At 40.6% G+C, this 144,179-nt stretch overlaps 2 protein-coding genes across 6 annotated transcripts in view; one reads left to right on the forward strand and one right to left on the reverse strand.

Moving 5' to 3' along the window:
- Nucleotides 1-18,826: 18,826 nt before the first annotated feature.
- AGPAT4 (1-acylglycerol-3-phosphate O-acyltransferase 4) lies at nucleotides 18,827-94,918 on the forward strand. 2 transcript variants are annotated; one of them, XM_084285402.1, is made up of 9 exons: nucleotides 18,827-18,939; nucleotides 34,694-34,924; nucleotides 61,763-61,932; nucleotides 69,827-69,988; nucleotides 72,051-72,204; nucleotides 77,716-77,818; nucleotides 78,726-78,801; nucleotides 84,430-84,628; nucleotides 92,170-94,918. In XM_084285402.1, exons 2-9 carry the CDS (start codon nucleotides 34,747-34,749, stop codon nucleotides 92,259-92,261), a joined length of 1,134 nt encoding a protein of 377 aa, XP_084141528.1. In that variant the 5' UTR covers nucleotides 18,827-18,939; nucleotides 34,694-34,746; the 3' UTR covers nucleotides 92,262-94,918. The 2 variants fall into 2 exon arrangements, with proteins under 2 accessions (XP_084141528.1, XP_084141529.1); XM_084285403.1 differs by lacking the exons at nucleotides 18,827-18,939; nucleotides 34,694-34,924 and adding an exon at nucleotides 49,101-49,221.
- A 1,230-nt stretch (nucleotides 94,919-96,148) lies between these two features.
- The window catches only part of MAP3K4 (mitogen-activated protein kinase kinase kinase 4), a 72,221-nt gene continuing 24,190 nt past the window's right edge, over nucleotides 96,149-144,179 (reverse strand). The window contains exons 3-26 of one of the 4 annotated variants that reach the window (XM_084284952.1): nucleotides 140,462-141,843; nucleotides 136,117-136,359; nucleotides 132,136-132,282; nucleotides 129,837-129,994; nucleotides 129,323-129,439; nucleotides 128,803-128,902; nucleotides 128,611-128,694; nucleotides 126,631-126,897; nucleotides 124,517-124,666; nucleotides 123,454-123,615; nucleotides 122,333-122,466; nucleotides 120,431-120,509; nucleotides 117,949-118,015; nucleotides 117,106-117,202; nucleotides 112,351-112,451; nucleotides 110,796-110,876; nucleotides 109,139-109,330; nucleotides 108,363-108,433; nucleotides 106,067-106,183; nucleotides 104,546-104,705; nucleotides 98,513-98,635; nucleotides 97,846-97,952; nucleotides 97,484-97,663; nucleotides 96,149-96,700 (exon numbers count right to left, since the gene is read on the reverse strand). In XM_084284952.1, coding sequence (XP_084141078.1) covers nucleotides 96,680-96,700; nucleotides 97,484-97,663; nucleotides 97,846-97,952; nucleotides 98,513-98,635; nucleotides 104,546-104,705; nucleotides 106,067-106,183; nucleotides 108,363-108,433; nucleotides 109,139-109,330; nucleotides 110,796-110,876; nucleotides 112,351-112,451; nucleotides 117,106-117,202; nucleotides 117,949-118,015; nucleotides 120,431-120,509; nucleotides 122,333-122,466; nucleotides 123,454-123,615; nucleotides 124,517-124,666; nucleotides 126,631-126,897; nucleotides 128,611-128,694; nucleotides 128,803-128,902; nucleotides 129,323-129,439; nucleotides 129,837-129,994; nucleotides 132,136-132,282; nucleotides 136,117-136,359; nucleotides 140,462-141,843 — 4,340 coding nt within the window. In that variant the 3' untranslated portion in view covers nucleotides 96,149-96,679. Of the gene's footprint in view, nucleotides 96,701-97,483; nucleotides 97,664-97,845; nucleotides 97,953-98,512; nucleotides 98,636-104,545; nucleotides 104,706-106,066; nucleotides 106,184-108,362; nucleotides 108,434-109,138; nucleotides 109,331-110,795; nucleotides 110,877-112,350; nucleotides 112,452-117,105; nucleotides 117,203-117,936; nucleotides 118,016-120,430; nucleotides 120,510-122,332; nucleotides 122,467-123,453; nucleotides 123,616-124,516; nucleotides 124,667-126,630; nucleotides 126,898-128,610; nucleotides 128,695-128,802; nucleotides 128,903-129,322; nucleotides 129,440-129,836; nucleotides 129,995-132,135; nucleotides 132,283-136,116; nucleotides 136,360-140,461; nucleotides 141,844-144,179 lie in introns of those variants that run through there. The other 3 variants (XM_084284951.1, XM_084284953.1, XR_014618330.1) reach the window with 3 other exon arrangements.

Below are 144,179 nucleotides of genomic sequence, written 5' to 3' on the forward strand. Positions count from 1 at the left end.
AAGTTTTTCCTTGTCTGTATTGTCGTTTTCTGAATAATGGAGCCATGGTTCTATGCCAGTAGATAAAACATGCAGAAGACATCACCTGTTATGTTATTTGTTTGGCTTTTATCCCTTGAAAGCTTGAGGAATCCACATAATCCACGTCAGCAGGAAAGTGCCACTATCTGTACTTTACACTCAGGGAATTCAGTCCAGAGAGCACAACCAGGCCACGTGTAGACAGAGATGCCTACCAACCCTTTCCCCACCACTGCCAGCACAAAGATGAGTTGGGCTCACAGAAGCAGGAAGCAAGTTTGAAGTTTAAGGTCCAGAAGACACCAGTATGGTATTATACAGTCTGGGAAAATAAAATATTTTTTTCAAGGTGGGCTTTTCAGTGGTCTAAATAACGGTGACCTAACCTGACATCCTTTCCAACCACTGGGAATTCAACAGCTGGCTTCACTGGGAGAAGGCTAATTTAGGGGCTTTGAAAACTTTTGATTTTTTAGCAGTACATAGGAGATCTCTGGGTGAGCTCGATGTCCCAGATTTCTCCTTGTTTCTTCGTTAGTTGAAAATTGCATCTGTAAAACATATTTGTGCTAACTCTCTCCACCTCGCTTTAGTGAAAGCTTAAATCCATCAATCTGATGCTAGGGTTGTTTTAAAAAGCTTTGGTTAAGTACAGCTGAAGAACCCTCTATACTCATTCTTACTTGGTACATGATTGCTTTGTCTGCCTCATAAACAGTAATCTCTGCAGCCTGCCAAGTTCATTTGCTGTTTACCAGCCCAAAAACTGGTTGGACGAGGACCTCAATCAATGATCAAAAGGCAGTGCTATAAAATAAAAAGCAGCAATCAATTAAATGAAATAGTATTTAGATACCGTTTCTGTTGGGGCCAGTATAATAATATTTTTTTCTTGGAATGAATGCTATATGCTCCTGGAGAGGTTCAGTCGACTGAGGTTGTTTATGCCTGGAAGTTCATTCTGGAAAACTCTGCATGCCTCCTTTCCAAAGTAAAGAGGTCACAGTACAGTAGAAGGTTTTACTTTTTTTTTTTTTTTTTTTTTTTTTTTTTTTTTTTTTTTTAATGAGTGGCCTAAGTCTGTGTGTTCCAGAAGTGATAGAGTTAAAGCAGAAAAGACAAACCACCTCAGTAAGCCACACTGACATTTTTACATGCTCAGTGCTGCAACAAATGCCAGGTTTGCTTTTTTTTTTTTTTTTTTAAATCTGTTTCTTAAAGGCAAAAATGCTGTGACATTTACATTAAAATTAGTCAGTTAATGAAGCTTAAATCAATTCTGATTCAAGCTCAGAAATTTTAGCAGTGATGTAACTGAATCTAAGACAACACCAAAAAGTTAGTCAGTCTGTGCTGAGCGAATATTAAGGTGCCTGTTACCTGAGCTGCAACCACTCAGGTCCTTGGTTTATTTCAGAACTACAATGAAGAAAGCTATTCCTATTGACTCAGCATGTTGGATTTTACAGAACAGTGCTAACAGAAAGCTCCTGCATGGTAGGATATCTTTTCCTGAACTAATAACCTCTTTTCTTCTGACATTTACTGTGCACAAGTTAAAAACAATCAGTGGCATTTCAGTTTTAGGCCTCCTTTCTGTGTAGCTTCAGGCAGTTGAATAAATAAAAATATAAAGCCAAGTCTCTTCAACAAAAAGGCTTCTTTTCTTGCTATCCCAGTATAACTATACACAGACCTACCTGATACAATATATTAGCTTGGTCTGGTATACAAAATAAGCCATAGACAAGAAAATGTACTTATGCCTTTATATTGCACTGTTTTTAAGATCTTTCCCAGTCTAGAAAAAGTCATAATCCCCTTCCCTCTCCAGAGAGGGTCCACTCCAATAAATCCCTGAGATGAGTGATGGCTGGGGCAGTCCCAAAGCTCACACATAACCTGTATCATCATCTGGGTGAGCTGTGACACAGACTGCTGGTGCCCCGCTACCTCAAGTTTGATGTTTATAAGAGCTCAACTTCCCTCAGGAACCCAAAAAGGACAAGACTGTCAAAGGTCACCAACAGATGTATTTTTAAAAAGAGTATTTTCATTTCATGCCTAATCAAAGTAAGTGTAGATACATAGCAGAGTGAGACTTTTTCTTTGATTCTGGATGTTGAGCATTATGAAGAAATCTGCCCCTGAGAAACTTTAAATCAATGTTTGCTTCTTCAGAAGTCCATGATCTACAGCCTTTTGTAATGAGTATATCCAATGGCTCTTTTCTGTTACATTTACAGTAAGCAGCATATACTTTGTACAGTTTTACTATTTGTAAATACTATTTACTTACACATTTCTATTAGATTGTAAAAGGCCTTCGCAGAGCTTTAGCAAGTCTCAGATAAATGACGTATGTTTATTATTATGCAACACTGTGTCATCTGAAGAAAAATGTGTTTTCTTATTGCCTTCACTCCACTGTGGAAGAGAGCACATGAGGTACATGGGTCTTGATGTTTGTAAGGGGATCTTAGGAGGTCCCTCCATACATGTTCCTACAGCCTTATTCTCCCATGGGCTTTACTTGGCCTACTCCCAAATGAAATTTTGAACTTTGAGGACTGTTTGATCAATTATTTATCTGCTTGCAGAAAGGGAGAGAGATCCAGAAGCTCTTCTTATTAATGCAGTCATTGTCTCAGATCCAACAGCTTCCTTTGCTAGTCAATGGCATTAACAGAGAAACCTCCCTGCCAGGAGGCTTTCCTGATACTTATGCCACATAATTTTTTACCCTTTCATGATATTAAGGTATCAGGAGCAGAAAGGTCTTATTAGTTTGCTGTGTCCAGCCTGCTACCACAGGCCCCTTGCGATGCAAGAGGCCTTGCAGAGTGCTCTTGCAAACAATTTTTTTTTCCAGTCTCATTTACTTTCATTGCAAGGCAATTCTGGAACCTGATTCCAGCCACAAATGGTGAGAAATGCTTTCATTCCAATAAATTAATGGCTAGTTTAATTATTTTTTTTTAACAATATGATTTGTAAGTTTGAAGTTTTCTTTTCCCCATTTGTGTTTCCTACTCCCTCCCTTCTCTGTGGAGATTCCATTGGTTTTCTTAGGCTAAGTAGGCCGAGCTCAAAAGCTTGGTTCACCATTTCTCTAACCATCCTATAATCAAGTTATTTTTTTCAAGTATGAGTGACAGAATTTTGCATATGGCCATGCATGGTCTCACCATGGCCTTCATGCCACTATGCTATGGCTCTGCTGGAGACATTTCTGACAAGGGCCAGGATCACAGCATGCTCTTCACAGACACATCATGCTGGCACTTCAAAATCATACTGTGATGGTGTACATCTCCCAAAGCCTTCCTTGCCTTGTTTCTGAGAGATGCACTTCCAATTTACCAGGTCTCTACACTTTTTTCTGATTATCTTGCTCATTTTCTGCACTTATACAATGCTAGCTGTCCACTGCTGTGTATCATAGAACGCATGCACATTGAGCAACTATAGGAACATCCTTTGGTAATCACTCTTGAACATGTTTGTATATTTTGTAATATTTTTTTTCCAAAGGCTACAAATCTTTTTTTTTTTTTTTAAAAAAAAAAAAAAAAAAAACTACTTTACAGTACTGTAGAACTGCTATACTCGAAGAATCTGATAGCTTGATGGGTTTGAATAACTCCAGTTTGGTAACTTATTTGTTTGTGAAATGTTTCAGTTCCTTATCCTTCAGGTTTATCTATATTTCTATCAGTAGATCTCATGTAGATGTAGATGAATGTGGTGGGTTGATCCTGACCAGCGAATTAAAAAAAAAAAAAAAAAGTGTTGAGATAAAGATAGTTTAATAACTGTAATAACTGAAGGAAAGAGAAAGAAAAAAAAAAAAAAAAACAGTGATGTAAAAGCAATCACTCACCACCTCCCACAATCAGACCAATGCCCAGTCAGTCTCCAAGCAACAGCTACTTTAGAAAGAAAACCTCCCAGTCTTCAATGCTGAGCATGACGTGATATGGCATGGAGTATCCCTTTGGTCAGTTCAGGTCAGCTGTCCCCACGGTGTCCCCTCCCAGCCCCTTGCTCACACCCAGCCTATTTGCTGGGCTGCAGAGAAGCAGAGAAAGCCCCAGCACTCTGCAAGCACTGTTCAGTGACAGCCAAGGCACTGCTGTGCTATCAACACTGTTTTAGGCATGAATGCAAAACACAGCATAATTCAGGCTGCTATGAAGAAAATTAACTCCATCCTAGCCAGACCCAGTACAACAAGGTTACTGCTGAACATGTGCTGACAGCAGCATAAATTACCTCCTCCCTTGGCCTCCCCAGGTGCTCCAGTGCCTAACAAGGATTGATCTAACGATGAAGGTTTTTCCTCAGTAGGGCTATGAACAGGGTTTCTGCCTGACTGGCAGTCTGTTTTTTATAAATGTAGCATCTTCAGGATCTTTTTGTCTTGGTCAAACCTGGTTGAAATTGGCTAACATTGAAGAGCTTCTGCAGGAGGACTGACAGCTGCACAAACAGATTCAGACAAGGAAGCTAGGAAAAACAAACAAACAAACAAAAAAACTAGGTAGCTACATTAAATTCTCACCAAGCTATTGGGGAATACAGCGATACAGAGAAAAGTCAGAGAGATGAAGCAAAGGAGGCTAAACAGCCTTGGTTTGTCATTAAATGATGGCTACACAAAACATTAAGCATCCAGTCTTCGGTCTTAATTCCCACTTTAAATTGAGACCAGAAGTTCCCTATTAACTTAAGGGAAGAAGAATTGGATACATTTGGATAGGTAGCTGTGATAAATGGATTTGCTTCTCCCTGCTCTCTCTTTTGGGGCTTTTACAGGCAGCATGAAGTTTGTGGGATTCCAACCCAAAAGCTGCGCATTGCTCTGTGTTGTCACGGGGGTGTTGTTTCTACCAACTAATGGGGAGAATGAGGTTGGTATTAATTAAAATACATCAGTGATGAAAATTGCCAAAATGATCTGATTCAGTTTCACCATTTGTCTCCCTGTGTCTCCCCTGACTGCTAATGAAGTTTGGAGCAACCGCACTCCCAGCTCGGGTATCTCAGTTAAATATCTCACGCTGGTGGGATGGCATCAGCCGCAGGCAGCCTGCTTTCGGCTACTATTTAAAGATCACTAGGACACAGGCAGCACAACTCCCATGTCGCTAATGGAGGGCATTTATCACAGCTGATTGCAGCCCAATTTGTTTCTATTGCAGTAGCCTGATGCTGTACAGATCATGGGACCAACGTCCTCACTTCATACAGCTTCCAAGCATCTAGCACCCAGAGAAAAGGTGAGAGGAGGAAGACATGGAGATGGTTTTCAGCGATCTTGGTCTTCAGTCTGCCAGGTTCCATGCTGGACCCTATTTGTTGGCAAGGAAGGAATAGCAAGAGTTTTCCAGAGGGGATTATAATAGCTGTTTATCAGTAAGTGCCAGTGTTTAAGATAATGCTAGATAATCACATCCTTATATTCTCTCACTTCGTTCATGGGGATTTTTAAAAACACTTTTTGCTTCTTTTTTTTTATTGAAGTAATGTACTATGGTGATTGGCAGAATATAAACTATGTTCCTAGATAATAACTTTTTTAAATACAAATGGGAAACACATTTTTTAAAGAGCTAATTTCACTCTTTATTTCAGAATCTAAGAAACCTAAAGCTTAAATGTGATTTTGTCTTCTTTGCCACTAAAGCATTTTTTGAGTATTTTCCCTAGAACTACCACCTAATAGCAACTAAATAAATTGCATTCTAGGGACATTCAGTAGAATATTAAGAAGCTATCCCACATAGCACTTTTGGTTTTATCTCCTATATATATGTCTTGGAACATGTACTACTCTACAGCATCTAGAGAGTTGTCATTTCTTTCTGTAATAAATAAAATTAAAAAAAAAAAAACCTCAAGCTTCTTACAGGATTTTTTTCATAAGAAAACAAAAATGAATACTTAGTGGACAGAAAATACAGGCATATTTAATGTGGGTTTCAAATACACACATAACAATTTAGGAAACTGCTTAGTGGAAAACCCAGCAGCAGATGTCAGCACCACTGGGTAAGTGGCCTTAGGGCTTCCGCTCTGCAGAGAGCAATGCCTCATCAGACACCATTTCTCCAAAATAAGCCTTAATGTTTCTGGAGACCCTGAGAATTTCATACTCTGAGAGAAAACTTAAAAAATGTTCTCATGTAGCTATAAAGCCTGTGCAGTTCATTCATGTTCTATCCCACTAAGAAAGGAAAAACAAGCTTTTAGTACACAACCTTATGCCATCATTACTTCCCAATTACAGACACCATGAACTTTTGCATTGCAGACTTCAGAAACAGTGATACCATAAGCCTACCACCAACGCTTTGAACAGGACTCATTCAAAAGTAGTCTTTGCATCGATAAATTCACTTTGCTGTGAATCCGTTAGCCAACATGGGAAGTCAGAACCACTGTGATATACATCATCCCTGGCCTCTGGCTACTTGTCTGGCCCAGAGCAAAACCCATTAGCATGTTCTTGCAGAACTCTCTGGCAGAATTCCTCTGTGACAAATATCTCCTTCTGTAGTAAGCTTCTGCGGAGCTACAGTTGCTCCAAATATTATTCAACATTACTCATTTAGTAGGAGAAAAAGAAAACAACCCTAATGGGTGGTTTTGTTTCAGTTTTTACTTCTTATTATCTTAAGCAAACAAACAAAGCAAGCACCTTATAATTCTTCCAAGATTTTTTTCTCAAAGAGCAAGCACTGATAGGAAATTTCAATTTGAAAAATAAATTTTCTTGGGTTATTTATAATTGGAAGAGTTTTGCTCTGAAGGTGAGCGTTAGGCATGCTCTTTCCTTTCGGTGTTACTGCCTCTTACATCCTGACTCCACAGCTTTCATTGTTAACAATAATAGCTACTATATCTAAATGACAGTGTTTTCGCCCTGTACACGTAAATGGCTGGGTTATCAGATGTCCTGTTTTGTAGTACAGAGGAAGTTGTTAAGTAGGATGATAATGACAATTTCATCCTCTTTCCTCTGTCTCTGTTTTCAGGCTATGTCTGCACACTTCAATCTCTGCTGGCTGCGAGTGCCTTGCATCATTACTGAAAGAGGCTGTGTATGAGGACTTATGTGACTAGAAACTGTACATAAGGTAATGGGAAAACTCCATGTGCAAAATCTGGATTTAATGACACATCCTTCTATAGCTGACAATTCATACTCTTTGTATGAACTTGTAATTAAGTTAATTTATATTTCTCTGATGAGAACACAACTCATCACAGATGATGAGTATCACCTGCCCACACACCTTTCTGGTGCACGGAGGCCATTTGGAGGAGGTGCACAAACACACCAGCTCTAAAAGGGCCCCGAATTTTCTTCCCTTTTTCTGAAGAGTAGCACCAGCAATCATGAAGGAAGCTACTCACTGATTAGAGTAAGGGTGGTAGAATCTGATTCATGCTCTTGGCTTCACTTTGCAGATGAGCTGTGAAAATAAATGTGGATATTCAAAGAGCCAGTACCATTGAAGTGCCCACGAGGGTTTAAACATTATGCAGCTAGTGTTGTTGCCACACATGCTGAAGAAAAGCCAATTTTGAATAATTTCTCAGTAAATGAGGCCTGCTTGTGCTGTACTCTGAAAAAGGGAAGGGGCTGGCCATAGAAACTGAAACCTTGGAAACATGTAAGTAACCTAAGAGAAGTAACCATATGAGAAGGCATTAAGTTTGCACAGGCTGCTTTCATTCTGGCATTTGCATCTTTATTTGACCTTATACTGTACCTTTTACTGTTTGTGTGTAGCATATGAATGTAAACTGAAGCAGTGTATCAAAGCACTTACTAGCCCTAGGAATTGTGTCATCTCGTGCTGTAAGCACTGCTTGCTATTCAGAATCATTTCAAGTTCTGTTGCCTCTTTTTACTCCTTCCCTCTTCAGGAGAGTGGATGGGAGGCAGTCACTGTGTCTACCTTACCTCTCTGTGCAGGTCTGATTGCAGTGAGGACACTGGCCAACATGCTCTAAGGAATATTTCTGAGGTGGCTGAAGACACTACCATGCCTGTCCATGCACCCTGCCCTTCTTCTGTTACTCACTTCATCCCCAAGAGCAGTGAGCACTGAACAGTTTGCCTCTGGGGTGATTTTGTTGAAACCTTGTGCTATGCCTTGGGGCAGTTAAGACACAGACACATGTTGTTCCTGCCTCTCCTAGAGGATCTGCAAACCCAAGAGGGCAGGAGAGACAGCCAGGAGACCAATAACATCTGAAAGTGTCCCTGCAAGGTTTTCCTGAGTCTGTCTGATAAAAAGACCCTTAATTAAGTTGGTAGAGTACAGTCAAGGGTCCACAGTCTCCTCTGATATAAATCAGTACCTAGTGCTTTGGAAATCCATGGAGCTGTCAGGTTTACAGCAGCTAACCCCGAAGTTGTTCGTAGTTCATAGTTCATGCCCTGGTAAATGTTTAGCCAGCAGAAGGCAAGGTTTCCTGTACGCTGCACTGACCAGGTGCATGTCAGGACAGGGTGCATCTTCTTCCCTGTAGAGCTGCAGGTCCGACCTATCAACGCCTGCCCTCACATCACCCTCAAGCAGAGCAGCCACGACCTTCCCCAAAGTGATTTGCAGTCACTCAGGTAGTGGGCTGAATGCAACGTTAAGGAATTCAACTCATGCCTAATTAAGACGACGCAATCAACTGGTCCATAAACACTTAAGGATCTTCTTAATAACTCTATTTTTATCAGCTTGAGTGCTAGACACTGTAGTGTGAGGTGATCATTAGTGCCGATGTTTGAAGTCAAGGAAGTTTTTCCTTCCTGTATTTTCCCTCATGAGCATGTGCTCTCTACTAACCCACTCCCTCTGCCATTACTGTGCTGTGCTGGCTCCCATTTGCTGCTAACATCTAATATAAAGTAATTTGCTCTAAATTACTTTAAAAGTACGGATGGCCATGCTTCCAAAAATACAGTCTTAATAACCAGTTTCTAGGCACAATTTTAGGATATGAGAAGCTGAAAGAAGAAGAAGAAAAAAGAACTAACTAGAATTGCTTTAAGTGAAAATTTTTTTCTAAAGAAGGTTCTCAAGAGCTTTTTTTTTTTTTTTTTTTTTTTTTTTTGGTGGGGAAAATGCATGTTATCTATTTGTTTGTCTTCATTTCTTAGTTCAGAAATGGCTTTTTAGATTCCTGAACACATTTATAATAAAATACAGTGTACAAAATTAAACAACTTCTGTTGCCCAGGCCTGTCACTGCTTGCCACCATTTAGCTGTGGAGCATTAATAATATATTAGCCGTTCCTACAAAGCCGCATTGTGCTTCGTATTGCCCAGAGTTACAGCAAAAGAAGACTGTTCATGGTGCAGCCCAAGTGGCTGGTATTTCCTCCCTCCATCCACTGTTGTGAGCTCTAGTGTAGTGTACAGAGCAGCAGTCTGGAGCAAGCTGGATGCATCCTGGGGGTGCATCAGAGTCTCACAAGGTCCTGTTCCACTAAGAGAAGAACTGGAACTCGATGGCAAAATCCACAGAATCCTATGAAGGACATTGGACCCCTCCAGCTGTGATGTACAGTGATTCAGCACAGAAGCCCAGGAACCTCTTTTGGCTGTTGGATAAAGCATACTGCTCTTGGCATGAGCCTTTACAGAGGGGTTGTGCAAAACTCACTTGTTTCCACACAATGGAGGCCCCTGCATATGCAGTGCTCTGCTGTTTGAAACTCCGTATGTCTTGGTATGTATGTGACTGGCTATAAGACACCCTGAACAAAACGGAGTGCTGGCATATCCCCTTGTCTTCACAGGAACTTAAATAATTTCAAATGGATTTTGGGGAAGTTCCTGTGGCACAACTCAGTGCAGGATGCAGGGTCCAACTAGGGCTGCAGTTGTTTTACAATGCAGAGGATTTATTTTCTATGTGCATTTCTTTGCCTAAGTATGGTATTTGAATTAATACAGGAAAAAAAATAATACATTTTCTACTCACCAGGTAGAAAGATTTCCCTCCACCATTTATTTTTTTAGTTGTCATGCCAGTATCATAGTGGCCAATGCAGATCTTTTAATGGTGCTCTTGTTAAGAAGATTTTTCAGCCATGGGTTTAGGAATTCTTTTATTTGTGCTGAAAGTTGAAAACACCTTTATTTATTTATTTATTTATTTATTTATTTATTTATTTATTTTTACCCTTATTAAGAAAATTAGATGGGAAAAGACAGCAACAGGACAGAAGAGGACATTTTCAGTGTACAAACAAACTCAGACTACTCGGTCACTGATGTCTCAAATGCTTCAACTCATTGTGGGTGGGAAGAGAAAACAAAGCTTTGGGAGTCAGCTGCAGCCATCTGTCTCCAAGGAGCAGCTGGTGATGAGATGCTGATATTAATGAAATGGGATTGCTCAGTGCTGTCGATTTACTGCAGTTAGCGTAGCTAATTCTGATTCATGCTACTGTTATGGCTACTGTGCCTTGAAGGCAGCAGGCTGTGTTGATGATAATGATAAGACTTAGGACACCAGTGGTTCAAAGAAAGTGTGAAAAGCCATATACTCGGGGTGTTTATGTAGACTGTTTTGTGCTTCAATTGCCAGGTGACAGATCCCTGAGCTCTGAGTTTCCTGGACTGGTGACTCTTAGTCATCTGCTGGTGGTTGGTGGGTCGGAAATGACATTGGCTGTGTTATTCAGACTGAGGGGGAAAGGGCAGGTTATAGGGTTAATAACATTGCTAGTGGAATGGAGAATATGAATAAGTCAGTGTGAAATCGCTCTGAAAACAGTTGTGTTAAACCTGTTGCTGCACCAAAGGGCTGGGTCTGAGCTGGCATTTCCAGGAAATAGGCTCACCAGGCTGTGTGTGCACAAAAAGCCTTTTGCTAACGTTTGGTGACTTGAGGTTGCAGGTACCTGAACTCATGTGGTAAATGACACTGGTAGTAGGATTACATTGAGGATAGCCTGCAGCGTAAGAGGTGTGTCTTAGCAGCAACCCATGCCCTTTGGCCCAATCAGTTCTGAATATGGCATAGGAAAAACATCTGACATGCTGCATTCAGCTTTGGCACTTTGTATTTCCTTCTGTACTTTCTATAAAACCACTTTGTTGATGTTTTTAGACCTTTTTATGCCTTCTTCTAACGCAAGCTCATACTTAGTCAAATTCCGATACTGGGTTAGAGTCAGTATTTCCCAGAAAACAGTCCACTCTGCGGACCACATGTAATGGTTTCCAGGAGGGATTATCTAAACTTGTGGTTGTGAGACCCATCTGACATAAGGTCATGGGTGTTTGAGTCCCATCTGTGAAGCAGGCAAACCTCTCGTGAGGTCTGGCTCAGCAACTATTCAAAGGTACTGCCTTAGTACTGCTACCAGCCAGCAGGAAGGCTGGGTTTAGGTGGCCATCTCCCAGAGGTTTGTGCCTCCAGGCCGAGTGGGAGAACTGTCCCATTTCTGGCTGAGCCATTTGAGCATTTAGCCATCAGGTCACTTAGCACAGTTTCCCACTGGACAGGTGTTTGGAGTGGGGCCTTCACCTCAGGCCTGAGGAATGTATTAAATGGTGACAAGGGACCAGCTGCCTCAGGCAGTGCCATGCCCAGAGAACTTGAGGATTGGTTTCGGGACAGCCTGCCAGAGCTTTGTAAGAGGTTGCTAATTACTATCAATTGCAGTGATTTTTCCAGAGGAAGTGGATTGCGATTGCAAATTCACAAGTGCAATTTCATGTAGACCACAAAGGAATCATCTGAATAAACAGCCTTTAATTCACCACCACCCTGTGCTGGATTCGGCCTGCTGACTAGCTCCACACCCTGTTGGCACGCCCAGAGCTATCCACAGACCCTGAACTTTTCACAGTCAAAGAACTGAGGGGAGGAAGATCCGGGGTGGAGCAGTTTGTGCTATGAAACAACGGCAGAAGGGCTGATTTTAGTGCTCATGGAGAATCAGGGCCCTTATCCTGCAGCAGTGCTGGGGCATCTCTGTGGTTTGTGCTGGAGGCCACACTTAACACCGAGACAGACAAAAATTCAGACAGCACACAGGGGCAGTTGAAGGCCAAAGCAAACTCATACAAATAGCATGATCTTTTTGCTCTTGCAGTGGTCGTGGAGAGGCTCTGCCACTGGCTGGCAGTGTCTTGGAAGGGGACAAGTTGTGCTATCATAACTCAGTTTGCCCCTGGACAGAAGTATCCTATCCCTGCATTATATGCCTTTCTTAGATCCCTGGCAAGTAGTTTTAAGTTTTGCCCTGTGCACAGGCTGCAGGCCGGCAGGGCATGGTATAGAATTGGAACCAAACCCATAAAGTTTTACAGCTAAGGATTCAAAGGTACATGATTAGTAGATGCCAGCAAGGCACTCAGAAAACTTCCACATTGAGCCAATTCAGCTTCAGAAAGTACAGCATCACTCTTTCAACAGTGTTTTCTTGTCCTTACAGCCTGTCTGAAGAGCACCGTGGTGTCTTAAATAGCCCTAGCACTATTAGGCCAGGGCTCCTGAGAACTACTCTGTCATTTTTCTCACAGGTGTCCAGCCTGCTTTTCATTTCCTGTCTCTGTTTTGTTTGGAGTGATTCTTGCCAAGGGGTAATCAGATGCCTTACTGAGATTTCCAGTTATATTATGTAAAAACATCCTTTTTTTTTTTTTTTTTTTTTCCTTTTTAATGTTTTCCATGCTCATTTAAGCATTTTGTATTCAAGAACTATGTACCTTTTCTCTATAACTTAGTATTTTTCTTACAGCATCCTTATGCAAGACTCAGTTCAGGAGTGTGTCACAGTGTGCGTGTCTGCTGAAATCAATGAAATGCTGCTGAGAGCAAAATCAGGCCAAATCATAAAAAACAAAGGACTAAAGTGTCGAGGCAGGAGACTTGTCTCCTGATGTGACACTGGAAATGTGTAAGTTCCAAAAACCACAGCTTCAGAGGGGTAGAAAGATTAACAGGAGGAAAACAGAGGGAAAGTAGTGCCCCATATGCATGTCACATAGGACACACAGATTTGCTGCATTTAGCAGGATAAGGCAGTCTAAGTGCATAGCATGCTATATTTTTTCAAAGGTATCACAAGTATTTGGCAGTCTGAGGCAAAATCAATACAAAACCTTTTCAGAGTCTTTTACCCCCTTTTCTCTAACCCTGGGCTTCTAATGCTGTTTGTCTCTGCATCCCCTGTTACCATTTATTTTGCAATCTGTTTCTGCAGTTTGGTATCAAAGATCTTGTCCCCACTTTTTTCATTCCTTAATGTGCATAACAGACATTTACAAGAACTGTAAGCATTCAGCTTTTACCCAATTAGCTTTTAGCTAATGCCTTTTTATATAAAAGTCTATTTCCTCAACCACTGGCTCATTTAAAAAAAAAAAAAAAAAATCAACAGCACTGAATGTCAGTTATCTCCATTTTTCAGGGGTCAGCTTTGCTCTCACTCAGTACCTTAGTTTATAAGGGGCACCACTAAATTTAGTCCTCAAATCTTCAATAACCATTCTTCTCAGACTGTCTCTAAAGTGTGGGGGTTTTATGAATAATTACTGAGTTCCATTAAACTATGCAGAATAAAATTTGGCAGAAATCAGTTCTTCAAATACATCCAACTGCACAGAAATAATATATATATATATATATATATATATATATATATATACACATACATACGTACACACACACACCATTCAGGTAAAGACTGCTGCACAGTGGATATTTCCTGCTACCTAAACTAGGGTTTAACCCACAATTTTCTTTGGGAACTATATAGCTCCTTGATGTTCCCTTCAGATAAGGCAATCTTTAGAAAGGTAGCACGATAACAAAACATTGGATAGAGACTGCAACAGCTGATCAAGACAAGAGTTGTGTTGTGCCGTGTACTTTCACTATGGCAAACATGGTGCAGGGTGGGTGAGAGGCGCTGCTGTGGGAATGTTAGTCAGTAAGCATCACGTAAGGATTAGTATTCTGCCTGCCACTTGTTAAAAGATTTTTTTTTTTTTTAATGACCTTTCCACTTCTGTGTACTTGGATGACAAAGAGATAATCAAATGCTAGCTTCAGTTTAAATTTGGCAATAGAGCTAGCATTGCTCCTTGGCAGAAAGAAGATTAATTCTTTAAGTGTGGCTTACAGCTTCTGTTTTTACAGGCAGGGTGAGCACGCAGCCATCCACAGATAGAGGACACTGCTACAGAGTTCACTACAAACTAGATCAAGCAGCATCTGCTGATTGCAGGGATTATCCTTTTCTGTAAGTGTGCAAAAGTTTCAAGTGGCAGTCTCACACAGCCCATCTCTACACACTATTGAAATATAAAGTAGCCTTGTCTTCAGCTATTATTTCACTGAAAATTATTATTAAATTATTTCACTGAAATAATTTCCTCTTTTAGGTAAGGAAATATACAAGAAAAAAAAATGTCCGTGTGGATTTGTTTCTGATTGTTAAAGCCTGTGTAGCTATGTATGCAGATAAGGTACTGCCCTTGAAGACCTGGAGAGCAGCCAGCCTGCCTCTTCCCTGGTAAACTTGATGTAAACAGTGTTGTGCATAAGCAGCATTTGTTATTAAAGTCGGAGCGACTCCAGCTTCCAAGCCGTACAGACTAGGATTTTATTCTACACTGTTTCTTCTGTCTGCTTCTGGAAGAGTGGTGGTTTCCCGAGTACCCACTAAACATCATTTACTTTGCAGCTCCAAAGTGATCTTTCCTTCAAGATCTTAGACAAATTTCACACACACACCCCATACCCGTGACCATGACAGTAGCAGATGTTGGCATCTTTGCATGTCCAAGGTGCCATTGAAGCCCTCACACTTTTGTTACTCTCTGAACCATGTTTGAACAGACCTGCAAGATTTCCTATTGCCACAGTGGTGTTTATGTGTGTGTGTGTGTACAGCATGAACCATCATTATAAGTTTATATTGTAATACAAATAAAATCAATCAAGATCAATGTTAGTAAAACAGACTGTACTGTGCCTTGGCAGAGAAAATGGCAGCCTTGCTCTCCAGGCAGAGCTTGCCATTTAGTTGGCAACACCACCCTGCTGTGTATGTTTGACTTCAGTTCTTACACTAATGGATTTGGGATATTTGTACTTTTCTGCCTAAGATTTAAGTTCAGGTTGCTTAGCACCTCCTGTGCATGTAGTTTTGCAGACTGTCTGAAAAAAATCTGCTCTTTCGTTTGCATACACAGATACTCTAAAGCCAGTCACCTGAGCCAACAATTTTGGGCCTGAAGAGGTCCACACAGAAATAGTCTTTAAGAAAGAGTGTAAAAAATCTGTAGTATTTCATATTAGATGTGTGTGGAGAAAGAAACAAAGGTCCTTCCTCTCCTTATAGGTAGGGTCACAATGGGTGCTTAAAACAGTCATGGAAAGTCTACTTGCATGTGTGTGAGGAGTGCTTATTTTGTGGATGTCAGTAGCTGGGAAAATATCAAATCTAATTTTGTAAAGGATAATTCTGAAAACTTTTCATATGATATGATCCTTGGTATTTGTTAGCAGAATGGTATTGATTTAAAATGATTGACTCCTTTTTTTCACAGCTCTGCCAGTAGTCTTTCTCCATGTACTAGCCTTTGCACAGGGTCAAGTTTGACAGTATGGAGCTAAAATTTTTGTAATGCATCTAACGTGGCTCTCTTGCTAATGCATATTCAATTAAAGAATGAATCTATTCTAAACTTAATTGTGGCTCAGGATTTAGTTTTATCAGGATTTCCATTTACGGGTACTGTGCAGCTTCTGTGTAAGGAAGTGAGTTTTTGTGTTTGTTTTTGTTTTGTTTTCCTGTGAAGGCAGTGGATCTACTGTATAGCTGAGGTAGAAAATCTTGCCCAGTAAATCTAGTTACTTGGGCTGGAACTGTGCGATTTTCACTGCCATCCCACATTGGCATATTTATATTGATACCCCTGCATCTGTGTTAGGACTTTTATCATTACAACTGTGCATTATATCAGTACTTTTCATTTTTGTTTTCAATACTTAAATAAACTGTTAGCATATATTAACCTATGCACATCTATTTTTATTTGGTTTATTAAAGGAAAAAAAAATCAGCTGGGCTGTATGCATCAATCCTTACAAATTCTGGAACGTGTTAGCTGATTTTAATCAAGCCCCAAAAAGAAGCAGAGATCTCAGAAACAACTACTTTCCCACAGATTTCATAAAGACAGATAAGCCAAGTACAGGAAAGACTTCCTGTTATTGCCTGCACGCAGGGATAGCTGGCAGTAAAGCCTTTATTACACTCAGCCTGCATAGAAGAGGAACATTACAAATGTTTTAAATTCAGGAAATGTGTCATTTATAACACGCACCGTATAAGACATCAGAGAATCTAATAATAAGACATGCAGCAGTAGCAAACTGGTCTTCTTGTGTCCAGCTGCACATGGTAGTGTATCACCACACATCCCAATACAGCACACACCCCAGCAGTCTAGCAGCTTCAACTCTGTGAGTGATACTTTTTCCACGAGGCTGCCATAGCTTGAACCACATACCTGGTGCCTTACTGATTTCAGTGCACACCTAGCCCAGCAGGAGGGCTTGTTTGCTTTTTTTTTTTTTTTTTTTTTTTTTTTTCATCCAGAGAAACTAGTTGAAAGTTGCCCATTTCATGCACAGTGAGACATGGGGTTGCAGCAGAGAGTTGTGACTGGTGTAAATTCCTGACGCTACTCTTGAGACGTGCCCAATGTAAATAAGCCCACGAGCAACAAAGAAAGAGCTTCAGTGAGGGTGCAAACTCAAGCACTCAGAAGAACGAAATGCCAAAACTGAGACTTGATGAAACTTAATTTAGCTGCCCTTGGCCATATGGTGAGATTTTTAATTAACTGTACAAATCTTAATATACATTATTCAGTGCTCTGGAGGTAGAGCTTAAGGAAAGAGAAAGTTAATCTGATTCCTTTTTACTGTCCATGTTCATAGCCCTTAAAAATACACAGAGAAGACATGACAAACCTTGCTTTTAACTACAGAGACATTTTTTTGCGATGGGCTTTTCAGCCTCAGTAATTACCATGGAATCTAACGGCTTGGTAAGACTTATGCATTTACTTTTAAAACCCTAATTTAAGTAAAAGGTTTTTATTATTTCCACTTTCCTGGACAGACTTTTGATAAACAGATGCAGTGCATCAAAACTAGGATTTATCTACCCACTGGAGATTTTTCTCAGGTGTAAAGTGTCCACAAATCCTGCTACATCCAGCTGTAGCTTAATACTAATGAAAACAAGAAGACAGATTTTTGTTATTATTTTCCAGAAAATGAGGAACATACAAATAATCAGCTACGGAGAGTTTGGTCTCAAGGCCAGATCAGAAAAGATGTTCAGGCACTACCACACTCAGCACTGGGTGCCTGACTGTTGAATGCTTTTTTCTCAGGAAGACACCTAGACCCTGAGTGAGATGCCTATGGACCTTTGGCTAAGATCCAGAAAATCTGTAGGTGTAGCACACAAAGCTGCTTAAACTAGCTAGTAGGGGGTGTTACTGAGTACCTCACTGAGGGATTACAGTTTGCTCCCCCTGCCTGGAAGTGTCCCTTTTAAAAGTGTACCCACAGGATCAGTCTTTTAAAGTATGGCTGCAGAAATATTCCTTACCAACCTCCCTTCAGACCACTAGCCTGAGGACGTCAGTGAGCTGGATTCAATCCTTCATGACTAAATGGGACAGAGGGTGCTAAATCTCAGTCTCTTTGAAGAGTACATGTTCACTTACCCCACCAGCATGAATCTGGCAGGGCCCTGAGGGCACCACCAGGTCTTAATGCCCTGACCAGCTTCACCAGGGACCTGCACGCTGCCCATGGATCAGGACTGTGTTTAAGCTCACGTCTGGATGTTCAGCCCCTGCTTGAGCTATTGCAGCAGGTGGCTGTGCTGTCAGCTGTGTCTCTGGCCTTGTTTCTGGATGGATCCTCGGTGCAGCCTATCTCCTAAGCAGGCTGCCTGAGCAAGCTCCACACCGGGCTTACTGCTTTAAGTTGCTGGGCTCATCAACCAGGCCCTGCTCCCTGTGCTGTGCTCAGGCCGGCAAGGTTAGTGCCTGTGCCGTGGTCAGTCCAGGCCTGTCCTCCCTTGTGCAGCAGCCTTGCTCTCGCTGCTGCCTGTGACTCCTCACGTCCTGTGCTTCCCACGTGGGGCGTTTCAGTCAGGATGCTTCCCTCTTATACCACAGTGAATGTGCTCCTGCGACTAGCCTAGGAAGCCTTGCTTATATCCTATTTGTTCCATAGCATAACTTCTGTGGTTCGGTGTTTGCTTTATGCACTTAAAATACATAAATCTACGTTAAGGGTGAGCAGTGATGCCACATGGCTGTTACGGAGCAGGGACGCGACAGCTCAGCCCAGTCTCCCCCGGAGCTCTCCAGCTCGACCCGCAGCGCCGGTAACGCCGCCTTCCACCAGCTGCCATCCGCGGCACGCTCCCCTCCCGATGCCCCGGGTGCCGAACAGCCCGGCCTCCGGCAGTCCTCCCCTCGGGAGAGCCGCCTGGCAGCGAGCCGCGAGCAGCGGGGCCGGGATGGCTGCCGCCCGCCTCCCCCTCACGGTGCCTCCCCGCAGCGGGGGACGCACTCGGGGAGCGGGGCGCGGGGAGCGGTCCCCCCGGCGGGTCGCCCCGGGAGGAAGTGACATGGCGGCGGGGAGGGGAGGGAGGCAGGGAGGGAAGGCGAGGGGCACCCGGAGCCGCCCGGCGGGTGGAGCCTGGCGGCCCCGCCCGAGCCGGCCGCCTCCCGGCGCGGGCAAAGTAGTGGCACCCGGGGCGGGGAGGCTCGGCACGGCTCGGCGCGGCTCCCGCCCCGGCCCCCCAGCGCGGCACACATGCCAAGGCTCAGCAGCGCCAGGTACGTGCTCTTCCCCTGGCTGGCTGGCCGGAGGGCTCCTCAGGTGCGGTCGAGCCGGTTTAGAGAAAAAACAAAAATTGATAATAATAATAATAATAATAATAAACAGCCAACCGAGTCGCCCCCTCCTCCAAACCAGCGGGCGTGCGGGGCGCGGCGGGCGGCGGCCAGGACCCACCCGCTTCATCCCCCCCCCCCCCCCCCGGCCGCCATTTGCTCCGCCGGGGGTCGCCCCGCGTCCCCCCCCACCCCGGGGCTCCGCGCTGCGAGCAGCCGGGGGAGGAGGAGGAGGAGGAGGAGAGGAGGAGGAGGAGGAGGAGGAGAGGAGAGCGCGGCCGGTGGCGGTCACAGGTAGCCGGGAGCCCGGCCGTGGGCAGGGTGGAGGAGCGGGGCGGCCCCGCCGCTGCTCGCCTCCGTGCCGGCCTCTGCCGGGGGAGGCTGAGAGCCCGGCAGCCGTGAGCCGTGCTTGGGCTGACAGCGGTCGGTGCGGGGAAAACTCCAAGGGGGCATTGTTTAGCTAAGAAATAACCCTTTGTGTGTTATTTTATTTTTTTTTTTCAACAAGTGCGTGCTGGCTGATTGCTGAAAAGGCAGCCCCCCCAAAAAAAAAGACGGTCTGTGTGAGCAATGTCATAGGCAGGTTTTGGTCTCTGACATGTATTGCTAAGAGTTACGGGTATTGCCATGCCGTGTGTAGGGCTCTAGGGATGATGTCCCTTATGCAGGTATATGTGTTAGGCAGTAACCTTGCTGCTATGTGGAAACCCCAAATCCATCATAAGAGGTGGGAGGAGGTGAGAAACTCCCTCTCCCCGGCCCTCTCTGTCTTAAAAAAGCCCCAGAGCGTTTCTTGAAAACCAGCGATGCGTCCAGCCCAGGAAGTTGTACCAGGCGATCATAGCCTTGGCTCGTGCTTAAGTCACTTTGCACTGCGAGCAAGTTGCAACAGACTTGAAGCTACTGGAGCAGGGAAGCAGTAGGGGTGCGGAGCAATGTAAGCAGAAGTTTGCAGCTTTCTTTCTCTCAGCTCAGTTCGCACGTGAATGACAGCATTGCTTTAAACATGCAGGGATTTGCGTACAACGTGCCAGGACTGCCTTTGTATAAATACTGACCACGTCGGTCACTAGGGTAGCTGGTGTGTTGTAAATGTTTGCTGTCGTTTACTGCCCAGCAACTTTCTCTAGGTGTTTGTGTCTGGTCTAACGCTGTGTTTTTCCAACTACTTTCTGCTGTCCTATAGATGAAAATACAGTTTGGTTCATTTTAGGAATTCATATAAATATAACGCATAGCTTTGCTTTTTTCCTATTAATGTTCTGCGTAACAGTGCCTGAAAAAGCTGTATCTAAAAATGAAACTTTAACAGCATGTTATGGAAGACAGAGGGCCAGGATTCACATGGAAGAATATATCAGAATATATGCCTGCAATGAACAGAGGAGGCATTGTAAGCTGCTGGTGGATAAAGATTGCTCTTAAGCAAAGTTTGGTTGTATCGGTGGTAGGCATTTAGGTATGAGGCTTTAGTAAGTGCTTCAACAAGAAGCTTCAAGTGTTGTATTTCGGAGTGAAGAAACTGCATAGAGGTCAGTCCTTGCCTAGAGTCACAGAAAAGCAAACAGCACTGTGCCTAGAGCATGGTAATGGCCTGTGGATCCCAAGCCCCAGTGGATGTCAGTTTGGTGGGCAGTTGTTTTGCTCTGTCCAGACAAAATCATGAGACAGTGGAGCTGTGTTCAGCATCTCTCTGGAGGGAAGTGTGCTTTCCTGGAGCGATGGTTGTGCATCAGTTGCAGTTGCATGTACTTACTGTACCATAAAGGAGAAGGGTTCTTGTGCAGGTGGTGGGTGAGAACCCTATGGCTGCGTGCTGCCCTGCTGAAAAGAGGTGTTTTCTTGTTCCCTTTTCTAAACCCGGATTTTATTGCTGGAGGATGAAGGCTGTGAAGAGTGCTCATGGAAATCTCTTCAACCCAGGAAGGCACCGTTATGACTGGGCTGGGGTTAGCAAATGGCATTTTTGCACTGCACATGTGTGCCTGCGGCCCTTAGAACTTGTGTTAATAATTTGGTCTTAAATTTTAATAAGTCAGACATCTGCTGCTTGATGTAGAAGAACGCTTCCCTAACCAATTGCATCGCTGCTGCTGCTGGTACATCTTGATAAGGGAGAAGAGGAACAAGAAAGCAACAATGCATTTTAGCGTGCTCTACTTGTGCTCTAGTCAGCAAATGCTTTTGAAGCTGTGGACCTCCCTAATTAGAGAGAACTTTATGCAGGGCAGCTATTTCCTCAGGTGTGCTTGATTGGCTCAGTGGGATGCAATGGGATTGTCTATAAGAAGACTGGGAAGGTGACTGGAGAGTGGTACCTGTACACTCATTTAATTTCATCACTGGTACTGGGCAGCTGAAAATGTGTTTTGCTTCTGCTGGGGGCTGGATTTCCCCAGCTGTGCAGTTTCAGGGGGTTGGGAAAGTGCATCCAGTCTGTTCTTTGGTGGTCTTAATTGTCACAGCGAGACGTGAATGAGCTTACCCTGCTCGCCTCTGACTAATGCTCCTGTGCTTCTCAGAAACTGCTGACTCATTTCGTTTTCTTGCCTTTTTTCCCCTTTCCTCCTCTGGTTCCTCAGAGTAGAGATGTGGTAGTGTCAAGGTAAGGTCAGAAAAAGAGGAAATGGAAACAAATAAGAATAACTGTGTACAGTGGCAAGGACAAAGATGCTATAAAGACCCCTCTTTGATTATGTGAGGGAAAGACAATGTCTGTAGTGGATTTCCTGAAAAGGAACGTGAACTGAGCATTAGAAACTGAGCAGAGCCATCCACCTGATAGCAGTCTGCTCTTTGTTTTGAACTTCATCTTCCTAGTTCTGCGCCTCTGCTTTCACCTTCAGCCCTTCTGTCTGTCTCGTTATATTCTGCCTTGAAGAGCTTAACACAGAAATCATTTTCTGCTTGTTGCAAATGAGCTGACCTGGCTTGAAGTTTCTGTTGTAGCATAAATAACAGGAACAGGGAAGGATGATTAACCAGTTCTAGGCAGGAAGGGAATCAGAGGTAGAGGTTGCTGAGACAGGGCTTGCTTGCCAGAAGCTTTGGAGTTGCAAGCAGAGACTAGTATACTGATTGTGTGTTATGTCTGCAAAATTTCTGACATCTTTGTCAGAATACAGTGTTATTTCTGGATTTCATTACTGCTGATTTGCTTTTTATGTGATCATAAAGTCAAATTGCAGTCACGTTTCTCCATCAGGATCCAGGTGAATGGAAAGCTTTGCCTGCACAGTTTCAGTTGGCAGATTATGCAAGCTTCTTTCACCTGTCAGAGAACAGGAAAATGGCTAACTGAAGACCTGTCGCTAAAGACAGGAAAAGAAAATATTAGGGGAAATCTGTGTAGAAATTACATATGATTTCTTGTGAGATCTACTGTGTGAAAGTTAAATAATGTCCTGGTTCTTCCCCTTTTTCCCTTATTACATCTTCCTTTGCACATCGTTGTTTGTCTCTTATTACCATGTTTTTCTGTACTTTGGGAAATACCATTACTGCAGATGCTGTTTTGCACTTCTGGAAGGTTTGAGGCCCTCTGGGTGTAGCAGCCTAGTCTTGAACTTGAATCATTCATGAGGCTTTCCCCCTTTGTCACAGGTTGTCTGTCAAGGGTTAACAATGCTTTAGTTAATTTTATGGTTCTGAGGATATGTTTAGACAGTGTTGAAGCTTGCATAGACATATTTTTTTCCCCTTGATCTGATACTAGTGAAAATTACATTACAAACAATGCAGTAATATCAGTCTTCAATTCAGCAAACAGTAGGCAGCAGAGATACTGCTATCTTCCCTCAACCTAGAAATGTAAAACAAGCATCTAGAGCGCCCGGAGTAATTGAGAGAAACAGCCCTTTCGTGTTGCCCAACCGTGGTAGGGATGCAACATGGTTATAATCAAGCAGTAAGATAACTAAGAAAGTGTTTTTCCCAAATTCATTCAGCCTTTGGTGTGTTGCTGTCTAGTTTTTACATGCCTATGCATGGACCTCTGCGAGTGTGTGAAATGCAAGTACTGCATTTCACCTGAGAGGGAGACAGAGAAAAGCTTCATTCTGAAATTAAGCTTTGTAAAACTATCCCAGATTTGTTTGAAGTTACTGGGACAAATGCTGAAAGCCAGGCTTTTGAAAGGATTCAGACAACTGAAATTGTGCAGAGAAAATCTAGGTAGATGTTGACGTACCAGATACTTAATTTCTTCCTTACAAAGGTTGTAAAAATGCTACTGGATTCTTACTAGGGTGTTTAGGAACTCTGCATGCTTGCCATCCAGTGGAGTAAATGCTGTTGGATGAAGCACTCTTCTTAAATGATATTGCTGGAAGTCTAAGATGGGTTTGACTAGCTGCAGCTTTAGGTACTGAGAATACAAGTATATTGATTAATTGTATCACATTTGGCTGTTTTTGAGGGATGTTTTCGAAATAACAAGAGCCAGTGAAGCTTGTTGAGAAATTTCTTTTGGCTTCAGTGGGATTTGAATCAGGTCCAAAATGAAACTTCTTTTATTATTGGACTTGATAAAACCAGTGTCTGTGATAAAGGCTTCTATTTTTTGAAGTTCTCAAATTAAATCAGTCTGTTAGGGGACTGATGATTGGGGGGGGGGGCTGGGAACAAGGAGGCTGTGTTCTGGGTTCGAAGTGTAGCAAATCAGTTCAGAAGCAGGTGTCTTTGAAGCAGAGGTGAGTGAAAACTGGTGTGGAAGATGATCGCTGAAGCACGGGTAAAGCAGTTACCACTGTTTGTTTGGATTTTTACCTGGCATCTGAATATGTGATTGCTTTGCGTGTGGGAGCAGCTGAGCCTTTCGCTGAAGCCAGGATCTTGTTTTTTTTTGGGACCGTGCCCAAAAGACCTCAGCTATAAGATGAATGCTTTTCTAAGTATTGAGTGTTACTTCCCTGAGGCAGAAGTTGGTTTTCTTTGAATAGGCATCTGGAAGCTTCCATGCCACATGCATCCTCCAGTTAAATTATTTGCCACAGAAAGAAGCATTGGAAGTGTAATGAATAAGTGTTCATTTTCTTGTGAATTCCCGTCTCGGTGTGGGCTACATCTTGTGTATACATTGCCATTTCTAATCTTGATATGTGGTTTTCATAAAGGAGAAATTCAGGTACTTCTTACTCTTCAGTGTCATGTGCCATACAGCCAAATTAAATTAATACTTGCAGGTGGGAAAAAAAGAAGTCTTTTCAAACAAAAAAAGAATATATTGTTTAACATCCTCTCAGTATTTAAAGAGGACATTAATGAATGTTGTTTCATATTAATTAAAAATATGCAAATGGCTTAGCTGAAGGAGACAGTCCTTCAAAAACTACTGTCATAGGAGATTTAAAAAAAAAAAAAAGTTCGTTTGGAGTTGTAATCAGGTGGCTGGCACTTCTCATTTCCAGCATGGCTAATTGCGCCTCATGACTCCTACTGGGGGCTTTTGGATCCCTCACACAAGATGTCAGCGCTGTTCCCTCCTACCCTTGCCATGAGCAGGGTGTTTGTGGCCTGGCCTGGGCACCCGACAGGCCTGCAGCCGAGCTCAGCTCCATGGGGAGGTAGCGGAGTGGGGGGGGGGGGGGGGGGTCTCCAGCTGGCCCCACAGCTGCTCCCAGAGAGGCCTTGTCACTGACCTTACACCAGTTTTTGGAACAGCAGTAAATCCTCAACGAGCCCATGGGCTGATGGTGGAAGTGGCCCTTGTAGGCCAGGGGGCACTGCCACCATGATGGTGGCACTCAGTGAGTTCTGCCACATCTGTGCCGTTTTGTTTTATTTTTAGTTTTTCAAGATTCATTTTTCTGTCACAAATCCTTTATTGTTCATTAGCTGCACTTTCTGGCCTTTTTATGTAAACAAAACAACAAAGCCACAGAGGTTAAGAATTAGACTTCTGGAAACAGGCTTAAAGAGGCTACCCAAAATGTAGGTCTACTAAATGTAGATCACAATTCCAGAAAATATAACAAGGTCATTTTATGGGAGTTTACTAAGGAAATAAAATTACCCTTTTTCCGGTGCTGGTGGCTTTTATTTTATGGTTGTTGAAGCTGAAACATCTAGCAAATGTCTTTAATTCTTCCTCGGACAGGAGCATTGGTGGACATGTATGCTTGTGTGCACAATGCTGTCTGGTACTGAAGTTACACCTTCTAGTTTATGATACAGGCCCACTTAAATTGCTGAATACTTGTCCCCTGTTTCTTGAGGAACAGAGAAATAAAGGGAAAGCGTTCATTAGATCAGCACATACACCCTGGTCTGAGCCATCTCCTACATTTGTACCTCTTACACTGCCTGCTGCCACTGAAGAGCTGAGGTGTGTCGGGTGTGTCCTTTCCCTCTCTGTTCATACCTGGCCTTTCAGAAACTGTTGTGAGGGAAACCTGAGCACTGGCAAGAAGGCAATTACAGGAGTATGAAAAGTACTATTTTGTGCTGAAGGCTGGAGCCTAATGACTGGGCCAGTCATAGTTCTGGAATTGGCTCTGCCATGGGTTTGCCACGTGACTGTCCAGCTTTGCAGCAGCCTTGTTAGTTCCCGGTGTGTTAGATGGAGGTAGGAAGACAGATCTTGTCAGGCTCATTGAATGGTTGGAGCTTTTCCCGGATTTATCAACCCCTTTCATCTAGAAGAGTTAACAAAAGTCCATATTGTTTTCTAAACCTATCCCTAAAAGGTTCCATTTCCGTATATACAAATGGGGTTACTTATACTAGCAAGTTTGTTGAGTGGATGTGAAACTTCTCTGCCTGCACAAAACTGGGCGTTAGTAGTGTAGAAAACTGTCTGTGGCTGACCTGAAGTTAGGGGAGTGATAATTTTGTACTCTACTTTTGTTCTTATCTAACTGTGGTTAAGAATTTGAGTATTAAATATGTGAAGTTTAAATTAATCCTTTTACCAGAATTTCCTTAGTGCCTCACGCCTAAAGCTGTTATGAATTTGGGGAAAGTATTTTGTCTGCTGAGCATATAGGCTGTTCCCGGACCTTGTGTTGACCCCTTGTTTCGTTGTGAATGTAATTTACAGCTCTTTAAGACAAGATGACAGTGATCAGTGTTCGGCAAGAAAAAACATGAGTCTTCTTGGAGAGGCCTCCTTTTTAAAGCTTATCTCTCATCAAAAGAATGTTTGGGCTCTCAGCACCATTCTTTTTTTTTTTTTTTTTTTAAGGCATCCCTGTTTTTTTGCCAGCCCTTGAATGAGCTTTTGTCTGTTGCCCCTGTCCCTTCCCAGCCCTATTCTTCTGGCTCTTCTAAAAGAAACGTTCTTGTAATAAGCACTGGGGAACAGTAGCTACTCCTGTGTTGCATCTATTCCTGAAATACCCAACACAGAGGTGATCCACCACAGTGGTGTGTGCCCTTGAGGCTGACTAAGTACCATGACACCAGTGGCAAACACCCTGCTCTACTGCACCTCCTGCCTCCTTAATTTTTATTTTTTTCATGCGTGTGAGCAATGTTGTAGATCTCACCATTGAGATATTTCCCACAGACTCTACACTGAGTGGCTTAGTGAGATAGACTTGGATCTCTCTCACATGTGCAAATACCTTATACAGTACTTTGAGTGTTCAGTACAGAAATTCTTACATCAGCAACACAAAAGCATATGTATAAGCATATATATGCGCGAAGATTTGGTTTGTTTCAGACATTCGTATCCTGTTGTGTGACAAGCCACCTGTACTTCAGCAGCAAGCCAGATCACCCACTGAAGAATCTTGCTAGAAATGTGTTTTGAGGGTTTTGTTGTTGTTTTTTTTTTTTTTTCTTTCCTTTTGGAGGTGGAGGGTGCCAGATGACAGTAATATCTGTGCCTGGTTACCTTTGAGTAAGCACTTAATGTTGCCTGTGGTGACCTGAGAGCAAATATTAAATTGGTTACAAGTGCATGATAAAGCTGGTTGTCTTGGTCTGTTTGTTATTTACCTCAGTTACTTCTGAGGAACTGTCCAGGTCACCTATATTTGTGTGACAGTCTAGCTCACATCCTGCTTAGATTCTCAATATATATTTTTTTGCAAGTCCGTGTTTGCTGTTTAGTCCTGCTCTCTTGCTCAATCTCTAAATTGTGCTTATATTGCCCTTATTGGCAACACAAGTGACTTGTTGAATAGAGGGACCCAGAGACAGAGGAAGTGGGGACTGTGGTATCCAGAACTGAACTGTGGGGCTCAATTCTGTTAGATTACTTCTGGTCTGAAGAATCTTAATGCAGCTCTTCCTTTTATTTTTCCCAAACAAATTACAGATAATCGTGCTTTGGAGAAATATGTAAGTTTTAATGTATTAAGATGCAGGAACTTGGGTGGGGAAGAACTGCAGAGCAACACCTGACATGCTGGAAAGAAGCAACTTGCCTTCTCCTGCAGTTTTTGTGAGCTTGATCTTCTGCTGGGCTTCACCCAGGCCCGTTCTTTGAGTAACTCTGCAGGGGCCAGGAAAAGAAATGCTTAACTTCAAGGAGTTTATCCTCATCAAATAAGTGCTTCCTTAAAGATGAAGCTCTGCTGGCCCTGTGGTCCCTAAACACAGCACCCCCCAGGAGTTCTGTATTGCCTTGTGTTTAAGCCCAGCTCCCTATGGTGCCCTTGTTCAGCTCCCTCCTCCCTGAATATTTAATGCTCCTGGAAAAAGGAGCAAGATTGAACTGCTCCTTGAATTAACGTGGGCAGTGGCTCCTCATCTTGCACTCCTTTTGTTTTTGGAGTACGCATGCTTCTCCCTGGTTGCCTGTACCCCCTGTATAATTCCTTTCCATGTGGTAAGGGACCAGCCAGCACTGAGGCCGTCAGGGCAAACAGCAGCAACGTGGTGTGTTTTCCCAGCAGTTTGCGTGCATGGCTAAGGAACTCATGTCCTGGCAGGCATGAAGGGCTCACATAGCTGGCTTGCTCTGACATTAGGTCACAGCAGGAAGAAAATATAAAAGGGGAAGGGAAAGCGTTATTGTACTCTAACCACTTCAAAAACTCTTGCATTACTTTTCTTCCTTTTGTTTGGACTCTGTTATGCTAATTATCTTTGTGCTCAATAGAAAATAAATAAAAATTCAGTTTTATGGTGTGGTGGTTTTTACACTGATGGTTAAACTCTGCTATACTACTCACTCACTCCCCCTACTCAAAGGAACAGTGGGGAGAAAATACGATGTGAAAGAGCTCGAGGGTTGAGTTGAGGACACGGAGATCACTCAACATCTACTGTCACAGTCAAACCAGACTCAGAGGAGAGAGATTAATATAATTTATTGCCTATCACTAGCAGACTTGAGCAGTGAGAAACTAAAAGCAAACTAAAAAAAAAAAACTTTACCCTGTTCCAAGTCACACAGCGGAATGGGGGCTGTGGTCAGTCCCTGAGGCTTAATCTCTGCTGCTCCCTCACAGTCCCTCCCTGCCCCTGCTCCCCGTGGGGTCCCTCCCAGGGGATGCCGTCCTTCCCGAACAGCCTGTGGGGCCTGCCCACAGGCAGCAGCTCTCCAAGCACTGCTCCCACATGGCTCCGTACCATGGGGTCCATCCATCCCCCAGGAGCAAACTGCTCCACGGGTGTGGGCAGCTCCCCCCAGACCCATGCTCCTGCGTGGGCTCCTCTCCACGGGCTGCAGCTCCGGCCCAGGCTCTGCTCCTGCGGGGGCTCTCCATGGGCTGCAGCGTGGAGATCTGCTCCATGTGGGACCCATGGGCTGCAGGGGGACAGCCTGCTCCACCAGGGGCCTCTCCACAGACTGCAGGGGAACTGCTGCTGCCTGCCTGGAGCACCTCCTGCCCTCCTCCTGTGCTGGCCTTGGGGACTGCAGGGCTGCTTGTCACTCTTCTCTCCCAGCTGCTGTTGCACAGCAGGTTTTTTCCCTTTCTTAAATCTGCTCTCCTAAACCAGCATTGCTGATGGGCTCAGCTCTGGCCAGCAGCAGGTCCCTTTTGGAGCTGGCTGGAGCTGGCTCTGATCTGACATGGAGCAGCTGTTGGGCTCTGCTCACAGAGGCCACTCCTGCAGCCCCCTGTTACCAAAACCTTGCCACATAAGCCCAATGCACATCACAAGTCTCTAAATTGGGTATCCCGAGGCTCACTGGTAGATAGTATTAATTCTTCAGCCTTTGAAACAGCCAAATGGACACATCTCAGATGTAGCTGTGTAATACAAAATATGCAGTCAGGAATGCCTGGCTTCTCAGAAAAACTGAAAAGCGTCCTGGAGTTCCCTTAACTGTAGGGAAAACTCTTAAGGTATGATCAAATGCATCCCCAATGTGTGACTTTTCTGAGGAGGTAATGCTCTGGACTTGCCTTTGGAGGAAAGGGAGAAGTGATTCAAAGCCTGATTAAGCACGAGACAAATAGATAATTCTTCCTTCAGACTTTTTTTTTTGGTGACGTGTACAGATAAATACCCCTTGAAGGCCTATATACATGTGGATGCGGCATATCTTATGCTGGCTTCTGACACCCACTGGCAGGAAGAGAAGAGCTCAAGGGCTTCCTCTGACTGCCTTGTCAATATTTTCTGAATACAGAAGCATCGTTGAGTTGAACTCTGCTATGAGCTAGTGCTGCTAGCTGTGCTGCTCTGATGGCAGCTGAAAGTTACTTAGAGGCAGTACAGGGACTGCTGTAATCTGAGCTGCGCTTGTTCTCATTGTCTTGGTCACCGCAGCTCATCTGTCCAGGAATTTGGTTTAGAGAAGAAAATACAAGAATGGGCATCATCGTCACATGCTTGTTTCTTCTTAATTTGCAGCAGAGCATTTAAAACTTAAGCATTAGCACTTTATCATAGAGCAGATATGAGCAAAGAAATTTGTGTAGGCTTGAGACATGCTTTTCTGAAAATAACCAATTGCTTTGCTGTCCTGCCTCAGGTTGTAAATATAGACAGTATTAGGTTAGTCCAGATGCTGTCAGATAGATGCCCTGTGGCTTTCTGTACTCCAGTGACTCCGTTTACTGCATAAACTTTGCTAAGGTGGGCAATAGTTCTTAGCTTCATTCTCATGCTTTCTGTAGAATACAGTTCCGGTCTTTAAGATATCCCTGGCAGTAGTCTCAAATGTCTTACAGACTTTGACGTGCTACGCAGTGTTATTGTCAGCAGCCCCTGCCAGAAGACTGGTGTTCACCTTGTGTATCGCTAGTCTAATGTTGTATTGTCTTTGCTATGTGCTCCTGCTGATTTTTTTCCAAGCAGAAGGAACCACTGAGAGTAGTTTAAGTACAAAAAAGTGGATCGTGCTGAAGAATGGAACAAGGAGAAGAGAGAGGTGGAGTGAATGGTCTTGCAGTCTGCTTTTAAACTGATCCTGTGACCTCTTAGTCACATGAATAGATGCTTGTTGACTTGTTCCCTAGACGGACATTTGAGGTTTGAGTCTTTTGTTTCATATCCAACTGAAAACTGTTATTAAAGAACATTCCTATCTGTTTTTGATGCTCTGGCTGGCCGTTTTCTCCTAATTCATTTTAAGGGGTGTTTGATAGAAGAGAGCTTCTTGGCAGCTCTCCGATCTTAATAGCTTCTGAGAAAATGCATTGATTGACTCTTTTGTTTTCAAAAGATTGCTGTAATTTTCAGCCATTATCTATAAGGAAATCAGTGTAATTTATTAAACTAGCATTGTGGATTAAGAATTAAAGACTTGATCCTTTCATCATTTAAACCAGCGTTATATTGATGTTACCCATGAGGAATTTCAGTAAGACAGAGCAAGTGTGAAAAGTTCCTGTGAATTCTTAGAAAGCAGGCTTCTAGACCTCTTTCGTGAGATCAGAACTGCTTCTTGAAAATTAAATTTCTGCTTTGTAGCCTTTACCAAGAATAAACTACTTTTCTTGGAGTTTGGGTAATGGAAATAGTCCTATCAGTGTCATATTCAAAAAAATCTTTAAAGAATAAGCTTATGTCTAAGAAACAAAACACTTAGCTGGCATTATGGGTATAATGGGTAGCAAAATTTGTAGAGAAAATAACTTGAATTTAATCAAAGAGAAAATTAATCTCTAGTTTCCCTACACTACGGAAAATAAAAATATGAGCAGTGGTTCCAATTCCTTGTTCCTTTTTAGATTAGATACATTTCAGTGGTACCGCTTACGTAGTTTTGGTTTGCCTTGAAAACGTTTTATGGAAGCTTTACAGAATTGAAACTTCATGACAGGTCTGAATGCAGGAAGAAATTAGTTTCAAACATTGCATTGTGACTTTATCAAATTGTAAGACAGTAATCATGTTTTATCACAGTCATCTCATCAATGTCTCTTTTAATTCTATGAAGTTGTGCTTTAAAGACCCAACATGCAGTAAATACTCATTACTCATGAAGTAAATGATGCACATAAATAAAACATTTTAATGTAGTTTAACCAGTCTTACAGTGGGAGAACCAAATTGATGTACTAACATTTGGGTGAGTCCTTCCTCCTTCCAGACTCTGTCATTCAACTGCTTTTCCTCTTCATAACGATTGTCAATCAGCAGCTTACTACAGGAAATTTTTGTTGACCATATCAAATAGTGAGTTTCTATGTCTCCACTGTAAGGAAACAGTGCTTTAATTTTATTTCACGTGTGTTGTTTTTTTTGATCTGTTCCCTTCCTGATCTCTGGGAATTACATTAGATTAGAGTGATTCTGTGACATGGAATTAAACAGGCTAGCTGGCACAGAAAGCTTTTGATCAGTTTTAACTAAGGACAGTAGGATAACCCCACTTACTGGGTTTCAGGCACTGTACAGTCTTTTAAACCATCCACTCGTAGGCCATTGATCACTTCCAGTCAGAGTTTTAAATGATCTAATCCTGCTACTTGACAAGTAAAAGAGTCTGAGTTAGGGAAGTGCAATCCTTTATTCTTCACTGTAAATTTATCCAAAACTTGATTTTACCTTTTATTATTATTTTATTTCCTCTCCAGTGTTTATTTTTTTCTTCCGAGTGAGACAGAGGGCTGCAGCATGAATCATTACGATGATTCCTATGAGACAACATTTCTCATTCTCCTTAGCTTTCAACAAAAACGAAGTCTTTGGGCAAAGCCCATGCTGATAAATTGTACGCCATCCTAAGAAACATATCTGTAGTGGAATGGTTGGTTAAAGCTGGAAAAGCTTTTTACAAGTATAATGACAGTGGCTACTACAATGAACACAGGCCTGCTCTGCGTTTCCGAGGTACAGATGGTGTCTGCTTTGGTACTGAATAGTGCAGCGAGATAAAGGGAACAAAGTCTGTAATACACAAAGGGCACATTTTAACTGCTAATAATAGGCTTGGGACTGCCATAAACACTTGATATAAATCATTCAGCAACACAGATTCTCTTTCTGACTTTTTTTTTTTTAGTGTTCCTTGTGATTGAAGACCTGGCTGAATATCTTCCCATCGCTTTGTAGCAGTTCTTGTGTGTGCTCTTTGCTGTGGTACGCACAGTCAGCAAGGGCAATAAAACAAACGTTTCAGGACACTGATCTAGACTCAGTGCCTCACATAATGGGGTCTCATATAAACTAAAAGGATAGGCATAAAGATTTGTTCATCGGTTAATTCCCCAGGATGCTGACAGCTGCTGTTTTGTGATGGCCTATGACCGGCACATTCAGAAATAGTCTCAGGACTTCCTCCCTGGGCAAACTCTCATGCCTTACAAGGAGAAACAGTTTAGGAATGGAGCAGGATGGCAGTACCTCCTCCTTAACCATATTCAAAATACTGGGGTGTTGATTGCTGAGAGATTGTGTCTTAATATTTTTTCTCCTGACAAGCCTAGAGTTGGTGGTAGTGACAGCTACAGGGAGCCCAATAAGGTTTTTGGTGGGCCAGAGTACTTGGCAGAGGGGACTTTCTCTGGACTGGCAGCTGGTAGGGTTGGATCTGTCCTTTCAAAATTGTGCAGACGTTTTTTAAGTAATCTAAGAGTTGGTTTTCTGGAAACACTGCTGGGTCATGGGCTAGCGCTGTTATTGATGTTTCCTTTCTGGGTTTATGGAGTAAAACTGACAGAATTACAGTGTCAAGGAGTAATGGAACAAATTGTGTATATTATGCATAGACAAGCTTTTATTCTATTGCCAAAATCGACTCGTATTAAAATGCAACAAGGGAACAAGCAAATAAAGCTAGAAGCTGCTGCTACCTTTTGGTTTGGGAGCATGGCTGGAGCAGGCTGCAGAGGAAGGCACAAATTTTAATGTTAAACTCTAAACCTTGCATTTATTTTTAATAGAGAGGAGTGGAGTGAGTGTATACAGAACCTATTTTTTTTCTTTTTTTTTTTTTTCTTTTTTTTGTAATAACCTTTTGAAAATGAAATGACTTGATGCTCTCTTCTGCAAAGGGGCAGAAAACCTGAATTCTTATCTTGCTCTGATAATGTTGTAGTTAGATTGTGTGCGTATCCTTGAACTTCAAGCGTACAAGGAATAATATTTAAACTGAATAGAGCTGCTCACATGCCTAAAATCAGTGTACTGCCCTGTTTACTTGAGTGGATATACATGGCTATGTATGTACATGTATGTGTATTTAAAGACGTTTTCTGGAGTAGACATAGGGTATGCTGAGGAAGGTGATACCAGGAAATGTACCTGTTGTTTTGTTGGTGGTGCTTGTTTGTTTGTTTTAATTTAAAACCATAGATGTGTTAAAAAATTTGTTCTGGGCTTCACTGAAGACAGTGGGACACACGGTATAGTGTTTTTTCTTCCCCAGTCAAATAAAGGAAGAAAAGACTGTTCTTACCTCTGCTATTCCTCTGCATCTGTAGCTGAGCTCTTAAGCTTGCTGGTCTATTCTAAATAAGGTTGTACTGAAATTGCACAGGACAATCGTTTGGTAAATGCATCTTAACAAAATACAGAGCAGTCAGCAGTGTTCTGGACTTTTGTATGTGTATGCAAGTACAACAAACCTTTTTTTGAAGGTATTTGAAACTAAATAAATGAGTCTTGAATAGAGTAAAAGTTGGAAACAACTGTTTTGGGGTGTTTCATAATGTACCCTTGTGAAGGTAACCAGACTCTCAAGCAAAACCCAAGTTTTCTCAGCGGTGTGGAAGGTACTGGGGGTGTGCACACCTTGGTTTGTGGGGAATTTTATGGTATAGTTTTGAATGGGAAATAAGTTTCAGATTTTAAAAGTTTTAAAGAGAGGTGATGGGACTGTAATTAAAGATATATCCTACTTTGGGTGTGGTACAAGTTCCTGGTGTGATTAAGGTTTTTTGGATGAAGCATCATCAACACTACCAGCAAACCTTTGTTAAAACCGTGTGTTTTTAAGACTTGCAAAATTTGGATCTGCTCATGAATATAGCAAAGACTACTGTATGTGTCTTATGAAGTGCCAACAACTCAGTTCAAAATATAAGTGAATTGTTTTGCTCATATTTTAACAATAAAGGCCTGATAGAGGAGTATTGCAGTGCACAAAATGGAGTCTATATGCTCATGTGTTTTGTAGAATTAGAACTGAAATGTGAAAACCTGTTTCCAAAGTCAATGCAAATCGATTCAGAAATATGGTATTCTCTTTCCATGCTTACCTTTGCAAATACTGTAATCGGTCCTTTTTCTAAATAAAGGAATTAAATTCACTCAGATGTTTAATGGAAAGTGGGACATCTGTAATAATCTGTTCACAGAAACAAATGCACTCTGTAACCGCTGGTACTATTTGGTTTTGCAGGTTGTCTTCTGCATTTTGGGTCTGAAGGTACCCTCTTGCTTTCTCAGCAAATCATGGACATCGTTGGCTTTCTGAAGTCTCAGTTCATTTGCCACCTGCTGATCTGCTACATATTTATAGTGTCAGGACTGATCATTAACTTCATTCAACTCTTTACACTTATACTTTGGCCAATCAACAAGCAACTGTTCAGGAGGATCAACTGCAGGCTGGCTTACTGCATTTCAAGCCGTAAGATTTTATTTTGTTTTTTGTTTTATTTTTTTTTTAAGCTACTTTCATATTTTGTCTTGAGGGAATCATTAAAAAAAAAAAAATCTGAAATAAATTTCAAAGTAACCTGTATAAAGATCATGACTGCTTCCTACAGCCCTTGCATTTGTGTGAAGAGGTGTATGCTTTGTTCAAATGTGCTGTTCTGCTGAAATGTTGTGCTCTTTTATTGGGATACTTGCTCGACTCAGGATAATGAAGAAAGACTGCCTCTCATTTGGCTATCCATCATGTTCCATTAAGCCAAATGCGAAATATTGACCAAATAATAGCATAAGTTGCTGAGATGCATTATCTGGAGGCTTACAGTGTTAACAAGTCATTTCCGGTAGCACTTTCAATCTCTTTGTTATGCGTGATTTTGTTTTTAATCATTGTTCAGTTTTCATGTGCCAATACTGCTCAGAAATAGGAAGTAACAGTAACAAAAAAAAAAAAAAAAAGGAAAAACACTGATTCAATATACTGCTTTCTTAAGCCAGTCGCAAATTGTTGTTTGCTTGAATAAGCATTTCAGACTTAAAGCTGCATTCGTACGTATTTGGTATAAGCGTAAAGTGTATAATGGAGAACCCAGCTGGTAGCCTGTAAGCACTGAAAGAAGTGGGAATCTCGGGGGGGAGAGGGGAGTGTGAGCTCAGGGTATTTATTACTTGTCGAAAGGCCAAACCTTTACAGCTGTTGGAGATGTGACAATTCACTGGCTGTTGACTAAAGGGGTAATTCCAGTGGAATGACCGAGACCCATATGCTTATGTTTCTTCTTTGTTAATAGGCTGGTGGAGTCTCCACTCATCAACAGTAGATTATCAGAGCACCTTGATAATATCAGTCTGTTTATATATTTGTTTCTGAAGAGCTATAACTGCAGCTTCAGCACTGATTTATTGTGGTGCAACTTCTCACTTCCACATAATTGCTATCAACATACAGCAGAGTGCAATCCCTCCGAAGCTGTTAAAAGCACAGTAGTGTACCCATGTCCAGTAGCTGTGTGTGCACTGTTAAATGTGTCCATGTTCCAGGGGAATTGCCCTGGGCCTTTCTGAATCTCAGAAGTGGTTTCTAAAAATGAAAATGTTACAAAGTGCATGCCTACTGAGGCTCCCTAAAGATGATCCAAGTGTGATGTCACTGGCAGTGGTGAGTGGTTTCATACAGAGGAAAATAACCCTTCAACACAGGGATGATGAATTGTGTTGCAGAAATACCGCCCAGTGGTTTATTCCAGTTTACCTTGCTCACTACTAGGGATCTGAGAAGGGTGAAGCATTGTTACTGTTCATAATTAACTGCTTGATTCAGAAATCTGCCACTCATCTCAAACTGGAGGCTGTTGGGGATTAATCTCATCAGTGAGTCTGATGTGCAAATGTTAAAAACATTTTTGTTTAAACACTTTTGACTCAAATTGCAAAGCTGCATCAGGATATATGGGCCCAAATGAGTTGGGGGTACTCTTTTACTGTATCTGTAATAAAGGGAGGAGGATGTTCCTTGTGAGAAATCTCATTTTTTGCTGTCCATGTGTATATCCCTGAAGCAGGGAGTTTGCAAGTAGTATACATTTCCATGTGTGAATGGTGGCGTGAATGTGGCCAAGTTTTTACTTTATATCTGGGAGCACGCTGTAAGTTTGAAGCCATGGGCTGCAGAAGATAGTACACGGGTAAATTTTCGTTTAGGATAGAGGAACACATTTGTATATGTATATTATTTTTAATGCAATTCCTTCTGCTACGTTCAGCCTTTTGGCTATTTAGTGCCGATTCACCAGCTACATCAGTCTCCAGACTGAATCCTTTAGCTGCCGTCAGCATGGTCTCATCTGTACCAAGGGCTGGTCACTGTTTGAATAAGAGCCTGTAATAATACTGCATGCTTGTCCTTCATCGCTCCAAAACACAGCAGCACACCAGCTAGTAGGAGGAAAATTAACTCTATGCTAGCCGAAACTAGGACAATCAGGTAGCTGGCTTTTCATTCAGGATTGTTGATCTAGTCTTTAGTGTTGACTCCACTAGAAAAGGTTGTTTTGCGAGATTTTTGCCCAGTTATGCTCAGAACAATCTAGCCCTAGGTTAAAGACAGTTATTTGAGCTTTACAACACTGGTTTGCAATCTGTCATTTGATGTGAGTCACCCTTATGTGAGTGATGTTTGAAAAGGGGAAAATGATAGTTAATTAAAAAAGGTATTTGGAAGAACTGCAGGAGATTAGTCAAAACTGATGTGCTTTTGTATTAGTGTATGTGTAAGATAATGGCTTTTGGGGGCATTGGTGTGCTGACTAATACGTAACTTAAGTTGGGCCTGTATGGGCCCAATGAAAGTCACGGAAAGTCAGCTTGCTCTTTGAGATGACGAAGCTTAGCCTTGGAGAACACAGAAGAAGCCTGTGGTTTGCAGGCGATAAGCATCACGTTGCTTTGAGCGGCTGATAAAGTCTGAATCACGAAGTCAACCCAGTAGTGAAACAGAGCAGGCATGGTTTAACTTAAAAGTAAAATGAAAGTAGCAGCTGCCTTTAGATCTTTCTAAGTTCGGCCAGTTTCCATTTGATGTCAATGGTGGAGATGAATAATTCCACAAAATTGAAGGAGAGCGTTTCATCCTTGACACCGTGCTCTTGGGAAAGTGCTTTTGTATTTCAAATAATGGTAAAATTTCCTTCTACCCATTTTCTTCCCGTCTCCTTTCTAGTATAGGAATGTGATATTCTCACTTGCCCAGGCGCAATGTCTGCTGTCATGCCGCATGTAGGAAGCTAAACTGCTGTGGTGGCTCATGACTTGTCCTCACTGCACTGGTTCTGCCAGAGCTGGGGATGTTCGTCTACTCACTCGAGTTAAGTCAGACTAGTTCAAGTAAATGTTTTCATACCATAAAAAGGTCATATGGAATAACTGTGTTTTAGTAGCTGTGGACACGTAACTGTGTGAGCTGCTACGTCAGTGGGAGCATGGCAATAGCTCCGTAGCTTCTCACCATACCTGCTGACAACCCAGCAGGCTAATGCCATATACTTCAATATGCTGCTCATTGATTCAAGCTAGAGAAGAAGTGAAAGCTTGGTTTCCAGTTTGAATTTATAGTGGAAAGGATTGACTAGAGCAACAACTTGGTTTCAAGGGAAAGGAGCAGAAATGCACACAGCTGCCTTCAGTAATTGGTGTTGAGACGTTGTCTTCAAACGAATTGTGGATCATGGGTTGGGCGGATAGGGTGAGGTTAGCTTCTGTACTGACTTGCTCCATTATACTTTAGAGTTAGGGAGAACTCCTGATGTAGTGTTGCAAGAGAAAAAATACTCATTCTAATAAATTGGCATGTTTTTGGCATGGCTTTTTATGAAATTTGAGCTGGAGAAATGTTCTTCATTGTTGATTGGAAACCTTGTTCAGCCTGAGTCTCCTGCCTTCCAAAGGGTGTGTTGGCCTGTCATCAGATTGTAATTTGGATTGCTTCTCTATCTCCAACGTACTTTCCATGTTTAACTGTGAATAAGCTTTCCCTGTTTGATCCCATTAACCCCTTTGCCAAGTATCTATAGGGCAATGGTTAGTTGTAGTCATCCTTACTCTGTATGTCTTAACCTTTACTGGAGAGTGTTAGTTGCAGAGACTAACTATATTCAACGTGAAAGGAACAACAGAGGAAACCATCTTTGTTCTTTTGTTTTTGTTGCTCTTAAATGAGCTAGGAGACTAGTAAGGATTGCATGTCCTCTGTTGTGTTTTAAATGTAAGGAAAAAAAAAATAAAGCCTTTGGGCTTATAACTTTAAGCCAGTGTTTATAAGTTCTTCCTGATACCGAACTCCGTAGAGTGCAGCGGTATTAGGAAAACCGAACATGGCAAAGCCATGCAAGCTGCTAACCATAACAAGTTTTAAAAACAAGTGTGCTTGGAAGATGGCATTGGAACATAGGTTGGGCAATCCATTAATCTTATAGTTTATTTTTAAGTAATTGAGGGGCACTTTGTCCTCAGTCTCTTCTTCCAAAAGACTGAGAACCATGGAGTATCTAAGGAAGGAAGAAAACACCTAGTGTGGAATACATCGCAGTCCTTGATGCTGCTTGTACCTGAATTGGAAGAGGTGGGAATGCATCCTCCTTGTTATCTGGGGACAGCAAACCATCACAAAGGATGGGCACAGCTCATCTGCACTAGTGTGTGAAGTTGGCCAAGGCTGTGGGGAGAACAGGTTCTCCTGGCTGTAGTGCCACGCATGCACATGGCTGTGGAGCTTGCTGGGGCTGTGGGAGAGTGCCTCGTACATCCTGAACTGGTTTGTGCTTGGTGGGCTGGTGCAGTGATCCCCAGGGATGAGCAGGGTGTGCTGGGCACCTGCTGGCTGCTTGGGACATAACCTGCCCTGTGCTGAGACTGGGAATGGGACTACGCCTGCTGGACAAATGTCTTTTTTAATGGTGCTGGGTATATTTACTCAGGAAGATGTTTGTCTGTGAGCAGAGCAGTGGTTGATGGCTTGTCCTCTTGCTGCCCCTGTGCTGATGGAAACTCAGCTTTCCCTGCTGCTCGAACCAGCTGGTGCTCCCAGGACGCCTGACAGGCCGGCCTGCCGCTGCCTTTCAGCACAGGGCGAACTTGGTGCTGCACAAACGGAAGAGCTGCCAACAAGAGTATGATTGTCTGGAAGGATGCAAAAGGGCTTTAAAAGCAATTGTCTTAGCGTCTCATTTGCCTTTATAAATTAATTATCGTAGTACTAATAGCTATTCTTGTGCTGTGAAAGGGGTATTATTATACCTTTGGGTAAAGTTACACTTTGTAGGCTGCAGTTTGTAAATCCCTCCGAGGGGAAGGCCCTGCATGGAAACAGGCACCCCTGGTGCCCGCTCACTGATTGCAGAGAAAACAAAATGGAAACTGATTCTTCCTATGACTGAGCTTTCTAGAAACAACATCAGATGAAACTGAGAACTGCTTTCCATTCATCATAGCTGACTGTTATGAGACAGTAAAGCTAATTCCTTCCATGTACAACGATAAGGTGTCCAAATAAGGGTGGGTGATGGTGTTGTGTTTAATCCTCAAGATTTTGTTTGATTGCATGTAGTCCCAGTGCCCACTTGGAGTTTACAGGAGCCGCGGACCATTTTGCTTGTTGTTTGTACCAAGGAGATGCTGAGGCAGAGAGGAAAAATTCTCTGGGGCAGTTGAGTAAGCAGGAAGGGATGGGAAACGAGGGCCCTTGAAAGGCACAGCTTTCTTCTTTCTGCAGTTCCCTCTACTGTCATCTTGCAGCAGAAGGAACAGTCTGGTGGTGTTCAAAGTATGCCACAGTGTCCTTCATATAATCCTGTAGTGATTTATTTATAATACAGACTGAATTGTGTTTGTCAACACAGATGTAACAAAGAGCTTTCATAGGGCACTCAGGGCTGCCTTCTTAGCCTGTTTGCAGGGCTGTTTCCAGTAATGTGTGCGAAATCACTTTTTCTCAAGTGCTGTTACTTGCCCAATAAAAACCTTTCTTAGTTTGGTTCCACACAACACATCCATATGAAGCCACTTGTGAAGACTATGCAAAGTCTAGAACAAATCTTAGAGGCCAGATTTGGTAGTCACAGAAAGAGAAAATGTGGGGAAGCTTCTGATAGCTGGACCATCACCTTAGCCTTTCCTGCTTTCACTCAAGCCCTGCCATGGGGATGACTACAGGAAACTTTAGGAGATGCCCACGTGTTGTGGTTTAACCTGGCAGGCAGCTCAGCACCACACAGGCCTTTGCTCACCCCCCTCCAGCAGTGGGATGGGGGAGAGAATCGGGGGAATAAAAGTTAAAAGCTTGTGGGTTGAGATAAAAACAATTCAACAGGATGGAGAAAGGAGAGAAATAATACATACAATAATAAGAAATAATAAGTACAAAACAAGTTAATGTGAGGCAAAGCTGTGCTCCACTTTTAAACAGGCAGAATATTTAAACTTTATAACTTCAGAGGCTTTTTTTTTTTGGTCCAAAACATGCTATTAGTTTGCAAAGAGTTCTTGGGAACATACCTCTCAAAAACTATCAGTATTTGTTTGCAAAATAATGCTGGAGACTAAATGTTTCAAGCTGTGAAGTACACTGCAGCCTGTATCGGTGTGCTTTCCTGCTCATGCTTCATTCTGGGGTCTGAGTCTTTTTCTAAGAGGGGAAGAAAAAAAAAAAGTAGACTTAAGCGTGTAAACCATAACACTGAAATAAACTTGTTTCTTCAAATGATAAGCAGTATAATGCTATTAACTCAGTAAGAACCTATTTTAGGGTTGGTGGGGAGATCACACCAACACGTTTTTGTTAGTGGATGTGATTTTGAAATGTTTTCTTGTTGTTGCTGAATATTTTCTCAACATATTACGGCATGTGCCCATTCTGCTGTCTTCTAGAGAGTTGTCTGAGTTACTGTCCCTCAATGTTACGTGTGCATGACCAAATGGGAGCGTACACAGTTTCCTTCTGGTAGATTGTATTTGGTTTTATGGTTCATTTCCATTTTGAAGCTTTCCAAAAGGCCCAGGTAGATCTCTTCGATGCTGAAATAAGTTTTGCCCTGAAAAAAATGTTTCCTTTGCTTTGACAATGTAGATGTCTTGCTAGAGCAGAAATCACCTAAAGTGTCATCTACTTTAAACTAATTCCTCAACACCTTTTTTTCCAGCCTGCTTCCTAATGCTCTTTTGTACCTGTTATGTATTTGTGGTGATGCTGCTGGTTATTTGTACAACTCACCACTGAGACCAAACCTTGTATTTCTGTACCCTAATTTGGAAAGACTGAAGGAGCCAGTCAATGTAACAGGTTCTCCAGTGTCTTGTTGGTAGAGTAAGATAACACATTTGTTTTCTACATCTATGACAGCTTAAACTCCCTTTTATCCAGTTTATGTTAACAGAATTACCTTCATTACTATGAATAAGCCCTCTGCAGTGCCTGACAAATGCCTCCTTGTTTTCTGTACTAATATTAGTTTGCAGTATCAAGCAAGAATATTTCAGTCCCTCTCATTTTACACCACTTGCATGCTTTGTTACCAAGTTTTCCTACTGGTTCCAGTACCGACAGTGAAGTTTGGTGGAACCCAAGGCTGTACATGGGTTGCAGGTGCTCTCTGTGGGCATAGTGCTGTTCTGTTCATGAAGTGTCACTGGCGTGTGGCCTTTAGCAGAGTCCCTAATTCAGCCTGGAAGGGATGATCAGCTGCTGGTTTAGGAGAAAGGAATTACTTTCTAGGAAAATGGATATAAAAGAACTTTTGATACTGATGCTGTCCATCAAGGGCTGGTGAAGAGCTGGCGGAGGCACTTAGTCTGATCTTCTTTAATGAGAAGAGCACCTTCCTGTCGCTGATACTATTTTGCTGCTGCTGGAGCCTTTGTAGAGCTGGCTTGTCTTCATTTGCCCTCTATTTTTATATATTTTTTCTTTTTGCCTCAGATTCCTGATCTGCAGAAGGGTGATGGTGGTATTTGGCTGAATGGAGAGGGGGATAGCAGGGAAGCAGAAGGCAGCGAAGCACAGGCAGTTTGCTGGCTGACATCTCACATGACAAAGTTCTTAGCACATCTTGCTGAGCATTAGATCTGGGCAGCGAGCTTCCTAGATTCCTGGGCTGGAGGAAATCTGGAGTTTTTGTATTAAAGTGTGTCATGATAAAGTTCAGCAACATGAATTTTCTGTGCCAAATCACAGCACAGAATATGAGACATTAATATTTACAAGTTTGCTATAGTTATTGCCTTAGTAAGGGGAAATATTACTGCTAGAGGACCAAATCCTTCTTAGGAAACCTAGCATATTGGTAGAAACCTCATCTTAGCTGTAGGGCTGATTTTGATTGATAGAATGGTACTAAATCTGAAGGAGAGAGAGCCTCTTGATCCTATGTAACCTTCCTGCAAAGATGTGGAGAATAGCTCACGGATAACCATCAGCAGATACCAAGCTAGCAGTGATGCAGCCCTGTCTGGGAAAGAGCACTGTTCCTGTGGGCAGAACTACTGGAATAATTTTGTATTCAGTCGGGTCAGGGAATACACCTTCTGGTATAACATCCAGGTGAGGTGCAACATGTCTTGTCTCATTGCAGAGTTTGCTGTTGGTTGGCTGCATCTCCTGCTGCCCTGCTCCCTTTCCAGTGTGCGCTGCTGAAAGTATGAAAGTCCCATAGCTACGTGCTGTTGTGGAGTAGGTTGTTGGGCTCTTCTACAGCAAGGATTTCAGCAGCTGGTCCAGTGAAAGCATCTGATGTCTTAATTTCTGCAGGCATCTCAAAGGAAGCAGTGTTTCCTTTCAGCTGTTATTTGAGGTCTTCCAGTGTGACCCTTCAGTTGAAAGAGCTTCTGAGTGCACGTGGCTAGGTGGTTGTTTCTTGTGACTTGTTTGCAAGCGTTATGAGGATTATGTTGTTTTCTCTCTTTGCAGGGTCTGTTGGGCAAGGTCTTGCTGGGCAAACTGAATGTATGTTGCTGAATATCCAACACAGTATTTTAAATTAGGGATCCTGTAATGCTGTACTAGAAACCAGATGGAAATGAGTGCCAAACAGTTCTGCAGCCTGCTTGGGTTTGGTGAGGCAGTTACCCTTTGGGCAGACCCATTTTGATCCTTGCTGAAATAAATTTCAAAACGAAATGAAGAACCACACAGACAGAGATTTAAGAGACTACGGTGCAATTGTTTGTGGGTAGATGTTTTTGCTCTTCTGTTAGCCCACTTCTATTAGTATTTTTTCATTTGTGTGCTCTTTCTATTCTCAAACAAATTGCATTAGGGCGTCAGTAATTAACATTTCCTTTATCTAATGGTGTTGTAGGGGGAAGTGCTCTTCAGTCTGATTATTCTTCAGTTCACTTGGCTGTGTTTCTAAATTGAATCTCCAGTATATTGCATCTATGAATATGGAGTTTGCATTGAAGGTTAAAACATAAGTGAACTTCCTAATACATGAGGGTGTGTTTTTTTTTCATTGTACATATATTTATCACTGCTTGTTGGAAATTATGTAGCTCTGTAGTTAAAAGAAAAAATCCAGGAATTAGTATGTACTGCTAATGAAAGATTTTGATGAATGAATGTATCTGCTGCCTGTGTTAGTTAAGGAAACAGAGTGATTGTGCAGACTTAATTTCTGGCTGTCACTTCTAAGAAGCTTGTCCTTGTTTTTGGGAAAGCGTGGGAGATCTGCAGCAGTGAGGCTTTTGACAGTGGCTCTTGTTATTATAGCTTTCGCTGCTGTGATGTAGCTCCTTGCCTGTACCACCCTCAAATGCTGTGGAGAGTCTTTTATTGGATTTTTTTTTTCTTAAAGCAAACAAGCTCGTAGCATTCTCTGACATTTCCCAGGCCTTTTCCCTAGCTCATATGAGGTCTTATCCAAAGATGTGCAATGTGATAATACTCCGCAGCTTCCTGAAGACAAGCTAGCTATAGAGAAAGCTATTGGCAAGCTAGCTATAGAGAAAGAATTTCTTCCCTCCTTCAAACTCCAGCCATTTTTCTGTGGGTTCTGTCTGACCTTGCCTTTTATTCATTATGCAAAAGCAAAATACAGAGAAGGAGATATTAACAATGCAGTATTCAGAAAAGTTCTTTTTACTTCTTGGATTGGGTTATCTTTTCAGACATTGAATGCCAACTGAATTTCTGAGTTGAATTTTTATCAAAAACTTTCCCTAACCACCAAAATGTCAATTAAAGTTTGTTATTATTTTATCTGTCATGTGAGGACAGGCTGAGAGAGCTGGGCCTGCTGAGCTTGGAAAAGAAAAGACTGGGGTGAGACCTCACCAATGTGCATAAATATCTGAGCGGAGGGTGTCGAGAGGATGGAGCAGGTGTCTTTTCAGTTGTGACCAGTGAGAGGACAAGAGGCAGTGGGCACAAACTGAAGCACAGGGGGTGCCAGCTGAATACAAGGGGACATTTCTTTACTGTGAGGGTGGCAGAGCACTGGGAAAGGCTGCCCAGAGAGGCTGTGGGGTCTCCTTCTCTGAAGATATTCAAAACCTACCTGGATGCCATCCTGTGCAATGTGCTGTGGGTGATCCTGCTTGGACGGAGAGGGGTTGGACTAGGTGATATTCAGAGGTCCTGCCAACCTCGACCATTCTGTGATTCTGTGATTTGCACAGGTATTGCTTCTTGTGCTCATCAAGAAGAAGGGAGATACCCATTCAAAATAGTTGACGTATCTCTTCAGTTTTTAGATGTTCCTGGCTTATCTAAAGTTTAAAATTGAGAGCACAGTATATTTTCCTTCTAGTATGAGACTACATTTTCAGTATTTTACTAAATGCAAAAAGTTAAGAAAATTTCTGGTTGAATTCAAGCTTTGCACGGAGTTTGTCCTTCTTGTGTTGTCATAGGTTCTGACTCTGTGCTGGAATCTGCGTTAATTCATGCCTAAAATTCAGGGTTTCCTGGAAGGTGATTTAAATTTCCTTAGTTGTATGGCAATAGTTTTTCCTGTAGGTGCATGCAGTCCTTAGGTGAGAACTCAAAAAGGCTGCAAGGACAGATCCCTGAGTCTTTGAGGTCTGGACCTTATTCTGAAAGCAAATGGTAGATTTCTTCATGTGGAAAACAGCCCGTTATGCAAGGGCAGGTGGGCAGAAGAGCAGGCGATGTCCTGGGAGCGGCACAAAGCCATGTGAGTAACACTGTAGGGCTTGGTGACATAGGGTTGGTGGGGAGGACAGGCCCTGATGCTTGGTGCTACTTGATGTATGGGCCACATAAAGAAGTCCTTGAAAAGTTCTTTGCCTTTGTTGGAAAGGTAGGAATTGGACCTCCATTAAGAGCTGTGGTGGGCTAGGTTTTTCTTGTGATATGTAGGATATTAGGGTGCCATAATAATCGTCAGGACTCTTTTTCAAAGGTTGTTCCTGTGAGCAACATGAGAAGGTTGAAATACTGTTGAGTACTTTGACCCAGATGGGACGAATGATCATGATGTTGCTGGCCTTCGTACAAAGAGTGAGCCAGGATGCTGGGGCCTGTGCTCTATTTCCAGCTTATGTCATTGACTTGCTGATGCAGGAAAGTCCTGAAGTTGTGATCCCATTTTTAAGGAGAGAACACCAAAAAAGAGGTAGAAGGGTTGCTTGCTCTCACACGTGGGCCGTGTCTGTTGCGTGGCGGTGCTTTTGTTGTAGCATGGCTGTCCTGGGAGCTGAAAAACAAAAGTAGGAAAACACACAGGAACAACTCAGGCACTTCTGCTGAATTACGGCACTGCAGCTGGAAGGCCAGCCCTGCCTCTCACTTTAGCACCTCTTTGGGCCTGCAGCAGGGAGCCGTGTGCTGGCCTCTGGCGCTCAGTCGGGCAGCAGGAGTCAGGGTCGGTGTCTGCAGCGCCCGGCCCTGCTGCCACCAGGAGCCGCTGCCTTGTTGCAGCGTGGGAGCACTGCTCAATTCCTTGGGGAAGAAGGGTAAGAGGAGCCCTCAGACGGCAGATAAATCTCTCTGACATGTGGCTGTTAAATAATTAATTTCCCCCAAGGTTTGGAAAAGAGCGTTTCAGAGCGGTGGCTGCAGCAGATCCGTGTAAGTGTTAAAGCCCTTGTGCTCGCGAGGCTGGCGGCGTTCCACACGCGCTGTAACTTGGAGAGGAGAAGCTGTTTTGTAGGCAGCTTGTGTAGGGATAAAAGACAGAAAAAAGCTGTGAAATGAAATGTTTGAAGTGTGCAGCTGTTTTTTTTCTTACGGGAGGGTTGCGTCTAGCTTTCGACATGGAGATGGTTTAAAAGGAACAGTGGCCAAAGAAGCGAACAAAACCTGCTTCTGTGTGCCTGCACTGCTCGAGCGCAGGGTTGTGCTAGAGAAGGCAGCATCAGTCGAAACCCCCTGTTTCATGCATATATAGGTAGACTTAAAATTACTTCCTTACGTGAAGAAGAAATTGTGCTCTGCATTCTGTGGGCCTTAGGTTAGAAAGAGGGAGAATCCATTTGGTCAGACCCGAACGATCGGTGTCTGTTTTGAGGGGGAGGGCTGTGTGGGAGGGGGAGCCAGGGGAAGCTGGCAGCGAGGTGGTTTGTTGGCACGGAGGAACTCAGGCGTGCGGTGCCAGGCCTGGCTTCTGGCCGGATCCGAGCTGCTGGCTCAAATACCAGAGGCACGCCTTGAGGTACAGAGGTTCAGTCCTGTTTTAATCACAAGTTCGCAGTTCCTCTCATAGGTAGTAGTACCCTGTGAGGATCCGAAACACTCTACAACTTTCAGGATACTTTGCAAACTTGTGCATTTAAGATCTTGCGTTAAATCTGATAACTGATTTGGGTTCCCAAAGCAATTATAGCTTGGCTATGTTACAGGAACGCAGGCTTGGCCATACTAAATTGGCAGCAGTTTATCTAGTTCGGTGCGTTTCATCTGAGAAAACACTGATGACACTCCATCAGAAAGTGTTTCACACTTTTTATCGTTACAGCACTTGTCTTCATTCTGTACGAGCGTGAAAATGGATCACGTTCAGGGAGCCGAGGCACAGAAAGCACCAGAACCGTAGCTGTGTGGTGCCTGCCGCCAAAATTGCAGCCGTGATGTTTCAATAATGCAGCATATTTTTCACTTATTATGCTAGCCAATTCAAGCATGTGTATGTGCATGTTTTAATTCTGTGACTAGCCAAGCATTGAAGTTAAATTGCCAGGAAGATCAAACCACAGATAAAGCTTTGTAATGGGTGTGAAGAGTCTGTTCCTCATTTTGCGTTACTCAGTGTGCTGTAACAGTGACTACACTGGAGCCGAAGATTATTTTTATACCAGTTGAGGATCTGGCCAACTTATGTAAATGTCAGTGTATATTTATAAAAATTAAAAAAAAAAAAAAGTGGGGAAAAATTATGTACCATCAGTCTTCAGGAACTTCTGTTTAATTAAGACCAATGCAAAATCACATTTCAGGTTACAGTTGCATTCATTATTTATAATTTACAGAACCAGCTGGGGGGTAGGGTTGGATTGTTTTTTTAACTAGAAAATACATCATCCTGTCTCCTACTCTGATTTTTATCTTGAAGTTAGATTGGTAAATGATACACGTGTTGGAAGGAGGGAGGGGGTTGTTATAATTTTAAAGCGGTGCTTTGGTCTGTACTTTAATATTGCAAACTGAAGCGTTCCTTGTAGCATATTACTCTTCACCAGTCACAGGCTCCCTCTGGGTAGATCGTGCCTTTGGGCAGCTATCGGTGAGCTCTGCTTTCAGCAGCCCGTGTGTGCCCCAAGCTCCACAGAAGAGCGCTGTGTCTCACACGCCTCCCTGGGGAGTGTTTCTGTACACTGCGTGCCCTGCCTTTGATCTCAAGGTGTAAAGGTGAGCCCTGGTCTGTGGGCTCTGCGGCCAGCCTAGGGCCCCTTCTGCCTACCCCTAGGGATGTTAGGTGATGAAGCCCTGCTTCCTCTCCGTGTTCCTGGTCGAGTTGTTTGGGCTGTTTTTATAAATAGCCTGCTCTGGTTTGAAAGTTCAAGTGTGTGCTAAAACAGCAAAGAAAAAAATAATCTAACACAAGATTCAGAACTTTATTTGGCTATTTGTTTGGATAAGAGCATAGAGAGACTTCCTGTTCAGGTCTGAGGCTAGCCCTTTGACTTGGGCTCTCCACAGAAGTAGCTCCACTCTCGCCTGTGCATCTTCCTCTGCAAGACGATGTGCCTCTTGCACAAAGTTCATAAAAGCAGAGTCTTTCTTTAAGAACTTTGATCTGTTTGTTTGTCCTATTTATGTGCTGTATCAAGGAGTGATTTGATGTGCTGCAACACCTGGATTTGGAGGATCCTGGGATGAGTTCTCGTTTGTGGAAACCTTCAAGCAAGCCTCATTCCACAGAACCAGGCTACAGGAGGAGCCTTTGCATGCCATCTGACTGGAGTGTTGTCATCTGCTGCTGTGCTGTTTTTTCACAAGCTTCACAGTTACACCCTTAGCAGTCAGAAATAAATTTAAGAAATGGTGCTCACAGCAACCCAAGTCATGAGCGATTTCTGTCCTTCAAATGAACTTGCTGACGTTTCTTCCGCTGCTATCAGCCTACATGGCAACTCTGGTTGGAGAAGGATCTGAACTGGTTAAAATTACACAGTTTTCAAATACCAGACCCATAATGAGAGAGGACTGGAGTACCTCAAGGCACTTCTCTCCTTGGTTCTGTTGTGGTGCAAGCTGTTGCAAAGACATTGCAGCAGCAGTGTAGATTACAGAGGGTGTTCTTCTTGCCTGGGCCTTCAAATAAGGTCAGTAAATTCAGATGCTAAAATCATGCTTATTTGCACTGGCTGTTGGCTTTCCAGCTTTGCAGGCAAGGCTTGAGAGAAGATCTAAATGGGCTGCATGGAACCCCAGAGACCTCAGGCATGGCGCCAGCTGGCACCCTAACAACTCCGCAGCCCGCCCTTGGTGGCTGCGATGCAGCAACCAGAGCTGGGGCTATTGCTGCGCCTCTTAGTTTCAAGTGGCTGAACTCCTGTGGGAAGTCCAGATGACCACCAAGAACGCTTTGTCTTAAAAAGCTGTGAATCTTCCTAATACAAAGAGAAATGCCAGCTTGCATGAGTTAAAGGAGGGTGTTTCAATCACTTGTAATGCAGTAGCATTTATGGCTTAGACAGAGGGAACAACATTGTCTCATCACCTTCCCAGTTGATAAGCATTGCATTAATCGTTGAGGTCAGTGAGTCATGTGGGTCCTGTGAATATCTTTAATTTTGAGAAAATTGGGGCAACAAAGATGGTGGTGATTGTTCAGAACAAGAACTCATTGGAGAAGTTTGAGGAAGTCACTGACTCTTGCCATAGGCAGCCTCATTCTGGGATTTCTTTACTGCTTTGATCAGTTTGGCATGGGATAAATTTATTATTTTTATTTTATTTTCTAATTTTATTCTGGTACCTAATACACTTTGTGTAATATTGTATACCCTGCTTAAACTTTGAAGTGTTTTCTGTTGTTTCTTTGGTTTTGTTGTGCTAGAAATACTTGAGATAAAGTTCAGGAGCAGAACACCAAAAGGACATATGCATCTGATTTTGTGATACCCCTCTGTTCCCAGCACGGACACAACATGTTTGCAAGATGGGTCTTAATTTTAGTATTTGTGACACGTCAGATTCCTCCTGTACCTCCTTGAAACAGTATGTCTGGCTGCTGCTCCTCCTAATTTGCAAAGCACTGAATAGGAAAATGCCTTGGTTACCAGAGAGGGACAGCCTGCCTTTTGTAACTGGCAAAGGCTGTCTTTTTAGGAACAGGATAGAAGAGTGTAAACTCTGAGTCTGTTGGTTATGCTGGGCTGATGTGCACCACATAAGCTAAACCTGTGTTTGCAAGGAAAATCATTCCATGCAAATAATTCTCAGAGTAAGACAGTAGCCATGTACAAGCAAGGAGATGGTTACCTCTGTGTGCACCTTTTCTGCAAGTGTTTTCTTTTACTAGTGGGACTACAGAGCAGAAAGCCAGTAGTGCTTTTGCAGGCACCCTTTTAGTTAGATCAGTAAGAGGTGAGACAAGCTGGTGAAAACTACACATCCCTTCCTGCTGGAGCAAACGAGCTGCCAGTTTCCTGAGCAGGTCAGGATGCTTGGGGATTCTTTTTCTGACTTTCTTACTGCACTTAAATGTTGAGGAAATGTTAATGCAAGCACAGTGAAGCTGAATGTGACTTGAGAGGCACAGATCTTTTGTTCCTTACATGTGATGTGATATCACTGTGTTCTTCAGGTGTATGTCTGACTGAACTGAATATAGTATTTCTTACTTGTGTTGCATTCTTAGTTTATTTTTTTTAAGTGCTTTTTTGTATATTTACCTATTTGGATGACTTCAGTTTGAGGAGTTTTGCACTACACCCAGTACAAGTATCACAGCTTCACGAGTACTTGATGGGTATATTTGATCTGTCGTACTTTATTTTTAATTCATGAAAGCCATTTGTTTGACTTGTAGCTTCTGACCTTATTGTCCCGTTAAAGAATGCTTGGTGAAAGTCACTGTTAGGGATTCAGAAGCTAAAATAAGCACCAGGACGCTGTTCTTGTCTCTCAAGACCTCACGTGATGAGATGCTGTAAGATTGCAGGCAGAGACAAGGAATTCAGGGAATGCAAGTGAAAAATGAGTAATGGCTTTGTTCTGAGCTGTGTTCTCAAAGTGAGAGAGGTTTGGTGGCCATTCACCATTAACTAGATGCTAAATTAACTGTGGTGTAAGAAAGGTACCAAGTCAGCTCCTTGTTTCCAGTCCTGAAATTCAGAGAGAGTATGTTGTGCTTAGGAAAGGCCAGGTAGAAGGGATCCGCCTTAGCTCCTGAAAATCAGTTGTCCATAGCATATTATTTCTGGCAATATATGGATATTTCTTAAGAGTGCACTGGTTATCTGAAATAAAAGGTGAATAGAAATATTATTGGAAACATACAGAAACCTTTGCTGCCATTACTGCGGTTTTCTTGTTCTGTTGTGACTCTAATTCCTTCTTTTTGTCTTTATACCTCTATGAAATGTAGCTCTTAGTAAAAGGAGGGTTTACGTAAAAGCACTACAGATTTTTTCTAGGTTTTAAATACCCTTTTGCTCAGTTTCTTAATCAAATCCACTTTTTTCCCCAATTCCTGCTACTTCCTATGGCAACTGGTATTCTCTTTTAAATGATCAGTCAGTGTGCTCTCTGAGGTTGGTTCCTTTTCATCAGTAACTGAAAGTGGAGGTTGAACATGTGGAAAACGTGGATCTAGAGCAAAGAAAACAATGGGATTTTCTCTCTTGATGTGCCACTTTGTTCTGAACTGCTTTCTTCCCAAAGTCCAAATTTTTGTTTGATTTGAAACTTAGAGAGGACAAACCTGGTCCACATAGAAATGAAGACTTCTGTAAGGATAATATGCAAGAAGGAGAGGCATTGGGTGAGAATAGCTTTCCTTCCTTAGGATTTGCATTGAACTTGATTCACTTGAGTCAAATAACTTTTCTCATCTTCAGATGATGTAGTTAGTACACGCAAACAATGCATGTAGCAAAGACAAAAAGTCACGAGCGTGGGAGCTGTTCTGAGTCCTAAGTATGGATACTGCCAATAGCCCTGTAATTAGGGAAGTGCTAATGATTCATTATGTCAAAGAATTCAACTCTGATTGAATAAATACAAGAGAAGACTAAGGCATCTATTAACTCGGTTCATGTTTGCTTTTGTGCGTGCTCAGATTTTGAGATCCTGGCCCCTGAAAGTTGATTTTTGGCTGAGAACTCCTTTGGGCCGGGCTACTTTATTTTCATTTTCTTTTTCCTAGTGGCAGGAAATAGGACTAGAAGAGAGTTTTGAAATAAATTCATGCTTTTTCTAGCAGCAGTATAATGCACTCAGTTTAATATGAATCTTGTCCAGTTTCTAAATCTGTCATCTATTAAAGGAATTAGAAGAAGTTTGAGAATATACAGATACTTGAGGTTTTGGTCATTTTACACGGTTGTTCTTGTGTCTCTCCTAACCTGCCACAGCTTTATATTTGTATATTTTTCCACCCCCAATATTTGGGGGAATGTGTGTGTGTGTGGGGGGGGGCACCCTAATGTCAGCCTTTTCCTTTGTAGAGCTGAATAATACAAGTAGACCAGAAACATTAACTGGCAAGCTAATGTTCCCAGATACTTCTCTCCTCTGTCATTTCTAAATTATGAGGCTCTATTTTATTAGTTCTGCAGGGCTTGTCCTATCAAAATTAATCTTATTTCTGTTACCTTACCTCTCAAGGTCATCTGATCCGTAAAATGTGTTCTGACTTTGCATCACCCACAACATTTATTAATTTGCATCAAATACCTTAGTCTGCAGAAGTGAGAAAAAAAGGAGATCTTTCTTTTCCAGATTGACCAAAAGACAACATATAGTTGCACTTTTTAGGGCAGGTCTCCTTTAGAGCTGCTTTAGAGCTGCTTCAGTTTTCAGTGCTGTATTTTTTTTTGTGTGTGGGGTTTTTTTTTTTTTGTTTTTGTTTTTGTTTTTGTTTTTTTAATCATTCATGCTTTCTTTTCCCCTGTTTGTACATGTTGTAAGCCTTGTAAATAGCTGAAGTTTTTTCTGAAAGATTAAATTATGCCAGATTCTTGACTTTTATTCAAATCAAGTAGCTCCTAGCCCTCTGGTCTCAAGAAAAAGCTCAAAAAGAAACATTAAAGATTCAAATGCCTGATGGCAAGTACTTGTCCATGCATTTGGTGTTTTATAAAAGTTTGGGAGCAAGTTTGTAACCGTAATTGTAAATCCAATTCTTGGATTTAGTTTTTGAGTGTATCTATTTAAGATGGCACTTCCTTAGTCTTATAAGTTATAGGTCACACCGCTCTCCTTTAAACTTCTGTTTTGTGACTTAGACAGTATTATGCCACCCAAACCAGCAAGATCAGAATGGGAGTAACCTTGTAAGTACTGCTCATCCAAGCCGTCGTTGTTGCAAGAGCTTTCAGCGGGATCCAGAGGTTAGTCCTGGCATGCAGCCCCCTGGATAAGGCACAAGGCAGGGCCATACACAGTCACAGCATGCCCGGAGGGGGGTACCTGAGGGGTTGGGTGCTGTTTTGCTTTGTCCCAGGGTGTGCGAAAGTCTAAGTGTTGTCTGCTTATCTTTTTTATCAAGTGGTCGCTGTGGTGTAAGCCTGACTGATAAGGGCTATCAAGCGCTGTATTACTGATCATTGCAAAACATTTAACATCCTTTGGGTTGTTCCTGACCTTCCCTTCTCATGTTTCCTCTCTCAGCACTCAAGTCTGTGTGTGTCAGTGCTTGCACAGGTGAACGAGCTGTATTTCTTGCTTTGAATACGTCAAACACCGATAAGAAAAAGCATAACCTAATAGTCAGTGAAATCTGACCTCAAGTGCTGCTCACTGATAAGCTGTTTCCTTCTAGTAAAGACAGGGCAAAACTTTTCCCGATACACCTTATGTACCTTCCTTGTCTTGGATCATGTGTGCCATTCCCTCACGGGGCTGAGGGAGCACCTGAATTGTACAGGAGCTGAAGCAGAGATGGAGCAGGTCAGATTTTGCAACTGGGCACTAGTTACGAGGCATCAGTTCTCTTGATGGCATTGCTTGGAGAATAATTGTTTCTTTCAGGAGCACATTACAGTAAAACCTGCATGAGAAGTCTGGCTTTAGTGAGGCCACAAACAAGAGCTCTGGTAAAGCGTGCTGAGCTTATCAGATGGCCTGGTGGTCAAAGCAGGTCCTGGGGGGTTTAACAATTGAGTTGTGGAGCCTTGCCCCCTTCCAAGGGAACCATTAGCTTGTGTTGCAGAGATGCCAGGGGAACAATCTGCAGGACTGGAGATGCTTTAACACTTTATCTCATCGTTTCACAGATAGCAGGAGGCTGCAGTGTGTCTGTTTTTTTCTGTTTGGCTCTATGTTGTCTGATTGGCATAGCTGGGATTAAGCAAAGTGGATAACGTAAATGATCCGACATCTGCAGTCAGCAGTAATTCTTCTTGTTAGACCAGTTGGCATGCCTGGAAAACTGGAAAGGATTTGTATGCAGGAACCCTTCTTCAAGCCTGAAAGAGAAATCACAATCTTTAGGTTAGGTTCAAATTGAGAACAGTTAATTGAAGGGCAATTTCTCTATTCACCCACTAGCCTGAGAGTGAGGAGGAGAGAGGGCTGGTTCCTGTGGATGTGGGGAGAGCTGGGCGTGCAGGACAGAGGAGGGAGGGGAATCATCAGTGGGTCTGTGATGTTAGTTGGGAGTATGCAGGAATTATGGAGGTGACAGAAGTCATAACTTCATAAGCATCCTTTCCAGCTATCTTCTGAACGATTTGGGCATATCTCAGACTAGCTTTTCTTTGAGAGGAAGCAGCGATCCTCCGTACAACTCTCAAGCAATGAAGAGTTAATGCTGACCGGAGCGTGTAGACATTACTCTGATAGATTTAGAGGTGAGGTGTGGAGCTGCAGCTTTCTGGGAGGCACTGAGGGTGGCTTCCCTGTTAGCTCTCAGACAGGCAGGCTCTTGTGGAGCCCAAGCAGGAGACTGGTATAAAAACAGCACGAAGGAGTTGCCTGGCTTTTTTACTTCTTTCTAGATTCCATTGAGATCTGTGGGCCAAGATCAACACGTGGAGTCAGGCTCTCGGTTCATGCTCCACGGCCGTTTTTGTACCTCTCATAACCTTGGGCACAGTTATCAGTAAGTCGCTCATACAAATCCCCCAACATGGGAAAAAAGCGTGTGCACTCAGGACAGATGTATGTTGTTTCCTCTTCTCAATCAACCTTGTTCTGTAAGAACAGTGAATTCTTCCCAAATAACTCGTTGGGGATCACTGGAAAGCTGGAGCACTGATGGCAAGTGCAGACCTGGTGGTCACAGTGTGCCATTCACGACAGTGAGAAGCTTTACTGAAAGCAGCTAAGTGCTGCAGTAGTTCTTCAATTAGAGATACACGGACTTAAAAATAATAAAACCCAGCATGAAAAAAGAATTATTTTCTGTGTGTTTAAGCGAACAGGAAATTGCTTAAAGTGAGATGTTGAAATCAGACTGTTGGTGCTCCCTCTGCACAGTGACTCGCAGTGAGTGCCCTGTGACCACTTTTAATTTGCTGAGCAGTTCCTGTGCCGGTGTTCCTGTGCACAATAGAAGAAAGCTGGTGGTGTTATGGGCAACAAGAAGCCACATCCGCCAGAGATGCGACTGCCTGGTTTCATGCCCGTATAGAGCAAGTGGTGGTGCCGTGGAAACTTGCCAAGCAGCGTGTTGTCTTTCACCATTTGTTGGTACAAACTCCTTTGATCTGTACGTGTTATACTGAGCACAGCCATTTGTGGCCAAAAAAAAAGCACATGGTCTTTGTTAGAGTATTAGATTGGTGAAGAGAACTGTGTTAAAAGAACCTCCTGCAAGCAAATGCTGAAATAAATGGGTCTCAGCCTGAACATACGAAAGGGCTGGACTGTGTTTATCTCTTGCCTTGAAAGCACATCCAGTAATTTATTGTGATGGGTGGGGAATTAAGTCATCATTCCTGGATTTCTCTCTGTTGGTGATTTCTGGCCCTAAAAGCACAGCCATGCACATCCTTGAAGTGTTATTCAAGGGAGTTGCTGACAGGATCTCCCATGGGGACTGAGGCAAAAATCTCCAAAAGCAGACCTGCAGCCAACAGAGAAAGTTTTGATGTTGTTGCTGGTTGGTTGGCTGGTTGGTTTTGTTGCTGTCATTGTTTTAAATTTGTGTGCATGATTCCCCACCAGTGCTCTCTGCCATCTTGCTGAAAAACAACTTCAAGGGGAGAGAAAAAGAAGTGCAAAGGTACAGTTGTAGCATCGCCAGCTTAGGGTGGGCTAAGGGGGGGTAAGTAAGGGGCCAAGGCAAGCAGGATGTGGATTTTGGTTTCTTCTTCTGTTTAAAACACTCAACTTAAACATTTTCCTGCTGGTTGAAGACCAGGAACTCTGCTCTGTCTTGGAGCAGACCAGATTTCTCCGTTGCACCTTGTTGCTGTTCCCGTGAGCACCTGCATGTAAAGAATGGGAACCTGCTTGAAGCTGTCGAGCTGATTCCTTGCCTCCTGGGCTCCATGAAAGTCCTCCCCCTCATTTGGGGGGTGAGGGAAGGCAGTGCTGGGCAGAAAATCTGTATGTGCTTTTTGTAATGATAATCTATACTAAGAGTTCTTCCTGTGGACATGTAGTAACATTCCAGCTCTGACCCCCAATTGTTTCACGTTCCTAAGCAGTGCAAGTTTGCAGCAGAGCTCCTCTCCTCGAGTTTTTCTTCACAATTACTTGTAGCTGCAGCAGGGGTTGGAGCAGACAACCAAACCAGTTGCCTAGTGAGGCTAGAGGCATGCTGAAGCACTGGGGTAGCCTGTCTCAGGAGCTCTGCAATTGTCAGTACTTGATTTTCTTGGAAAACCTCCTAGGCAGCTGATCTAGTAGGTATTGTCCAGGGTTTTGAACCTGTGCTCCATGAATTGTGTGGTACACAGAGGGCTTTTGAGTGGACCAGAGAAGATATCAGACTTGCTTTTCTTAGTTACCTGAAGGCTTAATTAGTTATATGGAAAATGTTTGAGATGCACCTAGTAGGTGTAGTCTGATAATCTGAGAAGGAAGAAAGTCATTCTTGTAAGTCGCTCATTCATGGACAGTATTTAGGCAGTATTTAGCCTTATTTTGCCATGACTTTTTTTAGAAATGCTTTTTCCCGTCTTTTGTGCAGGGCACTGATTCATCACTCAGCCTTTTATCTGGTCTGGTCCTCAGAATGGTGGTTGTGGCTCGCCCTGCTTGCCTTGCTTTTGATTTGTATTGGAGTTTACTACACATTTATCACATCTTCCTACTAGAATAAAGGAGTGGAGCTTGTCGATTTTCTCGGCTTGTGTTGGCATGAGGCGTAGGTTAAGAAAATGACTAATGCCTTAAAGAGGAACGGTTCTGTTGCTCTTTACCTTAGAGAAGACCTCTGTCTTCTCTACCTACAGTAGGTTAGGTACTTGCATTGCCTGCTTTTTGTACTTTGTTTTGTATTTATCGTACTTTTCGAGTCAATACATAACTACGCTTTCAGTGTAGTATCACCAGCAGTTAGGTGAGCTGAAGAAATTTACCAACAAAATCCATGCAAGGACAGAAGAACAGCCTCAACTGTTTCAGTGACTCACCCTCACAAAACATCCAGTTGGAAAGTGACAAGTCTCAGAAAACTGCGTGTTTCCCTTCCTCTGGTAAATGTTTTTCACATAACTAGTTAGCCTTGGAGATGTTCTCCATTTAGGTACTTGCTCTTGAAGTGCAGGCACTGAGGAAGTTCAGATTCGAGCACTGAAGAGGGGCAGGAAGACGTCTGTTCTCACAAAGGGTAGGTGCCATTATATACAGCAGGGTGAGGGTTGTTTTTTTTTTTTTCTTTCAGGGTAGAAAAACTAGAAATTCTCAGGTAGGCAAAGAATCGGTGTTAGGCATTTGAAGGCACGCTTTTTCCCTGCAGTCAGCCTCTCCTGGAGCTAGCTGTAATTTACTGAAAGGGAACTCCCTTCCAGCCTGGGGTGAGAGATTTCATGTTTGTTTGTTTTTATTCTCCCTTCCTTTGCATTAATTGTGGGGAAGTGTTAGTGGAGGACTTGGTTTGTAAGATAGGAGCCCCCGTGACGTGGGTGAATGCGAATTTACCAGCTTAGTCATGATATTCTAACTCCAAAACCTCATGAAAGGGGGTGGGGAAGATTAGAAATCTTCCTTATGCTAGAAATCTTGGACCAGCCCTGGTTGGGAGCAAGACATATTTTTTGTTCTTTATATTTTTCCCCCCTATACAGCCTGACTGGTGTACAAAGAGGGGGCTTGCAGTGGTTATCTGCACTGTGGAGGAGGCAGCGAGAACGTGTATGAGTGACCTTGTGCTGTTGGGCCACCGCAGGAAGGTTTTGGTAATAAATTTCTGTGGTGGGTTGTGGAAGTAAGCTTAAGCTGGTGGTGTGATGTAAGAGCCATTGCTGGTCATTGCTTGAGAGCTGCAGAGAGAAGGGAGGCTGGGAAGAAGGGAAAAGAAAGAGGGGAAAGATAAGGGAAAGCGAAGCATTTAAAACTGAAAGGCTGGTGGGTGGTGTTCACTGTATTTAATGCAGAAGCATTCAGTGCCCGCTTTGTGTTCCTGCAGTGACTGCAGGAGCACGCCAGCAACAAATGGGCATGTGGGGTGAGGAGCAGGGACGGGCTTCTGCAGGGTTTATTCAGACAGAAATCCTGCTCGAGGGATCCTGCTCGTGCAGGATCCAAGTACGTGCAGAAATCTTTGTGTCTGTGCTTCTTTGGAATATACTGGAGACTGAAAATATGAAGAGCTCTGTGTATGTGGCATACCTGTGTAGTGAAATTCCTGATGTATTATTCATTTTGTTCAAATTTTTAGGAAAAGAAAAGCACTTCAAGGGAGATGACTTTGAAGTTGTTGTTTTTTGTTCTCAGGTAGAGTTGGCTTTTTCTTCACGAGGACCTCACAATCATCATCTGTACATGTTTATTTCAGGCAAGAGACTTAATGCAGTCGAGATCAAAAGACAGAAACTCCTGTCTGACAGTCATTCTTTCTGTCACAGCTAGGGCTCCTAGCTAAGCAAAAGACAAGCAGAAACCTGTCGCAAACTTCTTTTTCTGTGGTTGTGTTCTGCCCTAGGATGTGATTGTAGGTTCTGTAAAGGTTTGCGAATTGGTGGGTTGTTATTGTTCAATTTTGCTGTGCTTTGGGGAGCGAAAGCTACGCTCTTGGAAAGATGTTGTGTATGTTTGTCACAAGGCAGTTCTTCGTGGAGCAAGTCTTGGAGCTTAGCCATGTATCTGCTTCCTCACTTCCCTATCTCTACATCTCTCTCTCGCTGGGATGTGAGCATCTTTGGCTGTCATTGGGAAATCCGTTTCCAACCAGCGATATCCTTCTAACACGTGGCAGCTTGGGTCTCTGAGCGTTGCTTTGATGCGTAATAGCAGGCATTGAGTAATAGGTGCGCCTGCCACCGTAGTAGTTATCTGCTTTGATTAGGAGTAAACAGAAGGACTGACAAGTCAGTCATTTATCTGCACCTTAAATGTGTTTTTATGATATTAAAGTAATGTTATTTGAATAGAGATTGTTTATTAGCCTGGCTGTAACACTGTTAGAAGAAATTCATTCATGTCACTAATGTGTGTTCTCCAGCATACAGCACGATGTCATCAAAAGCTTCAGGCAATTAGCTGAGCTAATGATGACTAAAAAAGTAGAAGACCTGTTCCTGCCTGTTCTCTGTTGTCATCTCCTAGTTGAGGCCAATGGAGGACCTAAACTGAAGGGGTTTCAGATGTGTTTCAAGGGCCAGCTTGGTTTTGATCTTCCCTGAGGTGCATGAGGATGTGTGGAGCTCTGGGGTTTACCTGAGGCCAGGAGAGCATCTCAGGTGGCTCATCCTTCCTGCAGAGACATGTGCCCTGAGAAGGGGGTGCTTTTCTCTGAGCAGAGAACAGCCCCTTGCAGTGGAGCTTTGCTTCCGTGCAGAAGTTTCGTGGTAGCTTTGTCAGGAAGCTTTGTCAGGAAACGTGTCCCTTACCACCTTCTCTTCTTCATCGTCACAGACTCCTCTCATTCGTCCTGTGATCACCTTAGGTCTTCTCAGGGGGTTCCTCAAGGAGAGGCATTGCCTTTAGATGTTTTTTTCCTATTTCCTTGGAGATAAAGCTCTCCAAGCTTGTTGGTTTTACTGTGTCACTCCAACTTTCCTTGCCCCAAACCAGAGGAACATTACTGTGTGAAGGTTGAGTTCACAAGTCTTCTGGTCAGGCTTATAGTTACGGGCAAAATAAATACGGGACTTAATTCTTGCCTGTGCTTGATAATGGGATAAGCCAATGGGAAGGTAAAAACTGTATGAAGGTCACCAGGAGGCTGCTGAGGGACCGCTCTCCATCTTGTAAGTACGGCTCTGTTTTGAAGAGCCCTCACAGCCCTACAACTCCTAGTGTTTGTTTATTAGAATTAAATTTAGGAAACAGATCTGAATGCCAATCCAGAACGTTTTAGGAGTACTTAACAGGGATTTCCCTGTTGCCCCCTCTTCCTGCCCCCATCCCTCCCTTGCTTAATCATTTCATCAACTAAAGGATGTGCAGATGTACTTGCTATTAATAGCTCCTCTTGGCTCTGCACACTTTGCCAGCCACCCCCCTTATCTTTAGCCTGGGGATGGCAGTTCCTCATCCAGTCCGAGCTGTTGGCTCTGCTCTGAATGATTGATACACTCCTGGCAAATGTAAAATGCATCTGTTGTAGCAGGACACGCAACTGCTACTCCTGACAAGTTAAAAGGATGATGCATAAGGTGTACGTGCAGCAGACCTGCTTCCAGATGTCTTGTCCAAGCTGCTTTCTGGTCTGTAATTGTGCAGTTTTTAGAGGTTCCTCTCTTTATGCCTTTCATTTAATTGACTCACAATTGCTGCTTTTGTAACTGTCTGCCACTTAACTCGTGCTTTTAGATGGCACTTCTTTTTTGTTTGTTCGCTTATTTGCTTGGTAAAGCACTGTAGTGAATGGTAATGTAACTCTCAACAGAAGAATCAAGAATTTTACTATCTGATGTAGTTCAGTCTCCATTTCATTGTGGGGCAATGACAACGTAGCATAAAATCAAGAGAAATGTGTACGTGAGAGATTCTTGTACTGGACAGTCCCAGCTGTTAGAAGTTACTGGCCCGAGTGGTCGGACTGAGTACAAAATGCAGTCACAGGCTGTGCTGTCGCCCATATTGCACGTAAGACGTCCTGAGAGCACGGCAGTTGGAGCCTAGCCAGCCAGGAGCCAAGTGGTGCTGATGTGGAGTGAGGCCCGATGTGTTGTCAGTGCTTCCAGGGGTTTCCAGCTGGCAGAACTCCTAGGAAGGAGCGTGAGGAGCAGTGCATAGTGCAGATAGGCCTCTTTGTTTTTCCTATAAGCTTGTTTCATTCTTCACGTAATGTTGTTGTATTGTAAACCATAAATGCTAATTTTATATGTATCTTGATAATACATTTTTAACATTAAGTTTGTAATTCTCAAATAAGTAAAATCCGTCAGTATTGCTATAGAACAGTTCTACTCCCTCCTCCCATGCCATCTCCTTATCTCCCTTTCTCCCCTCTGCCTCCCCTGCCTTACCCTTTTTTTGCCCTGTAGTGTTGAGGCAACTGATACTTTTCAACGCATTAATAATTTGTGGCTTTGCATATGCTCTGTGCATTCATTTATGTCTTGTTCTTTATTTTAGAGATGGTGATGTTATTGGAATGGTGGTCGGGCACAGACTGCACCCTCTACACTGATCCAGAGAGTTACCACAAGTATGGGAAGGAGAATGCCATTGTAATTCTTAATCACAACTTCGAAATTGACTTTCTCTGTGGTTGGAACTTCTGTGAAAGATTTGGAGTCCTTGGGGTGAGTTTTGATTAGCATTAAAAAAAGCTTCCTCTTCTTGGGTGTGGGGAAAAAAACACACACAGATAAATTCTTTGTGTTTTTGAGAGTGTTGTGGTTTAACCCCAGCAGGCAGCTAAGCACCACACAGCTGTTTGTTTGCTCCTCACACAATGTAAGAACAAAGAAAGGTGAAAGTAAAGTAAAAGTGCAAGAGCACATAGGTTGAGAAAAGGCACTTTACTCAGTGCCAAAGGTAAAGCAAAAGAAGGAATTCATTCACTACTTCCCATCAGCAGGCAGGCCTTCGGCTGTTGCCAGCAAAACAGGGCTCATCATGCGTAACAGTTACTTGGGAAGACAAACACCATGGCTCTGAACATGCTTCCACCCTCCTCCTTTCCTCAAGCTGTTACTGCTGAGCACAGTGCCCCATGTTGTGGGACATCCCTCTGGTCAGCTGTCCTGGCCGTGTCCCCCCCAGTTCCTGGTGCACCCACAGCTCCCTCATTGGCAGGGCAGTGCCAGGAGCAGAAGAGTCCTGGGCTCTGCGTGAGCAGGGCTCTGCAGCAAGTCCTAAATCCAAAACAGAGCAACATACCAGCTACAGTGAAGAAAATTAACTCTATCCCAGTCAAAACTGGGACATTAAGTTAACAGATCTCTGTTCAAATTTCATGCAATTGTTGTCAGGACTTAGAGACATGAACCTATGTCAGTGCAGTGGAATTACATGGAATACTGGGTTAGGGTTGTTTGGGCATTCATAGAAATGTTAAAACTATTGCAGTTACAGCTGATGAAAGAGGTATTTTAGCCTGTAGAAGTTTTACAGTTGTTTCTTTCAGCGTGCTTGCTGCGTACCTATTTGGGTGATTGTGCTGCGGAAGGATGAGCTACTCCACGATACTTTGCCAGTAAATTGCAGAATTTGTTTGCCTTCTCTAGAGCTGTCTTCCAAATCCACCAAAACCATAGCTAGAGCTTGAATGATGTAGTTAATGTCTCTCAGAATGAAAGGGCTGCCAGCTGAAGTGAAAGCACTAACCAAGTGTTAACTAGTAAAGGGTGGGAGAATGGGTTATCCACAATTGAATGTACTATTGCGTTAAGCTATGAGTATGTGTGCATTTGTTTTCAATTTTTCTTGTTTCCCCTGTTAGTTCATGGAGATGATTCTAGCACCTCTCCTAAGCTGGTTTGGTTTAGTTCTGTGATGCTGATGACATTTTCTGCTGACAAGAGACTAAGGAAACAGTTTCACCCTCCAAAGAAAACAGACTAATACCTCATTTTGGCAGTCTTCTATAGTATCCTCTTCTAACCTTGCTACTGAATGCTGTCAAAAGTCCTGAATTTAGTTTGTGTGAACCTATGACTCCTTGTGGCCTTTCGTTTTGGCTCTTTGCATTTGCTGGATATTTAGGCACTACTTGAACGCCTTTCAAATTCGAGTCATGAACATCTGCTTTAAAACAAACAAATTCCACAAAGATGAAAAAAAAAAAGCACCACCGCCAACAAAAATGAACAATAACAACAAAAACAAAACAACCTGAAAACTGGAGGGAAATAAACCAAAGGACTGCAGGTCCTGCATATCAATGAAATGGCTGTTGGCTCCTCATTACTGTGGAACAAGTTTACTGTCATGTCTAGGCCTCAAGTACAGAGCTGGAAAATATCATCAAAGACAGCAATAGATGTAGGGAAATGTGGCAGACAGATATATGTGCCAAAAGCATTCTTCTTTCTATATGCTCATTATACAGTGGTTCTTTAGTATAGTCTGTCTAATTTTGTAGGCCTAACGATGACAGTTCTTGAGGTAAAGCTGTACTGTAGAAGGTCAGGAGCTTCTTCAGAAAGCAGCATTGTGGAAAATTAAAGGGCTGTTTCTGTACAAACTAACAGGGGCCCACAGGGTCAGAAATCTCTTGTTTTACGTTGGTGTTGTGTGGTTGGATTGAATTTAATTAGCTTTAATTATTTTTTAATAGTCTTTCCAAGTTAATTGGGATTATGTTTTGATTTTGTGTATTGTTCCCTACACATAAGAAGGCCACTGCATAAAACATTAACTATTGCACAATTACTCTGCTGCGCTAACTGAAAACACTGCTGTCTTTGGATGCTGAGTTATTACTCAGTTTGTATCTTTGCTAATCTTAGGGATCGTTTAGGAACTGATATATCTTTTTGTAATTACTTCTTAAAACTATTTCGGTCTTGATTAATGTACTGTGGTTTTACTTTCCAGAAACTGTTCCAGGAGGAAATGGTTCCCATGTGCTCTTACTTGCGTAGATGTCTTAACACAGGAAAGCAGTTTATTCCCCTGTTGGGGTAACCAGTCAAGGTTCATCATAAGCCATCAAAACAAACAACCAAAAAAAAACCACACCCCCTTCACCAGCGGTCATCCTAGATTTGTTTCCTTATGGGATTTACTGTATTGGCATACTGGTGCTTGGTTTGGTGCAGCACAGGAGTGGATGGATGCCTGGCGGTGCAGGGTATAGCTTGGTATGACTTTGTGCTGTCTTACACCAGCTTCTTGTGCAATTGTATTGTGCAATACTGCAGGATTTGGTGGGGCAGCACAATTAAGAATGTAAAAGCCATTATGTTGAAGGCTCATCTTGCCCTGTCTTGAACAGAGGCCAGAAGCAAACGTTTGAGAGAGAGTTGCAAGAACAAGGCAAGCATACAAAGAAATTTTGAAGGGCTGTCCGAGCCCCTAGCAATTTGTGGCTCGGGGAATTTGTGAGCTAATGGCGTTTTATATTTAATGTGGTTTAGTTTTACGCTGCAAAGTGTCTATGCAAACTTTTTAGGCATTTATCAACATCTCACTAAGCTAATCATGTACTCACTGCTCTTGAAAGGGAAATTTTGACCATGCCATCCTATCTTCTGCATCTGTTCTGATGCTTGTCTGATCGGTATCAGCATGTTTCAGGCACTTCTCTCTGTCATGCCATACCTGCTTCTATGAACGAAAGGAAAGATGACTGGGGAGGGTGAAGAGAGAGAAGACGAAGACAATTCATGGCTGAAGGAGAGGAACTGATTGCGTTTAGCTGCAGAAGGTGGACAGAATGGCTTTGTTGTGATATCCAGCAGTACCCTACAGCCATGGCAGATGTTGGCCATGCTGTTAAAGACACTGTAAGTGTGTGCCCAAACTCTGTTTTACACCTTGAACTTCTGTTAAACGAAGCCACTAATTCTAGGGTTTGGTGGTGCTGTGCTTGGTTGTTTTGTTGTTTGTTTGTTTTTTTGAGTTTTGAAGGAGTAGGTAAAAAAAAATCTGCCATTTCTGACATTTATTTTACTTTTACATTTTTATCATACTTTTGGATATGATTCTTTATGATACTTGTGGAGCACCCATTCAACATGCTAGGAGGTACCGGCTCGACAGTGCTGAGTGAGAGCCAGAGATCTATTCATTGACAGAGGAAAAGGAGAAAACGCCATCAAGAAGCAATTCTGTGCTCTCTTTCTCTCTTGTGAGCTGTTCTAGGCATAGATTGTCTTGCCAGTTGCAGTTGGGCTTCATGTAGCTGAAGCTGCTGATGCGTGTTTGTGGCACCAAACCATAGAAGATTTTTGGTGGTTGCTGGCGAAATTAGATGTTGAGGGTGCTCTGCTTTTCCATGCTGTGCTGGCGAAATAGCTGGGGCCAACTCTGGTGAGCCTGGGCTTTGCTTCCTTGTGTTGACAGGTCCCTGTGCTGTGCTGCACCCTTCAGTTTTCTTGCCTGTGATATTTGACCTAGGTCCTGTATTGGCATTTAAACGCATCAGTAACAGTAAGTTTTTCAAGGTGTGTGCCAAGCAGCCCTTTGAAAACAGGCCTGCTGGAAACAAGGAACTTTCAGTTAAGAAACAGGCATTTTCTGAGGAACGAGATGTTGTTCAGGACTTGAATCAAAAGCATGCTCGTACACTCCCTGCCGGGACTCACTGTTACCCTTCTGGTTCAGTGCTTGATATAACGAAGCAGTGCTAAAATAGCTTTTTAATCAGTTTAGTAACCTTTTTCCTGAGATGAAGATATTTATATGAGCAAAAATTGCCTCCACTTTAAAGCTAAATCTACTGGTTCATCTGTTCGTTTTCCAGTGAACACAGGTAATGCTAAGCATATGTAATCATTTTAAACCCTAATTATCTGTTCCATATGCCAGAAAAAAAATAAAAAATAAAAATGTAAATAAAAAGTTATTTATATTGAAGCTTTCTGTTGGAAGAACGGAACATTGCCTTAAAAAAAAAAAAAAGGTGTGAGAAGAGTCTTCTGCTAGATTACTGCTTGGAACTGATAGGTATGTGAATCCTGATTACTTCCCAATGCTCATTCATTTGTATATTTCAGTATATTAATAGGAGTTGTATGATTGTTCATGTAGGCAGAAAAAACACATTATTACTTGTATTTAATACAGCATCTTAACATAAATATTGCTAAAATATTGCTGTGTTACTTTCCCAACATGGAATGTTTTTTTTTTTTTTCCTCAAATTGAAGCATTAAAAATTAGGAGCCTAGTTACATTTACGGAATCATGGCTTAGAGGCACTAAAGAAATGTGTCTTTTCATCTCGATGTCCCTGAGACTACAATATGAAAGGGTGTGAAAGAGAGCAAACAGAATTACCAAAAGTATGTCAGTGTCGAGGGCAGCCCGTAGAGCAAGTAATTTCTGAGATAAATTGCTGCTGCTAATGGTTTGCAGCTGCAATAAATTTGTTTTGAAACAGGAACAAATTTTGGTAGACATCCTCAGCTTACAGGTTGATTTTGTGCAGTTTGTTCATTCTGTGATTAAGAGGTGCTGAGTAATTGAGGCTAGAGACAAAAATCAGGATTTTCTTTCTGTGACAGTAAAGCTATGGGAACACGTCTGAAGTGAGTTTTTTACATTTATTTTTTATGCAATGTTAGTACAGTCATTCACACAAGGAAAATTTCATGGGTATGTAGTCAAAACAAATGTAGTCAAAAGAAATTAACCTGGATTAAAACGCTCTTAGTGTAGATAAGCCATCCAGCAATGATTTCGTAAGTTGTCTGTTGGAATTACACAATTCTGAGCATTGAAAATGTTTAACTTCTTTCAGGAAGGCAGTGTACATTTCGTAAAAAAACAATGATGTACTCAATTCATTCTGTTGAGCAAGCTGAATTTAAGGACTAGAGGTGACTGTCATGTATTTTCCAAAGCTCTCCGGTAAAGGAAAAATCAGTGGCAGAAGCGAACTACAGCTGTGTTCTTCCCTTCCTGCCTTCTCAAGCAGGAGCTGTGCACGTGTAGACAGCTGAAGCCTAACAGATTGCAGCTCTAGTTATTGTAGCGAGGCGGTAGCTTCTGAGGGGCCTGATGTATTCCTCCCACATGAGGAGTTGTACCCGTGCAGTGACGGGAGAGTTTCCTTCCTCCCATTAGCTCTGTGTCATCAGCCTGCCTTCTTCTGCGACAGTAGGTGGGGTGCGCGAAATACAGCCTAAGGTAATTTGGTTTCTTTTTATGTTCATCTAAGGAGACGTGCACTCACGTGTCTGACAAGCATTTTTAAATTTCAAAATGAATAGGTGTATGCCCTGGGGGAGAACACAAACATCAGCTCTGCTTCTGTGGTCATACCTGCGCACAGCGACCCCGTAGCTCAAGTCAGGCCTGTCTGTCCTTCACCAGGGAAAGAAAACAGTGTTGGTAACATTTCTCCTGCCTCATATTTAACTCATACACTTTTTAAAATATGCAAAGCATTAGAAAAAAGGTGGTGATGAAGTATTTCCTTCAGCTTGTTCTTGGGCTAGGATTCCTGTGTTTTAAAGTCTGGGGGTAGGACTGTTAGATGAGCTTGTCTTCTCTGGCACTGTTCTGGAGGCCTTGTGCGTCCTATGCAGAGCGTGCTGCTGCTCATTTAGGGCATGCCTTGTGATACTGAACACCTACTGTGAAGAAACTTTAAGAGCATGGTGGTTTTGTTTTATTTCGGGGTGGGATGTTGGGGCTGAGCTGTGACACTGCTGCTGTTTTCCTAAAGAATTGGTGGCTTCCACTATGATTCCTTCCAGCTGGGGCCGCAGGTGAAAGGCCGGCCTGCTTGGGACTGAGGTGAGGGTTGCAGTTCCCTAAGGTTCTGGCCTTCCTCCACCAGCTGGAGACACTACATCTGCTGTTTGTTTTTTTTGTGGGGGGTCAAATCATAGGCCCAGGTGTCTTCCTTAGCCTTGCATGGGAGAGAGGAATGAAAGAGCTTCTGGACTGGTGTGTGCATTTTGAATGAAGTTGTATGTGGCCTATAACAAAAAGTGCTCCCTGGAAACTTCTTTTAAAAGTATATGCCAGAATGTAGAGTTTAGATTTATTTGGAAAATACAAAAATAACTTGTATCAAGAGTAACAGAGAAAAGGGAAAATGTGGGGAGCTGGAAGAGGAGGCTGGGCTTGGTGCTGCTGCCATGCAGTAGGGATTCACATCCAGGAGAAACTGAAATGGCAAAAAGAGTGCCTCAGCTGCTCCCTGAGGGACAGCAGGGCCTGGGGTCCCGGCTTAGGGCCATTGCTGAAGTTCTCCAAATGGTTGAGAGAGTGCACTTCATTGCAAAGTGGTAAGTTGTTTGACAGTGGTAATTCCTGCATTCTTAGAAATGGAACTGTCTTGTGTCTTTTTCTGCTCTGCTTCTGTATAACAGCCACTTGTGAAGCTATTTATGTGCACTTGCCTTCCACTCTTATGAGCTTTTAGATAGTTTAATTATTTAAGGTATTTTCCTTCTTAAGGAAAGAAAGCAGATGAGAGAATCGAGCTGAGATAAAGAACTAGGTCAAGCCTCTTCTCCTAGTAACCAAATGAACAACAGCAACCAAAAAACAAAAGGAAATAATTTCTGCTGCTGATAATTTCTATCAGTAAATAATTTCTTCTGGTCAGATGCAATGTCCTGGAACCCATCTGTGGAGCACTGGCATGGAACAGCTTATAATGATACCAGGGATGGAAAGTGGACTGTAATTGCTCCATCTATCCTCTAGGAAAATGTCGCCATCTTTCAGGAATGCTGAAATGATTTTTGTGTATGCACATGCAGGCGTACCATTTTATTCACTAAATAGCAAAGTGAAAGACAGCTTACCAAGGCACGGTGGCCTTCTGGAGTTAGATTTGAGATTTGAAACAAGTTAAATGCTTGAAAAGCCATAGACTTCTTATGGAGAGTCTGGACAAATCCATTCAGCATCTTTCACACCTGTGAGACAGATTCAGTACTTAGTTTATTCCAGAAGGATGCTCTGAAGAGAAGCTCACTAGTGTATTTTTGCCCTTCCATAAACAAGTCTGAACAGAAACAAAGTATTTTTATTGCTGCTGTTGTTTCTAGTGTTGTTTAAGATTGGTAAAGTATGTGTGAAACAGGTGCATGCATCAATATGCTGTTATGCAGCAAAGGCTCTGTGAATCTGTTTCTCATTCTGAATGGTTTTCTTGCCATGATGAGGTGTCCTGGCTTTGGGAACAGGCAGACTGCACTGCACAGGGTATGGTTAAGAATTTAATTTTATGTGGTTTGAGTCTTTTGCATGGATTCCTCTGCATTTGAAGGAATTTGGCTAGTGTTTTGGGTTTCAGGGTTTGGGCAGGATTGGCATACATACATACATACATACACAAATATATTTCATACCAAAAGTCTTCTGTCATGCAGATACTGGGATCAGATTTGACTATTGTGTCATGCAAGGATAACTTCTTTGTTTTGCTTTTGTACCGGTTTTAAAACTGGGACAGGTCAGTAAGTGAATCAAGATGTAAATGTCTAACTTGGCATTGTGTCATGTCTGTACAAAACCCAGTAAGTGGTGTGATTCTGTCTTATTTCCTTTCACTCCGTCTTGCAGAGTTCCAAAGTGCTGGCGAAGAAGGAGCTCTCCTACATGCCTATCATTGGCTGGATGTGGTATTTCCTAGAGATAGTCTTCTGCAAGCGTAAGTGGGAGGAGGATCGGAAAACAGTCATGCAGAAGTTGCTGAACCTCCGGGACTACCCTGAAAACTTTTGGGTGAGTGATGACTAATGAGTGTTGTGGGAGGTGTTGTAGTGCTTGGGGGGATGAAGGCGTACGCAAGACGTGATAGTCACCAGGTTGCTCCTGAGCACTTTGATTCATGAACCTCCTGGCAGCATCAGGGGAATATTATCTGAGAGCTGAATTCTCTCTGGAATTTCCTATGTAATTGTCTGCATTGTCTGTTTCCTAACTCTATAGTATGGAGCTCTGTGGATATTACCTCGGAAATTCCTACACTGCGATTAACTCAGTAATTGTTGCAGTCCTCTAAATGTAGGAGCTGTAGAGGGGTAGATGCAGGTGTTCATGGTGGTGTAACAGATCCATGTGACAATATTGTTTTGAAACACATCAGCTGTTTTCTTCTCCTTGCATTTCCCTGGGATTTTGCCATTCCTGTGAAGGTGCTAGGTCAGACATGGCCCAGTAGAAGTGAAAGCTGCAGAGCAGTGTCTGGTCAGAGAAGTGGCCCATGTGGGTCATTGGCTATGTCAGAGAGGAGTGGTGTCACCTTTCAGTAACAAGAACGTGTTATTTTTTGCACCACTCTTTTTTAAAAGTGTTGAGTCTGTCCTAGTCTGAAAATGGAAAGCCTTTGAATCTTTTCCTTCCTCAGTAATCAGAAGAATCCTAGTTCTGATGGTGAGAGGGAAATGCTACTTTAAGGAGCCTCACAAGGGCCTACAGAACTGTTTGCTTAAGAGGTGGTTTCCTAGTGTAGGTGTACATGCTATATCTCTCCTTCTCTGAAACAGAACTTGGTTATTGTTGATTTCAGTGAGGCCTAAGCAATCAAAAGCTCTGTTTGATTACTGCTTAAATCATTTCTAGGCAGGAGGCTGTCAGCAGATGAGTATTCTTAGTTTCTAATCCCACTTTCTCACAGGGATTTGCCAGTGCTCTGTGACTCTTACAAAATGTTGAATTCCTTTTTGTGAACATAGGCAGTTCAGTGCTAATTGGTAACCACAAATTACCACCATTCTTTATTTACTGCTGTGGAGTATTACTGCAGAGGAGCTATACATATATTGAGAGATCCAGTTGCAGGTGTACAGCTGGATTTATTCCAGTGTGGTGTTTTAATCTGCACTCATTTGTTGACATAATTTCAAAAGGTACAGCAGTAGTTAGAAAGTCAGAGCACGCTAGCTGGTTTAGGAGGATTTTCTTACCAGTTTCTGTATGTTTCATCTGACTGTTTAACACTATGTTTCTGGTATATGAGTAAAAATGCTCTGAGACGGGCTGGATCTGAAGCTGGCTACTTGGACAGTTTTCTTTAGGTTCTCTGTCTTTGTGGGCTAAATTCTTGTTGAGGGTTATTGAGACTTAGCGGGTGTTATTTGGTACCGCTCTCTGATGTGATAGTTTGCATTCAGGTCTGGCAGAAAGCAGCTGAGCAAGTGATAAATCTCCAAAGATCTGTGCTCTCCGCTGCCTGCCACTGGCAAAATTGTAATTGTTCATGTCAGAGCAGTTGTGCTGTGTAGCTCATAAGGGACTGAGACCTACTCTTGTCCTGCATCTCCAGCCCTACATTTGTTACCAGCTCAGTCTTTGGCATCAACATTACAGCCTGCTGTTGCTTGTGGTTCTCATGTTATAGTGAAAGCAGGTGAGCCAACCAAACATTTCCTAGAAATGTGTTCAGTTCAGACACTTTTAGATACTGGAGCACCTCGGCATCAGTAAGAGGTTTGCAATAAGGAGAATGTTTTTTGAGTTTTCTATCTTTTCTTCAGAGATAGAGTGACTTATTCAGAGAAATCAAGTCATTCAGTAGAAGAGCAGATGTTAAAGCCCAAAGCCTAGACTTCAAACCACAGGATGGCAAGTTGCATGGGTGGGGGCAATTGAGAGTTTTTTGTTTGATATTTTTCATTTTTTAATTGTTCCAGGGTAATTAAATTACCAACATGTGTATGTGGCTATACCTGTCCTTGCTAGCAGTGTTCATTTGGGCCATACTAATGGGAATTAGAGAGGACTGTGGTCAGGCATATATAGAAAACCTGAGCTGCTTTCTAACCAAAATTCTCTCTTGTTTTAGTTCCTGATTCATTGTGAGGGTACAAGGTTCACAGAACAGAAGCACCAAATTAGCATGCAAGTGGCTGAAGCCAAAGGCCTGCCCAAGCTCAAATATCACCTACTGCCACGAACGAAAGGATTTGCTGTCACCGTGCAGTGTTTGAGAAATGTAGGTAAGGAAAGTCACAAGGAGCAATGCTAAATGGTCATTTCATGTAACTGCTGTCACTTTGCCTTGCTCTTCTTTTCCCCATAGTGTGTGTCCTAGCAGAAAAGCCCTGGAATCTTTTCTGAGCTTTCTTCTACTGGTCTGTCAAAATTAAAGGTTAGGTTTGACTAGCAAATTAATGGGCAGCTTGATTAATTTCTTATGTTTGCATCCTTTTCTGTTACTGTATTGGGGGATCCCGAGTTGCAGGTTTCCTACCTCTTCCCAAAGGATATTTTTTCTTAGTATTTACTGTACTACTAAGAAATCCTGTTCCCAGGGAAGCCAATACATCACTTTATTACTTCAGAGAATCTAAGAAAGTGTCTTAAATGTTTAGTTGTGGTAAATATAAATAACATGTTTTTATCAAAAAATACTCTGCTTTAAATTTCTCTGTAGATGCACTCTAGAGTTTCTTAGTAGCCTTTGCAGAGTAGAGGGCAGTAAACCATTTGTGAAGATATATGTAGGAGAAGTTTATAAATTAATTACAGAATATGAGTAATTTTTCCTTGTTAATGTTGTTCTGTACCCCTCACCCTCCTTCTGGTTACCTGAAATAGATTTACCAACTCTAGAGTGCCATCAGTAAGAGCATGGCACTCTAGGCCATTCCTTTAAAGTGATCTTCTTTGCCTAATAAAATCCAGCTAAGTCTTCTGCTCTGTACTTCATGAACAAAGGAAAGACAGTGCTAAGTAGCTGTAGCGTTACACTTGGGGTTTGGTGGCTTTATGTTAGAAGGCTGATATATAAGAACGACAAAGTAGTTAGTGGTTTAGAAGAAAATGTTCTAGCATGACTGAAGTTAATGTCAAAACTCCTTTTTGTCTTTGAAGACATGTTTTCATCTGGCTTATCTGGGGTAGCTGCTGTAAAAAAAAAGCTTTGCAGTCAGCTGTCTTGCTGTCTGTCATGTCTCCTCTTTGTATCTTCTCACAAGTCAGATAGATGATATCAGTGTTGTAGCTTGTCAGGCATCAATGATTTCCCACCCCCCAAAATGGACGGCATAGCTTGGACCTCTTCTGACATGTGCAGAAGACGGCAGTTATGTGTAGCATCCAGAGCAGCTCCCTGAAGGGCACAGTTTAACCTTCCCTTTTGAGTAAGGGCGAATGTTTTGCTGAGGAGGAGGGGAGATGGACCTGAGGCACCGAGAAGATCTGAGTCAGAACTCTCTGACCTCCAATGCCCTGAGCTGGGAGCCAGGGACAAGTGATTTTTGTGGTGTTTTTTTTCCTTGTCACTACTCAATGTAAAACAAACAAAACATGGTGTGACTGCAGACAAGGAGCTGATTTATGGGGAAGTATTTCAAAAGAAAACAATTCCAGGGATCTCAAGTGCCATTTATAGAAAAGGTTTGGGCATTCATGCGATAAACTACAGTAGCACTTCTTAGGATCCTAAATATTTTGTGTACTTTCAGGAAACTAAAAAGACTTAGATCCCTAAATTACCTACTTAGGAGAAGTGTTTGTTACTACCTCAAACCAGAGGCAGTCACTTGTTAAACCAAACGGGGTAAGGCTAATAACAAGGTAGTATTTCACTGTGAGGGTTCAAGAAGCACAGTCATAATTTTTCATAGGTAGTTGCTGCTGAAACTGTGTAACTTAAACCCAGCCAAGAGACCTCTGAGGGAAGCAGCTGATGATCCGAGATGAGAATTGCAAGTTCTGTGGGTATGCTGATTCTTAAAGGAATACATCTAATATTTTTAAAAATTGTTCTGATATTTTTATTGGTGATCATCTCTACCAGTTCTGTAGTAACAGACACAGTACCCAGGAACTTCATTTCTAGAGGTTGTGTGCTGTCTTAATAAAGTGCTGTTAGGTTGTAGTGTAGAATTTGCTACTTGTGCTTCTCGTGGAAGCAAATGAAAACATAGATCTGTTTCTAAAATACCTATCCATTACTCTCAGTGCAAACAAATGTCATAAATATTGTAAAAGTTGTATTTAACTGTTATTACTGTTGACTGCTTGTATATCAGACAGTGCCTTTCAGCTGTTTTTATTTAGTTAAGGCGTATATTAAAAAATATAACTCTTGAAGGATTGCAGATAATTCCAAGTTGTCAGCTTCTTCCAATTGTGCATGCATGGAAATTGCTGTCCTAGAGGGAACACAGAAGAACAAATTCCAGAGTGATGTTTTCGTGGAGGTTAATATGTTTGTGTATGGGGGTTTGATTGTTTTTGTTGTTGGTTTTTGTTTTGTTTTCTTTTCTTTTTCTTAAGAGCTGAACTTAAGTCCTGGATTTCTTCAGTGTTTAGTGGAGGTCCTAATCCTACCTGAGCAAGCTAGCAATTTTGAGCAGATAAATGATCTTTGGCCAGAGCAACGAAATGTTAAAAGATTGTGCCAGAACGGCTGTCATACTGGCAGTATGGTGAATTCCACCTTCTCTTCCCCATGCATCTCCTGAGTCTTCACTTCAGATCATGGTGTGCTAGTATGAAGTTGTATGGAGGCATACTCAGTGCTTGCAGGTTGATTTATCGGAAGTTTGTGCAGGCATAGTCCACTGTGCCCACAAAATAATGGATGAAATTCAATTCAAGAGGCCAGTTAAAAAATAACAGTAAAACAAACAAACAAACAAACAAACAAAAAAACTCTCAAAATGTGTAATTCAGAGACTTCTTAAGCATTAAGTAGAGATTAAGAAAATAAATCCCAATTTCTTAAGTATGTAGTTCTTTGTCAGAATTCTATACAGGGAACCAAAAGCAAAGGGTAGAGTTTATTTATGTGTGTAAGTTGTTTGTTGTTTTTTTGTTTGTTTGTTTTGTTTTTGTCAGAAAATAGTGATTTCAATGGAAAAATGCTTCTTTCACTTGTGAACTGTTCTAAGACTCTGCAAAGACTTCAGAATAATGAATTATCCTTGGTTTTTAATGAAAAAAAAAAGATGTTTTAAGATATTTTCTCTGATAAATGTATTATTTCATAATTAAATAAAAACTTCTGAAGAATTGCCTAAACTAGCCTGAGAACAGTTGGAAGGTTTTGAAGATACCATGAAGGTTTTTTTTGTCTTGATTTAAAATGTAAAGTTTCTGGACTCTTAAGCTTTTGGATGAGAAAATCATGAGCTGTCAAGTTCTAATTAAGCACAAATACATATATATTGTATGTACATGTATATGCATAAAAATACCTAAAATATATAATATATACAAAATACGTGTTTAATGAAAACCAATGTCAGTATGTCACGCAGTGTACTAGTGCTGCTTTGGCTGTGGAAGCTTTCTGGTAAATTTTCATCCTGTGCAGTCTTTTTCTTTGACACATCCTCCATTGTTCTTTTCCTGCATTTTCAGAATAGAAAAGCTTAGGTCTTCAGTTACTTTATATCCAAATATAATAGGGGACTGTTTACTCCTGCATACGTTGTTATCTTGGATTTGACACTGCTTTGCCAGCAAAAGATTTCAGTGTGATACAAAAAAGAACTAGACTGAACATCAAACTACAGACCAGTTACAAACTGGAAAGGGATTTGTTTAGCTGGAGTGAAGGAAATCTCTGTGTATGGCCTATCGGCACAGAAGATGTTCCTGACCAACGCTGCACAAGTGTTTTCAGAAGAAGAGAATAATTTTCTAATGTGCCTGAACAAGAACCGAAGTCATCTCAAAATTCAAATGTAGGTGTCTCTTAAAAGACAAAAATAACAAGTGCTGGCCACATCATACTTTCCTTTATTGTTTTCATGTTGTCATTATTCTTTAATAGTTTGAGATTATTCTAAGCTAACCAATTTACCTTGTACAGACCAAATTAAGCTCTTGTCTTCCCTCAATTACATTGGATCAGTAAATTAGAGTGGATTAGTAAAATCCTTATTCACTAAGAAGCTTTAAAATGGAGGTAGGTAATTTATTCAAAAAAATAAATTCTCATTTTTATTGTACAATGAAGGTAATGTGCTGGAAGCAGGTTTTGGCTTATGATTTGTAGTTTTGAGCTTGAGCTAAAATCCAAACTGTAGTAGAAAAAAATAGACTTAATAGTGAGGGATACAGTCTGTGTGCAGTGACACAGTTCTGTCCTCTATTTTCAGGATTTCTTTGCAGCACCAAATCTGGGCTGTTCTGTTCTAGGCTATGAATTCTGCTTTGCAGTAACAAACTCTGTGGGGGAATTTCTGCTGGGCTGAATGTTGTGACCAAGCCATATCAATCTCACACTGATAAACTTGAAAAATAAACCCAAATCTGTTCTGTGTAATAGAATGCTTCCTTATGGGGGTCAAAACCTCTCACAATAAAAATCCACTGAAGTGTTCATTATTGCAAAACTCTGGAGCAGAAAATCTGAAATACAGCAAGCTGTGGGTGAGGTGCTTTAGCCAATTTTGTTATTGTTGCTGCTATTGATCTTAGAATTCATACCATGAGGCACAATCAGTTTCAGTGCCACGAAAATTAATTGCTCTCTGGTAATTTCCTACCATATCAGAAACAGTTTCTTTACAGATATGTTCGAATAACAGATTGGTTTCAGTTATAAGGGACCTTTAACATCATCTAGTTCCAGCGCCCCTGCCATAGACATGTTGGGACTATGAAGCAATCAAAAATGTTTATTTAGCTCCTTGTTCAAAGAATCTCTTACTTCTGAAACCCTTTTTCTGATTTAAAACAATGAGCACTTTTTTCTGTAGGAACTGTTTGTTGACGTTGTCTAACTAGGAACAACCTTTGCTTGCAAATGCTTTTACTCTTACTGTGCAGTCCTGAACTGACAGTGTTCTCTCCAGGCTGAAAGCTTGGTTGCAGTTTAGTTGTGTGGAACTTAGATGTTGTATTCATCACAGCTGCATGTCTTCGTAACGGTAGCCCACCTCACACAGGTGATGGTCTGTTACTCTGTCTCTGCCTTTGCACTATAGCAAATGCCTCGGCTATCCAGGAATGGGCACGAAGGGGAGGTTGTTTCAAACCCTGATTCATGGTTGGGTTAAGCCTTCTGGCTGTAGGATAGGTCTCAGACAAAGTTTACCCATTCTCAGTTAAACTATGTATTGTTTGTTGCTTGTGTAGGTGGTTATCTGCCTCCTTATTTAAGCAATCTTCTGCAGGGGGACTGAGTCCCCACTCAGTTGTCTCATTCAGTGAGTTGTGAAAGCTAACAGTTTTGGGCTTCTGGGATTTCCTATGGTATATAAACTGCCGATATGTTCCCAACATTCAGCATCTGTTGCGGAAGGAGACCTGGGTGGAGAGTAAACTCATCCATTCTACTGGTGTAAGTCCTGAAAGGGTCACTGGATATTTGCCTTCTAATAACCTGTATGTTGAATATACCTTGTCATCTTTACCTTGTTGATAGCTCAGACTGTGGTGCTATTGCTGATGACTCCATATGTAAATATGCTCCTTGTTTGAGAGAGAATGATTGATCTTCCATTCTATTACTACTTCAGTCACATAACCTGTTTTTCTGCTTGTAGTTTCAGCAGTCTATGATTCTACCCTCAATTTCAGAAATAATGAGAATCCGACATTGCTGGGCGTCCTAAATGGAAAGAAGTATCACGCAGATTTATATGTAAGGCAAGTAACCCATATTTTAATTCCTTTCTGGCATACAGGAGTGTGTACTTGCAGTCACACTTGCACAAATAAGGAAATATTTTCAAGGAGGCAATGGATGTAGCAAGTCTCTACCAACCTGCCTTTACAGTACTCTCGATGAGAAACTCATACGAGTTGAGCAGGGTTTCATAAAATTCTGTAACTATAAATACTTGAAGATCTTGTGGAGCTCTACAGATTTTGTTGTTGTTTTTTATTGATCTGTGCGTGTCAGCTCAATCACAACAGTGGAGCCTCCTTTTTAATTCACCTGGCCTCAGTGACCAAACATCTGTGAAGTGTTCAGATGGGGTTCCTTGACTCCTGGCTCTGGCACGGTGATTTGTACTGAGGTGGAAGCCAGGCACAGGACTTTCTTTTTACCTCCCCTTTTCTGTCTGTTTTCAAAGTATTTTATTGAGAACTCAAATCAGAAATATTACCTGAGAAATTCTAGATGTGCTGTGTCCTAGTTATGAGAATACTTAGTTGTTTTTTTCTCTGATGCCTAGCTGATTAAACACAGCCCCGAGCTCCGTATGTGAGGTAGGAAATCAGTTCTTTCAAAATCTTTCTTTAGAAACAGAAAATTTCAAACCTTTGGCTAGTGGTTCTAGTGGGCTCAAATAGAATGCATTACCGTTTCAGAAATCTAAATCTTGAGTCTCAGCTGCATTTGAAAACTGAAGGTAGATCTAGAAGCAAACTGTACTTTGGTGATCTGGGAGCTGTTACCACAGATTATTAAATAAATAAACAAAAGAGCGGTGGGGGGAGTACAGTGAATCTCCTGTCAGATGGATGATCTGTCTCTGTAATGCAAATGCTGTTCCTCAGAGCAGAACTATTTAATATTCTTCAATTTCTCTTTGTTTACCATTGGCAGGCGGATTCCATTAGAGGAAGTCCCAGAAGATGAACAGGAGTGTTCTAATTGGCTCCACAAACTCTACCAAGAAAAGGTTAGTTTTTTGTCCAGACAAAACTCATGAGCCACTGGTGCTCGGTTATTTATACTCCTTGTAGACCTTTACAGTGTGCCTGTGAAGTGGTTGCGCTTTGGGGTTTTGTGGTTTTTGTTTTTCGGAACAAGTGCTCTGTTTCTCCAGATGCAAAGTGGTCTTGCATTGTCAGTCATGGTTACCTTTATTTGTACTTAAAGAGCAACAGGTAAAAAAATAGGCAAGCCTCAGTGAGAGAGCAGTTTTAAAGTGTTCTTCAGAAAGTTGTGTAAATTTACAAAATACGTAACTGCCTGTTTGGTAGTAGAACCTTCTTCCCGTTAGAGTCACCTCCTAAATCAAGAATTAATTTTTGGGCTAAATGAGGTATATTTTGATTTAGTGCATTAAAACTTGTGTCCCTTGTTTTAGCCTGTCTCTTTTACCAAGGCAAATAATCCAACATTAACAGGACAAGCTGATAAATTACTTTCACATTGTGTGCACAAAGGGCGTGCGTTCAAGATTCCTAATTACAGAGCACAGGGGCAGAATAAGGACAACTTGTAGACGGAGTGTGCTTGTAGAAGGGTGATGATTTTTTTTTCCAACTACTTGCATATGCATCCTTCAGATTTTCAGAATCTGTTTCTTGTGGTTTTTGTTTTTATGGAGAGAGAATGGTTGGGGATGTGCTCCTTGCATACACAAAGCACTCCCATTTCAGTCAGTGGGAGTCATAGGTGTACAAAGGCATGGTGATCTAAATTAGGTTATTTAGATTGGAATACAGCAATGTTTAAGATTTAGAAATAATGGCCTATAGCTATCATTTCTAAATTAGCCCATAGCTAAGTTCTGTTTTCCTCTCACTAGTGCAGCGAAATCTGTTATGTGGTTTGTTGTACTCAACCCAGAACACCACATTAGCATGTCTGTACAGTCTACACTCTAGTCTTTCTCAGCTCCAAACCATGACTGCTTCTGGTTTAATTCAGTGCCTCTGATCCTCCCTCCTTGTAAGTTGTGCTGCTGGCATCTAATGCAGGCACTACCTCTGGCGCACTTCTGCAGAGTGGCATTGTGGTACCGACGTGTCCGTGCTCTCTCCACAGGAAGATAAATGCAAACGGTCCTTTTGGTGAACGTTGCAAAAGTCCATTTCCTGGTACTATGCCTTTATTTCTAACCCTGTTCCGTGTTGCTAAGATAATGTTTAGACATTTGCAGGACAAGTACATAAATTAAATGAGTGTGTGGTGATTGTTTTCCTGAATCCTATATTACATCCTTTGCAGTAATTCACTTAGTTTTCTGTTATTCTCTCTTTGGCAAACACTCAGTTATTTCTCTTGCAAACAGTGTGAGCATCTATCCTGCTTTCTTTTAACAGCTTAGCTTGCTGTTAGTTTCCCGTTTAAGTACAGGAGGAAGGCAAGTTTGTTCAGTTTTCATTTCCATTAAAAGCTTTTTGGTATTGTGGGATTTTTTATTTTTTTCCTTTCTTTTCTTTCCTCTTTTTTCCCTTTTCCCTTTCTTCTTTTTTCTCCTTTTGTTCTTTTGTTCTTTTCTACTTTTCTTTCTTCTTTTTTCTTTTCTATTTTTTTTTTTGGTTTGTTTTTTTGTTTGGAAGATGACATGTTGCTCTTTCTTGAGCTGTTCTATGTTATTTCAATGCAGTCATTCCTGGTTTACACAAGCCCATATCTCTGTAAAATCAGACTGTTTAGGAGAATATAGAGCAGGGATAAGTTGATAAAGAGTTCTAAAATAATGAAAGTTCATGTGCAGAGTAAAAATTCAATTTCTGTTTCACCTTTCTGCCATATTTCTTTTGGATAATTACCTCTTAGGTGGTATGACAAGCAACATTGCTGTCTGAGTGTTGCTTCTAAAAGTGAATCCTGTATCTCTTCCAAAAGTAAATTTTGTTTCAGGCTTATGTCTCCAGAGTCAGTAAATATTTATGATGAAAAGTAACAAAGTTATATTAAAAGGACAGTAATTCATTGCAGGATATGCACTCATCAGCTGCTTTGTCTATTTCGGTTGTAGCACTCCACTTTCTGTTTCAAAATAAGACAAGGTATGCACGCTACTGAAAAACAGGTTCCCTATTTTATCTTGCATCATGGTTGCATGTGCTGTTGCTTGTTCTCAACAATATTCATAATTTTCGCAATACCCTCTCGAGCCTTACGAGGCAGGGAGAGAGCATGCAGCATCTCTTGGTTGATTCAGGGCAGCCTGAGCTTTTTCTGTACTGTGCACTGGCTGCCAGCTCTGGGACACCTTCACAGATGAATCGTGCGCTCTTTGCAGAGTTGTGTGGCAGACACTGGCAGGGTTTTTCTGCAAGCTGTGAATCAAACAGCTCTAGCTAAATGTGAAAAATGCAGTCCTGAAGGGTCCTGCTCTCCCCAAAGCATGACAGTGTATATTTGCTTTTAGCATCTGAGTGTGGGGTCGAGTTAATGGTAAGCTCCTCCATCCTTCCCTTTCTTACTTAGCAGGGCTGAATTAGGCTCTAGGAGCATAATTTAGTGTATGGGACATGCCATAGGTGCTGAGGTCAAGGCTGGAGTGCTGGGCACTCATGATCATCAGGAACACAAAGTTGTTTGAATGAGTAATGAGATCTGCTGTTAGTGGACATCAAGGGATGTGACCTTTCTAAATTATCTTTAATAGAGGAGTCAGAGTCTTTGAGAAAAGCTTGTGTTGTCTATTTTTACCCCATTGCCTGGTCTCAGTTACGTGTTCCTCAATGAGATGCTGCTGTCTGGAAATCTGGCTTGTTCATGTTCTTGCTACTTATCACCGCGTTTCCTGGTTTAGCCCCTGCTGCGGATGCAATGCAGAGGGCCTTTCCAGATGAGCAGTGGCACCCTGCTATTATAAACCAAGGGCTGTTCTTCTTCCTGTTCCAGGCTTATGTGGGCACCATGTCCCTGCATTTCTCTTCTTCCTTACCTGGGGTGATTTTTTTCCTTTCAGAGGTGGCCAGCACTGGATCAGTTAATGCCAAGTCCTGACAGAAGTGCAACTTGGGCTGCCAATTGCCTTTTCCTTTTAAACTGCCACTGCTAGAAAGACGACATGGAACAGATGGGGCATGTTATTGCCCAGTCTGAAAAAATACTGTACAACAGTCACAACTCTGTTAGTCCTTGCTTGTTGGTTTTTTGTTTTCTTTTTTTTTTTTTGTTTTGTTTTGTTTTGTTTTGTTTTTCTTTCCACCTCTTCACAGCCTCAGCTCCTGAAATAGAAGTTCTGCTTGAGCATCTTAATTTCCATTAAAAAGAAAGTGAGTTTCTGATTCTTTTCGCTTGTAAGAGAAGGATGGAAAACAGGGCATGAAAATATATGCCAGAATGCCCCAGGGACTTAGCAAAGGATAACTGAAGAGGGAAAGTGTGCAGAACTCCAGTGTTTGGGAACAAAGAATATATTTTTGGATACTCATTCTTTGTGAGTTTCTTCATGAAAGAGCAGTGGCATCCCTCTGCAGTCAGATCTTCCTGGTGGGAGCAGGAGGGAAGACTCCAGTTAGATTCGCACAAGAGGATGGATGTTCCCTGGTTTCCTGCCACTGCATTACTCACCCCTGTGCCTGAAGTAACTCAGATTTGGTGGGATTGTTAGGGGCAGCGTGCTTCCACATCTAAAAATGATACTTGAGTGGGTGAAACCTACTACAAACAGAAAACAAGCTCTGCATGCAGAGAATGAAAAGAGCTTCTTTTGGGGGAGGTGGTTGAGGGAAATGTTGATGTGCATCATAGGTTTAAATACTGACTTGAGCTGTCTATGGGTACTGTAGGCACCCTCTAAAAGCTTAGAAGACAGATCAACCCACGAATCTCTTCTGGGAGGAATATGTATGCTTCTAAGGGCAAGGAATGGCAATTGAATTGAGGAGCTGTTCCCCATAATGGTGTAAAATGTGTAGCAGAGGTGAAGACAGTGACATCCTTTTGCCCATTGTTTATTTCTTCCATCTGTCTCAAACCTCTTGGTGAGATGTGGTCAGCGGTTTTTCTGACCCTTTTGCTGCGCAGAGCCAGCAAGGGGAAAAATACTGTGCTTGTTTTAAGCCTGTTTAGCTTCTGTAGCAATAGGCCCCCTAATGGTGGTACCAGTAATAGACAGAAATTCTTAATATTTTTCTGGGAGATGCTGGTATTTAGGAACCTAACTGTATATAGGAGAATTCAGTTTACTGATGGTTAGTTACTTAGCTCTGTGCTAAACCAGTCATAAACCAAAATTCTCAAGGCACTGTAAAGAAAACTTCATACATTGTGTAATTTGCTGAAGATAGCAAATTAATTGGCCATAATGATCCCGGGACAATCTAGTTCACATGAGCAAAACAGTCATAATTTTTCTAATCTCACTAAAGAGAGAGCAATTCTTTAATTACTGTGTAATCTCTTAAAAGTTAAATGCTCCCTTTGAATTAGATAAAATGGTAGCAGCCTGTAATTGCTCAAATTGCCATTAAATAATTAAAGAATTGTCCGTGTTAGCTGGAGTGTAAGTAAATGTAAAATCATAGCATAGTAGAACTAATCTCCTTGTGGTTGATGAGGACAATCTTGGCTTTGCCAGAATTTCGGAAGCCGTCGTGAAGCATTCCTTTCTTTGAAGAAATTCAGCCCTTAGTTCTGACTCAACTGAGGTTCCTTTTTACGTCCGTTTAATTCTGACTCCGTTAATTAACCAGTTTTATGTGCTAATCAGGTTAATAATCTTTGTTTTGGAACCAGAAGGAAGGCGTTTTTCCCCACCAGCCTGACACCTTGGGTTGATCACATTGTTAAAGGCAATACTGTTCACCCATGTAAACTTCGGAGCAAGGTACTGAACTCTAAGCCTTCTGTGCTTTAAAAAACAAAACGAAAGAAAAACCAAACTTCTTCTCCCCCCCTCTCCCCACAAACCCACAAAGCAAACAAAAAAACACCCCACCATCATCCTCTTATTCCACTGAACAAGAGAAGCCTTTGAACAAAAATAGTGGGAGACTCTTTAAACTAATTGTGTGCTCAGGGGTTAGCCACCCTTTCTTCCATAGGCTGCATGGGAGGGAACAAGGTAAGCAAGACTACATCTGTGGGACAAAGTGGACAGGAGGGTGGAGGTGTTCTTTGGAGTATATAGCACAAGATCGTGTCTGTTCACCTTTTCTGATAGGGCTGTGGATGCTGTTTTAGAGCAGTGCTTGGAGAATACATTAGGGAGCAGAGGATTTCTTACTGCAGAAGTAGCCCAAACGCTTCCTGGCTTACCAGCACTATTTGTCTGAAGGCTGTGGCTCTTGCAGGAGGTGCAACAGTGATATCTACATTACTGCAAGAGTGTGCATCCCCTCACCCATTGGGTGAGGTTATGGGTTTGTTAAACAGGCATGCCATTTTTCAGGCTTCTTTGTGCAGGAGAAAGAAAGGATGCACACATCAATGTAAGCTCTCTTTTTTTTGAGTATGTGCTCATTGACTTCAAAGAACAAGCTTTCCAGCCATGACTCGGTCTTTGATCTTCCCTCAGGGTTACAAGCATGTAGGAGGAGAAACATCAAAGTTAGGAATGGCTAGTTTCATTGGCAGATGGGAATTTAATTGTTGCCCTCCTTTGTTCTACCAGGATGCATTCCAGGAGGAGTACTACCGAACAGGAACCTACCCGGCAGTCCCTATAGTGCCACCCCGACGACCATGGACGCTTTTGAACTGGCTTTTCTGGGCCTTATTGCTGCTATATCCTTTATTCAAGCTGCTCATCAACATGGTCAACAGTGGATCATCACTGACACTGGCTAGCTTTGCATTTGTCATTGTAATGGGTAAGTTTTCTCCAACAGAAAGTTCACTTGAAGGATAATTGTTTGACTTGACTTACTGAGCCTTACTAAATACAACTTCTGTGATGGGAGTATATGACATATGAACTCAGCTTGCCACCTGATACCCACTTGAGCCTGGAACAGGTGAGGTAGTGGTAGTTGTGAGTAGTTGTGAGCTGTCCTGGTTTGTGTTTGAAGTGGTTAAGTTATTTAAAAGGAGGAAGGGAAATGAAATAAGGAGTTGGCCAAAAGGAGATCTTGGATGGTGTCATTTGTGGAAGGAGGAACCAGGCTAGTTTTTCAGACTAAATCATATTTGTTGTCTGTACTTCTTGGCATATTGACTGCAGGTCGTTTGAACAGGTGTCCATCCAGAATAATCCACACATTTATAAAGCAAGTATCTCATGTGGCTGCACCGTCTCATGTATGGCTTCATCACCTTAATATCTGAGTATAATACAAGTATCCTTAAAGAAAGAAATTAAACTTCACAAAAGTGGACAGACGAGTTATGACATGTCTGCAAATGCAACTGGCGATAGCACTTGAGACCTTATAGTCTACCTTTGGAAGAAATATTGGTGTAGTCTGTTTTGGTACGGGGCTGTGGAGCCGTGGTCTAATGAGACACTGAAGCTCAGCTGTTGCAACATTTTTTAATTCATTGTCATTCATCCAAATCTTTCAGCATTTTCTTCTTAATTTAGCTTCTCCACTCAGTGGACTGGTTGTTCATATGCCCTTCCAAGGTGCCTTATGCCTTGCATACTCTCTACAGGGAGCCTCAGTGCATAATTCAGGGTTTTGGATTTTAATTTCAAGGCTAGATGCTTTAATGTTTGGTATTGTCACATGTGATGTTTCTAGATTCAGTTCTTACAGTCCAGCACAGTCAAGTGACCACCCCACTCCCCAGAGTCATCTAGTATCGTCTTAACATTAGTGGTCTTTACAAGTAAGTCATGTCTGCTTCTTTATCAGGAAGGAAAGAACCTGTAACAAAAAAAAAAAAAAAAAAAAAAAGCTACTAAGGATGGACAGCTAAACCTTTTTTGTTTGGTTGGCTTTGTTTTTGTTTTACTCCCCACTTGGCTTTCCTCTGCTTCTGGCCACAAGGCAGGATTAGTAAGCAAGCTGCTGTGAGTCCTGGTTTGAATGCAGTGATAATCCAAAGGACTTGTTCTCAGTTATTCGTGATGCTGGAGCTAACAGCAAACTACAGCAGCAGTCTGCTGCCAGAACGATTGCCTGAGCTCCCAGACAGCAAAAGCACAGCTGAGGAACACATTAAGAACAGTGAGATTAACAGTCCACTATGTGATGCGCATTGATACCCCATACGTATCAGCCACGTTTGTGGCATGCTGCAGGTTCCAGTCCTCTGCAGGGATTTGAAAGACCCCTGTGCTTAGCAACAGCTCTGGTTTCTCTCTGAATATGTGGTGTGATCATACCCAAAGTGCTTGTAATTGGCCAGGATTTGCAGCGTGGCAGAAGACACTGTATCGCCTGTAGCAGAGGGTATCATCTGATTAGACGCAGCCAGCCACCTCTTGCTGGTGAGCTGGCAAAAAAAGAAAGGTGATGTCACTTAGTAGCAGAGAGCCTCTGTGGAGCTGTGAGAGAATGTGTGGGAGGGGAAGGGAAGCTCAGGCTCTGAAAAAAAAACAGCAGATCTGGGTTACCCTGGTCACTTGAAGGTGGATGTGTCATTACTCACTAAAAGGACAACAGTTCCCTTACTATACCCCTTTGAAAGCATGGTTATTGCTAGTTGGGAGTTTTTGGTCTCATTCTGTGGAAGCATCTAGCTTCAGCCCAGGCAGTTACATTGACTTTTGTAGCCAGTAACTGTGTTTCTGTAGCAGGGCCATTCTCCCCAAACCCTGCTTTTTATCCCGAGGGTCTCTCTGTCATGAGTGTCCTGGATGTGATGCAACCATTTTCTGACAGAGGAGCAACCAGAATTTCATTTTGCAGTTCTCCAGCTTTAGGCAAGGTCTCAGGAATGACTTCTGCAGTGGCTAGGAGGTAGCAGTAGAGGACCACAAATGTACCTTGGAGGTAGTGACTCCTGGTGCTGGCTGCAGTTTGCAGCGCTGCAGGGAGGGCTGTATTTGCTGTCTTCTCCAGTGTGAGCGGTGAGCTGGTACCTGCTGGTTTAACAGCACAAAGTAATCTTTTTCCTGTGAATCAGGGCGGTGTATTTCCCGTTGTGGTCAGATGATAAAACCACCTTTTCACATCGCTCGTAGGACACTCTTTCCATCTGTTGATTAACTGAAGAAGCTCCAGTAGCATTTGGGGGTATTATTTGTTTATGTGCTAGTTTGACAGCTCACCTGAACCAGGAAGCTTAACAGTGGTCCCTCATAGCCCATTATAGGTAGGCTTCGCTGCTTCAAAGGGCAGGCTTCAGTACCTGATAGCATTACCTTCCTTATGCATATATTGTGCTTTTTGCACCTGTACTAAATATTCTGTGATAGGGAAGAGAGGAGGGACTAGGAGGCCCTATTACCTGATATCCTCTGCTTTGTTTCCAGAGTGTTATTTGTCTTTTGGACAGTCTCAGCTAATGTTGCTCTCCAGTAAAATGCTTACTGGATGGTGTAAGTGGCTGTTGAGGTGGAATGATCCCTAAGAGAAATGCCCCGTAGCGGTCGAGCTGGAGTGAAAGCACGGTAATACCTCAGGACCTAACTCTCAGGTCCAAGGAATGAATAACCAACATATATATAGTTCTGCTGCTTCAGCTCAAACACTTCCAGCCCTAAATAAACAATGTCTCCTCTTTATACTGAGAATGCTGAGCCATCCCCTTTTGCCTTGCTGTGCAGCAGTTTGGCTATTTATACTCATAATAATCATTGTATTGTGCTAATATCTAACTGCTGGTCTGGTACCAGGAGTCCTTTGTGATGCTATTTGAACTGACACAAGGCAGTCCCTGCTCCAGAGGGTGAATGCTCAAGCAGTTTGAGGGACAAAAGACCCTTTTGAAAGCTAGCTTTAGTTTCATAGGACACAAGGCAAGATGTTTATGTACTTAATTCACAACTTTTGTTCAAAACGTGGGGCCAATATTTCAGTGTTAAAGCAGAGAGTCTGTCAAATGTCCATAATGTGTATTTGACAGCAGCTTCCTTTTCTTCCCTCCTCTTCCTGCTTCCCTAATCTCATTTGGCTCCAAAGGACCCTGCATTAGGTCACCTTTCATGTTTTGGTAACTTGTGCTGAGGAGAACAACCTTTATGCTCCAGAAGTATTTTATTACAGAGCCTTCATCAGTTCCACGTGCTGAAGATGAGAGAGTTTCTCTTGGCTTGTAAATGGAGAAGTAGCTCTTACGTGTCTAATGCTAAAAGCATAATGACATCTCCACTTATGGCACGGGTCCAGCAGTTAATTATCATTTATAGACAGGAGAAGTATTTCATTTAAAACAAGCACAAATAGCAGTGAGCCAGCTTCGATTCTGCAGGAGCTGTCGTGTATCTGCTAGACAGTGTGTGGACAGTGCTATAGAAATCCTGCTTCCACGGATCACAAACAGGGGGGAGTCCTTGGTGACCTGACAGTGTCCGAGTGCAGAATGTGGACCAAAGGGTCAAAGCATGATGTGGTGTGGGCAGCAAAGCTGCTGATGCCCGTAGGATGAGATGAGTGGACAGTGAGGAGAGGATGAGCCCACAGCATTACAGGAAGTGTTACAACAGCAGGAGGATACAGACCACGGGCGGGATTCTGCCTGCCTTGGTCCTGCTTGTTGGTGGAGCCAGACAATCTGCCCTTTGAGCCTGGTGTCTAAAACTGATCTTTTTATTGCGTTGTTGTTACTTGTTTCATTTCCTTTATGCTACATAAGATAGACCTCAAATGGAAATTTCTACCATTAGTAAAAGTCTTAGTTGTACAAATTTTCATTTCAGTGTATAACCTACAAAACTCAAGTATATAGCAGAATATAGATGGGAAATTTCTATACCCCTACCTTCTGGGTTGCTTACAGCATTTGCTGTGTGGTGCAAACACCAGGAAAGAGATGAGAGCAAATCCTGAGGTGTAAGAGAAAAGGGGGAAATCCTCTGCTCTCAGCTAATGTTTATGCTGGGGGATGTGGTACTACTTCATGTGTGGGTGGTGGTTTTCTTGGAGCTAAAATGTGTTCAAGAAACAGATTCCATTGCTGGCTCTCTTGGTTTGTGTTAACTCAACCCTCCTTCAGCCCCCAGTGCTCTGGCATGCAGAGCAGGTCTGTAGTGGTATCCTGTGTAAGTTGGCTGGTGGATAATGATGGGCAGAAAGGTGGCAGGAGCTCAGTTACCTTCTGTAGCTTGCCATGGAGCACTGTGAGGAAGCCCTGGCTGATAGCTTCTCTCTCCTGCTGTTCAGGACAGGGCTTAAACTCTCACAGCTGATGGTTAGACGTTTACTACTTCCTTGTAGCAAAAAATAATAATAGTAATAAAGGAAAAAAAAAAAAGTTCTCTTACCATAGTTGTAGTTAAAATAACAGCAGAATAAGTCTTTAAACATGATGGTACTGCTGGAGCATACACTAAGGTAAGAATTGTTTGTAGGCTTGTGGCCCATGCTAATGCTATTTGCCAGCTTCCCTTTAGCACAGCACAGGAGAATAAAGAAATCTGTAGCTCTGCCACTTCTGCCTCCCTTAGAGTCGTTCCCTTCATTTGCAGTTCTGATTTGGCTGAACAGGGCCTGTGTGCTATGAGAAATTGTCCTCACGTATGCTGCAACATCAAACTCTGTGTGGGGAATGCAGTGCTCTGATAGTTACAGTGCTGCAGAAGAGGCTTTGCCCTAATTGCTTGAGTGTTTTTTGTTTTTCAGTCCTCATATGTGGTGCTCAGTGTAGTCACAAAACCAGTTTGGAACTATAGGATCTGCCAAGGTTTGGCAGACATTGATGAGAGCATTCCGTCTGCAAGCAGTAATTTAAAACAAATGGGAAGAGCTCACCCTGTGATGTTTGATGAGGTGTTTAAAAAAATGTAGAAAAGCTTTTGTTTCCAAGCTTGGACCTCTACAGCCATATTCATACTGTGGAGTGCCAAGGCTTTCTGTACGCTTTGAAAATCTTGCCTTCATATTATATTTGGGGAAAAGTTTGTAAGTTTTAGAGGGAACAAAGAAATGGCCGTCTCAGATAAAAGTGGCAGAATCACTGGTGTCTTACCATCCATTTATTCCAGATGGTGACAGATCAGAGAAGTCTTTCAGACTAAGAAATTAGTTGAAAAGTCAGTCAGTTTTATGCCTTGGGTTGGAAATCCACAGCTGTTTAATGAAATAGAAGTTAGCCAGCCTGCTTCTCAAGCTATAAGGTATAGACTGTAATTTTCTATAGAAATACTTCACCCTATTTACTTAACCCTAGAAACCTGTAGGTCTCAGCGTAACCTTGTGACAGTGAAATTAGTAATGGACCTGTTGTGTTTGTTGCCCAAGTCCACCTGAATGATGCACTCGTGGCACTTGCCATGTTCTGTATGTGTATCCAGCACCCCTCTTAACTCCTCGAGCCAAACCTTGCCTTTAGAGATGGTATTCATGTCCAGAAAGGTGACTTTGCCTGTTGAGAGCCCCTCTGTCGTGTCTACTTAAATGGGTGTTTCAGGCCTTGACGCTGCCTTTGAGCTGTACAGAGCAGTCTTTGCACAAAACCTTTTACTGGGTTTAGCTGCTATATCCAGGGGGAGGGGGCTGGTATTGTGCTCTTTGGGGATTGAAGAGGCCCCTCATAGTGTGCTACCATCCCATGTCTGAAGAGCAGTTCTGGTGCTGCTGTTTCTCTGGGGCCGGGCAGCTCCGTGGTGCCCACCTCCAACACCTGCTGCGTGGTGTTGGCTATTCCTCAGCCACAGCTCTGATTTCACCCTTTTTCTGAAGCATGACCCAGCTTTGAACCCATCGCTTCTTACCTTACCCCTAATTAGCCAGAACTGTGGTGGGGGTGTTTCCTGGGGGAGAGCACTGATGCTGCCAGCAGCTGAGGGGAGGTCAGCAGGGTGTGCCCGGGGGAGGTCAGCTCCAGGAGAGGTGAGGAGAGGCCCCTGGGCCACCCCAGCCCTTCTCCCCCCCTGTGTCCACAGGCTCGGCCCACAGGGGCAGCTTCTGTCAGGGAGCAGGGGAGGAGGAACAAAACCTGAGCTGCTGACTGAAGTATTTTTTGGTGTCCAGGCAGCGGCATTCCTGGAACCGTACGAAATCCCCGCAGCACTGTGTGGTTGCTATAACAGTTGCTCTTATTTATGCTCCGCGTCCCTCTCCAGATGCAGTTTATATCCCTCTGGTTCAAGTCTCAGTGTTTTCATGCTTACTGCTCCGCTGGGATCCCAGGCTGCAGGCTGTGTGTTGGGTCCCCCTTTTGTCTTCCCTAGCTCGTGGCCTTTTAAACGTCAAAAGATGTTTTTCTTCTTTCTGTTTGTGAGCGAAACCCTTCGCTGGTCCCAGCTGTTTGTGTTTCCGTTCACGGACTAGCAGTGGATTATAAGTTTTGGTGAACTTGCTGGCAGCTTTCTCTGTGCTCTGCCCTGCACAGACAGTTGCCTGCGAGAGGCCGTGTTTCTCTGGTGTCCAGGCAGAGCACAAGTCTGTAGATGAGTGCTCCTGCTTTGAAAGAGCAATGCTGGGTGCCTTACACCCGAGCAAATGGCAGAAGACAGAATAGTTGGGGGGAGGTGACCTCTGGAGATGGTCTTGTCCAGCCCAATGCAGAGCAGGGTCAGCTGGAGCAGGTTGCTCAGGGCTGTGTCCCATCCGGTTTTGAATCGAGTGGAGACCCCACAACCTGTGCACAACCCGTGCCACTGTTGAACCACCCTCACTGTAAAAAAAAAATTTCTTACGTTCAGGTGGAATTTCCTGTGTTTCGATTTGTGATTACTCCTTGTCCTGTTGCTGGACACTACGAGAAGAGCCTGGCTCCTTCTGCTTTACACCCTCCCTTCAGACACTGATAAGGTCCCCCTTGAGCCTTCTCTTCTCCAGGCTGAATGGTCCCAGCTGTCCCAGCCTCTCCTGTGAGATGCTTCCTCCACTCCCTTGGTCAGCTTTGTGGCACTCGCTGGCCTTGCTCCAGTATGCCCCTGTCTTTGGGCACTGGGGAGACATCTGCAGTGCTGGGTGCAGGCTGGGCTCCCCAGTGTGCAAGGCCACATTGCTTGCTAATGTTCAACCTGCTGACCACCAAGATGTCCAGATGCTTCTTTGCAGAGGCTCTTCTCAGCTCCTTAGTCCCCAGGCCTGTGCCTTGTGGAGCTGTGCTGGCCTCTTTCCTGCTGGTGGGCGAGGACAGGTGAAGACTTGGGCCAGCAACCTACTGTAGTGACTGTGGGCAGTTATTGACAAGGGGGAGCACAAGTGCGCCTCTTACCAAAGGTAAAAAGTACTTTAATGCTCTAATAGCGTAAAGCAGAGAATGCTGTTTGTCTCCTGCAGAACACTGTGCATGTACAGACCTTGAATCCCTGTCTGCAAGCAGTCTGTTAACTTATTTTACTTTTATTTTGCAGCTTCTGTTGGTGTCAGATGGATGATAGGTGTTACGGAAATTAACAAGGGCTCCACCTATGGCAACAATGACATCAAGCAGAAACGAAAGTAGTATCTTCAGAGACTGCTTCAATCCAAAGGGAACAAATGCAACTTCTGAGAACTCTTCAGTGCATATCACGGTCCTTCAAGTGAGGTCAGAGGAAGGGTAGGATGAGCAATTGCCATGCATATCTGAATTCGTGCTCCTGTTATTTTTCTCTTGGGGTTTGGGCTGGATTACATGCTTGAAAGATGCACTCCTTTGTGTGTACTCTCAACAGGTTTGCATTTGTTTGGTTGGTTTGCTTTCATATAAAGTGTCTTAAGTTTTGAAGAAAAAAATTTGCAGCGTGCTGGTATGGTGAGACTCTACCTGGAAACTAATCAGTGGTTGCTGAGGTGCAGGCTTTATCTTAACTTGATCTAAGGAATGGGTAAATGTCAGAAGATTGGTTTAAGACAATTGAAACTGATAGTTGTCTAGCTCACGTGTTAACAGTTTAAAAACAGTAATCTCTCAGTGTTCAAATAGAGTAAGATGCGCTGCTTGGTGATACCAATCTTGCAACTCTACTGAACTGGCAGGAGTGCAGTAGAGTTTTTTGACATCTAGAATTTATTCCCACAGTAAGCACCACATTTGCAACTTCAGTCAGGCTCTGGCAAGGGGCCCGTTTTTTTAGCCCAGAGCCTTGCAGCGGCATAACCTGGCGTGGAATTTGGCCATGAGCAGAGCTAAGTTACGCACTGCCACATCTTTCCCCAGGCAAAACATTAGTGGGATAGCTGAAACCTGTAATTCTTTTGAGAATAAATGCCATTTATAGTTCAGAAAAAAATAGGTAACATTACTTTCAGCTTTAAACACAGATTACAGTTCTAGGCATTCCTAACAGTGGCGGAAACAGAAAACAACCGGTATGCTGTAACACAGTAATGCAAAGCGTGCATTAAAAGTTACCACCCCACACCCATACTGTTGTGAACCTAATTACTCTGCCTGTATGTCTTTTCTGAAAAACTACTTCACATGGTGGTACCTCGTAACATTGTCTGAGGTAATACTTAAATTATCTTTTGCTTTTCTTTTGGGGAAAAGAGGCAAGCAGGAGAGAGACCTAGGACAGTGCTATGGCTGGGAATTTTTTATGCCTGTCTGGACTTGCTTTGTCACCCTTCTGAATTAAAATAGGATCAAATCCCTTGGGAAAACTGTGTTGCTCTCACATCCCTAGTACTGATTCCTGGGCATCCCCCTCTTGTTCATAGACTTCAAGAATTAAGAATATGTAAGTAAGTTACTGAAAAGAGGTGTTTGTTTTGTTTTGTTTAATTTTTAAAGAAAAGAAAAAGGCGACTTCTATCAGCAGGTCAGGGGAAAAAAAATTAAAACCAAAAGATACTGATACTGAGCAGTTAGGAATATTTTTGGCACTTTCAGTGATACGTTTTCATTGCACATAGGACTAAACCATGCTAAGTCTAGGCATGAACACCCTATGTGTTTCTAGAAAAGAAAGTGCGCAGTCTTACAGTAGCAGTTCTAGCAGCTGGTAAAAAAAAAAAAAAGAAAAAAAAGACATTTCTCTTATGCTGTAATAAAACTGAAGCCAGAGGTAACAGAGGCCAGTACAACAGTATGAATCATTGCATGAAATATGCATTTGCTGTTCTGTAGCTCATCTAGAAACTAATCCTTTTAATATGCAGTATCTAAAGAGCAGGTGGAGTAGTGCTTTTAGCATGTCTTCTGAGAGTGGAAGCAGTTAGTAAAAAGTACAATATGAAGGAAGGAATAGGCATGGGGGCTTGTGATGGTCTAATTTTAGGGGGGGGTTGTCTTGTGTGTACCTGAATTCCCTGTGCAATGAAGTGTTCTGGAATAAGTTGTGTGATTTGTCATAAAAATAACCACAGGCTTTGGTTTTTTTAAGACATGAAATACAGCCAGAGCCCACAGGATACTGTCATGCTTATAAAGCTATTCCCTGAATAAAGCACGTGCCCTTCTGTGCTGAAGTGCTTCCCCTCACCTGTATTGGCTAAAACCATCTTAACTGTGGAAAACAGATTTATAACATGTAGTAGCATAACATCTACAGTAATGCATCAGGCATGTAAATGAACCAGCCTACACAGTTCTTGGAAATGGGAGGGGATGGCAGAGAGATCTCTTCAAGCTTGCATTTTACTGTAAACCTTACCTGGCAGATGAAGTGAGCTTTTGTCAGGGTGGTAGAATGAACGCTATACGCAGGTGTGAGTAGTTTTGAGCAGCAAATACGTATTCATGTGATGAAGACTGACTTTTTTTTTTTTTTTTTTTTTTGAAGACTGAACATGCTGGTAGGGAGACATTTAACATTCCTTATGAGTCGTAGTCCTTCTCTAATTGCATGCAGTACCACTTCTCCAAGAGGAAAATACCAAACCCGTAAATACTTCTGAATGAGCATTTAGCTATTTCCTACCAATTTCCCTGGGAGCAACCACTGTAAAAGGCATAGGGCCATAGACGCCGGTCCTGGATCCTTCTAGAAGTCCCGGTGCACAAGAGCTGCAACACTGGGCCCTTCCAGTGTTCCCTGGCCAACAGAGAAAGCGCAATGGTACTTGCCAAAGGTAAATTAGTCCAGTTCACTGTATTAAAAGAATGACATACGTCAGTAGGAATCAGTGTTTGCCCCTCTTCCCCACCAACAACTGTATGGTCTACAACTGCCTTAACAAAAGTAGTCTTACGTTTGTTTATACAAAAATAAAAGTATAAAAAGCTGAAGTGTGGTGAATGAGTTTTCTTTTGGTCTGCAACAACAAACCTGTAACAGTTTTCACCTTTCTCCTGACTCCTGGAATCTTGTGTGTGTGTGTACAAGGATACCTAACACACGACAAATGAGGAGACAAACTGCTTGGAAACTTGTGATGCGCCAAAAAGCGAAGAACGCAGCAGGCCATGGGGGGACCTCAGCCTCAGGTACTTTTCTAGTCAGCTACTTATGATGACAATACGTACTTACCTTCCTATCATTACTGAAAGAATGAAAGACAACAAAAGTTTGTTAAATTCAGTATTGTATGTTTTGAAAGCCTAGGTACACTTCACTAGATGTGCAGAATGAGGCTGGTGCACATCTAGATTTAAATGTCAGATTTTGATACCTTTTCAACAGCTTATTTAGCTGTGCCTCACCTGTAGTAAACCAAGGATTTCAGTATTAAGAGGGGATGCAGAACTTTTTGCAATGAAGCCAAATATTAAAATCAAGCTCTCTGCTTTGTAGCTTATCCATTTTAAGGTCTATGGCTGTAACAAAGATATATAAGCTTGCACTAATAGGTAACTTTTAACTGTAAACATTTGTATTAGCAAGCTAAACAAAATAAAACTACCTAAGTAGATCAAATGTTAGAGAATGCTGCTATTTGCTAACCATTTCTATTTTTTGAGATCTTTGACCATTAACCGTTAAATTAAAAAAAAAAAAAAAAGAAAGAAAATCAATGCCCAAGATCAGAAACTCGTTTTAAAAAAATCTTAAAAATGACTTTTTGTTTTCACTAAACTGTACACAACAAATAATCTTAATTGATTCTCTTTTCGGTCAGCATGACACTTCTGTGGCCATTCCCTGTCTGTCGAGTTCTTGTGTCCAAGAAGAAAGTTAGCTCAGCCCTTACCACTATCCCTTATATAATAGGTAGCATGGGGAATTGGACATCACCTTCCTTCCTCAGTAGTGAGGCAAGGGGGCACCTTCATTCTGTTATCCCTTGTGCAATGCAGAACGCTTCTTACGCTTCTTGTACTTTACAAAGCATTGATTATAGCAATATACGAGACCCTTAGTCCTGTTAGGTTAGCACTGCAGTCTTAGCAGTTTAAGAAAGAAAAAAGTTTAAAAAGTGACCCACAACCCCTAGTTACTTTCAGAAGAAAAACCCTTCACCAACAACTCCTAAAATAAACCATTTATTGAGAAAAAACCTTTTTTTAAAATTTCATTAATCAGCCTTGTGCATAACAAATCTGAAGCTTGCCAAAAACAAATAAACAAAAAACCAGTAAAAGTTCACAGTCAGTGCACTCAACAAACAGATTAAAAAACAAGGTCCATAACGCCTGATAACACTACAGCATTTTTCTGAACCTAAAGAGTTCAAAAATACTACATATTAACATTACAGTTCTCAATAAAATGAGAAACAGGAGAAAGAACAAAAAAAGATATGGTCCATATACAGTAGTAATGGCACTTTCACTGAAACATGCAGCTTCTTTCAACTTGCAGACACTGTCACAACTTGAGCAACATGTGCCAAGTAAAACATACAGGAGCAGCAGAAGAAGTGACGCCTGTCACTTGTGCAGTCTTCATAAGTTCAACTTCTATACTGTTCTCAGCATAGTCTTTATGTAAATATTACATACAGTAGTGATTAAAAGGTATTTTTGCCAGAATAAAAAAGGCCAGAGATTGAATAACTTCATTCTTCATCTGTGCAAACCTATGAAGGGAACAAAAGGCAATGAATTGTCTTTCTATTGCAGCAAAAAGATGACCATCAATTTCTTAAGCACCTTCATTGAACCTAAGGTTAACTGGACATCTCTTGACATCATTTAAGTTTTCTTTGTCCTTTATTATTATGATAACGAATTACAACTGTTCATATCTGACAGCATGCAACTCTTACATCCCTGAAGAAGTGTTCTGCCTCTGTGGTGGATGGGATTTAGCTACGGTTACTGCTATGCCTAAATTTGTTGCTTAAGAATAAGCAAATATTCACAACTAAGAATTAAACCAAAATTCATGCAAGAACTGCAACTTGTTACAGTAATGCCACAGTCAACAACAGTGTGAGCTTTACTGAAAAAAAAAAAAAAGGAAGAAAAGTAAATCCTTGTATGGAAGGATGATAAAGGATGTGCTTGTTTCATTTTTTTCCTATGGAGGGGACCACAATCTCTGCATTACATGCGCATACCTGGCCCCTCAGATGCAATTAGCTACCATTGAGATGGAGTTTGACAAATCTTTACTACAGATAATGCATCTTGCAACACATTGCATGGTGCACACCAGGTTCTTTTAGCCAAATGTTTGCAAGCAGCAATGTGTGTACCTGTTCAAAATTTCCAAGCCTTCCTTACTCTCTGTACAGCATCACTGTGTATCAGCCTCCCCCCACGATAGAAAGCCCTGGGGCACAGCTGCAAACGGCAAAGCCAGCTACGGCTGTTTGATTCCCACCTCCAGTCTTTGCAGCCAAAGCCGTGAGACAAACCTTGACAAAAGGATGGTCGAGGAGCTGGCTGGCTGTCCACCTCATCTTTGGGTCACTTTCCAGGCAGTGGCAAAGGAAGTCTTTCCCTTCTGGACTCACTTTGTCAGGAATTGGAGGTTTATGACCCATCCCCACTCTGTACATGATCTGGAAGTTGTGCTCATATTCGTGCCAAGGCCTCTGCAACAGGAAACAGAATTGCTAAGTGCAAGGTTTAGTGAGTAACTCACTGTGCAACAGAGCATATATGTCTGTACCCCAGGAATTTAAAAGACTCCCTGATACTTGTGGACTTACTGCTAGGAATGAAACCAGAACTTCTGGAGAAACTGATAACGACATTCAACAGGTGAAACACCTACCTTGCCAGTGACCATCTCTATAACAACACAGCCCAGGCTCCAGATGTCTGCTGCCCGTCCGTGCCCTTCTCCTTTAGCTCTAGTGATTACTTCTGGAGCCATGTAGGCTTTGAAACAACACATACAACGTCATTAGTTCATACAGCAGAAGGAACAGTATATACTTCAGTGATAAACTGGGCAAACCTAATGCTTTTAATACAACTGTATTTAATACATCTGTTGTGAATCACCACTTAGGTTTTCTTGCAAAGTTTTGTCTGGCTTTGGCTTCTTGTTCTTTAACACATTTTCAGTGTAGCTGTCTTTCAGCTTGAAAAATGGTGAAGTTCTGGTACAGTATGTGCTCTCACTTATTTTCCTTTTTTAAAACAATAGATTAACCAGGTGTTCAGTAAGAACAGTCCTGTTTCAGGAGGCTACAGAGAAAGGTAAAATCACAGATAACAAAAGCTCCAGAAGCTTTATAATTAACCAAACAAGTAACATTTTCCAGTTGCAACATTCACTGATTATTTTTGCCTTCCGGATGTAAAGCACAGCTAACCAGCCAAAGTAAAATGAAGTTTCCCTGAACCACATTGTTTTACCAGTCCAGACTTTTGACAGAGGCATTTTCTCTTATGGCAACTTTTGACAAGTTTCTGCCTAGCACGTGCTTCCTCACCTGCAGTACCCAAAGTGCTGTTCACTTCTCCAGGCATTGTCTGGGTGTTGTTCTTCAGTTTCACTGAGCAGCCAAAGTCTCCTAGTTTAATCAGTCCAGATGAGGTAAGAAAGATGTTGGCTCCTAGGAAACACAAAGAAAAACAGTACTGCTTGTTAAACCAGTGCTGAACTAAGGCATGAGGACTTCTCAACATGATGCACCACCGGAAGTTACACAGTAGGTAATAGCTGAGTTCACACTTGTATCTTTACCTGTGGATTAAGTGTGGAATATGACACCATTAGAGATGTACCCCATAGGGTATGTTACCATCAGCCAACTGGATTTTGATGGGTTTCAGTTAACACTAAGCATACTGGAACATGACAACAAGAAATGTTCAAAGCACAAAGCACTGTGGCAGGCAAACTCATCAGCTTTTCACATGTGCTCGTTATGAGAAAACTCCTCCAGAAATATATGAATTCCAGTGCTTATCCCTGTGAGTGTTGCACTGCAAAAAAACCACGTCCTTAATGAGCTTTGTGGCAGAGGCCATTGATGCGTACCTCCCAGTATCCATCTTTTCTGTTCTGCTGGGTCAAGACAGGTGATACAGTACAGCTAGGTCATCACAGCAGACGTAAAAGCTGAGCTTACAGCATTTGTTTATTACATATCCCACCAAATACTCACTCCTATTTAGCTCTACTTCCAGAATAATTTCTGGAGGAGGGCTACCATTACAGTATCCGGCTCTACTGCCAGCTTGCACCAGAAAAAATTCCCCTAGCACAGCTGAAATTCTCTGAGGGAAACCTGCAGCAGGCTTCAAGTTACCTGCTCTACACAACACTGCAAAATAAGCCAAGCGGTTTTGACAGCCAGTGGTCTCCTTTCGTTCAACATTCTGCCAAAACACAGGCAACAGAAAACAGAGCAGGAGCTCACTGTGCAGGTCAGGCCAAATCCTGGGTCCTGCAAGTGCCGCAGTGAGACCACAAGTAGGTTGCAAGTCACCTGGCAGAGATGCAGCTTGCGCTGTGATTTCTCTTACAGCAGGATGAATGCTATGCACAGAGCAAAACTGCCTGCGTACTCTGTGAGTAGGCAAACGCGAGGACTTCGTTACACACAGCATTTTCCCATGTCACATAAAAGATTCTTTAAAAAATGGCTCCTTTGAATATAACCTTTCAAAAGAAGTTTCTCACTTTTGTTCCACCTTCAACATGGGTCAGTGCAGGAATTGTTGGCTGTTCCTCCTTTCCATTATGTTCTCTTAATTAATGACTTTTTCCAGTTAGCTTGGCTGGGCACCTCCAAGATATTTTCAGAAAACAGAGTCCTTAAAAAGCTCAAGTCAATAAAGGCAGTGCAGGTCAATGATGCCAAAACTACCCAGTTCTCAAAGGACTTCCCTTTCAGCTATGAGAATGCTTGATAACAGAAGCGAAGTGTATGTAGTCCGAGAGGTGTTACACATAACTGCACTACAGGGAGGAGAGAAATCACTAACAGCAATAAACTCCAACCTTTGGTTACCATAAGCCTTTTAGAAGTTCTGGAAGGAGAATTAACTTTCAGTAAATACAACTCTTCTAGACATTGTGTCTGCACATTTTCCAGTCCTGGCATTCTCAAGATCAGAATTTGTTCTGCTGGCAAACCACAGAACCCAGCCAGGGACACAGATTTCCAGAGTCAACCTGGACCCTGCAATCACAGGTGCATGTAACACACACGTAGACGATCCATCAGCTCCTTGATCCGTCATCACACCAAAGCAGTACAAGAAGGCATCTCAATGGGACACTAAATATATAAGCACTGCAGTAGATGACTGACATTTATAGGTACTAGCAGCTTTTTCCTTCAAACAACTGCCCATAACTTGTCTTTTTTGGATGATTTTCAAGCAATTACTTAACATATAGCAAGTAGGTACACTTAGCCCCAAAGAGCATAGGAAAAAGAGGCATCACTAGCAAATATTTTACAAGGATGGTTTTGGAAACTTAGGTTCTGGTTCCCCAAGAAAGCAAGTTGCTTGAAAATTTCACGAAAGGCTACAGAGTAGCTTCTGAAGCTACTGAAGCGCGTGGAAAGGGACTGAGCTAATATCCAAGGTCTTTTGTTCTGACTGAATCTAAAGTTATTGAGATAACTTGGTTTAATGCAGTTTAGAACCAACTTGTAAGGCCTTTCAGTCCAAATCTGTCCTCCTACAAAAAAAAAAGGTAATGACAATTCTTAGCATAAAGTTTTCTGTGAAAGCTCCTGTGAATTAAGCCATTCGCCTGTGTTTTAGAGAACAATACCAAGCTCTAGCAGGAGTTTTTAGAAAAGGTCTCCTTATTAGAAGGAAATTCCACAGAATCCAGCAGGACCTGAGAAATAGAAAGGGAAAGAGAAGAACAGTACTTTGAGGATGCACGATCCTTTTTAGCCTTGACAGTTAGTATGATTGGAAACGTAACAAAATTCCTACCATATCTGCATGGTTAGTAAGAGAAATAAAACCAGAGACCATGGCTAAAACAACAAAAAGGCACAGCACCCCCAATCAGTGCCTTCTTTCCTCCACGTTCAGTATTGAAAGCAGCCCTACAGGATGTACTTGGTGGAGGGCAAGAGGTAGCAAAATACTGCTGCCATTTACACCACAAGACCTTTTGGGCAGACTGCAAACAGAGAGCAAATACCAGAAATGGTACTCTTGCTAGAGAGAACAACTGCTATGACCCAAGGTGTTTAAACTCAAGTTTAGTGCACAGTACCTCTGTGCCAAGACAGCCCCATGCTAACCCCAGGGCAAACTGACACTAGAGGGACATTCCAGAGATGCTGCTCTCAGTACTGGGAGTTCTCGGAGCAGAACCAAAATCCCCACGATGACTGTGGCACAACTCCACAAATGGGGGCAGCTCGTAGCCACTCCTCAGTACTTAAGCACTGCAACAGCCAAATTCATTTAAGAACCAACTTGGTTCAGGCCCAATGCGCTCTTCAATAATATGCGCTGCTCTCCCAAAGAGAAAGCACCAGGCGTGACCTTAGCGATTAATTCTTCTCAATTCAGCACTTTTGAGACCACATTTGGAGCGATGTGTATTGCTTCGGGGCTCCCCGGTACAAGACAGATGTTGATGCAGCAAGCCCAGCCCCGGGGCATCAAGATGGTCAGAGGGCTGCTACATGGGATGCGCAAAGAGGAGCTGAGAGGTGGGGTTGTTTAGCTTGAAGAGGAGGCTGGAGTGAAATTTATTGCTGTTTTCAACTGCGTAACCATATCATGAAGACGGAAACAGAATTTTCTTCAAAGACACACACTGAAAGGATCCGGGGCAATGGACACAAATAGCAATGCTTGCAAATTCCAGGGAAGTATCAGGAAAAGATTTTCACAATGGGAACAGCAGAGGGGCGCAGGGAAGAGGGAATGTTCCATCCCTGGAGATAAGCATAACTCAAATAGACAAGGTCCTGAGCAGTCTGATCTAATTTGACATTGGATCTGACATTGAGCTTGGCCCTGCTTTGAGCAGAGTACTCAACCAGAGATGTCCTGAGATTCTCTTCAGCATTAAATATTTCATCTTTCTCCATTATTCAGCAGACAGCTTTCTTGCAAAAAGAGAAGTTGTCATAACTGAGAGATCTGGTTTTAGCCAGAGGAGTTAAAATATAATAGGCAAGATAGAGTTTTTCTTTAAAAAAAAAGTATCCAAAAAAGACTTGATCACCTGCTACATTCTCCACCAGCTACTTAATACACGGATGCAGGCCAACTAAAAGCAGTGCAGTCAGCTGTAACCAATGCTACTCTTAGCTTTCTCTTGCAACCACAGGTTGAAGAAGGATTCCCAGCAGCTGTGTCTTGTTACAGCTTTTACACCTGCAAAACTGGATGCCACAACAGCGCCAGGAGGACAATGGTGGCACCTGTGGACACTACTAACCAAGTGACCTAAGTTTTGAGTGCAAGGTGCTTGCAAATGCCAACTGCAGGATACAGCTGTAAACAATTACTCTTAAGAATTGGTTGGTTAAAAGACGTTTAGATGTAGAGCTTAGGGAAATGGTTTAGTGGGGACTGTTAGCGTTAGGTCAGAGGTTGGACTCGATGACCTTGAGGTCTCTTCCAACCTAGAAAATTCTGTGATTCTGTGATTCTGTGTTATCTGATGCTGAACAAAACAGATCCATACTGATTTTTGGTAAACTGGCTATGAGAGATCTGGTATGATCTGTCAGTGAGATTCCCCTAGAAAAGCAGTTTTAACACAGTCTGAATGACATTTCGTCATTCTCCCCTATCAGAAAAATAAGAGCACTTGAGTATGTAAGAGAAAATCCAGCATTATGCTAAAAGTAAAAACAGAGTTTTCTTTACTGCTGTTAGCCTGAGAACTTGGGGATTCAACCTGAGCACAAAAAGAGACAGAGAGCAAGAGACATGCAATGTAACATCAGGCATCCTTTACAAAAACACCCTCTCCACAGTCTGTCTAAATTCTGTCATTAAGTTTAGGGAAGGTCTGTACACAGATGTGTTTGCAGCTACCCTGTCTGTAGCTGTTATTACTCCCAAGGACTACCCCAGCATTTGGTATGAGGAACCTGTTGTGACAGAAATGCCCTCAGATAACGCAGCATTACAGTCCTGTTAAACAGCTCTTCTGTGCACTTCTCTGATGAGAGGAAGACCTATTCAGAAACATATCCAGAAATCAGCAATGACATGGAGCAGCACAAAAGAAATCCCTATCAGTCAGCCTTGGATTTTGATCGCGAGCTTCCAGGAGAGTGCAATCCAGCTAAGCAGAACCTGGATATGGAATGATCACGTAAAGGGCAAGGAAGGCACTGTGAAAAGCACGGAGGGAAATCCACAACTGGAAAGAAACCTTTGGTCAGGAAGGAGAACCAGAGAAGGCAAGACTGCTGGGCAACGGGAGTGAGGGAAAGTGTTTTCTAAGAAAAAAAAAAAGCCAAAACTGACTCAAGAGTGGCCTACCTGGGTGGGAGGCCTCTGGATCGTAGATAGTTCTTTTCCCAAATGAGAAGCACGAGGCCAAAGGACCAAGAGCAACTGGGAACCTCCTACACTGCTGCGATGATTCAAAACCCTGTGAGCAAGAGGGACATAGAAACCCAGCATCGTTGGGTTGCACTGCCTTGTCATAAAATGAGCATAAAATGAGTGGGGCGTAGTGTGCATTGTTTCCCCTACCAACTGTTAAGTTTCTGCCATAGGTGAGCAAAATATGTCAGATTAAAAAAAAACAAAACACAAACAAGACAACTAGACATGGAGGATGTTCTTGGTAGGCTCAGGAAAAGAAAAATGAATGTGAAATGCAGACTGACACCGTGTGCCTTAAGCAAATGCCAAAAGCAACCACCCTTCAGTTACTGCAGTTCCAGTTTGCTCATTTTGTAAGCAAAAGCTGAGAGCCAGGCATGAGTAGATAAATGTATGGCAAAAAAAAAACAGAACACTGGTAAGTAGTTTTACCGTATCTATTTAACTCCTTTTACCAAGACTTTTATTGCTATGTGTACGCAAACATTTGTCTGAAAGCCTAAAACTCTTCCGCAAAATGGGAATCACAAGGAAAAGTTCTGCTGCAGCACTCTAGCACAGTACACTGCCTGTCAGCTCCCAAGGAAGCGCCATTGCTTCTTGCACAGATGAGAAAAACATTATTACATAATTCAGTGTTAGTGCTAGAAATACAAGGACCAAAATTTGAGTTTGGATGAACCCCCAACAATCCTAACAACCTCTACAAGAGCTATATAAATCATGGGCACAACTTATGAGTTTGCAATGCCATCTGTGAACATTTTTATGTTCTGCAGTTAAAAAGGAGTGTTTAACTAGCTGACAACTTGTAAATTGAAAATTGAAAAAGGTGTGAAAGATTTTATACTCAACTGTTGTATAGATAATGTGTGCTTAATCTGAAAAACATCCCCCATCCCTGCCCCACACCCTCATCTACAACACTGAAACAACAACATTACCTTTTTGGTTAACGTTACCTTTAATGTCTCGATGAACAATACCATGTTCATGTAGTACATTGATAGCAATCGTGATTTGCTTTGAGTAGAGCCTAATGACATGCTCCTGAAGGCCCAGTTTTGACACTTCCTCCAGAGTGCCCTCATCACAGTACTCCATGAAGATGTACATTTCTTCCTGTTGTGGGAACCAAACCGGATTTCATTGGTGTTAAAAAAAATTTTAACACTGAATTAGGACAAAGTTTTCCTTCCATCTTTCACTGTTTGTGAAAGAGCAAGTTCTAGAGGAGGTACCTTTTACCACAGAATATCTAGTTAATCATCTCTTCAGACCTCTATTCTCTTAGGCATGCTTCATCCTAATATTCTATTGCACAGCGATGGAAAATCTCTTTCACATGTCTATCCGTATCCTTTATGCAAACGACAGTATCCTTTATATGCAAATGACAGTATTTGGTGGTGTAATATATGTTACTTTGGAATCTACCAAACAGCACTTGGGAAATCTATGTAGATAAAGCGGAAATACTAAAAGAGGCTTTGCATATTTAGCAAGTTAAAAAGAGATTTCCCCCCCACCTTTTCCCAGTTCCTGCACTATCACATGCTGATTGCTTGGGGAAGGCAAGTTTTTTTTGTTGTTGTCTGTGCCTCAAACAAGCATGCCAACTCTAACTCATTTCAAGGAAAACTTTGGTTCTTGTTCCCTTTCTTTCTCTCTCTCCAAGCCCATTTTGGAAGTTTCAGCCAATTGCAGCCAGATTTAATACAAAAGATGGCAGACACTGAACTTTTAGAACTAGCCTGAGAAACCAATGACCCAGTGGCACAGACACCCAAAGTCGTGTCCCCGAGTAAAGAAATGCAGGCAGAAAGCAGCCTTTGTCCCCTTCCAAAACAGCAGAGGGTAAGCGAATCAACACATTCATACTGATCAAGTCAGTCAAGAGCACACACCACTTTCCAGCTAGGTACCCAGCATCCTGTTTCCTCCCAGGGAACAGGTAGAGAGATACAGGAAGGACCTGAGACTTGAGGGAGCTGGGGAGGAAGGGCATATGGAAATGAGAGTAAGAGAAAGTCAGGTATCTCTGCACACAGCTGTGGGATCCCACTCTGTAAGACAACCAGGCTTCGTTAGTTCTGCTGCCCAAGCAAGAAAACTCTGCTGCTAACACTGAAGAGTTTTAGACAGGCTGTCTAGTCTGTATCTGCATACAAAAATTATCAGTAAGTACAACATCTTTGCATTTGGAGCAGTCAAACAGAGTTGCAGCACATGATAGCTCCAGCATTACTCAATTCACTTACTGTGAACCTTCTCTGTTTATGTACCAGTTTCAACACATTTCTGCAAACTGTGTTTTAGAGAGGTCTCAACACTCATAGGAAAAAAGACTTGTAATTCACAGAAATATCCAGACAATTAAGTTACACGAGAGCGTTCTGAAGTGAAACCTCCAATGATCCAAAGCTTCTCAGAATTCTCTCCCAACCCTACACACAACCTCCCAGGAAGTGATGTTTGCTTACCCTATGGAGCTCCACGCCAAAATACCGAACCAGATTAGGGTGTTTGATGCCTTCAAAAATCTTCAGTTCATCAGCTGTTTCCTTGATGGTTTTGTGATCATTAGGTTGAAATCTTATCTACAAGAAAATTTTTCGTTATTTTGCTGCTATTAAGTTTCAAATTGCTAAGGAACAACAACAAAGACAAAAAAAAAAAGCAGGTAAAACCTTTTTTTTTTTTTCTTCTTTTTGAAACAGTATCATCACACAAAAAGTTACAGAATTCTACGCCTTCACCCCCAAAACTAACCAAAAAAGAACCCCAAATTGTTTTTGGAAAATCATACACACATGATGATTTATAAACTTGATAAGGTGAAAATATTGTTACTTAAACATCACAGATGTGGACACATATACATGTATCTTTTTGGAGCCTGCCTTCTAGCTTATACCTGGTAGGTAGATGCAATACAAGAGGATCTGAAAATAACATGAATGACAGCTGTCATTCAAGAAAGACTAATTGACAGGTATTTCATCAAATGAGACTAAGGGATTTTCTTTGAGGGTTTTCTTTACAAACATATGATCACGGAGGTTTTGATTAAAGGAAGAGGCTTTCATTAGTTCTCCTACAACATGCTGTGATGGGTTTTTCTTGGAGGAAAAAAAAAACAATCTTTTGGAAAACTGATTTAAGGTTTCCATTCAGACAAAGATAAGCAAAACGCTCAGTTTTTCAATTATGGGGGATGTTATTTTTACTATTCTGGTAGAAAGCAGAAATTTCATTAATTGAGTACAGGACAACTGCTAGAGAAATAAATGCACATATTTCACCTTTTTTTTGCTACGGTGTTATGATTGTTTTGTTCTGTACAATTCCAGTATATCAGTTGTACTCAAACAGTGATAAAATTAAAAACATGGAGATTATAAAAAACAAAAAAGGTGATCAATGACATTATTTTACATACCTCCTAACACTCCAAAGTTGCACTACCGTACATTTGTAGTAAACCTTTTCCACTATCATTTGTAGAGATATTGGTGACACTGTGGTTAAGACAGCAAAGTCTTGAAGAAATCCCAGAAGATGGGGAAATGTTTTCAATATTTTCAACCAGTTTAAAAACAAATGAAAAAACCTTCTCTTAAGATACCCCTAAGGAAACCCTGAAGAGCTTTTTCTTGGAAGTTGCAGTTTGCATTTAAGCCCACAATGGGGACAAAAAAGTGTTTCTCGGTGGAATACTTACAGCAAGTTGAAAAGTACTACAGCGTATTGTGTATTTAGCCTACTAAGGAAGTATCTGTCAAACAGGGTCCATTTAACTTATATCTATTTATAAAATCTCCCTAGTGAGAGCGCACACATGCTAATCTGCAAAAAGCACCTGCATCTAGAAGGCAACTTCGAATTCCAGACACGGAGAGCTACAAATAGTGGGAAAAATGTTACTTTGGCAGCAGCTAGAAAAAAACTTTTGAATGTTGGTATTACTTAGTCAATGAATGACTATTGTACAAGAAGTTAAGCACAATCCCAGCCTTGCTTTTCCATGCTTCTGTGAGCTCATATACATATTACGTATGTGGAGGAACTACCTCATCAAAATATAACTGCTCTAGCATCAAATGGGTGGCACAGTGACTGTTGTGAACGCTTGATGATCCTGGTAGTAAGATGTGGAAATGCAGTAAAATTAAACAGTACAAATATTTTAAAAACCAATGTGTTGTAAGGAAAAAAGGATCTCTACACCTACACAGCTTTACTCATTTCTATACAGAAAATTAGGTTTTCTGTACCGACCAGGTTAGTCAACAGTTTCGTGACTCAACCAAGCTCACTTAAACTACAGAGGCTGAAAAACATCTGATGTGGCACTTCCTATCTTTTTCTCTACAAAATGAGGAAAAAGAGAATTAAATGTGAGATGAAATACTGTAAAGTAAGACAATTTGTGTACCGTTTTTCTAATCAGAAAACTCCAGAATAGTTTAAGATCTCTTCACAGGCGTTCACACATACTAAGCAAGTACCCATTCAACATCCTTGTGAGATTACCCAGTATCCATTTTACATACTTCTACATTGAAACTTTTAAACTGAAAGAAAAAGCTTAAACAATTTGAGGAAGAACAAGTGATAATTAGCAGTTGTGGCTACATGAAGAAACAATTTGTCTTCCCATCCTTTTTGAGCTAGCTAACAACTATGTTCAGAAAACCTTAATGCCCAACAACTCATCTGTATGTGGTTTGGAAAAAAAGCAAGGGCAGCAATGATTCTCATATAGTAAGCACTCACTTCTTTCATAGCCATCAGCTCTCCAGTGTCAACACTGATACAGGTATAGACCTTCCCATATTGGCCTTCACCTGCAGAGTTAAAATAAGAAAAAATAATTACCCTACATTCAGTAAGTGACATATACGTCAACCATAGTAAGTAGACACATCACTGAAAGCTCCCCTTGATAACTTTATTTGTGTGTATTTTCATTTAATAACGTCAAGTACCTTTTAACCTGTAACACCTAATAAAACATTTACAGCCCTGAATTTAGTGTCATGTTTTCACTCTAGCAAACTTAACAGGTTAACCTGAAAGAAAAATCCTCATGAGTATGAGGATGAGTATGAGCAATATGAGGATTTTCCCACAAATCCTGAAGCAGAGAGGAAATAACAGTTGTATGTGGGAAGCAACAACATCATTGGTGAGTAAAACAAATCCCAAAGTTTGTGCTCGTTTCCATTCACATTTGTGGTTCTTTCAAGAGCAGAACTCGAACCTTTTATAGGGTTGAACATGCAGAGGCATTGCAGGATCATACACAAGCAATCATCCTAACCAAATCCTTTTACTCCTTTGTTTCTTACTATTTGACCAGTGAAAACTTCACTGAAGTTCTACATGAAGGACATCCTAGCTGCCATTGTATTTTGTATTTCAACATCCTGATTTCAGTAAAGCTGGTATTACCTATACAAGGATGCAAGATTTCAAAATATACTCTTAGATTTCCTTCAAAAAATAATCTTGGTATTTTAGCCTTACAAATGAATGTGTAACAAACTTACCGATTTTGTTTCCTCTCTGCCACTTGAAAGTCACTTTTCTCAAACCTACATGCATGACATTATCATACGATTTTGGTGTGTCACAAACTTGGCCAATGATGTTCTTCCTCCTCATCTCCCTGTATCTCCTTTCTTCAAACAACTGAACAGACTTTTGAACAGCTTCAATTGGTGCTTGCTTTGAAACAGTATCTAAAAGAAGAGCAATGAACAATTTCCTTGATTGAGAAATATTGTTTGTATATTTTATTTCGTTACCTTTTGATATCACATCAAGTGACTCGACTGAGACGACAACTATTTTGTGAGTCAAATTTAAGACACAGCAAAAGAATAAAACATTTTAGCAATCACATATGAAACTAAAGAAAACTAAAGGAAAATGAGAATCCTGGTAATTTTCTACTCATCTCTTAATTGATCCAAGATAGTAAAAAGTATGAAAAACATCGATTTTTTTTTTCATATTTGACCTGTAATTAACCACAGATAGATAGTGGAAATATGTCAGAGCCATTAGGAGTTGCCAAGGGCAGTTAAGTTTTTACTCTCTTTATAAGAAATTTCTCTTATTTCAAAGATTCCAGGTGTTTACATAACTCCAGCTTTAAAATGTAATAATGGAACTGAATCCTTGTCAGTGAGGCTAGAAGAAATTGTAAAGAAGAAAAATTACACATCTGTCACTCTTGAGAGACAGTAGTTTAACCTTCTTCTAATGGCCGTCAAAAGATGGAGACAGTCAAATACCCCCAAATGATACATTCTACTGCCTATAATTAATATCACTTCATCTATACTAAATCTGACTCCCAGCAGTTTTTAGTCCTTGTCTTATTCACAGTGGATAGTATTCCACTTATTCCAGTTCCCTTTGCAGCAGACTTCTAGAAATTTTCTGTTTGTCCCTAATTCATCTTTTCCTTCCAGATTAAACAAACTCAATTTCTTCAGTATTTATGCTCCAAACAAACAATAATTCTTCTAGATTTCAGAAGTTTTTTCTGTGTTCTCATCATTGTGAGGAACATCATTGAGTGAGTGAGTTCACATCCTGAGTCACATCACCGATAGATCAACTTTTTATGTGAAAGACAACTTTTTTATAATGTTTCATGAGGTTCTAGCTTGCCATAAGATACGCACATAAGTTGTGTATATATCTGCACATACAATACAATATAGGAGTCTCAGAAGTAATCAAGTTACTTTAAGTTTCATGAAAATAAGCAGCAGGACAGATGTGAGAGGCCCATAAGAGCCTTGAATTTGGGAAACGGAGTAGGATCACCCACAACAAGAAAACCCCCTATTGAGGAGAAATCTTAGGAAGTGCTTCCTACAGTCACACAATCAGAATAGGAAACTTCTGCAAGTCCTATACCAATAACTGCACACATTTTGCAATGGTAGGACAACACTACTCACATCTTTAGGTGACTTGAACAGAAAAAAAAATTATGAAGTTTAATTACTCCCACATCAGATGGTGCACATTGCAATTTTGCTAGCAGTATCTCCTATCTGCAAGCAGTTTTTTTTCCCCCTTTCTAAAAATAAAGCTGTGAAAACCTTTTCCAATCAGCATTAAGATTCAGTCTTTTAATACAGCGCTAGTTTAAGAAATGTCAAATTATAGTGGCTCCTAGAAGCCTACCTTTGGTCTGGTTGATTAAAGTTCTGAGCTCCCAACTCCGCCGGGATGAGCCAATAGTATCTCCTTTTGGATATGATGGTTCTGTAGAAATAATACTTTTAGCATAAAAGTTGCTTTATCTCATATTAAAGATTATGCAATTATATTCAGCAGAAGCTGAGATCTTACATACCAGGACACCCTACAAGTATGTAATGCAACCACAACAATATACGGTCTTGAATTTATAAATGATTTCTCCTTAGAAAACAGATTATGAATGCTATTCTAAAATAGGATTTAATTTATATGCCAAGAGATATCTCCTTCCACACCTGTGGAAGCACTTCAAGTCAGGACACTCAGAATCAAATGCAGGATACAGGTCAGTAGGAAAGCAAACTTCTAAGTTGCCTGAGAAAAAGACCTGTATCGTTCCAATCTAAGCCAGTTTCTTGTTCATACGTATACATTAAAAAAGGACTAAGTATGTGACAAACAATATTTTCAACATCTTAAAACTAAACAAAATGAAGCAAAACACACTTCCTAGTGTACGTTTCTAAGACATATGTTTGTAGAAACCTGCTTCATTTTGCAGAATGACCACAGTATCACTCTGTTTTGTTTGCGATTCCATACTTCGTTCTAATTTGCAAAGAACACAGTGTGTTAGAAGAGGAGGGTCATGGGGATCTTACCATATGTAAAAATAACTGAAGGGAGGCTGCAAAATACATGGAGCCAGGCTCTTTTCAGTGGAGCCCAGTGACAAGATAAGAGGCAATGGGCACAACCTGGAACACAGGAGGTCCCCTCTGAACAACGGGAAGCATTTCTGTACTGGGCAGGTGGCACAGGTTTTCCAAAGAGGTTTTGGGGTCTGATCAAAAGCCACATGGACATGTCCCTGGGTAACCTGCTCTAGGTGGCCCTGCTTTTGCGGGGGGGTTGGACCAGATGACCTCCAGAGGTTCCTGCCAACCTCAGCCAGTCTGTGATTCTGTAATCAAGGTATGTGACTTTCCAAGATAAAAGTTTCAAGGTATTTATTGTAATAAATACCACACGTACAAGGATTGAGTAAACCTGAAGGAGGAGACTTGGTCGGGACAAAGTCACCCACCATGACCTTTCTTCCTGGATTCAAATAGCAGCAAGCATCTGTAACATGAATACTGCAGTGGTAGTGAAAGAATTGGACAGGAACCTTTTCACTGTCCTGATGTGTCCAATTAATACCTCAATAACAACAATTAGAAATTTACTATCTAATGGGATATATGAATCAGCAACCATGGAACTTGTTTAGCTTTGAATAGTGTAACTTAGTAAGACACCAGGAAATTCCTTCAGTTACAATTCAGAAACAACATGGAAGGCAAGAGAGTAGTGGGTATGTCTGAAAACAGAAGAACTTGCTATGAACAAAGTAAGTCTGAAAGTTAGAAGTCTAATATGTTTAAATGGAAGAGGTGAAAAAAAATGGAAAGGGTAAGAACTGGTAACATACAAATATGTTAATGACAAAAATCACCAGCATATCCAGATCACAATCTAACATTGTGACAATCACCTTCTCGCTCTTCAGTGGGACTGGAGTGACGACTAAGGGATCTGAACTGCAACTCAGCTGCTATTGAAGCCAGTCGATCATTTTCAGGGACACTGGAACCCCTGTTAAATAGAGCCATTGTACCAATTAAATTAGCATTGCACTAAATTATTACCAATGACAATTTAACTGCAGTTTGCAAAACTATGAAGCCTAGGACATGAACCATGAAAAGAACATGAAAGAAAAACGGGTGCTGAGAGGCAAACTGAAAACCCCTCATAAGCAATTTTTTTCTCCAAATGAAGACTTCTTACATAATTTTAGCTGTGTCACCCCATATATGAAAAAATAAGCTTTTAAAGCATTAACAACTTGAAACTGCTGTTGTCCATCCCAACAGAATCCATACTACTGATCCGTAACACACAGATAACCTAGCTGCTGCAGGACGCGGCTGGTGCCAGGGTTGGATACAAAATCCAAAGTGATTCAGCTTGGTGATAACTTGAGGCACACAATCAGACGAAAGGCGCTAACTGAATTCATATGCTTCTAGTGAATAACGAGTACAAAGTCACAGCCCATAGTCACTATGTCAAAAATACTAGGAAGAGCCACAGCTCAGCAGACAGGAAGAAGTACAGCGTTAAGTGATAGCAGCTTGATTGCTTGTGCTCCTAGTAGTAGCCCAGGCCCTACCTTCTCCTGAAAGCAGAGTACAATTAGATGACTCAGAATAAGACCCAGATGAACGTGCATGCTGAACAGAAAGGCAAACAGTAGTGAGAGAAATGAGTCTTAAAGCTTAAAGTCTTCAGGCACCTTTTTCCAGCTACCAAGACACTGTTCAAGCCAACCAGGTTTTACAGCTATAAATCCTTCACAAATGTCTTTCTGCACTAAGTGCCTTTTGGCTCCCTTTCATTTCTTAAAGCATGGTGGGGAAAAGCCGTGACTAACACCTCCTAATGTTTTAGATGTATGAGTTAAACGTTACTGGAAAATGGAGAACATCACTAAACCCTTCACTGGCATTTAAAAACTATAAAAAGATGACAGATACTTGGGATCACAAACAGTGCACACAGAACACTTCCCTACACCTAAAGATGTTTTCGTGATTGTTTAAAGAAAAATAAATAAATAAATAAATAAATCATAATAAAACCTTGAAAACAGTTTTTTGTTGTTTTTTTTTTCTAAGCCCAGGACATCCTATTCCCATGTGAATATTCTCCATATGATGACTGCTTTTCACTCCCTGCAACTGTCAGCTAGACTTTTTATGTTTGAGAAGGAACTGAACAAGTGAAAAATTTTGGTGTTCCTCAGGAAAAGCAGAGTTTTTAATCAGCAAGAAGGCTGAAGTTATACTAAGGAGATACAGAACAAAAATTCTAGATGCACAAAGAGCTCAAAAGCACCTAGTGAAAACAAATGCCTTTAGAATGAGTTAGTAACGGAACAGAAAAGCCTAAGTATTGTATCTTTGAATCTAGTTTCCTAAAATCCATTTCGATCCCATCTTAGCCACCCAAATCTTTTTTTATTGCCTGTGTCCATAAAGATTGTCTGCATGCTATTTGGCAAAGAAATAGAGTAAAAGAGAAGGAGACTTGCTAAATTTCTGCTCTGACCCTGGATAAATATAAAACAATGAATAATAACCTCAGCTAGATAAAAAATGAAATATTTATATAGGTAGCTAGTATGAACATAGCATAAATTTATAACCATCAGAAAGCTCAATGTAAATAACTAAATATTGCTGCTTTGGATTTTATTTTCCAGTTTTATTAAACTTTTATTTTTTCAGAAAAAACTTCGATAGAACTATGGTGGCATTTGTGCACCATGCACTGCCTAGTGTAACTGATTTACCAAGTTCCTACATTCAAACTTTTATAGATATTTAATGCTTATAACCATTTCCTAAATGTCTAATGAGTTTCTGGACCCCACACCTCTTACATTCAGAGCCAAATAACACTTTCTTGACCCAACAAATTCCACTTTTCCTTTGGAGCACAAATAAATGAAATCTGTAATTAGGACTGCAATGTGTTAAAGTTTGCTACTTTCTTTTGACTATATTAACAGAAGAAACTTGCTACAGACATATTACATTCACCATCCTCTTATAAAAAAAAAAAAAAAAAAGGAATCCAATCAAACCATAACAACTATGTAATGTAGGTGGTTAAGCAGCACTACTTAAAAATCCAGGCAATGTGTGGAAAAAAAAAGTCATTGAATATTTTCCTAATAGCCATCAAACAAAGAGAAAACTAAGAGGTCTAAGAAAAATACACGTCTGATAAGCAGGCCTAGGCCTGTTAAACTAAAACCCTGCATTCACATCAACTTTCCTATTACAATCCATGAAAGTACTGTGTATTGAACTGCAATTAATAATTAGAATTCTCATTTCTTTTCTTCGGAATGACTATTTTCTAGAACTGGAAGAAGCTGTCAAAATGCTAACCTTTACACTTAAGCAAAATTTGCATAGGATGTACAAAACAGAAACCATTAAAAGACTATACCTCTGTATTCAGGTGTGTCAAATTATAAGCCTAACAGTTGCATTTGGTATAAAATCACCACAAAGACTATGAATATAAAAGAAATTGCCTCCTTTCTCTCCTTTAAAATTAACTTCAAGGAAGGAAACACTTTGGCTCAAAGTGCTGTACATACTCAAAAATCCCCTGCACTTGTTGTGTAAAGTAAAAACATAATCAAATAAACAAGTTCTGCATTTGGTTTTTCAAAATCATAAAAACATTAATCATTACCCTGTCAGCATATAAAGCTGCCAGAATCTCCCAATGAAAGTTCTCTAGAATTTAACTTTCTTGAAAAGGGCTTTTCAAGTACACAGCGCTGCAGATTACTGTCTACTTTTGTCTTTTTTAACAAGAGGCTTAAAATGGAAGCATGAAGTATAGAAACACATAGTTTGAATGACAAACATTCAGGACGTATTTTCAATAAAAAAGGCCTGGACTCACAAGCTGTACCTCTAGCACCTACTGTAGGATGGAAGTTGCATCTTACCATAAAAAAAAAGAAAAAAAAAAAGAGAAGACTTGCATGAAGGATATTATATACAAAGATGAAATTCACTTTCCTCTCGAACACCTTAACATGTGCTTCTGCTGTCCATCTGGCAAGGGCAGCACTTGAAAATGTTATTTGTCAAATGGAATTTACTCCTGAAATCTTATTTATCTAATCCTGTGTGTTTCCACCATATGCTTCAAAATATTTATGGGAGACAATAACAATACCAAAACCATTATCTAACAGCCAACCAACCAACGACAAAACCCACAAAAAAATCCCACCCCACATCTTAGGCTTATCTGTATATGAGTCAACTCGGTGCCAAGTGTTAGTTATCAAAACTAATTATTTAGTCAGGTTATACCGAGGAACTGACTGTCTTATGTTAGTTTCATGGACATTTTTATTGAGCTATTGAGATATATTTATATCTTACCTACTCACTCAAAACATCAGAACCACATGCTTAATCTACCACGTTGTTTGTACATTTTAATTCTGAGAGTGGTCTAACCATCTATTTCTAAGATGTAAGATTTTGCTCAAGTCAAACATGAATGAAGGAGCCAGTGGAATACATGATGGGAAGGAAAAGCATGGTGCAAATGATCTACTGGAATGCAAGTAGGTGGAAACATTTGTATGGATGATGTAAGGAGAATGAGACTGCTACGTCATGGAGTGAGGCTACCTGGTATCATTTGCAATGCTGACAGATTTGGGTTGAGCTGAGTCGCTACCGACGGGAGCGGGGCGACTGACAGTAACGCTGCAATGGTTCCGTGCATCACAAGGGACACTCCGTGTGCTGTGGCAAGAAGAAAAACCTCAGGAAACAGTTCAAAAAATAATAATGAATGGAGATGAAAGTTCTGTTTAAAAATAAAATTTTGAAGATTGCACACTGAGGTGCAATTTTAAAAGTCTTTCAGATACATAAAGACTTTTCTGAGAAATAATTTTATGTCTCAGAAGCTTCAGGAACTGTCAATATTTATAAGAATAATCATCCTTAAAATAAAAACCTCCATATCTTTAGATTAGTGCCAATTTCTGCCAACAGCTAAGCAACTTTCAAAAAAAAAATTGAATTCCAGTGTATATTCTGACTGTATTGCTCTTCTTGAAAAATAAGACCCTCTGTGTAAAAAGGTGTACGGCAAGGTATGTTTTGAAATTTTATAACTATTTTTAATTATTTGCATTAATTACTGTGTCAACTCATCCAAAGGGAAACAAAAACATCCCTTGCCTTTTAATTTCATCACAGCATATTGTTACTGATGCAGAAATGCCACCATATTCTGGAATGCTGTTCTTTTTAAGTCTTACCTAAATCTAGACTACAGAAACCACTGTCCCAGCCATGTGCACAAAGATTCAAAGTGAAGAAGGAAAAAATAAGGCTTGCTAATGAGCAGTTTTCACTAAATTAAAACTTGTTACACTTTAGCATAGTTTTCACTAAAGACAAAGGGCATACAAGTGACTTAAAAGCTGGGAATTATGCACCAATAAAAACTGTAAAATAAAGGAGAAGAGGGTGAGGGAGAGAAATATTGTCTTTAAAAGCACATTTATAAAATTCAGATGTTCTTTTTTTCTAGCTTTTTTGCTGCCAAGAGGAAAAAAAAAAAAAAAAAGGTGTTCCACTCACTAAGAGTGAGCATAGCCAGGAAGCAGTTTAAAAATCTGGACTAATACCTGAAGCCTTCAGGAGTGGGGATGATAAGATGAGGGTTTGGTGGATCACTATGGCACCGAGGTACTTTTACAGGACGTGGGCTGTTTCGATGAATAGCTACAAACATTAGAAAAAAGGCAAGACTTTTACTCAGATGTCAGAAAAAACTCAGCTAAGGGCATTTCAAGACACAAAATTAAAACAAACTGCTATTTCACACAATTAAGTGTAAACCTGAACAAATTTTATTATCCTTTAAGAAATACCTCTAATTATTTAAATATTAAATAAAGCTATTATATGTAAATATTAATCATGTTATTGTACCATGTAACTCTCATCTATAAAATAATTAAGATTCTAAAGAAAATAAAAAACCAGCAATTAGAAGATGTATACTTCGCTAAAACTACATCTTTGTTATTACAACTTCACAGCTTAAGGATGATTTATTATCTTATTGCAAAATAAATATTAACAAGCAAACAGCAGTATTATGTTCCTTTTGCATCAGTTAGGTTTCTCAGACAGCAATAGAGATCAAAAAGATTTGGGTAAAAAAAACATAATGACAGTTGTACCCATACTAATGTCGCACCCATGTCAGTATGCAATGAAGTGGTAAAAAAGGGATTCAAGAACAAAATGCCCCAAGAGCATCTGTATAGCTTTTCAATTTCTTTAGTAAAACTAACATCTATTTAAACTTTACTCAGGCAATCATGGTTTCCCATTAACAATCATGAAAACCTTAAAAATATTTGTTATGCTTTTTAAAACGAACTTACAATCCAAATTATACAAAAATAGCAGCAAAACTTCAGAGCCAATGCCAGTAACTACTGCCTTACCAAGGTACAAACCTGTAACTGGACTGTGAGGTTTTCCAATAACATGCCCAATGCACTCATTCATCAGAGCTTGCAAGCTCTAGAAAAGACAAACAGAAAAGGTTGTGATATTTTACATTACAAGAGAGTTCATAATTATATGGTGAAGCTCACAGTAGTAAAATAACACTGGTTAAATATGTAGTATTGCAAAAAATGCACACTGTGTCTCCCAATCTACCAATTTAAGTTTTTTAATCCATGCTAGGGTTTTGACAACTTTTTTTTTTTTTTAAGCTAGAAAGTCTTATTTTTGCCATGCCTGTTGACCTTGTAAAAATTAAGTAACCATGAGAAGTGAACAATGACATGTCATTAAAAAAAATCATAATATAAAGCCAGTGGAATTTAAAATTATCCATTGTTAATAAAATTAAAAATCAAACTTGCTGGGAAAAAAAAAAAAAAAAGTTGCAACAACCTCTGCTGCCCTCCTCCCTCCTTTTCGCTAACTGCGATTCCCAAGAAGAAACAGACAAAAAACATGGGTGAGAGTATGACAGCCTGAACCACAGGATGAAAATCTGTAAGCATAATATGAAGCCCTGCATAGTAAAACTTTCCGGAAAAGATGCTTAATAGATCACTGAACTTGGGCTCAGGCAATCTGGGATTAATTATGAGGTGTACTATCTACTGTGCTTGTAATCTCAGACAAGTTATTAAATCTTGTTCTGGTTCAATTTACTTGTCAGCACACCAGGGATAAAATATGTCTTCACAATAATGAAATACAATTATGTTGTTATGTACGGCTGCTATGAAAACCACTTATATATACCAGTCATTCAGACTAGTCAAAATTTCTGCCAGAAAAAAATCAAAAACTTAATGAAGACGTAGAACTAGAAGCTAGACCAACTGAAAAATAATGATTAAATTGGGAAAAACAAAACAAAAAAGGTGTTTAAACTGTGATTGGCATATCTTATCAACCTAGACTGAGCTCAAATCTATCTCAGCTTTGAATGTAGAGCTTTAAATACAGACTGTCATTTATTTAAATAATACCTGATGTCATTTAAAAAAGAGATTAGGACTGACATAGGCATTTCTAGGTGAAATGCTGTGGCTTGGTGTTATACTGGAGTCAGATTATATTACCAGAGGAGCTTTAAGTGATGCTCTCCAAAACTGAAATCCTCTTTAAGAAAGCAAAAGTTCAGAAACGCAGTTAAGATTTTTATTTCCTCCTTTTCTCTCTCACTTGTTCAAAGTCTAACTTTAATCTATCTCAGGTAACGTTAGCTCTGAATTGTCTTCTTTGTGCATGTGAAAATTCTGTCATAAAAACATACTATTTGAGGAAGCGTTAAGATATTTTAGATAGTTATCAGTCAACAAACTAACTCGTGTGATCGACTGTTAACACTCCTTCATGGTCACAAGAAAGGATCAATTCCATTTATGGACAAAATTAACAGTTAATGTCAAAGGCCATATCAAATTTTTTGAGCTTCTGTCCTCTGAAGCTTCACCATAAATACTGAAGAGACATCTAGCAAGACAGCATCACTAAAATTTACACATACCACTCTTCAAAATACCAGGTATTTTAGAAGCTGTCAAATCAGATAAGTAAAGCTATGGGGCTACTTCCTGAAACTACAGTGTTAGTGTCTTAAAAACACAAGCTTAACCCTGTCATTTAAGAAGACAACCCTTTCACAGCAACTTCAACACAGAATAAAAATGTAACTTACTTGACAGCTTTTGACAAAAAAATATGTAGAAAGAAACAAAACTATTGAGTTTCTGTATTAACCAAGACTAATCTGATAGATATTTCATAACATGTCTTGAAATTAATAAGAATTAGAGGCACTGGCACATGTATTCTGCTATTTGTGGCAAATGTATTCTCACTTCTCTGTAGTAGAAGATCTGATCTCTATATCAAGATCAGAGAAATAAATTTTCAGGATTTTATTTCCACAGGAAAAAGGGTAAAGCAGAGCACAGAAAAAGACAGCTGTATTCTACTCTTCTTTTATAGTAAAAATAAAAGAGAGATGCTTTAAAGTCTGTTTCATGTTGGTACAATTTGAAAATATGCTTTTTGTATTTATTTATTTTTTTGGATTCATACCATAAGTGAACTTTGGATACTAACAGACTCAGGAGCTCATATTCAGAAATTTATTATGACAACAGCAGATTTTAACTATGCAGTAATGCTGCTAGCAAGTTTCCCACAAGAAATTGGGAATTGCCTCCCAAGACAGTACAAGCAAACTGTCAGCAATTTGAAAACACTAGCATTAGTGGTCATAAGCATACTCTATTCATATTTTTTATAAATTGAATAAATCTCATCGTCAGCTGTATGCAACAGCAATTGGTTCAGAACACCATCTGTAGTCAGACACCGCTTTATACAAGACAACCCTGACAACAGATATTGATAGCTTCACATATATTTAGGAATAAACAACGAGAATAAGTTATTCCATACCAAGAAGTCATCTTCTGGGAGAGCTGAAATAAATGCCGGTTCAATGGCTTGAAGAAAATCAAAACCTTGAGTTGCCCACCTATCTCAAAGAAAGGAAAAAAAAAAAAAAAAAAAAAAAGGAAAAGGAAAGAAAAAGAAAGAAAATTAGGTACTCTTTAACTAAAGCCACAGTTAGAATTTCAACATCAAAGAATATTGAATGACAGTTACTTATTTTTCCTCTTGCAGGTTTAAAAAAAATCTTTGTAAGAAAATGGATTAACATATAAAAGGTAATGTATTTAACTTGCTGACTTATATGCAGATAAAACATGATTTTAGCAAGGACACCGTCAAATAAAGCAAGTAGACCATGCTTTATTTCTCAGCCCCTGAATATTGATGTATGTACTATCTTCAGGAACAGTATCATCAATTCACTCAAAGCCAAACCACAATGTTCCCTGCCTAAATTCTCATTTGTGAAACAAGATGAAAAGAGTACTGATGATTTCATAAGCATCTGATCAGCAAGAACTGGGCATCTGTGTTTTCAGAGCCTAGACTGGTAAAACAGAACAAATCAGTAACTTGGCTAGAATGAGATGTGTCTTTAGCCACCTCCCCTTATCCACCAACACTGTTTCCTTCTAGACCTACTAAAATTAGCAGCTGCAATCTACAAAATGCAAGTAAATCATCACACCAGTCTAACTAGTGTAGCCACACATGCTTCAGACTACCCACTCTTTCCTCCTCTTCTTTCCGCAAGCAAAACAAATAACCTCCAAGAAAGATTGATCAGGACTACTCTTTAAGGGGGAAAAAAAAACACATCAATGTCGTGTTGCAATCTGCTAACACAGGTCAATATAAGGCGTCTATTTTATAACACAATGGAATTCTATAAAAGTTCTGACATACCAGCTGCAAAATACTGCAAAACCACCAAAATAAATCAAGCTATGGTACCATTTTTCTTGGGCAATTGTCCCAGTCTCTCTGTTTCCATCCTCAAAATAATGTAAACACTCTTTTTTTTCCCTCCCCATTAGCGTCCACCAATAGAGTTTCCCATTAGTATCCTAGCACTGACTGTAAGCACAATTTGAGAGACCACTGGGCCCAACAACTGTCTCAACAGACTGAGGAAACACACATTCTGATATTTATAATGTAGTTCTAGTTACAAAACTAACTACAGTTTCATGCCATTCAAAGCAGAAAATACTGCTTTTCAACTTCTTCATTTCCTGAAGTGAGGTTACATATAAATTAAAAAAGAGGCTTTGAAATAAACCTGGGAAAAGGAGTTATTTGCAAGCGTGAGTACTTCAGACTGCAACAATAACCATCCATAAATACAAAGGCTGAATTCTATTATTTACACGCAATCATAAATCCGGAGAATTTTCACCAGAGTGGAAACTTCTTCCTCATCTGTGTGCCATATTTTCAGAAGAGACTAACAGAAAGGACGCGTACAGGAGGCTAAGGTTTCTATATGGATATAATTTCTGCAACCAGCACAACACTCCTTTCTCTCTGCAATACTCAGAGAATGACTGTTGCATATTCATCAATTTTTATTGACTCCTGGTCACATACTACTTTTGTCCTGAGCTAATGACCCCCTTATCTAGTCTCTGAATTGTTTGAGTCCAATGACCTCCACTTTTTCTTCCCATCTTTTGTCAGCTAACATGAGGCAAGATGTTCAGCAGAAAACTGCAAAGCAGCTGCGGGGTTCATTTGGCTTTATGAATTTACAGTTCAAATCACTTTCAAAACTCAAGAGACAGAAGCAGCAATAGTTCCTAAGAACTACTTCTAAACAAATAAGCACTGTTCACAGCAGGAGAAGTCCTGTACAGCATTTAGAAGTAACACAAACAACCATGGCATTATCAAGTTTGCTGTTACCTGGGTCGAGTGCCTCGGCCGCTCTCACATTTTGTTAGCACGTAATTCATCCATTTTCTGGCAAAGCTGATGTACTTGTCTCCAATTTTCTGTCTGAATTCTCCAGACATTAGACGAACAACTTCTTTATGGTACTGTATGAAATTAAAGATTACTTTTCACATAATAATGGCAAGATTAAAAGTATCACCATACCCACTGGAATATTTTCAGGCTAACAAAACTGCAGTATGATAACAATCACATCCTCTTCTTAAACAAAGTAATTTTATGCAAACAGTAGCATATGTATAGAAAGAAATGCAAAAGTATAACACAAAATGTGTTATAGTGAGAAGTAGCACTTGAGCCATATTGTAATTGTTGTGCGCATATGGGCATATGCTTATGTTAAACAGGTTACACAGCATTTAAGAAACATCCCACATGAATATTTTGTTCCATACTCAGAGATTGAACTCATAGTAGTGTTTATTTTTCGTTATATTTCAAGTAAGCTAGGGGAAAAGGGATTTGTATGTGTTCATTAACAAAACAGCTGTTTTTAAGAAGACTATCTCTATTAGTATGTTAGTGTACTATACCACAAACAAACAAAACCTTACAAAGGTCACAGGAGTCAAATAATGAAACATACTAAATGCAGCTGAATATGACATTTTCTCATCAGCACTGTAGGGAAGACACTCAAAACCTATATTTACTGCACCAAAGAACCACCATAAACTTTGAAAGAAAGGTTCTAATTAAAGTTTTATACTACTCTAGATTGAAAAACAGCAAGATGAGTTACACAGTGACATTCAATACCTAATGATATACCTAATTTCATCTAAAATGTAGACAGGTAGCAGAGCCTGCAAGGCTACACTTGAATTTAGCAAGTTATTAAAGCTTTTTTTTACAGTTTCAGACGGCTAATTGGAGTCTGAACGTAATAGATCTCTTCCTTTACAATCTTTTTCACACAACATTTCTCTCACAACTCGTATTTTTAAAACGTTCTGCTAGAATTCTTCCTATTTCCACAGAGTTAATTACCTTATTTGCACAAAGACAGAAACTTCAACTGGTTCCTTTACAAATCCACAAAACAAATAATTAACTTTTTGTTTCCTTACCTCAAATCCAAAATTATAACCCTGAATCATGGCTTCCCGGTAGTACTGCTGCAAAGTGGCAGATTCGGATTCATCAACTTCGGCATCGAACTCAGATGTGAACATATGATCAACTCTGTCAATGGCACTGCTTATCTTATTGCATAGCTGCAATGCATCATTCTGAACAACAAAAAGGGATGGGGGGACATCGATTTATTATTTATATTCTATATCTGAATAGGATTGAGGCAAACATTAATCTGATAATTACATTATATTAAATGTAAACACATTTTAATGTCATCACAATTCCTTCAGTCCCAGAAAAAACAAATACTTTCCAGCACTTGCACTAAGGAAGTCTTATCATTAATGGAAGCACTGCAATTCAGTTTGTTTGTGTGAGATGAATTTTAAAAACAAAGAAAGCAAATAAAAAAAAAAAAAAAAAAAGAAGAAAGAAATGAGAAAATGTGTTTTTCTATCTGTAACGTGACCGAGCCTTTGGCAGCATTTTCACCCTGCTACGTGGGCAGAGCTTCTATTGAATTTAGGAGAAAATGCAGGGCCCTAATATTGCAACTTCGACAGATTAACTTTTTTTCTTTTCTGGATCCTTCAAACAAACAAACAAACAATCAATTTAATAAAAAAAGACAGACAGAGACCTGTTCACTTGCACATCACATGCAGTCATCCTCTCCAAATACGGAAAAAAGTTATTCCTTACAGATCATGTATTTTGAATTTATTTCTTACCACATCAATCACTTTCTTTCAATTCAATAATCCTACCACATAAAGATGTATTTATTCTGTTGCTATTAACATTTCTATAACATTACAGACTTGTTTCCCACTTAACTAGCATAAAAAATATTATACCAACATTCCTCAAAAATACAATCCTAAATCCTTTCCAATAACAATGAAAATTGTACTGATAATAAATTCCAATGAGGTTGCAGAAATTACAGTTGCAGAATGTTATCAGCATTGCAATCTAGTCTCTGTACATTTCTATTCATCAGTGACTGAAATAAAATCAATTTTTACTGAGAAAATCTGGAAAACTGCTTACCTTTAGCTGTTGCAGAGCTTTGGCAATGACTGGTTGGCTGGATGTCTGTTCCTGGTGCAGTGATACGAGCCCTTCAATAGACTGTTGGAAAGCTTTTCGCTGACTCACAAGGTGGGCAGACTGAATGACTACGAGGAGGAGGTTGTCAACCTAGTAATACAAGATACCACTAGTTCTTACATACACAACTTTCTCCATAAAAACGTGTCCCGTATTGGCAAATTCCAATTTGTTATTTTGGTAACTCTAATGTATTAATGGCCTCTCTCTTTGCTATTCATGTAAACCTTAATTCACACAGAAAAGCTTGATGCTGGCAACAGAACTTGATAAATACTCATCTTACTAAGCAGTGAGATCTATAAAGGCAAATGCCACAGCAAGTTTTCAAGGGGAACATACTACTATTGATTTCTGGAAAGGTGATTACATTTTTGAAATTTTGGAAACACCGTATTATAAATTATCTTCAAAATAGTTATGCACAGCCAGTATCTAAGAAAAATAATTACACTTTCTCCAAGCAGGTGGAGGTAATAATCATCATAAATAAAGCGGGTTTATCCAACTAAGGTTTTGTTTTCAGAACAAAAAGCTATTATGGAAAATTGAAAACCATAGATTTACCACATGGTCTTTGCTAAAATGTTGAAAATTATTAAAATGTAAATGTAAGAGCATGTTTTGAAAACCAGAGCTGTGATATTGCAGAAGTTTGTAAAAGTACCCAGAATAACAGATGGTGCTTCTTTTGCTGTGGCAGTATGGTTTGTACCCTACGCTGACAATTTCAAATTACAGAAAAGGCAGCTGAAACATGTTACTCACAAAATAAGGCCCATTTCATCCTGATTTTTAGTGTCTCCCCACCAAACAATATTTTCATACTCAGAATTTATTAAATGTTGATGGGATACTTCTATTTTATGAATGTTTTTTAAATAACAAATTGCATTTTCTCTAGTTTGCAATCAGAGCATGCTACTTAAAATACAGAACATAACCTTTCTGAAGAAATTTTTACCTCCTAACTTTGCAGTATAGAATTTAAAAAAAATAATAATAATCAATGTTATATATACACACACATAACACATCCACAATATATTATCTGCATTTATATGTGTCAGATGGGATACCATTTGCAAACCACATTCCATCTTATGCTGGTTTTGTTTTCTGCACGAAATGCTAACTTTAATAGAAGTCCAATGAAATTCTAAAACTTAATCAGAAGCTTTTTTGTGGTGGTGAGTATTGTTGTGGTTGTTTGTTTTTCTTTTTGTTTGTTTTCTAACTTGTTCAGTCTGGACAACAGACAAACAAGAAACAACATGTTCGCATGTAACAATCAGTGGTGTATGTATATACAGCAGTGATTTTTTCAACTGCCTATAGTTGTAGGAGCCCTCAGAACATCAGAGGCCAGGCACAGTGATATGGAAAGTCACTCTGTTGGTGGACAGTAGAGCCCATTTATGGTAGGGATCTAAGGAACTGCGTGACATACCAAAAGGAAAATTCACTTGGCTTAACATAAGGGCATGAGAACAGGATGGGCAGGGAGTTGCAGCTGGCTCAGATACTTGAGCACAACAGAACTACTGGCAGGAACTCCTGTTGGCTTGCGATGAAGGAAAGTATGACTGAAATATTCCTTCCTGAAGAACTGCTGAACATCCAGAAGCTCCACAGAAACTCTACTTTAAATGCCACTATTTATCCAAGATTGAAAGTAATCTATTTCATGCCTCACTGTGTGGAAGGCACACAACAGCCATACATTGTTGAAGATTGGTGAGTTCTTAAAAAATGAAGTGATTAAGTCTAACCCATCTTTGTGATACTGAACTAGATATATTAAATAGTTCTTTGTTATAAAAATCCACCCCTGAAACATTGCAGAGATTAACCCTGTGAAGAAATGTTAAATCCAATGAATTTACTACTTGGACTAACACAGCTAAGAATCATTCCTATGCTTTAATTTAATTTATTACCTACAAAAGGAAACATGCCTCACTTAAATTACTGTGGTAATCTGAAAGGAGAAGCATTCACAGTGTGGAAAAATCACATAAGCAGGGGAAAAAAAAAAAAGAGAGAAAAACCACCTGTATGCTTCGCAGTGTATCAACAGTTTCCACTTGTGGCACTACTTTGACTGGCTGGCCCTCCCATGCACTCCAGCTGTCATCTAACTCATGGTCTTTGTCACTGTACTTGGTCATTAGTAAATAGGCCTCATATGCAACCTCATCAGAATCCTTTGAGCAATCCTTTCCAGCAGCTGCATTTAGGAGCTGCAAAATCACAGATTTTTCCCCTGCAATATTGTTTGGGACGAATACTTGTAAATTTTCAAGTCCAGGGATTTGTACCTGTAGAAGAAAATAAAATGATACTGAGAGCTAATTTCACTTTCTCCTGAGATACATAAAATATCTATGTGTTATCTCAGTTAAACAACAAGAAGAGTTTTCATCTTAAGTAGCTGTACAATATACATATTTAAACAACATTTTTAACCAAGTCAGGGATCAGAATTAGACTGTGAAAACAGCAAAATAGTTGATATGTGATCTCTGACCCTGTGATCTGTCATTAGGTAACTGACTTAGAGTGAAGTTTATTTCCCTCTTTTCAGAGTTGGATGCCATCAAGTTAAAACAGAACAATGCGTCAACATTTCTACCAATAGGGAGACATATTTAATAATTAAGACCAGTGTTATCCATAGGTCAAAATAAAAACTGTAAAGTCATTAATAAAATCTAAAATTGTTTCCAAAACTAACAAGCATTTGATTGAAAAGCTTGTTAAAAAAATCAACTCCATACATGTTAGAAGGCCAATATATGAAATGCTGATCATCAAAGTGATGATCTCAAAAATTCTTTTTGAGACATGAAAAAAAGGGGAGAGGTAACACATAAAAACAGATCAACCTTACAAGAGATTATTTAACCCATTTGCTCACACAGTTTTTTCAAACTCAAGATTCAACTTTTTCTGCAAAAATGTACATATGAAGTATGATACTGCCTTTAACAAAATCCATTATCATTTATGAAAGCAGAAAAGAGTGCTAGGTAAAAGTATTTTTTAAAAGTAAACATAAACTGGAAATTTCCCTGACTATTCTCCCCCTCTTAATTTACAGACTAGGGTCCTGCTAAGCCAGACTTTTTTAAAAAAACAGTTTATGTTGGAAGGGACCTCTGGAGGTCACCTGGTCCAAAACACTTTTATCCATGTATTTAACTGCCCTTGATGTGCGTCTCTCCCACGAGCTTGTCTATCTTCCATCAAAGCAATATCCACTTTTAGCTATCACTTATCCAACAGAAATTTTACCGTGCAAAAGTTAGTAGATTAGTACCCAGTTGAGAATTACGTATTTTAAATGTATGTAAGGACAAAAAAGTACAACAGATCCAAATAAATTTAACCCATTGAAGCAGTTGATTTATTTAAATTCAAACTATAAGGACCAGTTGACCTGTCTTTATTATTGTTTAGACCAGTCTTTATTATAGTATAGACCAGTTTCAATAAGGCGTGAAACTGTATGTGTATGAATTTATGGTGCTGTAAATATCAGGCAGCAATGCACAACAGATTTAACTTAACTTTGCTATGCAACAGTTTTCTAGCAACAGTTACTTGCATTCAGAGGCATTTGGATAATGCCTTCAATAATGTGCTTTAGCTTCTGGTTAGCCCTGAAGTGGATAGGCAGTTGGACTCAACAATCTTTGAAGGTCCCTTCCAACTGAACTATTCTATTCCGTTCATCTGGGACACAGCACAGACACTGCATTTCTCACATTCTTAGCACTCTCATGCAAGCTAGCTAGAGCAGAGCTCCATTATAATACTGTTGCTTTATAAAAACTACAGACTAACATTCTTACACACACGATCACATGCAAAGAAAGTAATTCTACTGACACAATTCAGTACGAAATGCATGACATTCAAAATGTTGAGATATAGATGCCACATGAAAAAGTTGAAAGTATGTATATAAATATCCTTTGATTTTTGCTTAGCATCCCCACTCGAATTTCATGGCTCTCAACTGAATTTACCTTCACATACTCTTTTGTTTTCAGAGCGTTGAGTAGATCTCGGACAGGGGCTGACAATGCAAACTCTGCTGCTATTTCAAGGTCCTAAAAGCAACAACAAAACGAAAGAATATCCTTTAAACTGCATTTATTTTAAGCATATAAATAAAAGTGAATATCAGGAAGGTACATGAAACCCTGACATTTACGTACCTTCCTCAGCATTTTAGCAAATCCAAGAGCTTTGGAGGCCCTCTCTCTAGCCTCATGAAACAGTTCTTTGAGTGCTCGGCTGGTCTCTATAACAGACCTCCTGCAATATTGATAGAAACGATGTGACGATGTATTAATAATTCATGTTACATTTACATAACTATTAGAAGATAAGAAGTTTTTATACATATATCAATAGAAAGAGCATAGGAAAAATAAGCAGCTAGCTGAAATCAATTGAGCTTTTGCAGGCACATTTTTGATATGGATATTAAAATAGAATTTAAAGGACATTAGATAAACAATTTCTGATACCCTGAATTAAAAGAAGGTTATTAGGTTTCAAGTGCACAAAATAATAATTCGTTATTACTACATACAGAAATATCAGCAAAAAAGTCCACGAAGTCTTGCGTTTACTAAATTTTCATTCTAAGAATTAAAATGCAGTAAGTACCTGTCAGGGGTAAAGAAACACGAGTAAGTGTGCTTATTATTATTAAGCCAAAGGGCTTAATACCTTATTTCATCTGATGCAGTACTGTCATCGGCACTGGCCCAAAATTCATCACAACTGTCTTGTAGTCCAGAATCTAAAAATATTCCTGTAGATTTCAGCAGCATTCCTGCAATATCACTGTAGCAACAGAAATGGTGGAACTTCAGTCTTATTCAGGTAGCACAGCACCTTAAATTTCTTCCTACTCTGTCCAAGGCAAGAGAGCCGTGTTGCCAAGTCCGCCTGCAGAAACAAGCAGCATCTTGGGGGCCCCTCAGTTAATCTACGTGCACAGGGCTAGCAGGAACAGGCACTTTCCACAGAAGTAGTCATTCCGGTCATAGACAGAGTAAGAGCAATCTGCACGTATTGGATCCTACAGTTACAGTCATTGTAATATTCCAATAGTTCTCAGAAAGACTATCAACTGCTCACTAGGGCCTCAAGAAGCCCAGTCTGGGAACCCTGAACAATTACTGACGTCAAGAAATATCTGGTATAAATCAGCATCATAAGCAGAGTAATTAAAACCTACCAGAATAGTTTTCCAGCTTGAGCTTCTCCTCCTCTTATATAAGGAGTTATTTCTTTGGTGAAATTCCATTCTTCCTCTAGGAGATTTTTTAAACTATGAGACGCTTGAGGTAACTGCTGTAGCATTTGGATCCAGCTTCGCATATAATCAAAGTAAACCTGCATACGGAAAGGGACAATTTAGACAGAAATTGTTACTCAACATGTAACTAAGAACGACAACTCCTCAAATCAAGGAGCAATCTTAATATCATACAATTAGTAGAGAACATCTCTAGATTTTTGGTTTGCTGTGACTGAAAATGGGCTACATGTTTCCACATAGAGGGTGCAATTTATGACTCAGGAAATAAAAGATGCTACTGAAATATTTAGTAACATGTACTCTCCACAATACTTTTCTGAAATACCTTGCTTGCTGTGCTGCAATTCACCATCATATTGGTGAATACACACTGTGGCTAGAGTTATTTAAAGCAGAACTGCTGTAAAACATTTTCTAAATCTTTTATTAACTGAAAAACTCCTAAAAATTTTATTTGAACGTACCCTCCTGGGTATGGATAAGTGCAGTGAACAGGCCTATAAGATTCTACATTATACCTTGTATCCATTTATATCAAGTCTTACCTCTCGCCTTTATTTCATTATTATTTTAAACCAACATAAAAATCCCATTAAATACAATTCTTCTTCAAACATATGCCCTCAGGCATAGCAATGAATACAAAAAAAAAAAAATAATAATAACATTAGCAGCTATTTAATCGTATATTTTAGTTGGATAATCCATAATATCAACAAATGTTCCTCATTAGAAGCTGATAAAACTTCCTATTTATTTCAGTTATTTTCAGATCACAGTGTTATAATGCCAAGATAAGGAAAACCTAAAAACTTTACTCTGGGTTAGGTAGGGACTGTGTTTTTCTCAGTCTGTAGCTCCATTCCTGATTTTATTTAATTCTTCTTTCACTCCTAGCCCAGCTTCGTCTTCCTTAGATACTGTGCCTGCCTATACCAGAAGCACACAAAGAAATACAAAGACTAAGTTCTGTGTGCCCCCTCCTAGACCTCATTAACCCAATCTTAGCCTTCTGATCTCCTTCAAGTTTTCCCTATCCCTGTGTTCAGTTCAGATCTTTGCCCAGTTGTCCCAGTCTTCTGAAAATCTTGACCACTGGCAACCCTTTGTTCTCCACTGGGGCTGCCACTACAATAAACTGCAACTCTGAGTAGGCACAAACTGGTTCTTAGAGGTCTGATAAAATCATTCTAACTTACACAGTCCTGCCACCATCCCTTTCAGAACTTACGAAAAGTGAGATCCTTATACAATTATAACTGACATCAAAGTTCAAGCTCTTGCCTCATAGCACAAAAACACTACAGCTGCCTCACAAAATAGGTGAGGAACTTCAAAACAGACAAGGTGAATCATTTTCCTTTTACCTTGCCAGGTCATTTCTGCTGGAAGCTTCTACAAATTTCAGATGGAGATAAAGGCAGACATGCTGCATAAGAACCTTTAGGTAAAGTAGTGTATTTTTACCATTATAGGCAACAAAAACCACATAACAGGAAAATCTATGCATCCTCAACAAAGATGGTACCAAAAGCTCTGCCTATAAAACACTAATAATAAAGTACTGAGGTAAATCTTGTTCTTTGGTTTTGTTTTCCACAGAACAGTGAGGACTAAACTCAGACAACTCATAAAAAAATAAAAATCAGTCACATACAAGGGAACAATAAATTAAATTTACTTGGGAGGAAGCTTTCATTTGTTATTATTCAGAGGCCAAGCATTTATCTAGAAAATACTTCTTTGTGTTTAGCTTATTGCAATAATGAATGCTCATTAAAAATAAGGCACTTTTCATGGATGAATGCAATACCAAAGTATTAAAACACAATGTTATTCAAACATCGCTTTTTTATTCGCTACTAAATTGCATTTTTTTATTCACTACAAAAAGGTTATTAAACACTTAAATATTTAATATGCAATTTACAGGTCTATCTGTGAAGCATTTTATTGTAAAAACGTGCTGTTTACAGATCTACTGTTCCACAGGCCTGTAAACAAAAAATTAGTATCATCTTTGTAATGGTAACTTGTTTAAAATGACAATGGCTATTATATTCCAAGTCCATTAAAAGAGTAACAGTATGTTAATGTAGCACAACAGCAACAAAAAAATAGCAAGCCTTACATCCACCAGGAACAATAGGTTTCTACAAGCACTATTGTGACCAACACACGGAACTAAAAATGCCTTCTCCTTTTTGAAGCTTACCATTAACATTTTATGCAGGTCCTCTTCGAAAGCATCAATGTTGCAATCAATCGTTTGCAAGTCATCTAACACCTCACGTAACATAAACTGGTAATATTGCTTCATTAGCAGGCCACCCTTCAGAACCTCTTTACACTCTCTCACTAGCTGCAAGAGAAAAATCCGAAAACTGCCATCAGTCAGGACACTACTCTTAAATTGTCCCTGGGATGTGAAAGTTTAATCTGTCAGACACTTTTGTCTTAGTTTATCACTAAGTAATTTCTAAAAGATTTTAGAAATCAATACAGTCACTCTGTACATCTCCAGGAGAGATCTGTATTAGTTTTCCAGGATTACCTAATTGCACGTACCAGTGGCACTGAGATGGGGGCAGACATTTCAGATTTTGTTCAACAAATGGGGCCACAACAGGCAACTTGTTGGACATTTTAACAGTTCAGAAGTGGGGCAAGTGGCCTCACAACCACAAAATCCAACTTAAAACAGAAGCAAGTCAGGAATAACACACAGTGTGTATTTGACAGACACTTCAAGGCTTATGAGAAACATTTTACTACAGGAATTTCATTTTCAATCCATTGGTCCGGTGTCCACAACTCTAAAACCTGTATCTGAAAAACATTTGGCATTTCTTTTGCTGTTTCGCTGGAAAAGGCTAAAATCAGGCAACAGATCTTTTCATCAATAGAAGTGTTTGCTGTTGGCCAAACAGCTGTCAACCCTACCTGAAAGCTTACAGCTTTTTCAAGCAACAGGCACAACCACAAACAGAGGAAGACACAACACAACAGATTTCAAACCCACACTAACAAATGCCTTTTTCAGAAGCCCTCCCAGTGCTAAGTGTGTATTCTTCTGAAATTATCATCAGTCTGACACCCCCTGGCATATTCTCAGCACTGACTTCAGTAAATCAAGAGTCTGAGATCAAGAGAGGGAAGAGAGAGTTTCATTTGGGTGGTCAGGGGGAATGGAGTTAGTTGTTGGTTGGTTAACCTGATTTTTAAACTTTTGTAATGGCTGTCCTGGCAAAAGAAAATATCAGTATCTCAATGTATGAAAAAGCAAAACATCATGACAGCATTATTGATATGCCTAGAGTTCTTTGGGATCTTTTATAGGCCAAAATAAATTACGCTGCATCCCCAGCAGGCAGGGGAAGCAAAGGTTGTTACTCTAAACTCTTTAACTCTAAATTCTTTAAGCTCTGGTCTAAGATTTGTCAATAGCTAATGGGAAAAAAAGGAGGAAAATAATTTATTGTAATGTGGAAATCTAAAAATTAGACATTTATACCCCTAATGTGTCATATACATAAAAATAAAAATGTGTTCTTCGCTCTCCACTCAATCACATACAATGTACACAATGCTCATTTACTGTTTAATTTTGCGCTTGGATCCACTAAGAAAAACATAATTTTTTTCAAAGAATTTAAAATTGGTATCTAACTACTCATTATTCATAGAGACAGGACTTAGTAGTATTATCTGTCCACAACACTTTAGTATTGTATACTTTACAGATACTGGCAAAGTCTTCTAAACCCTGCAAAGAGTGTAATTTGTCTATTCAGAAATAAAATATTGTTAAAACATCACGAAAAAGAGTTTTTTTGTTTAAATAACATTGTCATACACTAAGGTGTAGTGTTATTGAACAAGAGAATATGGGATTTACAAGCAAACAAACAAAACCCTATAAAGCTACTTTTAAGTGTCAACTTTTGGAACAGAAACTCACAAGACAACTCACAAGTCAAAAATATGATCTGTAAGGAGCACACTACAGAATGTGCACCTCACTTAAGCTGAAAATATTAGAGCTGTTATTGGCTTCTTTGATGAGTCACTTTTCTTTAGGGAGTTTGTAGAGTAATTTCTTTTCTGCAGAGCAGATGGGGGTAGGTCACAGAGCCTCCAGAGTACTGTAGTTTAAAGTGAGCAAGTTTTTTTTCTAAATATTTACCTGACCTATAAATTAGTTATCTGTCATACTTACAGTACGCTATAGTGCTTCTACTTACAAACTTAATGGGTCTTGAAGAAGAAGAAATTATGTAAATTGCATTTTTCTAGCACAGTATCCTACAATCTGGAACTAAAAAGCTTCTGTGCATTGACCCAATTTCTCCACTGACTTTTATAAGGAAGGATCTTTTGTGACATGGCAGCATCATCTATGGGATGATGCAAACCTTCAGAATATGCAAACCAGTATTAAAAAAAGACAGATCTGATAGATATTTTACAGAAGATCATGGTGCTGTAAGGAACTTGATGCAGGTTTTAAGTGACAGAAAGTGTCTAATTTAACCACCTAACAGAAATAAAGCATATGCACATGCACACGCACACACCCCTCCACTTGCCAGCACAAATTCAGAACTGGTGAGAACCAACTTGAACTGATGAAGAACTATGTTGCCATCATGTAATGGCAAACTGTCAAAGATGACAGCTCTCTCAAAAACACAGACCAAGCAGGATCACAACAGCTATTGCTGAAAGTGAAAGACAAGATGGTTCAGAAAAGGGAAGTCAGTGATAAAGGGCAAGAGAAAAAGTATACTGCTGGAAGCATATAATCTGTGATGTTTTCCTTGTTCTGTATTAGCTGCATAACCTAAAGTGGTACTCAGCTTCCACCGTAATAGACCAGAGTATCTTCAAGCCTGGCTTCTGTAACTCTGTAATATTCCGTGAACCTGCAGAACAAAACAGCCCCCTAGACTCCGTTTTGAGCCTGCTCAAGACTATATTCTTCAGGAAACAAATAGATCTATTTGTGAAATATGCTCTAAAGCTCCTTTGCCCGTTCAGAAATACTGCGTGGGAGAGGAAGCATTTGCTGAGTTCAATTCATTTTTTCAATGTAATTAGTGAGACACTATAAACCATCACAACAGTTTGTAAAAAATACATTGTTTTCCAGGAAGAAATCATCATTTTTGGACAATTCAAAGTCCGTAAATGTAATACAAGAAATAAGGGCAAAAAAACATCCTCCGTCTCTAGGAAAAAAAAAAAAAAAAAAAAAAAGGATATTGCACCTTACAACACAGTATACAAAACAATAAACTTGACCCTTAAGACTAAAATTGTAAGTCCCTTGCTAAAAGAGTTACCAGAAACTTATTTGGTTAGGACCATAAGGTACTATAACAATTGATTTTGGAGGACTGGATAACTGGAATGTGAAATCATACTCAGCCAGATAGCTTATTTTAAAAGTTTACTCTGAACGACCACCTGATGAAGCCAATTATACTTGCCAGGGAGATGACTTTAGATCAATACCATTTTTCAAAGTCTAGGCCAAGATATACTAATACTGGCCGAACAGCCCTCCTTGTAACAGGTAACTATCAGAAAAAAGTCCTCACAGAAAATTCTCAACCTGTGACAGGACTGACAATCTTGGTAACTACCCTTATAAGATCTGATATTTGTATACAAAAATATGTTGGGAAACAAGATTGTTTTTCATTTTGTTTTTCTCCTTAGTCAACTTACACTATGTGTGCATTGCATACTGGCAGAGGTCTCACATTCACAAAGGAAAAAGCTCAACTCAAATGTAAAACAAATATTCAGACTTTTAATTCTGTCTTCTTAAAACTGGTTACTCTGCCTAGGAAAGCCATATAGAGGTAAATGTGCTGGACAAGGTTATATAGCTTATAATGCAAATGGAACAAACACTATTTACCTTCGCTGGCTGATAATTCTTTAATCACCAGTTTTGATTCCTGGAAGTCTAAATCAGAGAGGTATACATAACCAGTTGTTTACTATGCAAAAACCACAACTCTATATGAAATACAGACAATTTATTAAAAAAAAAAAAAATCCGTATTTATGCATTGACAGTTCTTAAGCAAATCCTCTTTAAACAGGTGACCTTACTGTAATGAAAGAGACAAAGTAATTTCAAATAGAAAAAATAATAAGAAAAAACAAAACATTTGAAGCAAACCTGTTTAATACTCAAAAGAGATGGTTCCCCAGCAGGTCTTTGTTCCAACCTGAGCTTCAGACACTCGTGGATAACATTAAGCAGGACTCGGCAAAGGACCAAGAATGCAGGTTCAAAAGATGGTAAATCCATGGATTTCAGCTCTTCCCATGACACAGTGCTGCATTTTTGCTCACAGCAAGGTGGGGAATTTAATAACTGCACATAATCTGAACACAACATGGGATCTGGAAATTCTGAAAACTGTAACAAGAAATAGGTGTCATGAAAAGGATCCCCAAATTCTTTAAGATTTAAAGTCTGTTTAAAGTAGCATATAGAAAAGCCTATTTTTAAAAGTTAAGATTTTATTACAGCTACCTATTAATTAACTGGTAAGTCAACCATAGAAGTTTCAATTCACTTAATTTTTTTTGGTGGTGGGTTTTTGATTAGTTTTATTGTTTTAAAGCTATTTATTTATTTATTGATTGATTGATTGATTGATTTGAGGATCACCAGGCTGAGGAAAACAATTATGGTCCCTTAGGAGTGAACACATTTTCTTACTTTATGGTTCTGCTTTAAAATAATTAAATCATCTATTAAAGCTCAAAGATTCCTTCACTATACAAGAAGAAACTGCTATTTGAGGTTATAATTAAGTTATCTCTAACATAATATAGGAATACATATATATATATTCAGGTTATTATAAGATACCATACTTGAAATTTTCACAATAATAATTATGGCCTTACACCTATGACTATCACTGAAGAAAGAAGTTTGCACTTGGCTATGTCAGATGAGTAATCTTGTTCTTTTTCGAATACACAGCGCATCAAAAACTTTAAGCTTTCTAACTTTATATAAAGCTCCACATTGTAAAGTAATGCAATGTTCATGAAAGCATCACTAGCTAAACTGAACAAAACTTTTGAAATATTTTCTTCTGAACTTTGGTAGATGTAAGAAACTGAAATTACAAAAGGAAGATTAAGAAGATTTGGTTGCTTTTTTCAATTACTAAACTTACTTTAATTTAAATGAAATCTACATTTAAATGAAATGACTTTTTTAATTAGAGAAAGTAATTGAAAATATTTGAACTGTACATCCTAGATATCTGAACTGTAAGTCTTGTCACAATGTTCTAAGAAAAGATGTACATGGAGGCTTTGTGTGGTTTAAACTAGTAAGAAAATTTGTACCTCAGTATGTGTGCAGTTCTTAACAAACCATAGATAATATAAGATTCATTTAAGATTGTTTTATTTCATAGCTGCTAACTATGAGACTTGAATATCTTTCATTCATATATTAGACGTAACTAGTATTTTCTAGGTTTTCTTCAGTCAAATTTAAATAACAGCACTACACAGGAGATAGGATAAGAAATCAGATCAAATGGTATAGTGAAACCTTTAAGTTAAATTTTTAAGCCACTTTTAAGCTCCTTTTCTAATAGAAAATAATAATAATAATTAAGAAAAAAAAAACACATTTATTTCTTTACACCTACACAAACATTTTTGACATTTATACCTAAAGTCTTTTACAATCCCTGCTTCCTCAGAAGAGCCACACAAAATTACAGCTATTGAGAAGTCTGTTTTTTAGTGGTTTTATTTTTTAATATTTTGGAGTTTGTCAACTGGCATGTGGGATGGGATAGCACATCTAATAATGTCTAACGTTAGCACAAAATGCTATGAGCTGCAGATTTGCAAGTGGTTTATAAAATCGCTATCTCATTACACAGAGATGGCGAACATGCATCAGTGGGGATTTCCTCTACACCTAGTTTAGTTGAAGTTTAATCACTAGTTGATCTAAAGTGTAAGAAATTCTTAAGATGCACATTCAGGTCTTCTTTTTACTAAATCTCTTTTAAAGAACTTTATTTTCTGAAGAATACTGTCCATGCTAAAACCTTTTACACAAAAAGACTTTCATTAATAATAGGTCATGAAAATGTTCTACAGTACAACAAAATATCTGAGACATACAACCCTCACTGTGATGCAAGCATGGTGTTGGAAAATCTAGTCATAAAAATATTAAAGAACTAGTCTATGAATAAACATAACGCAACAAAATTGAACGTGTTATTTCATTTTCTAACATTCAGACATCAGCACGTTACTTTAGGGCTTAGTTTTAGATACTTAATCATCTATTGTTCAACTTGACTAATTGTAATCTTCTGCAGGCCCAATGTGAAATACTCTCCAGTGTCTACAAAACACTTTAAAAAAAAAAAAAACAAAACACCACATTTATTAAGATCCTGAATAAAATGTTAAAGTGCAGCCAGTTGAATAAACAACAAACAGGATGCAATGGGTTTAAGTAATATTCTAATCAAATAACTTATTTAATTTTGTAAACAATAGAAAACAATAGCTATTTTCTCTGAGAATCAAATCATAGGACTTTTACATAAAACACTATAGTGCCTAAGCCTTGTTAAAATCTCAGAGCGCAACTATGATGAATGAAACTTGTACTTTAAAAAAGAACTCTACAAACACTCATCTGTATAAGCATTTACATACATTTATGATGAAATTAGCATTACATTGCTAATTTCTTTCAAGGTACTGCCAGTTACAAAGACCAGCCAATTCAAAACTGTCAAAACTCTCTTCTATCCTAGTATGGTAACATCTTCTGTTACAGTAGGTACCACACTTCTGACAAGCAGTATTTTCTCTTTGACAGCCTTCATTTAATTTTGGCACAGGAAAGAAGTTTATGATTGTGTAACGTTCACCTTCAGTCATATACCCTTCCTTAAAGGAGGACAATACTCCAAAGAAAATGGAATAATTACTGAAAATGAACACTTGAAGAATTCACAAGAATAGAGGAGAGAGAAAAGGTTATCCATACATCTTTCACAAGACAACCACTGCTAAATTACCATATGGTTTCTGTGAATCTTCAGTAAAAACTCTAGTTTCATTAACTTAGTAAGAACCCTCACCAAGTCGACATTTCAGGTATTTAGTAATTTTGAAAATACTTTCAAAGGCATTTTTAATCTCCCCAAATTATACTTTATTGCCTTTCTTTTTTTAAAGGTATTTCTGCCTGTATATTAAGATAAACGTCCCACCTAAGTATATATGGGTTCTGTTTTGGTTACTGCAAAAGATACCTGCAGGTTTTGCTTATGGACTTCTTAGTGACTTCTTAGTAATACACAAAATTTTTAAATACAAAACTGCTTAAAACATTTCCAGAGTTGAAACCAATTGGAGAATAAAAATTGAATAGCTTTTTTTTTTTTTTTTTTTTTTTTTACAGTAATCTCTACATTAGCAACAGTACACATAAAAACAAATTTTAAAAAATCAAATTACTTTATAAAGATAAACTTAGTTATCCTTACTTAACCTCCAGGGGAGAAAGGCATTCTTGTTTCTTTGCAAATGTGACAGTCACACAGCAATGTGCCTCAGACCACATACAGTATCCATATTACAATGGGCACATTAGCTAAGAAATTCTTTATCCAGAATCCACAGTTAGGCCCCACACAGTTCATCAGGGAGGACAAATAATCCTAACTACTAGCTCCTCCTAACATAAAATTGCCCAGAAGTTAGATAACAGTTTAAGTTAAGAAACAATATTCTGCCTTGAAAGAGCTAGTGAACACAAATTACCATATGAAATGTCAGCATTTACTGCTTATTTCATAATTTTATTAATTAACAATTATTCTTTATTAAGATTATAGAATCACCCAATGAAAAAAATAAATTAATTAAGAAGTAGTTGAAGAAAGCAGCATGCTAACATGACTTTCTTTTGTAGATTTCAAGGTTAAGAGTCCATTTACTTATCCGATCTGGACTCAAGCATAACATAGCACCACAGAATTTCATGCATATAGGAGAGGAAAAAGAACCAAAACAATTATGATGTTATGATAAAGGATGTCTTGCAGAGAGACTTCCAGTCTTGAAGACAAGAAAAGGAAAAAGTGTCACTTCCACACTTCCATAGTTATTTTTTTCTTTTAATAATCGTTTGTGACTTATTTTCCATTGCAATTTTTCTGACTTGAGGCTTTAGATGTTAGAACATTTAATGAGCCAAGATGTTATCATAAAATGTAATTTAAATTACAAATACAGAACTAGGTTGTGCTGCAGACATTCTAATTCAGATCAAATGACAGACTCACTTCTGTTGAAGTAGAACAGGGGTCTTAATCACAATATACATTTATCTTCCAAAAACAGCAAAGCAATAAATACTTTCATAAGATCCCAATTCCTCCAGCTTCAGTTAGAAACAATACTGCAGGTGGGGGTACTCCTGTTACCCATTCACACCAGTACCAACCTACCTCCAGCTGGCAATCACTCCTTACCAACGCCATACGAGCCCTTTGCAATGAACCATGCATTAGCTTGTGCAGTCTTAAAATTAGCTTCCTCAACCCCATTTGCTTCAGTGCTTTATCTACAAATGGCCTGTAAATAGAGGTCAAACAGTGTTTGCTGCAGCCTGCCTCAGCACTGCATTCTGGAATAACCCAAGAGGCAGAGTCATCCTCAGATTCAAGCCTATCAAGCTTCCTTGAAAAATGGTCCTGAAAGTCAAAATTTGGCTTATTAGTAAAATTGTTCTTGATGGCTTGTCTAAGCTCCTCAACGTTCTCCTCAGAGATTTGTTCTTCACCATCACTCTCCTCTGTGCATGTTCCTGAGGATTCCTTTACGTCTGTTTCCCTATCAACTTCTTCATCCTCTGGATCATTGTCCTTAGATGGTCGAGGAGAAGGAATTTCAAACACTGGCCAGCCAATGTCAGAAAGATTTTTGATGCCCAAAACAGTTCCCATAATCCTTAGTTTTTGATTTAAGTCTTTTGTAATGTTTAACCATAGACAGAGTGCCTGCACTCTGTCTTGGAAGTCCTTTGCAGCATATTTTTCGTAGTCCTTTTGAAGAGCCTGCAGAGATGGATAAAGTGCTTCTATATACTCTAGCAGCTCCATTATCCGCTTTACTTGCTCAAACGAGACCCGCTGGCGATGGAGGTGTTCGTGGTAACTCGAGTAACCCAAAGCACTAGTTCCATGTGTTGTTTTGCAAACTCCTTCTCCTGAAGTACCATTGAGACTGGCTCCGTTTTTTACACAGGAGAAGCTTCCATAGTTCACTTTGAACGTGAGGATTTCATTGATTATGTCGGGGATAGCTTGACGGGCTGCATAGAGATAGAGGTCTTGGTCATTAATGCTCCGGCCAGCATGCCAAGCTTGCAGCTCCAGCCAGATCAGTTCATTGGATCGGTTTAGCCAGACAGAAGAGGTGCTTTCCTGTCCTCTTTGCTCCCTGTCCTTTTTCTTTGAGACTGAGGTAAGTTTTAACAAAAGCCGCAGGGTTTCAAAGAATTTTAAGCGGTCTGCTGGGCAATCAGTCCTAGAAGTCTGGCGTGCAGTTCTGGCTATTGGCATGGGCACAGAGACTGGAAGCTTAGCATTGCTACAGCCAAGGCTGAGGTAAGGCTTATTGAGATCAACATCTGGAATTGTTTTTTTTGGCAGAGACCCACCAACTGAGTCTAACATAAATGAGCACTGCACATTTTTCTTATGATCTCGTTCTGTTGTCCTTAGGGTGTCTCGGATTTTTTTCCCTTGCTTATAGCTGTGCTCCTCCACGTTCTCAATGGGTTTCCCATTGTCTTTATGCACAGCCTGAGCTGGTACACTCATCTTTTCTGTAAAAGAAAACAAAAAAAGAGAAAGAATCTGACTACACCAACAAGAAAAATCATAATTCAATCAGTTCCCAATCACATTTCTCACGGTGTGCATATTACATTTCTTAGTACCAATTAAACAAAATATGCAAGGGTTGAAGTACAATTAAGTCTTAGCAATTACCACTAGTATAGCAGAATCAATACTAATACCAAAGGTTTTTTTTTTCTCCTCTTGCTTTAACTCTGATACAGAAAGGACCTCAGAGAATTTTCATTATACTGAGTATGTCATCTGCAGAGAACTGAGTATGATTAAAAGGAAGAGAATGTTTTCCAAGTTCATTTTCTATACAGTTGTCAAACAAGCTCCTAGATAAAAACTCAAAATGCATTAGAAAATTATTAAGATTTCTAAAGTCAACCAGAATTAAAAATACTCAATTGTACATGCAATCTCATAAAAACTGAAGCACTCATGCATTTTGAAATCTGGCTTGAATGATCAGGTCTTGGGGAATTTTCTTAGTTCTGGGAACCCCTCTGTAGTCCTAATATACTACCTCCAGAAGCCTACTTCCCCATTCTCCCCAGACATAATAATTTGCCTTCTCCCTTACCACAAAAAAGCAGCCCTTTTCTGTCTAATTGTGCAAGTACCTTCTCTTCTCTTCCTTGTCTCTCCGCAGCAGCAGCAGCCCTTACTACTTTTCTACAGCACTAACAAACGTATTTCAATCTGGGCTTTGCCAGAAAGAACTACTTGGTAAGTATTGGAAGTATTAAAGAGTTGTTCTCTTTCTCCTAAAGATGACGAGAGAAGCATCTATATGCAGACTAGCTGCAGTCCAGGGATCAGCAGCTGGAACAAAACAAGCTGGTCACACTCCACACTCCCCTCACTCCCCCAGGGCCCCTACTTATTCAGGGACAGAAAAGACCTACAGAATGATGGCTGAATACTCTGTCTTCTTTTCACTGTTCACTGTGTGATTCTAAGGATTATGTGTTGCACATGACTCATTCCCCACTCTAGAAGTAAGAACTTCCTTACGATCTTCACTACTGTGCTCCTAACTATCATATCAATTAATATCAGTAATAGCAATAAGATTGTTTGCAAAACAGTCCTATTCAGTGGAAGAATAATATTATTCCCTTTCTACGGATGGAAAAGCATGACAGAGGAAAATCAGTGAAGCCACCACATTTCTGGGTACCAAAAATGGAAAGAGTTATTGCTCAACATTACAGAACATTGAGCACTTTTGTGTTCAAAGCTTCTTGACTTCCATTGCACCTCAAATTCCCAACACTTTTGCAAGCAACATCACTGGAACTCTAGCTGCTTCTGGGAAAAAAAAATAAATAATAATAATCACACATTAAGTGATCATTTCATCAACACAAACATCATTTGTGTTGATTACTGGTCTAGCATCACAAAACTTCTCATGGCAGAGTGCTGTTATCCTATGATGCACTTCACTGCTTTAATTATCAGATCACCCTCCATTCTTGTTTCATTTGCTACATATGTTCCAGTATCTGCCACACAAGAAGGTACAGTCCAGTTTTCTTCATTTCAAAATTCCACTCAACCTCTGTTCAGTTAAGACAGCAGTTCTCTGGAAAAGAATTGATGTGATAACGCAGCTCAAAGACTATCAAAATGTATGCAGACAAAGGAATTGTATTAAGGTTGCAGAGCTGTCTGAAACAAAAGCAAACGTAGAGGTATGTGGACAAAACACTTTCCTCCAAATATATCACATACACCAGACAATACTGTATACCTGTGATCTTCAGAAAAAGCTAATAACAAACCCTTCAGTAGCTTAGGTACTCTTATGATGAATAATTTCTAGAATGTTACAAAAGTCTTCAAAGTACAGTAACAACTCAGGAAATACGAATGAATGGTACAGCCATTTACACAGAACATGCTAACTGAAGAGTGCAGAGACAGAAATATTCAGCCTCTGACGGGGACCTGAAAAGAGAAAACACCTCAAGGATTTAAGTCATACCACAGTAATAGTGATCAGACCTCCTTTTGGTAACAGCAGCAATAGATGTCAATCATTTGAGCTTCTTCAAACTCTAGATCTGTTCAGAAGGAGAAGAAGTACACATATGTATAGAAATCTAAGTTTGCACAGCTTCATTAGAAAAGGAGGAGAACACCTGCTTACTATAAAACAGTGAAAACACAGATCTGGACCATCAGTCCTCCAAAGCAGATATACTGAAAGAAAAGCATCCCACACAACTGATGACTAAGAGCATGGGTCCCCAGATCCTGCAGCTAGACTTAAGGGCAGAAAAGACAAGTGCTGAAAATAATAAGAAAA

The sequence above is a fragment of the Netta rufina genome (genome assembly GCF_964035555.1).
Source record: "Netta rufina genome assembly, chromosome: 3".
Classification (NCBI taxonomy): Eukaryota; Metazoa; Chordata; class Aves; order Anseriformes; family Anatidae; genus Netta; species Netta rufina.

Excerpts from the sequence above, each read along its gene's own strand:
- AGPAT4 (XM_084285402.1), top strand. The coding sequence starts at position 34,747 with ATGGACATCGTTGGCTTTCTGAAGTCTCAGTTCATTTGCCACCTGCTG. Across the intron at positions 69,989-72,050 it reads ACTACCCTGAAAACTTTTGG|TTCCTGATTCATTGTGAGGG; the intron begins GTGAGTGATGAC and ends CTCTTGTTTTAG. Across the intron at positions 78,802-84,429 it reads ACAAACTCTACCAAGAAAAG|GATGCATTCCAGGAGGAGTA; the intron begins GTTAGTTTTTTG and ends TTGTTCTACCAG.